General features: G+C 42.6%; 3 protein-coding genes across 5 annotated transcripts; 1 reads left to right on the top strand and 2 right to left on the bottom strand.

Moving 5' to 3' along the window:
- Positions 1 to 8,249: 8,249 nt before the first annotated feature.
- LOC142198613 (uncharacterized) lies at positions 8,250 to 19,491 on the bottom strand. Its single transcript, XM_075269645.1, has 6 exons — positions 19,233 to 19,491; positions 13,418 to 13,906; positions 12,337 to 12,447; positions 11,671 to 11,736; positions 10,443 to 10,533; positions 8,250 to 10,341 (listed from the first exon to the last, which is right to left on the bottom strand). The coding sequence occupies exons 1-6, from the start codon at positions 19,303 to 19,305 to the stop codon at positions 10,137 to 10,139; spliced, it is 1,035 nt and encodes a 344-aa protein (XP_075125746.1). The 5' UTR covers positions 19,306 to 19,491; the 3' UTR covers positions 8,250 to 10,136.
- A 12,481-nt stretch (positions 19,492 to 31,972) lies between these two features.
- Positions 31,973 to 41,936, top strand: CIMIP2B (ciliary microtubule inner protein 2B). The gene is made up of 6 exons (XM_075262399.1): positions 31,973 to 32,040; positions 37,956 to 38,182; positions 38,334 to 38,509; positions 39,116 to 39,254; positions 40,653 to 40,874; positions 41,848 to 41,936. Exons 1-6 carry the CDS (start codon positions 31,973 to 31,975, stop codon positions 41,934 to 41,936), a joined length of 921 nt encoding a protein of 306 aa, XP_075118500.1.
- Positions 41,937 to 42,790: 854 nt separating this feature from the next.
- On the bottom strand, positions 42,791 to 85,077 carry RUSC2 (RUN and SH3 domain containing 2). Of its 3 annotated transcripts, none has more exons than XM_075269719.1 (12): positions 84,831 to 85,076; positions 71,971 to 73,958; positions 58,398 to 59,183; positions 56,254 to 56,451; positions 55,015 to 55,149; positions 54,559 to 54,635; positions 52,507 to 52,681; positions 51,982 to 52,087; positions 51,844 to 51,890; positions 49,915 to 50,773; positions 48,936 to 49,091; positions 42,791 to 46,646 (listed from the first exon to the last, which is right to left on the bottom strand). In XM_075269719.1, exons 2-12 carry the CDS (start codon positions 73,874 to 73,876, stop codon positions 46,490 to 46,492), a joined length of 4,602 nt encoding a protein of 1,533 aa, XP_075125820.1. In that variant the 5' UTR covers positions 73,877 to 73,958; positions 84,831 to 85,076; the 3' UTR covers positions 42,791 to 46,489. The 3 variants fall into 3 exon arrangements, with proteins under 3 accessions (XP_075125820.1, XP_075125822.1, XP_075125823.1); XM_075269721.1 differs by lacking the exon at positions 84,831 to 85,076 and adding an exon at positions 76,143 to 76,224; XM_075269722.1 differs by lacking the exon at positions 56,254 to 56,451 and having other exon boundaries at positions 84,831 to 85,077.
- Between the last annotated feature and the right edge of the window lie 24,027 nt (positions 85,078 to 109,104).

The following is a 109,104-nucleotide window of genomic DNA, read 5'->3' as shown; positions in this document are numbered from 1 at the left end:
CAACGTAGACTTTGGAAAAAAAACATATACAGTCATTGGCTGGCTAAATCAGTACAGCAGCAGTGGCAATAATACTGTGACTTGGGCATGTTAGATACCCCCAGGCATGCTTCCCCTGTTGTCCCAGTTGCATTCCAGAGGTGTTGGCATCATTTCCTGAGGTGTCGTCATAGTGGACTTGGTGACTCCAATTGGTCAAATTTTGGTTTCCCTGAAACGAGCATGTTTTTCCCATTGACTATAATGGGATTCGATATTCGAACGAATAGTCGAATATTGAGATATACTTGAATCGAATTTCGAATATTTCACTACTCGCTCATCTCTAGAACCCAGGACTCCAAGGCTTCAGTGCTAACCACTGAGCCACCGTATTGGCCCCCCTTTTTTTTTTTTTATTTCTCCTGTAATAGGGGCTGATATGTTAGACCCAAATACAGTGTCTTTGTACTTACTGCAGAGCGGATGCAATTTCTTGCACCCAGTGGATCACATGACGGCCAGGCCAAAAGCAAAGCCGCATCATGACAACTTATATAGCCGTGTACATGACCCTTTCTGAGCTTATACAGTGATCGGGAAGGAAGAAATGGTAATAAACTGTCCCTACCTTCTTTCTGGAGGAGATGGGCTGTCACTGACAGCCAGCTCCACTCTCCTGTAGCTGCCACCACCTGGACGTATATGGTCAACGTCCAGTCTGCAAGAGGTTAATAAATAATAATGGAGGGTCATCTATTGAGGATTCTCATGTCTTGACCAGAGTGGAGCATCTTTTGCACTTGTCCTGCATTAGACAGACATCCCACTGATGTAAATTTACCCTGTGTAATTTCCCCTGTGGTGGCGCTGTAGGTTACACATACCGCAAGCTTATATACAGATTAGGGGTTCTAAAACAGAAGAGACTTTGTGATCTGCATATTTTTAACCCTGCTGTTATGTTCGGGTCAATATCACCCGAAATGATTTTTGAGACCCTGCAGATTTTTTTTAATGAGGATTTGAAACTAGTGGTTCCTTGACTTCTCCTCATTTGTGGAGCTCTACATTTTTTTATTTATTTTTTTTTGTTTACTTTTTGCTACACGCTGATTGTTACACTTGTACTGTTTGGGTCAATATGACCCGATAGCATTTTATACTGTTCTACAGGTCTCGGATTATTTCTGACTGCAAAAGTTATGTTTTTTTATGTGTACTTCATCTCCAAACTGGTGGCATTCCGAGGTAGGTGCCCATTCAGACAATATATACCAAGTAAGCCAGCAAAATATGGCATCAAGATCTGGACACTTTGCGACAGCAAAAGTTCATATGCTCTAAATGTTCAAGTGTATACAGGAAAAGCCCCTGATGAAGGACCTGAAAAAAATCAGGGTATGCGTGTTGTTCTAGATTTGACTCATGGACTAAAAGGACAAAATGTCACATGTGACAACTTTTTTGCATCCTATCAACTAGGCCAGATGTTGAAGAAAAAACAACTTACCATGCTGGGTACTATGAGAGAAAAACAAACCTGAACTACCGCAAGGTATCCTTAGCAAGAGAGAGGTGTACAGTTCAACTTTTTATTTTTCTGGAAATACAACTGTTGTTTCTTATGTTCCAAAAACAAACAAACAGGTAATTCTCATGAGCACAATGCACCATGACAATGCCGTAAGTGATAGAGAAGACAGAAAGCCTGACATTATTTTGGATTATAATGCCACAAAGGGAGCAGTTGATACTTTAGACCAGGGGTCCTCAAACTGCGGCCCGCGGGCCACATGCGGCCCGCCAAGCACTTCTGTCTGGCCCCACTGACAACGCCAGCAGGCGTGCATTTATAATGGAGCTCGGGCCAGGGCATGGAGCGCACTTCACTTTATCTATTGGAGGGCACCGCTCCCGATGTCTGTGCGACCTGCTCTGCCTCCGGCCCACTGTTTGAAAAGTTTGAGGACCCCTGCTTTAGACCAAGTAATATCAACATATACATGCAAACGAAAAAACCAATCAGTGGCCAATGATTTTATTTTATAACATACTGGACGTTTCTGCATACAATGCATTTGTCTTATGGAGAGAAATCGACCCCGATTTCCGAAGCTGCATAAAAGAAGATTATTTCTTGAGGAATTGGGAAAATCCCTGGTGAGGCCATATATTGAGAGCAGAAAAGTGACCCCCAGAAGTGAGGGAGCAGCAGCCATTGTAAAAAGTGTCCAGCATCCACGGCCTCCACCAGCACAGCTACCAGCAAAAAAAGGAAGAGATGGAGCTTCTGTCCATCTTCCTGTGACAATAAGACTAATCTGACATGTGCTGGATGTTCAAAATATCTGTGTAAAGGACATGGGTCTTATTATTGTGCTCAGTGTAAAAACGCATGAACATGTTCAGTTTTTTCTTTCTAAAATGGTTGAAGTTTTTATGATTTTTCATTTGTTGATTTATAAAATTTGTTTTCAAAAAGATAAATTTCATGTTTTAGTAATAGTAATGTAAAGCTTCTTTATTATTTGTGTGCAGAATGTCAACAATTGAAGATAATTGCAAAAAGCCTGTGTAACCTTTTTATGAAAAAAAAATTAAAAATAAAGTTTGAATTTAAATTTTTCTTTTGTTTATGATCAAACATGTTCACATACAGTATTTCAATGAAAAAAGTATTCAAATAAAACAATTAGAGTAGCTAAAAATCAAGAATTAATAGGTCAGGTCATATTGACCCGGGAACAGTACAAGTGTATAGCAAATGCGAACAGAAGAGCAGGGTTAAGAAATCCTTCTAATAAATAGGAATTGTCCATAGCGGAGAACCCCTTTATCCTTTGCAGTTTATTCACCACGCTCGCAGCCACTTACTGTGCAGGTAAGTACAACATGGCTTCATTCACATGTACATTGGATATCCAGGAGCGCCCCTGAGCAGTAAATGAGTCTGTCCATAAGTTTATGTAGTATTGCAGCTTAGCCTTATTCACATCCTCATGGAGGAGAGCTACATTACCAGACACAATCCATGCCAATGGTGGAAGATAGCAGCCATGTTTTTCTAATATTTTACACCCCTTTAACCCCTTCCCGACATTCGCCGTAATAGTACGGCGCTGCTGGGAAGGGCTTCCCGCAAACCGCCGTACTATTACTGCGGATGCATGGTGCGCACACAGAAACTGTGTGCGCACCATGCACAGCGGGTGTCAGCCGTAATACACGGCTGACAATGCCCCGTAACACCCGCGGTCGGAACCGGGTCCGATCGCGGGTGTTAACCCCTGAGATGCCGGTGATCAACATGACCACCGGCACCTCCGGGGTTACAGTGTCATATGGTGCCGATCGGCACCCCCCGCGCCGGTTTCGGGGGGTGCCGGTGTTCGTAGGGGGCAGCCCGGGGTCTGATCAGTGACCCCGGGTCTGCCCCTTCACTTACCCCGTCCTCGCGCCTGGCCGATCCTGCCGTAAATGAAACTGTCAGCCTGTGCGTCTACACAGGCTGACAGCTTCATATACTCTGCAATACACGTGTAACACGTGTATTGCAGCGTATCTCTATTGAAGCAGTGATCAGCCGATCACTGCTTCAATCCCCCATGGGGACAGAAAAAAAAAGTTGGACAAAAGTAAAAATAAAAAAGTTTAAATAAGTTTAAAATAAAATAGAAATAAATAAAGTCCCAAAAATCCCATTTTCCCCATATAAAATGTTTTATTATGTAAAATAAAGAAAAATAGAAAAAAACATTACATATTTGGTATCGCCGCGTCCGTAATAACCTGAACAATAAAATTAAAACATTATTTAACCCGAACGGCGAATGTCGTAAAAAAAAAACGTAGAAAACCGCACAAAATAATGATTATTCACCACCTTTCCCTTACAAAATGTTCAATAAAAAGTAATCAAATGGTCAGATGAAAACCAAAATGGTACCAATAAAAAGAAGAGGTCTTCCCGCAAAAAATAAGCCCTCAACCAGCTCTGTCTAGCGAAAAATAAAAACGTTATGCCTTTCAGAAGATGGCGATGCAAAAACAATAGATTTTTTTCCCTGAATTGAATTCTATTCTGCACAAATAGCAACACATTAAAAAATCATATAAATGAGGTATCGCCGTAACCGTACCGACCCGCAGAATAAAGGTAACATGTTACTTATGCTGTACGCTGCGCGGGAAAAAAAATAAATGCTAAAAAGCAATGCCAGAATTGATGTTTCCTTTTACATCCCACCCAGAAAGAGTTAATAAAATGTAGTCAATAAGTTACAGGCCCCAAAATGGTGGCATTGAAAAGTACATCTAATACCGCAAACACCAAGCCCTCATATGGCCAGATTGCCAGAAAATAAAAATAAAAATCTACCTTGTACAATGTGAAGACAAAAACCCCAAAAGTCGCCAAATCATTAGGACATAAGTGGCTGCGACTAGAAGGAAATGTGTAAGCGGTGCGAGCGTTTTCAGGGGGCACCCCATATTTAGAGCTTATGAGAGATAATACACCAGCGCTGATCCCCCAGAATGCCCCTCTTCCCCGTCCGCGTCATAGGAGCTAGTGGGAAAATAGAATGGGATTTGGTGTACCCAATTTACTCCGCACAGCTTACATATTCACTTCTGGGTTACTAATGCTCACTACATCACTTGATAAATTCTTTGAGGGGTGCGGTTTTCAAAATGGGGTCACTTTCTAGAGGTTTCCACTGTTTTGACTCCTCAAGGGCTTTGTAAATGCAACATGGTTCCTGAAACTGATCACAGCCAGATCTGCCCTCTAAAAGCTCTTTGGCGCGCCTTCCCTCCTGCGTCTCGCTGTGCGTCCATATATTAGTTTACACCCACAAGTGGGGTACTATGGTAGTCGGGAGAACTTGCCTAACAAATTGTGGGACGCGTTTTCTCCTTTAACCCCTTGTGAATGTGCAAATTCTAGGGCTAAACGAAAATATTAGTAAAATAAATTCAAATTTGAAAATTTCACCTCCATTTTGTATTAATTCCTGCTAAGCACTTATAGGGTTAAATTACTAGGTATATGTTGTTTTGGCTTATTTAAGGGGTGCAGTTTTGAAAATGGGGTGATTTATGGGGGGCTTTAATACAAGGGTCTTTCAAAACGCCTTCATAACTGGATTAGGCCCTTTAAAAAATGGGTTTTGGAAATTTCTTTAAAATTTTGAATATTGTTGTTTCACTTGTAAATCTTATAATGTCCGTAAAAATTAAAAGGGTGACTAAAGTTTGATGCCGACATAAAGCAGAGATCTGGGACATGAGATTTATGATATAATTTTGGCGGTCTGACTATCTGTATGTAATGCACATCATTTCAAACTTTATAAAATGCATATTTTTCAAAATTTCCACCAAATTTCCAATTTTTTCATAATTAAACACAAAACATATCAACCAAAATTTACCACTAACATGAAGTACAATGTGTTACGAAAAAACAATCTTAAAATCACTTTGGTAAGTTAAAGCGTTCCAAAGTTATTGCCACATAAAGTGACACATGTCAGTTTTGAAAAATCGAGCTTGGTCAGGAAGTCAAAAAGTGCCATCGGCGGGAAGGGGTTAAAGGGAGTCTGCCACCAGTGTGAAGCATATTAAACCAGCAACACAGGTGGATAGGTCAGGCTTACCTGAATGTAACACTCCCCCCCCCCCCCATAAAAAATCTGAGATATTAATACATTATTTATTTAAAGTATAAAAATATCACTTTATTACTCAATATGCAAATGAGCACCAAGGGCGGCTCCATGGCTATTCCCACATTGCTCTAATACATTCTCCTTCCCCCCTTTTGTATTAAGTGACAGGGCCAGGCACGATTTCAGCTTGGCTCCTTGTCACTCAAAGAAAGAAGGGGGAAATAGAGCGTTCCTGAGCCGTGTAGGCCATAATAGTTTGGAGCAATGGCGCTAACCTTGGTGCTCCAGATTGCTTATTTCCATGTAGTAAAATAATTGATGGAGGTGTGAAGTTTTATAAGGAAAATGTGTTAGGTCGGTTGCAGATGACCGTGTGTACTTTGCAATTCGCCAACTAGTAATCAGTATTCCTTTTTTGCGGACAGTGTGATTCCAGTATCAGTGCCGTATGTCTGCAAAAACGGTCAGTGTATGATCCCTTCTTTGCGGATCTACCAAAAACAAAAAATAGGAGACATCTAATGCTGTCCCTAGCTTGTCCTAAAAAATGGACGATATTCTGATGGTACACTGAGTACATCCATGTGCTGTCAGTGGTTTTTAGTCTCCCATAGGCTTCTATGGGCAAGTCAGTCCCACAACACTGAACAGAATAGGAGCTGTTTTATATTGTGCGGCACATACTCACAGCTCGCATACTGATCAGTGGAAACCATGGTCGTGTGCCCATAGAAAATCATGGTCGTGTGCATGTGCCCATAGAAAATCATGGTCGTGTGCATGTGCCCATAGAAATGAATGAGTCAGTGTGCTATGCAGGAAAACACGGACAGCACATGGATGTCGTCTACAAGAGGCCTTACAAAGAGGTGAGCCTGACCTACCTAACTATGTTGTTGGTTTAATGCTTGACCCCAGTGACAGACTCCCTATAAGACATTTCTAATATACTGTATTAATAAAAAGGAATCCCTTATGCTCATCATTTCAGTCTTATGACATAACATAGATGGTGGCCATGTACCATGAATTGATATAACTGTATTGGTTTCTTGTGTCCGCAGGACAATGCATGGACCTGAGTCTATTGAGGGATCTGTGAAATAGGGAAGAGAAATAACATTCTGTTTTTTCTCGGCTCATTCTTCACGGACCATTAAAAAAATAAAAGGTTGTGTGAAAAAATCCATTAAAGGGATTCTACCATTAAACGACCTTTTTTTCTAATGAACATGTCGGAATAGTCTTAAGAAAGGCTATTCGTCTCCTACCTTTAGACGTGGTCTCCGCCGCGCCGTTCCGTAGAAATACCGGTTTTAACCGGTATGCAAATGAGCTCTCTGCAGCAATGAGGGCGGGCCCCAGCGCTGAAAGGCCGATGAGCGCATCCCCATTGCTGCCTGAGAGCTCTTTCCTGCGCCGCCTCCTTCTTCCGCAGCAACTCCGCCTCTTCTGGCTTCTCTTGCTCTTGTAGTTCTATACAGGAGCATAGAGAGGCTACCCCAAAATGGCCACCGGCCGGCTCCTGTATTGAACTGCTAGAGCGGCTACCCAAAAATGGCCACCGGCCTGCGGCCATTTTTGGGTAGCCGCTCTTGCAGTTCAATACAGAACTACAAGAGCAAGAGAAGCCAGAAGAGTTGCTGCAGAAGAAGGAGGCGGCGCAGGAAAGAGCTCTCGGGCAGCAATGGGGATGCGCTCATTGGCCTTTCAGCGCTGGGGCCTGCCCTCATTGCTGCGGAGAGCTCATTTGCATACCGGTTAAAACCGGTATTTCTACGGAACGGCACGGCGGAGACCACGTCTAAAGGTAGGAGACAAATAGCCTTTCTTAAGGCTATTCCGACGTGTTCATTAGAAAAAAAGGTAGTTTAATGGTAGAATCCCTTTAAAGTCTATGGGCCGTGTGCTGGCCGTTATTACAACACACCGGCATATAATCCTGTTGTGTGGATGAACTTTTATATGGAAAATTGTAACTAACTTATTATTTCACTTTAAGCGTCTTCCATCCTGGAAGACGCCATTACCAGCTTCATGTTAGCGGGCAGATATTCCTCTCTTTCATGTCTTATCCTGTCTGGACGTATCACTATACACTCTTCTCAAATATCACGTTAAAAATGGCAAAGCACCATCTGTTATCAGAGGATTATCCCAGGACTCCCAGTCCATGTAACCGCACAGTGCACCAGGGGGGTTAGGTGTCCTACAAGATACCACCAATGACACTTGATCTGCCCATACCCGACATCTGGGATTATTACATAGTACAATAATCTGATTATTCATTATATGGGCATTAGATGCCTTGCATCAGCATCCCGCCACAGGTAGCCCACAGTGGAGTACAGCAGCGAAAAATGAAGAGGAATTTCTCTTCATTTTTCACCATCTAAACATACCCTTAGGGTGGATTTTGGCTTCACAAACCTTGCCATTTATTATATGTGTGCACCTCATATGGTCCCTGCGAGGGCATAGATTATTATTCTGTGTACTAAAGACAGGAGACTGGTCTTATATTAGAAGGTTAGACATTCAACATTAATACAACCAAAGGAACGAAAAAGAGAGCCACAAGTTCTTGTTACTCCAACAACTGAATTTTATTATCTGAGAAGACAGAAATCTAATGGTCGTATAACCCTTGAGTAGTCTCATAAAGACAACGTTGTTATTCCAACAACTGAACCTGTGATGACAGTCAACTATTGGTTGGTATATTAGTAATGGTCATGTCACTTTTAGAAGCTCTAGAAAAAAAAGTGTTGTCCTACCAAGTAATAATAACCGGATGGAGAGAAATCAAGGTCATGGAACCCATGGAAGATATAGAGGTCAGATTCTCATATAGTATGGACAAATTGATTGGGAAGTTAGAAATCATACGGTTCTATAACCATTGGTCTAGAAACCACATGGTTTGGGCTGACTCCAGTTACTGAGGATGTGGTGGTAAAGAAATCACTAATGTAATTGGTGTACAACTTTTGGAAAATATAGAAGAGACTTAGAAGTTGTTACTCCAAGAACTCCAGACAGGTAAGGTGTCGTATATTAGGAGGTTTGAAACCTAATAGTCACACAACCCATATAGGGTCTACTGTAGAGAAGAAATTGGTGGGATGTTTATTGACCTGGAAAAATAATCTAATGGTCATAGAGACATTAATTGTGGTGATGCCAACCAATAAAAATGGTAAGATTTGCAAAATTAGTTGGAAAATTAGGAATCTTATATTTCTATAACTGCTATAACGTCTAGAAATGATATTGATTATTATGGTTTCAACTACTGATGATGAGAGAATAGTTATGTATCCACTGGGAAGACTATAATATAGTGGTCAGACAAAGTATGGAAGGTCTAGAGGCTCTGTGGGCCTATGCTATTTTTTTTTTTTTTTTTCTAAATAGGCTGTTACCTGCTGGAGTAACTCCAGCCTTTGCTTTCCCTTCAGCCCACCCTTTATCCCATAACACGTTGATGACTCTGAACAGCTTCAGGATATGGCGGAAGTTTCGTTTGGACCAAACACGTCCAAAACAAAACTGCTATTATTATACGCTGAGGTCTCTTCAGACTCCTGAGTATAATGATCAGGGGCCAGGGGAAGGTGATGAAACATATAAGAATTGTGTGAATTACCTTCCCTGGGCTCCGGCACTGGTTTCAGGCCTCTTCAATGACATAAGTGACCAATTACAGTCCTCAGCGGTTACTTGGGTCATGCCAGGGTCACTATGTTCTGTGCCAAGTATGTTCTGTGCCGTCATTGAAGAGGCACGAAGACCAAAGTCCAGGTAAGTAACATAGATTTTTATGTTTCATCACCTCCCCTGGGCATCCAATAATTATACTCTGTGGTCTGAGGAGACCCCATAGTATAATAATAGTTTGAGGTTGGTGAATCCAAAAGTTTCAGGTACTACCGTACCCAAAATTATGGCAGTATTTGTAATGAACACTGAAGGAGACATTATAATGTATGTAGGGGCCACTATGGAACATTATATTGCATGGAGGAACATTATACTGGGGGTAAATGGAACGTGTGGGACCAGCAATGAGAACGTTTTACCATGTGGGGGCCAGGAAAGGGGATGCTATACCGTGTGGAGGTGGGAGGGGGGCAAGTTAAAAGTTTACTATGGGGCCCAGACTTTGCTATTTACACCCTTGTCTAGAGGAGACAGATTGTGGTTACTCCAACCAATAAAGACAAGTGGATGGTCAAAAATTTGTTCACAATTTTCGAATCTAATATCTCTATAACTATTGGAAATGGAAAGATGGTCATTTATAGGTAGACAGATATCTACTGGCCATGCAACCCTAGAAGAGACATAGATTAATGTTGCTCCACAACTACACAAGAATTCTGGGTGGTCATGTATTGGCAAAGGAGTCTAGGATAGGCATGGTTTGGTCATGATATATACAGTTCTTTCATGTAAAACTAGGTTTTCATTGCTCTTCTACTGGTGATCATACAGAGGAGTGATGGTGCCGTCCTTCCACTCTATCAGGATCTCTCCATGTCTCAGGGTAGGTGTGTTGGAGTCCGGACCCAGATACTCTGATGGATCAACCTTCCCGGTTAAAGGGGATTGCTCATAGGAAGTGCCAAGTCTATGGTGAGGTTTGACATGGTTTGGCAATGCTGATAAAAGTTTCCTCTTCCTGTAAGGCAGAATAATATTTAGAGCAGTGTAACCTGACAACCTGAAATTTATATACAGTACGTATAAGATGTGTAGACTAGCCTTATACACTGGACTTACTTATTGACACGGACATTCAGTGCTAGTATGATCACCCCCAGTATAAACGTGAAGGGGCTTAGGATCAGCATGGCTATTCTCCATCCACTACCTATGGGAAGACGAAGAATATTGAACACATAAATGTAGAGTTGTGGTCCAAAGCTGTAAAATTCATAATATATTCTTCTATAGATTCAAGCTCCAATGTATTCCAAACCATTATATACACAACGAAACGGGCACAGCTACAAAGCCCCATAGTGGGAAAGTTTAATCATGTTTGAGTTAATAGCCCCTTATCTCGCCTCCCCCTCCAAAAAAATTAAAATTTTCTCAATTTTTTTTTTAAAATTTAATAAAATTTTTCATTTTTAACCCTTTAAGGGCACAGGCTAGATTGGAAGTTAAGAGGGTTTTTTTTAACTTTTTTTTATCCTGTTGGAAATTTGCATGAGTTTTATTTTTAGATGGCATCACTCCAGGACAGATCTAAAAATAAAATTTTGCTTATTTTTGCTTTCGGGGACAGCGTGAAAAAAGAAAAACCCTGTAATTTTTTTTTTTTTTTATTTATTTTTATTCTGTTCACTCTGAATCAAAAATAACATGGTAACTTTTCTCAGTGGGTCATTGCGAAGATACCATATTTCTATAGGTTTGTTATGCATTAAAGTTTTTTTTACCAAATAAAACCCATTTTTGTAAATGCAGATTCTGTATTTTTTGGACAATTTTTCCCTTACGCTTGACTCACATTTTTTTGAGGGGGTGACAAGGTGACCAATGGCTGAACTTTTACACTTTTTTTATTAAAATTTTTTGAAATTGGGATTTTTTTTTACATTTATTTACACTTTTATTTAAGACATTTTTCACATCCCCACAAGAGAACTTGAACATACAATTGTTTCTGTATTGTAACATATTGTATATTTCAGCAGATGCCGATTAGGCCCTGTTTCTGGCAGGATCTAATAGGCATCCATACATGATTGCCTGGTGGCCATTTCTAGGTGACCCTGATAGTGAGAGCCAGGTCCAGGGTGTGTATAATACAGATGGAACCCAGCAATGATGTACCAAGCGCTACTTGTGTGCCTGTAAACTATATATCATCCTGAAAGAAACCAAGCCATCATATGGTAATAAGAAATAAGTGTTATAGTTCCTGCAATGCAGTGAGACATATTGACCAATTTTGTTCATAGATATGGGAGATTTGGTAGTAATCTAGAAAAGTACTCACCATCTACCTCCTGGACGTAGATGCTTTCAGGCAACATCTCCCAGGAGCTGACAAACTGCTGATCACCTATAACAGTATAAATGGTAGAACAAAAGGTGACTCCAACTTGAAGTAATGTGCGGACATTAACCATGAGCGTCCTACTAACCTCCAAATCCTTTGGTCTACTGTCAGTAGATCATAGTCTGCTAGTATACAGATTCTGGACTCTACTGTGATGGGTAAACTGGGGATCAAATTCATTCTTTTGAGGTGTAATATATGTTCCAAGACTACCAAGTGTTGGACTAAGGTTCCTTAGACCCACCCTCCAACAATCTTAAGAAATGGACCATAGTACCCTCCGGATTTGTTTGCGTTCTAGTAAACTAGTGTTGTACTAGAGCCTGGGCCTGCCAGAGGTTCATCTGGTACTTTCTTGGGCTAATCCAACACCGGGATCACCTCTTACATGAGACAAGCTCACTTGATCACCGAGTCAGGTTTTTGAGAGTGTGCCCAATTCCCACCCTTTGTCCCTTGCTGTCTTAGTGTATTCCTATGTGAGCATTTTTTAACCCCTAAATTTTGCATAGTCTGCCTACCTGTCATCCTGACCTTTATGTTTAAGGTATTCTTTAGTGTCTGTGTATATAACATCCCAACATACTGGTTCATTGGACTCACCAATGTCTGTGGGGTAAGCTTGTTCAGGAATAGGTGTTGCAGTGGTTCTTTCACTCACATATAGAAGACCGGGAGATGTCGGTGATTCATCTGTCATTTTGCTGGATTTTGCTTTTAAAGTAGAAAAAACATTAAAAAAAATACCTATGTATATAGTCCTACAGTGAATACACACTGATATAGGGAGAACTGTCATTGGCTGTGTATGGGGCATTCAGGATTTACTATGTTTATTACTCTTCTGCTCTGAAATTCTGCACCGAGTCATATATCTCTCAGCGCTCAGCTTCTCCCATGTATCATATAACCCTATATATCACAGTGCTCAGCCTCTCTCCTCTATCATATAACCCTATATATCACAGAGTTCAGCTTCTCTCCTCTATCATATAACCCTATATATCACAGAGCTCAGCTTCTCTCCTCTATCATATAACCCTATATATCACAGAGCTCAGCTTCTCTCCTCTATCATATAACCCTATATATCACAGAGCTCAGCTTCTCTCCTCTATCATATAACCTATAAATATCACAGAGCTCAGCTTCTCTCCTCTATCTTATAACCCTATATATCACAGAGCTCAGCTTCTCTCCTCTATCATATAACCCTATATATCACAGAGCTCAGCTTCTCTCCTCTATCATATAACCCTATATATCACAGAGCTCAGCTTCTCTCCTCTATCATATAACCCTATATATCACAAAGAATAGCTTCTCTCCTTTATCATATAAAATTGACATTTATGTTTAAGGTCAAAAACACTTTAGTTGTCAAAAGATTAAATGAATTAAAATTAAAAGATTTATGGCCCATTTTTATCGTAAACCATAAACATTAGTGATTCCAGGTTAATTCTGACACTTATACTATACAGTGCACAGAGCCAGAAGCAGGTAGCTCCAGGCCCCGTATAGTGGTCGGGCTTTGTTTCTGCAGCTCAGCTCTGGTGGATATCAATTCCTGGCCAATACCGTTAACATTAAAACATTCTATGTATTTGTATGCATGCTATTAACAATAATAATGGCGTTTCGATAAGAAGATAAAAGCCCAATAATGTGCTTGTCCTCTTACTTTCATAAGATACAGTTGTCACTTGTTCTGGATCTTTCTTGGTGCTCTGCTCAATGAGATGAGATGTTGGTGTGAAGCTCTTTGGAGAATGGCTTTCTGCACAAATTGGTGAATTCTGCTGCGTTTCCCATTTACTCATCTTATCCACCCCACTTGACATGAAGACTTTTTTGGTCCCTTGTTTGGCAGCCAAATGTAAGTTATGACCGTAGAGCATAAGGTAACCTCTCTGGTCACACATCCAGGCCTGGTTCCGTCTCCGCTCACACGATTCTATCTTCAGGGTATGATGGTTGTGCGATGTCATCACTGTTAGGCACTTCTTACTATGGACATTGACGATGGAGTTGGTGCCCAGGTCCCAGGTCCAGTACTGATGATGGGAATTAGCTTTACACTTGGCCAGCGAGACTCTTCCAGTGTCGTCAGCAGCATGGACACATTTCTCCACATGGACGTTTCGTATCATGAAGTTCTGACCCTGGATGACTGGGAGAAAAAAATACAATAAAGACTTTTTGTGTCACATCTCACTCAATAATGACCCTTATCTCACCCACTGTATTTCCTTCATAAAAAGCCACTAGATGGCGGAAAACATCTTAACCCTCTGCCCATGTGTTGTTGATACAGCTAGCTCAGCACTGGTTTATAGAAATGTTCTGCATGGTGTCAAGATAAAATTATTGTGAATTTTTTGTGTAGGTAAGTAGATATTACTAATTTAATTGAGAACTTGTTATGGAGGCAAGAAGATATTACTAATTTCACTGTGAACCAGAAACCAAAAGAAAGAGAATACAAACAAAATCCTCAACTCTTTAGTAAGGAGGCTGCACCTAGATCAAGAGAAGACGTCCAGTGGTTATATCTGAGCTACTGAGCACAGACAGAGCGGCGTTTATCCAGACACTCTGAAGACATTTACATATAGACATCGCCTCTATATTATCTATCGCTCTAGTGTCGGCCTTCCATTTTTCTGGTCCGTCAGAGGCTCCAATGCAGATGTGAATGCAGCCAAAGGTTCCTGCTACTATCCCTGATTTATATATCATGGTCATGGGACAATCTGGTACAAAGGAATCTATGGGGCAAAATAATAGTGTTTTCTTTATCACAAAGAATACAAATATATTCCTGTCTGTAGAGGCTAGCATTATAGTGGTGGTAGTTTTGTACAGATGTGGCAGTATTATAATAGTTATATTTTTGTACATAGGGCAATATTATAGTATAGTATTATACTGTATTAATTATATTCTTGTACATAGGAGCAGTATTATAGTAGTTATATACTTGTACATAGGAGCAGTATTATAGTAGTTATATTCTTGTACATAGGAGCAGTATTATAGTAGTTATATTCTTGTACATAGGAGCAGTATTATAGTAGTTATATTCTTGTACATAGGGGGCAGTATTATAGTAGTTATACTCTTGTACATAGGGGCAGTATTATAGTAGTTATATTCTTGTATATAGGTGCAGTATTATAGTAGTTATATTATTGTACATAGGAGGCAGTATTATAGTAGTTATATTCTTGTACATAGGAGCAGTATTATAGTAGTTATATTCCTGTACATGGGAGCAGTATTATAGTAGTTATATTCTTGTACATGGGAGCAGTATTATAGTAGTTATATTCTTGTACATAGGAACAGTATTATAGTAGTTATATTCTTGTACATGGGAGCAGTATTATAGTCGTTATATTCTTGTACATAGGAACAGTATTATAGTAGTTATATTCTTGTACATAGGGGCAGTATTATAGTAGTTATATTCTTCAAACAACAACACTTTAAGAAAAAATAGAGAAGTAGCTCACCTATCTTCCGTTCACTTGTCCTCCTATGGTGCACGACCCTGTTCTCCTTGACCTCTTGGAGCAAAACGATGAGAAAAAATTCCATAAAGGGATTCAAACAAAGTTTGAAGGATCTGCAGCTCACAGGAGGTTAAAAATCAAAAAAACTTTATTTCATACTTTATTTTATTCAAATGGGTGAATACATTCAGTGGTTTAACAGCAAGACATGGTGAGAAAAAGATAGGAAAAATGTGAAAATAAAACCTGTATTCCGCTATGCTTAAGGGACACTAAAAATCAGTCCCGAAGCGCGTCAGCGGTTCTTGGTTTTATTTTCACATTTTTCCTATCTTTTTCTCACCATGTCTTGCTGTTAAACCACTGAATGTATTCACCCACTTGGGGCAAGTCCTCTTAAAAGTATGAAATAACGTTTTTTTGATTTTTAACCTCCTGTGAGCTGCAGATCCTTCAAACTTTGTTTGAATCCCTTTATGGATTTTTTTCTCATAGTTATATTCTTGTACATAGGATCAGTATTATAGTAATTATATTCTTGTACATAGGGGCAGTATTATAGTAGTTATATTCTTGTACATAGGGGGCAGTATTATAGTAGTTATATTCTTGTACATACAGTATTATAGTAGTTATATTCTTGTACATAGGAGCAGTATTATAGTAGTTATATTCTTGTACATAGGAGGCAGTATTATAGTAGTTATATTCTTGTACATAGGGGCAGTATTATAGTAGTTATATCCTTGTACATAGGAACAGTATTATAGTAGTTATATTCTTGTACATAGGAGCAGTATTATAGTAGTTATATTCTTGTACATAGGAGTAGTATTATAGTAGTTATACTCTTGTACATAGGGGGAAGTATTATAGTAGTGATATTCTTGTACATAGGGGCAGTATTATAGTAGTTATATTCTTGTATATAGGAGCAGTATTATAGTAGTTATATTCTTGTACATAGGAGTAGTATTATAGTAGTTATATTCTTGTACATAGGAGTAGTATTATAGTAGTTATATTCTTGTACATACCGTGTTTCCCCGAAAATAAGACAGTGTCTTATATTAAATTGTCACTCTAAATATAGGACCTGTCTTATTTTCGGGGGGTGCCTTATTACAACCGGCAGTCATGCCGGCACTTCCTTAGTGGAGCGTCAGCATGACTGCCGGTTGTAGGTAGTGTAGGGGAGGGGGGAAGTTATCCTACTTACCTTTCCCTTCTTCCTAGCAGCGCTGGTGCTGCTGTTCATCCTGGAAGTGGTGAGCAAGGCTTAGCGATGCTTCGGGGGGCGGGGCTTAGCGGAGCTTTGCAAGCTCCACTTCACTGACACAGCAGCCCGGCTCTATGCTCCGTGTGCACAGGAAAGCCGGCTGCTGCCTCTTCTGTATGGCAGCTGCTGCCTCTGGGATGAGCTGGGAGAGCTCATCCTACAACAGCAGAGGCAGCAGCTGGCTTTGCCGTGCACATGGAGCACAGAGCACGGCAGCTGTGTCAGTGAAGTGGATCTCGCTAAGCCCCGCCCCCCGAAACCTCCGCTAAGCCCTGCCCCCAAAACCTCCGCTAAGCCCCGCCCCCCGAAAACCCCGCACACCACTGCCGGGCATGCCTTTTTTTCGGGGGATGCCTTATATTAGGCAATTCAACAGAAACCCCCGCATGCCTTACTTTCAGGGGGTGTCATACTTTCGGGGAAACACGGTAGGAGCAGTATTATAGTAGTTATATTCTTGAACATAGGAGCAGTATTATAGTAGTTATATTCTTGTACATAGGAGTCAGTATTATAGTAGTTATATTCTTGCACATAGGAGTAGTATTATAGTAGTTATATTCTTGAACATAGGAGCAGTATTATAGTAGTTATATTCTTGTACATAGGAGCAGTATTATAGTAGTTATATTCTTGAACATAGGAGCAGTATTATAGTAGTTATATTCTTGAACATAGGAGCAGTATTATAGTAGTTATATTCTTGCACATAGGAGTAGTATTATAGTAGTTATATTCTTGAACATAGGAGCAGTATTATAGTAGTTATATTCTTGTACATAGGAGGTAGTATTATAGTAGTTATATTCTTGTACATAGGAGCAGTATTATAGCAGTTATATTCTTGTACATAGGAGGTAGTATTATTGTAGTTATATTCTTGTACATAGGAGCAGTATTATAGTAGTTATATTCTTGTACATAGGAGCAGTATTATAGTAGTTATATTCTTGTACATAGGAGCAGTATTATAGCAGTTATATTCTTGTACATAGGAGGTAGTATTATAGTAGTTATATTCTTGTACATAGGAGCAGTATTATAGTAGTTATATTCTTGTACATAGGAGTAGTATTATAGTAGTTATATTCTTGTACATAGGAATAGTATTATATTAGTTATATTCTTGTACATAGGAGACATTATTATAGTAGTTATATTCTTGTACATAGGAGCAGTATTATAGTAGTTATATTCTTGTACATAGGAGCAGTATTATAGTAGTTATATTCTTGTACATAGGGGGCAGTATTATTGTAGTTATATTCTTGTACATATGAGCAGTATTATAGTAGTTATATTCTTGTACATAGGAGCAGTATTATAGTAGTTATATTCTTGTACATAGGAGCAGTATTATAGTAGTTATATTCTTGCACATAGGAGTAGTATTATAGTAGTTATATTCTTGAACATAGGAGCAGTATTATAGTAGTTATATTCCTGTACATAGAGGCAGCATTATAGTAGTTATACTGTTGTACATAGAGGGCAGTATTATAGTAGTTGTAATTTCATCCATAGGAGCAGTATTATAGTAGTTATATTCTTGTATATAGGGGCATTATAGTAGTAGTATCATTTTATTGTGCTTTGGGAATAACTTTGCTCTTTATATTCCTGTTCTCTGATATGAGAAGTGTCAGACATAGAACTCTCATGTAATATAGTCCGACCATCATCTGCATTTATCATGACAGTATTGAGGCTTTCTTCATTATATCCTCTCTTGCTATTTATTCCCAGGTGTCTCTTCCATGTAGGAATACTTTTAGTGGTTTGGTAATTCGCCTTGTATAATGTCGGAAATCACTTACCACAAGCTCTTGTATAACTCATACCCAGTATGGTCAACTAGGTCAACTATTTCAGTAGAATTTCATCATTGAAATCCCACAGTATCAGGAGTGTCTCACGTCTGCAAAATTCTTAGGAAGTTCAATTTTTATTGTAAGTAGAATAAAAGAGAGTTTCCTCCCAAACATTTCCCAAATTTACATTTGGCGCGACTGACAGCATACCAAACACATCTCTCCCTGTGCTTCCTTATGACAATAGGTTCTTAGCCATAGGTTCTTTATAATGCTGGAAATTACTGTAACATGGCAAGATATGTTGTGTGTTGTGTCGCCATTTATAGCTGCAGAAATGTTGGCGTACTCCATATAGGTATAATAAGGGCAGAAAGACCGCAGAGGAAAACTCTACTGAAATGCAATGAAAAACGCAACGTCCATGTATTTCTGCCACTTTTTATCCGCAGCATTTTTTGGGGTGTTTTTCGCTACGTGTTTGTCTTACGGTTTTAGGGCATGTTCCAATGTGACACATTCGTTGTAGTAAATTCTGCAAGTTATAATCTGTTCCATATATCCGTATAGAGTTGTTTATGGATTTCTGCAAGTTCCTTTTCGATCAATGGGATAGTGTAACAATAGAAATAATAATTTACTTACAATAGGACTAATAATACAGTAATATGATTATTAACATAATAATAACATTGTATAATATTATAATATATAACATATAATATTTACTAATAATAATACCGTAATATCATTGTATAGTATAATATACAACCACCTCAACTACCACTAATAATATCATCATTATATAATATCAACCTGCTATTTATAATATGATATATAAATATTATGTTCTGATTTTCTGATTTTTATAGCATACGACGTCTTACTTACCCTGTGGGAGGATACAGAGGGTCACCAGCAGCCGCAGACTGGGGGTCCCCATGATCTCCCTTAATAACAGCATAAATTCTATCCCTTGTCTTTGATGTGAGTTCTGTGAGATGTGAAATCCTCCGGCTTGCGGGGTGTTGAGGATTTTCAGTGTCAGGGTGGAGTGTCCATTCCTGTAAGGGAAGGGGGTCTGCACAATGACGGGAAATCAGGCCTCACGCATGGAAAAGAAAAACTTAGAAGGAGTTTTCTTTTGTCAGACGGCAGCAGCCAGGGCTCGAGGGGAGAATGTTAATCAGGGAGACCGGACTCAGAATCCAGCATCTCCTCCCATCCTCTCCTGGTCCGACCCCCCCACCCTCAGACCACATCTAATATAACTAATGCTAATATATGTCCAATAGATGCTTTATTGCCACATCAGTACTTTAGAATTATACATTTCATCATATTAGTCAGTGACTATGTACTGCAATGGAAGGAACTCACAATCATTCAAGGCTTCTGGCCTAGGACCAGCACCGCACACTGCATTTGCCATTGGAGATGTCTAAAGGAAAGTAAAATAAAGAAAATGTATTTACATCATTTATAAAAATATATATTTATAAGATATAAATCTGCAATTCTGTCAGATAATACTCGTTTTCTTCCAGAAAATGATTGCAAGCACAAACCCCACATTGCAGAAACACAGTGTTTTTGTCTACTGCAGAAAAAAACCCCAGCAACCTGAATGAAATTTAATCAATTTACTGCATACTAATAATAATACATTTTATTTATATAGCGCCAACATATTCCGCAGCGCTGTACAATTTGTAGGGTTCAAATACAGACAAAAAGATACATTACAAAGAAAGTCATTTCACACAATGGGACTGAGGGCCCTGCTCACAAGAGCTTACAATCTATGAGGTAGAGGGGGTGACACAAGAGGTAGCAGGGGCGGTATTACTTATACAGAGGTCAGACACTTTTGTAATAGAGGTGACTGTCATTACATAAACATAAGACTTTATGAGCCGTCAACAGTCGTGTCCTGTAACATGTGGAAGGAGCTTGGACCTATAAAGTTAGCCTGAAATGGCATCATATCATGTGGGGAAATGTGGGAGCGGGGACAGAGGAGGGTTAAGGGTTTACGTTAGACATTGTGATAGGCTTGTCTGAAAAGATGCGTCTTTAGTTTGCGTTTGAAGCTGTAGAAATTGGGAGTTAATCTGATTGTCTGGGGTAGAGCATTCCAGAGAAGTGGTGCAGCTCGGGAGAAGTCTTGTATACGAGCATGGGAGGTTCTGATAATAGAGGATGTAAGTGTTAGATCATTGAGTGAACGGAGAACACGGGTTGGGCGGTAGACAGAGATGAGGGAGGAAATGTATGGAGGTGCGGCATTATGGAGAGCCTTGTGGATGAGGGCGATAACTTTATATTTTATTCTATAATGAATAGGCAGCCAATGTAGCGACTGGCACAGACCAGAGGCATCGCTGTAGCATCTAGCCTGATAGATGAGCCTGGCCGCTGCATTCAGAATAGATTGTAGAGGGGAGAGTTTAGTGAGGGGAAGACCGATTAGTAAGGAGTTACAGTAGTCAAGGCGAGAATGAATCAGAGAAACAATAAGTGTCTTTAGTGTATCTCTGGTAAGGAAAGGGCGTATTCTGGAGATGTTTTTGAGGTGGAGGTGACATGAACGTGCAAGTGATTCAACATGAGGGGTGAAGGAAAGGTCCGCGTCAAACATGACCAGGAGGCAGCGGGCCTGCTGCCTAGGAGTCATAGTAAAGCCTGAGACTGCAATGGATATATCAGGGACAGATCTATTAGATGGTGGAAACAGTAGTAGTTCAGTCTTAGAGAGATTTAGTTTCAGATAGAATGAGAACATGATATTTGAGACAGCAGAGAGACAGTCACTGGTGTTCTGTATGAGTGCAGGGGTGATGTCCCGGGAAGATGTGTATAATTGGGTGTCATCAGTATCCTCGCATTGCAGGAAAAAAAAATATGTGGAAGATGCTGCAAATTGTAAGATGCATGCGCTTAAACTATGGCAGGGGAATTCTAGCTGCGCAATCACCAGCGTTTCCACATATAATTAATAGGGGGAGAAAGTGCAGGAAAATGCATCAAAGCTCAAAAAAAATACTGTGGGAGAAAAAAAAAATCTGTGATTCACCACTATTTCTTCCACAGTGTTTTTTTTAGCTGTGTCTCGCTGTTGGGCCTAATCCTTATCATCTGTGCATCACACTATAAGGATAAACCCTCATGTAGCGGCCACAGCAAAATAAGTGTTGTGGGAAAAACCACAGCGACATCGCATTACAGTTTTTCCCACAGCGCTTTTTCACAGAAAGTCAGTAGAGGTTTCCTCTGAGGACTTTCTGCTTCCATTATACCTATAGGGAAACCAATGACGTTTCTGTAGGTATAAGTGAGGTGAAGCAATTTCCAAAACTAGTATACTGTATATACTCACACATATATACCAACACAGTCATACATATACCATATATACCTACACAGTCATACATATAACATATATACCTACACAGTCATACATATAACATATATACTCACACATATACATTATCCTAGCACATATACATTATTATAGCATATACAGTATACTCACACAAAACTGTATACAAACATACAGTACTCACACAATATACAAGACACAAACTATAAGCAGATGTACACATATATACACATAACTCCCAACTTTTGAAGACCCCAAAGAGGGACAAAATGTGCGGTGCGCTGCGGCAAATTTAGCCCCACCCACTTTTGTGTTGACTCCGCCCATTCTCATTAATTTTTCATGTGCCCACACACATAGTATAATCCTCCTACAGTCACCCGTAAATTATATGTCCCCCCTCTATCTCTCCCTCAGTTTCATATACACCCTTCATCTGCCCCCAGTTTCATGTCCCCCCTCCATCTTTGGCCCCAGTTTCATGTCCCCTCCATCTCGGCCCCCAGATTCATGTCCCCCCATCTCTGTCCCCAGATCCATCTCTGTCCCCAGATTCATGTCCCCCATCTCTGCCCACAGATTCATGTCCCCCCTCCATCTCGGCCCCCAGATTCATGTCCCTCCATCTCTGCCCCCAGATTCATGTCCTCATATCTCTGCCCCCAGATTCATGTCCCCACATCTCTGCCTTCATGTCCCCTCCATCTCTTCCCCCAGATTCATGTCCCCTCCATCTCTGCCCCCAGATTCATGTCCCCATATCTCTGCCCCCAGATTCATGTCCCCTCCATCTCTGCCCCCAGATTCATGTCCCCATATCTCTGCCCCCAGATTTATGTCCCCTCCATCTCTGCCCCCAGATTCATGTCCCCTCCATCTCTGCCCCAGATTCATGTCCCCTCCATCTCTGCCCCCAGATTCATGTCCCTCCATCTCTGCCCCCTGATTCATGTCCCCACATCTCTGCCCCCAGTGTCATGCCATCCTCTCCTTCATCTGCCCCCAGTTTCACATTCCACCTCAGTGTACACATTACACTTACCTTCTCCTCGCTCCCCCGCCGCTCTCTCCGCGCCTCTCTCTCTCGAACACAGTTGTAGGCGCGATGTGACATCATCACATCGCTTCTACACTGCCAGTAGGCGGTGTGCAGCGGCGAAGCAAGGAGCTGAGCTGTGACAGCTCCTTGCTTTAGCCGTGTATGTGTTCAACTCAGATCTGCGTCCTCTGGACGCAGATCTGTGTTGAAATCGGGACATACCTCCCTCCAACCGGGTCCGCGGGACACGGCACCGGAATCGTGAATGTCCCGCGGAAATCGGGACGGTTGGGAGGTATGTATACATATTAAAGGGATTCTACCACTAAAACACATTTTTTTCTAGTTAACACGGCGGAATAGCCTTTAGAAAGGCTATTTGTCTCTTACCTTTGGATGGGCTCTCCACCGCGCCGTTCGTTCAAAATACTGGTTTGTACCGGTATGCTAATGAGTTCTCTCGCAGCGATGGGGGCGTCCCCATTGCAGCTCGAAAACCGACCACAGCGCCGCCTCTATGGTCTTCTGTATCCTCCCATTGCTACTTCAGCGTCCTGTCGGAGGCCTGCGCACTATGGCTGGGACCGCAATTTCGCGCATGCGCAGTACGTTCGGCAATCTTCGCTGAACAGAGCGTACTACGCAGGTGTCCGACAGAGACGCTGAAGAAGCAAGGGGAGGATACAGAAGACCATAGAGGCGGCGCTGCAGTCGGTTTTCGAGCTGCAATGGGGACGCCCCCATCGCTGCGAGAGAACTCATTAGCATACCGGTACAAACCGGTATTTTGAACGAACGGTGCGGCGGAGAGCCCATCCAAAGGTAAGAGACGAATAGCCTTTCTAAAGGCTATTCCGACGTGTTAACTAGAAAAAAATGTGTTTTAGTGGTAGAATCCCTTTAAATACTATATTTTACCAAAAAGATACACACTTACATTTGTCTGGAGTGAAGCTATTCCATCGCTGCAGACTTATTCCCTTCTTCCTGTCCCCACACGCTACGATCAGACACTGCTGGGGAGGGGGGGGGGAAATCCAGGCTGCACGGACAGGATCTAATAAACTGGTAGGTGTAACTGCTGCTGTACAGTGTCCAGAAGGCTTAACAGCTGCACTCCCCCTCCCTAACGCCGGCCCTGGCTGTCTCCAAGCCATCTCTCTCCTCCCCCGCTGAAAACACTAAGCCAGCCCAGGACAAGTCACATGCATCTTGTTTTTTTTTAAAGCGGCAGTTCTGGACTGGCTTAGGCTACTCAAAATGCCGCCCCCTGGCATAACGTCGCCTAAGGCTGAATGCACACAGAGTTACGCCGGGCTTGTAAAAATCCTCATTCACAGCCGTACACGCGAGCGCTGCAGACAGCTCCCAAACACTTCCCATTCACTTCAATGGGAGTGCTCGTAATGCCGGCATTACGAGCGCTCCCATTGAAGTGAATGGGAAGTGTTCGGGAGACGTCCGCAGTGCTCGCGTGTACGGCTGTGAATGAGGAATTTTAAAAGCCCGGCGTAACTCTGTGTGCATGCAGCCTTAGGCTATTGCCTCATTAGAGGTGCGGCGCTGGGTCAATGTGGAGCAAAGGTAGTTATTTGAATTGTGCATGGGGGATGAAAGGAGGCATTATTAAAGGGGTTGGAAATGTTGCACTTCCTTCTTAATTCAGTGAATATGATGGTGTTGATCTTATATCAGCATTTGGGGCCCATTTTTTATTTTGCCCTGGGGCACACTTTGTCTAAAACCAGGCACTGTATAAAAGTAGACCAGGCAGTCTACAGAGAAGCCAGAATTATCATCCAACATCAGTCACTGTGATAAACCTGGAGTATTTTCCAGCTGCTTGTCTGAGTTTACACTGTCTATTAGTAAATGTGGGTCATTGTGTTCATCAGAGGAGCAATGGGGAGGGAGCAAATAACTTCTCAATAAACCTCAATAAATCAGCTATTTGATACAGCAAAAACTTAGTTTAGATGAGTCAGCTGAGGAAAGCAACAGGCCCAAATTTCTTTAATGAATTTTCATTATAGGGTCTCATTTCTTTGTGCACACCCTTAAATCGTACATATAACATGGGTCATACATATAACATGTATACATTATGCAACTGTGCATTATATACAATATTTACTGGCAGGAACTCAAAGCAGCAGGAATGTTCTCCCTTTGCGATTTCTTAAAGTTTGGTTTCTGAAAACAATCGCTAATTATAATTGTCTGAAAAACTGGGAACAATCCAAAAGGGAAGTTTCATTATTTATTCAGGAAAGCATAGAATTAAAGTAAAAAGTTCAAATTATTCTTGTGAAGTTATATATTTACCATATAGGAAACCGTGCCAAAATTCTACATCTGGAATAGCAAAAGTAAAAGCATCTGTACTATGCTAGTTGTATTTGTATCCACAGGGGGCAGTATTATAGTAGTTATATTATTTTACATAGGGGCATTATTATAATAATTATATTATTGAATATAGTCCATAGTGTTATAGTAGTTTAATTCTTATACAATGTATAAAGGGCAGAATTATAGTAATTAGATTCAGGTACATAGGGGGCAGTATTATAGTAGTTATATTCTTGTACATAGGAGCAGTATTATAGCAGTTATATTCTTGTACATAGGAGTAGTATTATAGTAGTTATATTCTTGCACACAGTATTGTAGTAGTTATATTCTTGTACATAGGAGCAGTATTATAGTAGTTATATTCTTGTACATAGGAGCAGTATTATAGTAGTTATATTCTTGTACATAGGAGTAGTATTATAGTAGTTATATTCTTAAACTTGCAAAAGGAAAAATGCGGTCTGTGCTCCGGAGTCCTTTCGTATTTTTAAGACATAACTTTTATTCCGCCAGTTTGTTTAAAACGATACACATAGACAAATACAAAGTGTAGAAAAAAGTCAGAAAAACAGCACAACGTGATTAAAAAAGTCGCTCATAGCTGACGTGTTTCGGGATGTTAGCTCGATCCCTTTTTCAAAGCATATTGGATGTACAATTGTAGTTATATTCTTGTACATAGGAGCAGTATTATAGTAGTTATATTCTTGTACATAGGAGGTAGTATTATCTTAGTTATATTCTTGTACATAGGAGCAGTATTATAGTAGTTATATTCTTGTACATAGGAGTAGTATTATAGTAGTTATATTCTTGTACATAGGAGCAGTATTATAGTAGTTATATTCTTTTACATAGGAGCAGTATTATAGTAGTTATATTCTTGTACATAGGAGCAGTATTATAGTAGTTATATTCTTGTACATAGGAGCAGTATTATAGTAGTTATATTCTTGTACATAGGAGCAGTATTATAGTAGTTATATTCTTGTACATGGGGGACAGTATTATAGTAGTTATATTCTTGCACATGGGGGACAGTATTATAGTAGTTATATTCTTGTACAAAGGAGCAGTATTATAGTAGTTATATTCTTGTACATAGGAGGCAGTATTATAGTAGTTATATTCTTATACATAGAGACAGTATTATAATGGTTATATTCTTGTACATAGGGGCAGTATTTTATTATTATTTATTATGCTTACTTATATAGCGCCATCATATTCTGCAGCACTTTACATATATTGTCAGTCACTGTCCCATATAGGGCACACAATCTACATTCCCTATCAATATGTCTTTGGTGTGTATTATTGTAGTTATATTTTTGTACATAGGAGCAGTATTGTAGTATTTATATTATTGTAGGGGGGCAATATTATAATAGTCATATTCTTATACATAGGGGGCAGTATTATAGTTTTACATAGTAGGGCTGAAAAACGCTTTTTCTGTTCACATGACAATATGTCAGAAAAATCAAAATTTTTGCAATATAGTCCGCAGCAGAATTCTGAAGTTGAGCCAGGGGCACACTACTAATGAGGCAAGGTGAGGCAACTGCCTCGGGAGGCATACTCGTTGGTGCGGCAATTTTACCTTTTTTTTTTTTTTTTACTTTTTTTTCTAAATTAGCCCAAGATAGGCCACTCTGAAAACAAAACTGAGCGTTCCTGTCCTGAGCTGCCTTAGACCTCTGAATCTCAGTGCAGGCATCAATGATAAGTAGAGATGAGCGAGTACTATTCCCCCTCTCTCTAACTCCCGTTTCGAATAGCACGCACCCATAGAAATGAATGGACACAGCCTGCACATAGGGGGTTAAGCGGCCGCCGGCAAAGTCTGCATGCTGGCATTCATGCTTATGGGTGCGTGCTATTCGAAATGGCCATTTCAAATAGTAGAGAATAGAGAGATACCGAGCACACTTATAGTGTAGATGGTCTATTATAAATATATAGATGAATTATCTGGTGTTTATGAAAAGAACTCAGGACCTGGTGGCCTCTCACCTGATCGGGTTGTGACTCCGTTCACAACTCCGTTTTCAGCAATATTAGACTTCGTCAGAGTGAGAGTGGCAGCACGTCTCTATAACACTGGTCAAAAACCAGGAGGATGCACCAATGGAAGAACAAAAGGACGGCGCTCTCAGGTCCAAAGGAATTTATTCAAAAAGAAGATTGCACAACGCAAAAACAGTTGCCGCGTTTCGGGCTCATAACATCTAGCTAATGAGCATGCGTTCCAGCTTGGACCGCATCTTTTTCCTCCGGAAGTGGAACATGGAGCGGTACGGTTAAATAGGCCGAGGCGCTCCGGATAGAGTTTATTTCTTCCTAGCTTGAGTGAAGCTCGATTAGTGAAGGTAAGACAATATTATTGCTGGAATCTTGTTCTAATGAAATATAATAATAGTCACTGAACATATGGGATGTTAAGGATCTATAGTTATCTCGAGTATGAATAATATGATCAATATATAATAGTTTGTCTATGACTAATGATGTGTAATACATCACCTGAGCTTAATTCAGAATTCATATAATATACCTTGGATTTGTTTATAGGTTCTGGGTTTATAGGTAAATGATTTTCTTGCCTAATAACGTCGTGGTCTGTTGTTTCTTTCTTTGACAAGCTAATCTGTTTTTTAAATTATGTCTTTGTATATTCATGTTTTTTATACATATACTATATTTATTGTTTTTAACTAGTTACGCACTTGATAAAGGGTTCCGACCCGAAACGCGGCAACTGTTTTTGCGTTGTGCAATCTTCTTTTTGAATAAATTCCTTTGGACCTGAGAGCGCCGTCCTTTTGTTCTTCCATTGGTGCATTTCAAATAGTACTCGCTTATCTCTAACGATAAGACATCATCATGCCTCCTGCGCTGAGACGCAGATGTCTTATTGCTGGGTGAAGAGAAGGATGCAAGAGCAAGCTCCATCAGCTCCATCTTGGGATCTCAAGTAGGTGAGTTAGGATACTTTTTTTTTTTTAAACAGCAGGTAGCGGCCTATTTACCTACGTCCCCGGGCAGCAGAAGCCGCTGTGAGCAGGCCTGGGCTTCTAACTCACTAACTACTAACTCACTTCTCCTGTATCCGGTGTTACTCCTAGCAGGCTTTGGACATTTCTGGTAATGTCCCAGACATCACGTGACAGTCCACGTGACGTATGGGAAATTATCATAAAGGCCCGAAGCCTGTGCTAGGAGTAACACCGGATACAGGAGAAGTGAGTTCGTAACAGTGCTTTTTATGTTTCTTCACTTGCCCTGAGTTTCCAATTATTATACTCCGGGGTCTGAAAAGACCCCAGAGTATAATAATAGTTCATGGGTGGGCTAATATGGGGCATAATAGAGGTTGTGACTTGTCTCTGTAAATTTTGCAATTCAGACATCTTTGACTCTGCACTTCTCTAGTCACCCGACCCACACACATATATAATGCCCCTTCTATTAATAATATTCCCTAATGAATGCTGTTATAAAATGTCCCTTGCACGTGGAATTATGCCACACAGAGGCCCCTGCAACCTCTGTTATTACATACAGTGACCCCTGCAACCTCTATTTTGCCCCACAGCGGCCCCCTGCAACCTCTATTATGCACACAGTCTATTATGCCACTGTGGTGTGGGGCATAATAGAGGTTGCAGGGGCAGCTGTGGGGCACAATTCTATGTGCAAGGGCCATTTTATAAATGTGTTCATTTGGGATATTATGAATAGAAGGGGCATTATATATAATATATATATATATATATATATATATATATATATATATATATACACATATATATTTTTGTGTGTGTGTGGGTCGGGTGCGTGGAGAAGTGCAAAGTCAAAGATGCCTGTGTTGCAAGTCACAGCTGGAAGAAGTATTCAAGGCGGTCCAATGGGAAGAGATAGGAAATGTGAACAGACATCTGCTGTAGGTCACAAAATCTTACTACACTGTATTCAATGTAATGTTACCACTAGCACTTCCACCCCACCACCACCACCATCTCTCTGCTGCTTGAGGAGGACGATCAGGGGGGGCGGGCGTCTTTCGATCATCTGCCTCAGGCAGCAGAGAGGTTCACTACTGGGTTGAGCCTTGGGTTCCTGCCATGGTTAAATGATGTTTTTCTCAGCATAATCTCTGTGTGTTTCTCCCATAGTTTAACACAGTGTTCAGCTCTAAGACCACAGTGAGATATAGCAGGATGTTTCTCTTTTCAGTTTCCTAAAAAAAAGTCCTTTTATTGTGATCAGATTTGAAGAGTTTTCGTGAAAATACATTGGAAACAGTGTGAAAAAGCTCTGTGTGAATATATCCATATCAGCTCATACAATGTACAAAACTCAGCATGGGAAGCACTGAGCACAAGGGAACCTCTCAGGGCTACCTTGTCTGGGGCACATAGCAGCCCAGCTCTGTATGGACCTCTGTATGGTGTCCTGGTGACTACTTCTCTAAGTATTGCCATTGATCTCATTACGCCTCCACCTTTATTTACCTTGTATCAATATATAGACTGTCTGCCAATGTTCATAAGAAGACATTGTGGTTTGTATGTGTATTATGGGGAAACATTTGGTCAGTATAGTAGGTAACCTTGGGAATGGCTGAAACTGGAGCTTTAGGGCCAATGCAGACAGCAGTATTCAGGCCAGGAACAGAGTCCATATGTAACAACATTGCCAAAACCAACCACGACTCTACTGAAGTGATCTCACCGCATCATTATCATATATGATACAGTTGCGTGCAACCAGCCTAAGAGATTCCTATATATTTCCCATTCCTTTTCAAAGCAATCTTGACTTTGTTTCAAAAAAGGCAGCAAACTGCAACAAAAATAGCAACTATTCCACGATGTTGGGCCTTAGGATGGATGCACCAATGGGGCATTTTTAGCATTTTCACGCTTTTTGCTGCAAGGTGATGGAAGCAGGTGGACGACTTTGCTAGGTTCTTACCCAGGATTGGTCTGTGTGGTATATACGGATGACTTATTGCACTGTATGGTGTGTCACTGTCACAGTGTTTTTGCTGTGTCTACCTTATTCTGGTACTATCTGGAAAGTGGATGATAGAACGATTCCCCCACCTAGTTGTGCACATTGCAGCAGGCAGTTTTCTTGCCGCTTGATGTAGAGTCTTCCCACACTATTGTCTGACACCTTGCAATTATTCCAGGAGGTGAACGCTCATATAAAAGGGAGGCTTTACCAAATCTTCCATCTGTGGCACGGTTGTGATCTTTCTGGTATTCATCCATGTAGTGCAATATTACAGCTGAGCCTACGACAGATCAGAACAGTGAACTTGAATGATGGCAATGTGACCCTAACCTTAGAGCAATGTGTCTAATGATAAATCACATTCATCACACATTCTGAAGTGTCATGATATACAGTATTTGCCTCTTCTTTAGACCACCTATGTACACAATGTATTAGTCAATCTTCCCCACTATCTGATATGTACACAGTGTAAATGCAGACAAGGTTACGCCAAATGTACCTTGTATAAATGTCTTGCCCTGTTTGATTTGTATCATTTGAGGCATCTTTAGACATTTGCCCCTTTCCAGAGAAGCCTCACAACCCTGGACACAATGATATTATTAGCTATAACAGTTTGTATGTCAGAATTTCTGTACAAGTTTAGGGAGTGTTCTCATCTACGTAGTTTATTCCATTCTTCTGTTCCATTCTAAGAACATAACAACTGATTAAGAGACCCATTGACTTTAATGGGGTCCATTATGTACCTGACATTGCCGAAAAAATGACAAAAAAATAGTGCTTGTAGGAACTTTTCCATCCCAATTTCAGATGGACTCCGATGCAGATGTAGGTTCACACCAGCGCTTGGATTCTGTTGGGAGATTCTGTCAATATGCCGCCCGGGCACCGGCTATGCTTTTGCAGCACCAATCATTCAATGAATAGAAGTTGTAGAAGCACGGACACAAAACCGGACAGGGATAGGACCAGTTCTGAGTTTTGCAACCAGGACTGTCGGCCCACACACGGGACCATGTAATTCATGTGTGCGTGGGCTACAAACAGGACTTTTTTCTCTGCATTTTTCGGACAAAAACCTGGTGAACCCCATTTATAGTCTATGGGTCCGTGGGTTTCTGCGGGTAATCACTTTCAAGTGGATGGGGGTTTATGTTTTTTGGGTGTCCAAACGGACCCAAAGAATGGAAACCCAAGCACAGTAAGGCTGGATTCACACCTGAGTTGAAATCTCTCCCGCTTAAAATCGATAGCGAGAAAAGTCCTGTAAGGAAGACTTTCCTCTCAGCCAGTTTTATATTGAATTATTGTCTATGGGGTCCAGGGGTTTCCGCAGGTAACTGTTTTTAAAGTGGACAGGGTCTTCATCTTTCTGGTTCTCATGCGATCCTGAATGTTGGAGACATTTGAGCCTATCATAAGCTTGAATCTTTAGTAAATCTACCCCATAGTTTGAACCCACAAAATGTTTAACTCCCCATAACTTTGTTTCTTTACTAAGAATGCAGGTTTTCCATTTAGAACTCCAGAAAACCCAGGTGGGATCTGTAATGTCAGTGATCACCCGACTAATTGCTCAGATTTGGGTATTTTGGCTCTATATAGACCCTGGTCCTGTTTCTTGCCTCTGCCTGTGTGACAGTGACCAGGGGATCCGTCTTCTGTTCCTCCTCTCATTGCCTCTCTCCTGCTCCTCCTCCTGTTACTAGTCTCTAATGATCCCTAACAACACACAATACACAGCGACACAGACTCACACTCAGTGACACAAACACCCGGGCACAGACACAGGGGAGCAGATCCCCAGAGAGGACCCCGGGCAGCATGGCAGTCACCTACCCCCCTAAAATCAGCCCCATGCTGATGACGCCTGAACCCCATTATATCCCAGGGTAAGTCCATCTCCAGAGCACCAACTCTTTACTCTCAATCCTCCTCCTGCCAAATGCTGCACTTACTGAATCATATAGAGAGCCTGTGCTGGGCAATGGCTGCTCCCATCATTATTGGTATCCATTCACTGACAGCAAGCAGAAGTCTTGACACAACGAAACAGAGGATGTTAGAAAGTTGCAGAAGTTTTCTTTGTCTACTGAAAACCCCTCTGTGTTGAAGTCTATCTAAACTTCTAAAATTCTCTTTTCTTCCATAAATCACTAAGAATAAACTAGAGACTTATCCCAGTTTCAATGGTTTTTTCCTTTCTGTCACTCATTTACTGGTTTCTGACTTGTAGAATATTTATATGTATTAGATATATATTTATTATATATGTGTTTTCTGTAGTTTTTGTTTTGTTTTCCTCCAATGTATCAAAGTCTTCACAATACAAAGTATTTAAGGCTGTGTTCATGATGTGTATAAATGCAGAACTTTGTCATCCAGTGCAGTTGCAGATAACACATTATATACCCAACCATTCCATTCATTATAATCAGTGGGGACCCTCGGTATCCAGTGGTGTCTGTCATTACACAGATTTATCCTTACTGTGTTCTATGTCAGAACAAAAAGGACAGACTTACAGCAGCTTTAGTTATCTAAGTGGTGTTATATGACACTATGTCACAATGTATCTGTCCCTATAGAATACATAGGGCATGCTGTACCACAATATATATGTCCCTATAGAATACATAGGGCATGCTGTACCACAATATATATGTCCCTATAGAATACATAGGGCATACTGTACCACAATGTGCATGTCCCTATGGAATATGTAGGGCATGTTGTACCACAATGTGCATGTCCCTATGGAATATGTAGGGCATGTTGTACCACTATGTATCTGTCTATATTGAATACACAGGGCATATTGTACCACTATGTATCTGTCCTATAGAATACATAGGACAATGATGTACCACAATGTATCTTTTCCTATGGAATACATTTGACATATTGCACCATGCTGTATTCGTCTCTATGGAATACAGAGGGTATACCATACCACTATGCATATGTCTCTATGCAGTATACAGGATATACTGTACCACTATGTATCTGTCCCAATGGAATATACAGAGCATACTATGCCACTAGGTATCTGTCCCTATGGAATATACATCACATACAATACCACGGTGTATCTGTGACTGTGGAATACACGGGGCATACTGTACCACTATGTATCTGTTCCTATGGAATATACAGGACATACTGTACCACAATGTATCTGAGCAATGTATCTGAGCCTTTGTCCTAGACTAGTCATTCTGCTACAATGTTTTTAGATCTATATAATACCTATAGTATTTTTTCAGTGTCTGCTCTTGTCCCAGGGACATTTTGTTGTGATGTATCTAAGCTTATATGATACCGGACAAGTTCTGCCCACACACCCCAACCCCACCCATCTATCAGCAAAGCAAATACTCAGAGAGTGTTGTCCATAGTGACCAATTAGATTGATCCAATGGAAACAGGACGGCAAACATGACAGACGGGATGGAGCTGGTTGCTATAGGAAGTGATATATATAGTGATATATATATGGGAAGTGATATATATATATATATATATATATATATATATATATATATATATAGTATGATATATAGGCTTTCCAGTAATAATAAAGCACTGCCGTAGAGATGAGCGAGTACTATCCGAAACGGCCATTTCAAATAGCACGCACCCATAGGAATTAATGGAAGCGGCTGGCACGCAGACTTTGCCGGCGGCCGACCGCTTAACCCCCTGCATGCCGGCTGTGTCCATTCATTCCTATGGGTGCGTGCTATTCGAAACGGCCATTTCGAATAGTACTCGCTCATCTCTATAAAGCAGTAAAGGAGCAACAGTGAACAGTCCTTAATCCTGAAGTATCAGACATATGATCTTTCCTTCCTTACTTTTCCTCTTGGCTGGACACACCCAGATATATGTGTCATGGGACAACCAGCTTTTCAAGACAACATGATGTTATCATATTCAATCCTGAGATCTTTATCCTATTATATATGGCCTTTGGTTGGGTTGTGAATTGCCACCTTCAAGGATTTTTCTAGCATTCTACAATATTCTACTGAATTTGTTTTATGGGTGATGAATATCCCTATCGATAAGAGGGTGACACACTTGGACTGCCAGTTACACTGGAGTTCCCCTTTAACTATTGCTCAACATAAAGGTATGTTCAGACACATTTCTGTTGCAGGTTTTATGTGATTTCTATTTCAAAATTAGGGCATTGGAGTCAGTAGGTCAAACCGCCAACTCTGACTCCTCTATTTTTCAACAGCCCAACTCCAACTCTTTCCTCCCATTCCAAAGACCTATTGATAGGGAATGTAGATTGTGAGCCCTATAGGGGGCAGTGACTGACAATGTCTGTAAAGCGCTGCGGACTATGTTGGCGCTATATATGTAAAAGAGATAAATACAAGCAGCTGTGGTCTTACTGGGATATGGGGCCTGGGAGTATATATGCTGTATCTAAGTATATACTGTCTGCTGGGAAAGTTTATCAAATCAGGTGTGATACTGTGTGCTGAGTGCTTGTTCTTAAGCCTATCAGATGTGATATTATTTGCTGAGATTATGTACGTAAACCCATCAGATGTGATACTGCATGCTGAGTTTTTGTATCTAAGCCCATCAGATGTAATATTGCTTGCTGAGTTTTTGTATCTAAGCCCATCAGATGTAATATTGCTTGCTTAGTTATGTATCTAAGCCCATCAGATGTGACACTACTTACTGACTGACATACAGACTGTGATATTGGTCTTTTCCTGCCCCGGTCACCAGTGTCAGATAATGATAGTAATTGATCTGTGTGTTACACTGTCTGCACTGGATACAGTGACGGCCGCACAATGGTTTCCTGTCACCATTGTGCGTTGCTGCCTCTCGTTGCTTCAAGCCTTGTGTGTATACATCTCCATGGTGGCCGCCAGGGTTAGATACGTTAAGGCCTGGGACACCAGAGACCTGTAACAATACAGTCACACCATTAACCCCCTAGTGGCCCTAGTCTTTCACTGCATGCAAAACTATGACATTCATTTAACCCATTCACAGGCCAGGGTGCACGCTATAGGAATATGTGATGTCACGCATCTGTTATGTAAAGGAGCTGGATACTGATATTGATGTAAGGGGCACTGGTAGCGGTGTTTAAACGGAGTAAACGCATGTGTATTTTTGCAAAATACACATGTAAAAATTAGACTCCCATTGACTTCAATGACATTTTACAGGCGTATTTTTACACGTGTATTTTGCAAAAATACATGCGCGTTTACTCCATGTGAAGACTCCCTAATAAAGGAAATGGACTAGAAAAGTGACATACAGACGTAGCAGAGTAACCCGAACTTCTGCAATTGGTCAAACTGCTGCAGTATAATATCTTATCACAGAAGACAACAAAGTCCAATGAGAAGGCACGCCGCAGCAGCTTAAGCAATTACAGAAGTTCTGGTCAACGCTGCAATATATCTATGTATCAAAATAGATGGGCACAATTCGGATACATTTTGGCACAAATTAAGTATCTTATTTCTAGCTTATAGAATGTTTGTTTTATAGCGGCATCGGCAAATGTGAGACTAATAGTAGAAGTTATACAGTATTATTCTCATTAATTAGCCTTGTATAGTCATCTCCCAGTAGAGGGCACTGTCAAATAACAAAAACTGAAGCATGTCAAGCTAGCTTAGCTCTTGCTTTTTTTTTTTTTTTACCTTGTGGACCAAGTTTATCTTTATTAAACCAGACACTAAATAGGAAAATACAGTAAAATGACGGACTGAGGGCTGATTCTGAGTTACATCGTGTATTATACTCCAGAGCTGCACTCGCTATTCTGCTGGTACAGTCACTGTGTACATACATTACATTACTTATCCTGTACTGATCCTGAGTTACATCATATATTATACTCTAGAGCTGCGCTCACTATTCTGCTGGTGCAGTCACTGTGTATATACATTACATTACTTATCCTGTACTGATCCTGAGTTACATCCTGTATTATACTCCAGAGCTGCACTCACTATTCTGCTGGTGCAGTCACTGTGTACATACATTACATTACTTATCCTGTACTGATCCTGAGTTACATCCTGTCTTATACTCCAGAGCTGCACTCACTATTCTGCTGGTACAGTCACTGTATACATACATTACATTACTTATCCTGTACTGATCCTGAGTTACATCCTGTATTATACTCCAGAGCTGCGCTCACTATTCTGCTGGTACAGTCACTGTGTACATACATTACATTACTTATCCTGTACTGATCCTGAGTTACATCCTCTATTATACTCCAGAGCTGCGCTCTCTATTCTGCTGGTACAGTCACTGTGTACATACATTACATTACTTATCCTGTACTGATCCTGAGTTACCTCCTGTATTATACTCCAGAGCTGCGCTCACTATTCTGCTGGTGCAGACACTGTGTACATACAGTATATTACATTACTTATCCTGTACTGATCCTGAGTTACATCCTGTATTATACTCCAGAGCTGCGTTCACTATTCTGCTGGTACAGTCACTATGTACATACATTACATTACTTATCCTGTACTGATCCTGAGTTACATCCTGCATTATACTCCAGAGCTGCACTCACTATTCTGCTGGTGCAGTCACTGTGTACATACATTACATTACTTATCCTGTACTGATCCTGAGTTACATCTTGTATTATACTCCAGAGCTGCACTCACTATTCTGCTGGTGCAGTCACTGTGTACATACATTACATTACTTATCCTGTACTGATCCTGAGTTACATCCTGTATTATACTCCAGAGCTGCACTCACTATTCTGCTGGTGCAGTCACTGTGTACATACATTACATTACTCATCCTGTACTGATCCTGAGTTACATTCTGTATTATACTCCAGGTCTGCACTCACTATTCTGCTGGTGCAGTCACTGTGTACATACATTACATTACTTATCCTGTACTGATCCTGAGTTACATCTTGTATTATACTCCAGAGCTGCACTCACTATTCTGCTGGTGCAGTCACTGTGTACATACATTACATTACTTATCCTGTACTGATCCTGAGTTACATCTTGTATTATACTCCAGAGCTGCGCTCACTATTCTGCTGGTACAGTCACTGTGTACATACATTACTTATCCTGTACTGATCCTGAGTTACATCCTGTATTATACTCCAGAGCTGCGCTCACTATTCTGCTGGTACAGTCACTGTGTACATACATTACATTACTTATCCTGTACTGATCCTGAGTTACATCCTGTATTATACTCCAGAGCTGCGCTCACTATTCTGCTGGTACAGTCACTGTGTACATACATTACATTACTTATCCTGTACTGATCCTGAGTTACATCCTGTATTATACTCCAGAGCTGCGCTCACTATTCTGCTGGTGCAGTCACTGTGTACATACATTACATTACTTATCCTGTACTGATCCTGAGTTACATCCTGTATTATACTCCAGAGCTGCGCTCACTATTCTGCTGGTGCAGTCACTGTGTACATACATTACATTACTCATTATGTACTGGCCCTGAGCCATATACTGTATTATACTTCAGAGCTGCATTCTTAGTTCTACACTCTTCAGAGCTAAACTTTACCAGTATTATCGTCTAGTAACATGCTCTACATTTAGAAGCGATGACTACTCTCATTCTCCGGGATTTGATGTCATAATGTAGCATATTGCTGGTATATAGGCATAGTATGTGTTTTGCAGGTGGTTCATAGTCAATAGTCCAAAAGTGGGTAGAGGCAACAGTAGGCAAAAGATAAACATATCCTTACAAGGTGTAATGTCTCCCTGTGTGTCTATTGCAGGTATGGCGGCTTCTGTCCCCAGTACAAGTATAATATGGGTAAAACCTATGGGAAGCTGACCAGCCAACTGCTGACCAGCCCTGATGTCCACCATTCAGGGCAGCTAGTACTTCAGTCCTGTCCATTTCCACCACCTCGAAACAGCGGCAGCCTGGACTTGTCAATCAGGAGGAAACCACGTCTAGGAGACCATAAACTTTCCTGGAGTATGATTCCAGGATATACCGGTAAGGTGGCCATAAAGGTGACCATAACAGCACTATACAATAAAAATAGCTACACTGCCATATTTTTTTTCACTTTTTGCCCCATGGCTTCCTATAGTCGATAACCATATATAGAGGGATAACATACTCCCCTTTCTTGTTGTCCTTTCAGGCTTCATCCCTAGATCTCAGAAATTCTTTGCTAAGACATACGCTGAGACCACTCGGGATGCTCTGACTGACTTCCAGAAGGACCAAAACCAACAACAGAATCAGCTGAAGGAGCAGCTACTGGCCAGTAAACTTCAGAGTGGTCAGCAAGCCCCCCGGACAGAGCATGAGAAGCAGGTGAGCTGAGAACTTGTCTGGTTTCTAATAAATTACTGGTCTTCTGGTTGAACAACCCATAATGCCCATAATGTTGTTTTGTATAACCACTGATAAAGTCGGAGAGCACATAGGGTTAATCATAATTCCACTTCTTTGGTAAATTTTGACCCCAGATGTTTCTGTAGACAGTTCCTGTCAGCATTATTCATGTAATATATGCATGTGTCATATGTTATAGCAATTTTGATTGGAAACGATGCCCAAAAGGCATCATTTCCATTGGATGAAACCTAGATGAAGGCTGTTACAGTAAAGACGGATTGGTGGGAGGTCATGTAGACGATTAAACTCATACTAGTACAGAGTTCATGGCTTCATTTTGCCCTCAAAAAGTTTGATTTCCTCCCCCTGGCCCCATATACGATGTGACTCTACAAAGCATGGTGTATAGACTACACTTCCCGAAATATAGACTTTGCACAGACACTGAACCAGCAGGGGATGCAAGGAAGTTTTCCCTCCTACAGAGAAAGCTGATTGGCTGCCTGAGCCCATCTATACTGCCCCTACAGTCTGTAATCTGTAATTACGATTTTTTTTTTCTTTTTCAACCTTTATTTCCAGCTTATCACAGCCAAGTATCGGACTCCACTCCCAGAGCTGTCTAAGCAAGCGGCCCCCTATGTCTCTCCCAATGCTTATGAAATACAGGTCTCCCCATACTACATGGAGGATCAGGACCCCAACAAGTATTTCATCTCAGGTAGTGTTTATATTTTTTACTTTCATAAAATTTTGTTAAACGTTTTTTCTAATTAAAAATGGAATACATAACAAATAAAAAATTTCATTTTGCATGCGCACAGATTGTTAAAATCAGACACCTATGTATGTGTGGGATGAGTAGCGCTTTCTTAGCTGGCCATACACACTGGATAAAAATTGATCAAATCCTCTAATTTTATCAGGACCAGACAACCATCTTATAGGGATGGAGGCCTGACGATTCAGCAGATGCCAGAGGATAAGGCATATCGGATTTTATCTGCCTCATCCTTTTATTTTTTTAAGGCTAAGGGCTCGTTCTCATCTGCGCCCGGTCTCCGTTCTGCAGGTTTCCGTTTCCTGCACAAAACAGAGGCAGGAGACGGAAACCTGCAGGACTCTTTCATACCCATTCCTTTGAATGGGTTTGAAAGATGTCCGGCCGTGAGCAGTGGTGAGCGTTTTATGCTCTCCGCCGCGAACCCGGTTTTTTAAAATCGGACACAGAGTCGGACATGTAGCACTCTGTGTCTGGTTTTAAAAAAACGGTTTCGCGGCGGAGAACATAAAATGCTCACCGCCGCTCACGGCCGGACCCGCTCTGACAGCTTTCCGTCTTCTGCCAGCAGAAGACTCAAAGCTGAGAACGGAGAACCGAACGCTAGTATGAACCTAGTGTAAGCAAAATGTGTATGTGAATGGCATCTGATCCACAGTTATCTAATGTGCTTGACCAGTCCTATAATGGGTCTCCACTAGGGGGACCTTTATGCTTTCTAAGTATTGGGGGGCACAACTGATTTCCTAATTTTACTGCATCTTTAAATTTGACCAGGCTTTTTTTTTGAGAGGTCATCCATGTTCCATTGATACACAGTTCCAAAACTCCTGCATGTCTATTCCATTCAGCCCCTAAGGCTAAGATTCCTCCACCTCAGAGACTCACACGTACCTTGAGGGTAAGTTCAGACGGAGTTTTTTGGTCCGGAACCTGAGGCGGAGGCCCTACCAAAATACAGGTAGCCATGACTGAAAGCCGGTGCACTGCACCGGCATCCAGACGCGCACTCCACTCCATATTAGGCCCAATGAATGGGCCTAGTCCGGAAGAGGGAGTGTCTTCAGGCCAAATCGTGAGGGGAAACAGCCTGAAGAATGAGCATGAGTGACCAGCTCTCATTGATTTCAATGGTAGTCGTCTTTTTGGTCAGGATTGTGAGGCAAATACGGCCTCAAAATCCTGACTAAAAAAAACTCAGTGTGAACTTACCCTCTCTGTTTCTAGCTTTTTGAGGTCACGTTACTGGAGTAATTAAAGTATTGAATCATTTTGTGTATTTCCTAAATCATTGTTACATTACATTATAGAGTATATGACCTCTCCATGTTCCCATAGGTTACACCGGCTATGTCCCCCGCTCTCGTTTTCTCATTGGCACCGGCTATCCAGTTACCACCAACAGAGCCATTACGGAGTTTGGTCATATGACTCTGAACAAAGGATACAAAATAGGAGACTACCAGGAACCACGAGAAGGGAACATCCACCTGTCTGACCAGAGTCACATCTACCTGGAGAGTCTGGGCTTATTGCCCCGCTATACGGGATATGTGCCAGGTTAGGTTGTTCTAGGTGTGGCTTATATGGTTAAGGCTTCCTGTCCAGCTATAGGCTATGAAACTTTTAGAATACATTGCTTAAAGGGATTCTGCCACATGATAAATGCTGCCTACATTTATCATGGGATGGTTCCCTTTAAGGCCGGGGCCCCACGGTCCGGAAACGCCGCGATTTGCTGCTGCGGGAAAAAATCGCTGCATTTTACAGTACTTGCAAAGTGGATTGGATTCATACTGAATCCCACCCCCACTTTGCGGAAAAAATCGCAGTACGGACACACTGCGATTTCCAAAACTGTTGAGGTATTGAAAATCGCAGAATGTCAATTATATCTATGGAAACGCCGGTGGCTTCCCCATAGATATAATTGTAACAGAAAGCCCCCGGAGGAAAACTCTGTGAACTTCCTGTTCAAAGCGCTGTGGGAAGATGAGTTCACGACGCGGTTGTTCCCGCAGCGCTTTAGCCTAAGGGCTAGTTCACACGGGGCTAGTGACCACATACTTTGGTCCTGATTTTAGGCGGGAAGCCGCGTCAGAATAGGACCAAAATGTGCCTGCTGCGACTGTCGTGGCTTTCGACAGTCGCAGCTTCCAGCTCCGGAGTAGGCCCAAATGAATGGGCCTAGTCCGGAGGGTGCTGTCGCAAGGCGGACGCCGGGGCTGTGGAATCCGCCTGAAGAAAGGGCAGCTCGCTTCTTTTTACCGTGAGCGGGAACACACCGCTCACGGAAGAAAGAACGCTAGTGGTCTACACAGACCTCTATTGTGAGGGGGTGGATTTTGAGGTAGATTTGGTGTCAAAATCCGCCCCTTCTTGTCCATTGTGAACGAGCCCTAAAGCATATTTAGTACACATGTAGATTCTAGTGGTCATCCTCATGGGTTACTGCAGTTAGTCAGTGATAGTGTCGTGTATTGAATGCCATACATACTTTAACTTTCCATTCTTGTTCTCACCATTCTGACAGGTTACAAGTTTCAGTACGGACACACCTACGGTAACCTTACCCAAAATGCGCTTGGCCAGTCAACGCTGCAAAAGCAAATGGTGAATTAGGAAATCACAGGAATCAATATAAGAGTGGCCTGCTCCATAGACCCGATGTATAATTCAGTTACCTGCAGACACCAGTTATCTGGTGAGGATTCTCTTACTTATCCTACATACAGGTCGCACTGGCCTTCCATTTCTCACCTGCGGGGGACACTGCAATATGGATATGGGCCAATGAAAACATTTACTGTGTGCCAAAGCCATAGAGACAATCCAAAGCACAAAACATGGAGACAATCAGTAAATTTACTTGGAATAAATGTGAGTGTGTGCACAAGTGTATGTATTTCATTCTTTTTTTGGGTTCTTCCCCGCAACAGTCCCCGACGTCACACTCAGCTTACTGGTCTTGCGCCTTCCCAACCCTCCAGCTTAGCTGTGGTGAGTACGCCGTGTCATTCGGCAGCCGGACAGTGCATGTGCCGGCAGGGGAGTTAGGGGATATTTTGGGGAGGGGGGGGTCTGCAGCAAAAGGGGGGTGGGGAGGTTGACCTGGGGTGTCGCGGGAGGGGGTCAGGGGCGTGGAGAGGATGGGGGCACAGGGGGTGCCGCGGGGTGTGGCCAGGGCCATGGGAGAGAGAGGGGGGGGGGGGCGCCGGGGCGGGAAGAGGCATGAGCGCAGGGGACGAGGGTGGCTGCGGGGAGCCAGGAGCAGCCGGTAGGTAAAAAGCCAGTGGGGACAGGAGAGAAGCAAATGTGACAGGGGCGCACAGGACTGGACGTGGCGGCACACGGCGGATCATAACCAACGGCGAATGCCGAAATATCAGATGAAGTCGCGGGCAGATGCTAGTGTATAATAACCATCACACTACCATATATAATAACCACCACACTGACCTGCATATTCAGCACCTTTTTTTATTAATATGCGTAATAAATAAACAAACCAATAAATATACATATATATGGCAGAAGACACCAAGATGACAGGCGCAGATGTAACAGACGAGGGTTAGTTTCGGCACAAGCGGATGTACATACGCCGGTAGGTTTGCAAATTAACCCCATCCCTGACCCCTTGCAGAACATGGGCTCTCCAGAGGGAAAGGTGCTGTATAATAGTGGGAAAAATATATAGGACTATGGCGAAATGTTATCAAGAGGCCTGCAGAGAACATATAGCTTTATCTCCCTGCTACGGTCACCAGTCTCGCGATGAGTCCTTTGAGTTAGAATTGCATTATTACTATAAATGCATGCAGATGTAGGCTGAGGGGGTTCCATCCAAAAATGGCTGCAAAGTTAATCAGGTGATTTCTTTAAGAAATGTATTGATATGGACTGCACAGAAAAAAGAGATAAGAGAGCTGATACCCCATATAAATATGGCAATAGGATTTCCTGCTAATGTAGTGTGCACATTACCACTACTTTCTACATGCCGCTCGCTAAAGCACACAGCGATGATTGGTGATGGTATAGCCCCGGATTTATTAGGTATTAGAGGACTAATAATACTATTATTATTTTATAACAGTTATGGCTTTCAGAGGCGGATAATACAATACAAAGTTCATTGTAAGCCATTATGGACATTTATCTCGGGCCCTTGAACCAATACACATGGTCAGACTGAAATTTTGGGGGCTCGTCCGGGAAGAAAGTAGTGGTTCTATGCGGTCATGATTATTATAGTTGTAAGACTGCTGAAACTTTTTGACTTTTGCACATCTATCCGAGATGAGCACAATATATATTTTTCTGTAAAATGGTAGTCACCATGAAGGAACCCAGTGGTCTCCATTATGCGCCAATGGGGTCAATCGGGTACCATCGGTGTACATCATGTAAACCAATCCATCACACCACTATTTTTGGTTTTCTGCTCCTATGATGGAACAGAATTAAGAATGTATGTACTGAATATGACTACTTCGACCTCCAGATTTATAAGTATTTCTCCTGCCCAGGTCTGGTGTATATTGTATAGTATAGTATATGATAGTATAGGATAGTATAATATATAAAAAAACAATTGAAGTATTTTTGGTTTTCTGCTTCTATGATGTAACAGAAAACCAGAAATATGAATGCGAATGTGAACTGAGCCTTACCAAACAGACACAATCCTATAAGGAGGATCTATAGTCAGATGTACTGAATATGACTATTCTGCCTTCTGACTATAGTCGAAGTCTCCACAACCTCCAGATTTATAAGTAAATCACCTGCCCAGGTTTGGTATATCATATAGTATAGTACGTAGAATAACAGTTGCAGCATGACCTGGCTTATAAGTATTATCGGATGGTAATATTATCTTTGCCTGATTCCCATTTACCTATATCATATTAATATATTACTTTATTTCACAAGTACCGTTCTATGGTATAAACCACCATTAACTCATCAATTCCCAGGTACACAGTCAACCATAGACCACAGTCAGACTTGCTGGATTTTCTCGTCCTGTAATTTTGGATGCCCAATGTGACGAAGCAGATCTGAACGTAGCCCAAACTACACATGGACGCTCTTCAGGCCCCATACTAGTGTATGGTCAATTTGCCGCTCTCTTTATGCCTTCTCCATCCTCCACCATCATGTACTGTTTCCATGCTCCGTACATTGTAATACAGGATCTACAATATTGAGTTTTTTCCAGGCAGCTAAGGGAAATATCAAAATTCAGCAATAATAATATCAAGAAATGTCTACGGATGACTTGACACCTCGGGAGAGTCCAAAACCCACATCTGCTAATCCCGGCCTATCCAAACCAAACTGCTGATCCTTTCATTTATACACATGATGGATACATCAAGGATATCAGCAGCCCGGTCTTGCTTCATTATATACAACGGTGCCCCCCTCCCCCCTCCCATATACAGCAACGCAAATCATCCAGAATATAATATTAACAGTGCAAGCAACCAGCACACACACTGCCTGCCATATCTCTATATACAGCTTCGTACATACAAGCAATACCCAGATACCCTACAACAACGGGGTCAATGGTCGCTCTCACGCTCAATATCCAGTAGTACAAATACTAATCCGATGCAGTATAACAGCAGAAAGCACAACTACATCAATGAGGACGCCTGGCTGAACTACCCCTATAACACTAGTGGTTGACCGGACGCCATGACTGAATTGTAAGCTCTTGGGATCCAAGAAAACTGAAATGAACAAAGTGCAGTAATAAGTCAAGTGCCCGCTAGAATAGGGATATAATAGCTTGTCATAGCGATATATATAGTGGCCCCAGTATTACGACTATAAACAACCACCCTATGCGAAATGTTCTCATCAATGGCAAAGGATCATCTGCGACATTCACTACTGTACAAGGGGGTGAGCCATTGAGGAACTTTCGCCGCTAGCAATATGTTATCTATCTGTCAGAACTGCATCCAAATCTGCAAAACTGACACAAGCTCCGTCACCAGAGGTGATGCCATAGGCCCCAGGTGACAGTATAATACCTGGGCATACCTAACCACCATATGCCACCATATATTATCATGCGTATACTCTATGGAGTAATAATAGGATAATAGCATATACATTTGTATAGGGTGAGAGAACCATCTTGCACGATTATTTCAGGGCGCCATCGGTATGGGACTATATGGCCATCTGCTTAGTGCCACTGAGGCCCTATGTAGTAGGATCTCCCCTCCTGCCACCATAGTAGTGCCTGCAATCGTCACCATTTTCCCCGCCTTACAAGCCATATTGCTACAGGACAGCTACACGGGCCCTCACAAGCAGGGGGGCCCAGATCCAGTTACACCACTTCAACCCCTATTGCTGTTCAGTTATATTGATGGGCACGGGGGCCCATGTGCAATTGCATCATCTAAAACCATTCTTATAACCTTTCTCTCTCAATCCTTGAAGTCCAATTCCATACCGCCCATCCTTCTTGCTTTATTTCCAATGATCCTTCGGCCAATTTTCTGGAATCTCTCAGATCATTTCAAGCCATCTTAAGGTTCCAGGATTCTCCTCTTGAGGACTTCTTTATCCCATATACCATCTTCCTTCTCCTCTCAGCCGTCTATATTAATACAAGGACGCAAGCTGATGCAATATAAGCAGCAAATGGCCTGTGCTTCCAAGTAGAGCATCAGCTCTTGGGGTCGGATACTGCAGGGTTTGTTTTATGGTATTAATCTTACTTAAGCTATCCTAAGGAAAAAAAAATCTAGAGCTTTTGTTACCTAAGTGCTTGTTACGGAGAAATGGCGGCAAAACGCAGAATCAGAGAAGTTTAGTTGCCGGTAATGAGTCTGGCAATATCTAAGCATTGGGGAAAGTCACAGTATATTCTAAGATGTCTGCATGCACAGCTCACGTCAATATCACGGCTAGCACACGTGCACGTTGGTTTGGGCGCAGGAAGTAAGAATACTGTAATAATGTGACCTATCCCACCACACTTGTCCAGGCTTAATGCTTCAATATCCTCCCAGAGGTCAATAGAGACACCATTAAATAACTCCATTCTGTAGAAGAACCACAGAGATCTTGGCGTGTTCCTCATGCCGCTGTCAGAATGTGCCCGTCTTCGAGTATCTTGAACACAATGTTTCTCACGAATGTTATGAGTCTAATCGATCGGGCTGAGGAACAAACTTCAGGGGCATAAGGGGGTTCCGGTTTCGTAGGCCGCATCGTAGCTGGTCCGAATGCGTTTCGTATACAAAGCTGATGTCATTCTGTTTGGGTTCTGAGTGGTGACACGACGAACTGGCTTGTCTAGGGGAAAAAAAAAAAAGAATTAGTGAGAGTCATGGTCAGCAATTTTGGGGCCTGTGAGTAACAGTAGTAATCTGTCCCATTTAACTGGTTAGGGGTGTGATCAACTGTTTGTGGGCTTCAAAGCAGGAATTGTAATTGCCTGGCCCCTGGGTCACAGGTAGCAACAACAACAACAAAGAAGCTTTATTGACACGTCCGAATAGGTATTTGGCATTGCCAAAGCAAATAGGGTGGGGGTGGGAGGGGTTAGGGGACATAGAGTGGATGGACAGGTGGTTTGGGGTACTATAGTCCTTGGGGTCTCGTCGTTCACCTCGTTTGGTGGCAGGTGGACAATGGACACGTGGTGGGTATGGGTGGGTGGATAGGTGGGTGATTTGGGTTATAATAGTCTTTGGGGTCTCATCTTCTCCTCAGTTGGTGACAGGTGGACACATATTGGGCAGTGATCTCCACAGTGGACTCTTCTTCTCCAGCAGACGACACCCATTGTTCAGCTGAAAAAGTCCCATCCCTATAATAAATCAGTCCTTGTTATGACCTTTACCCTTTGTAGGAGACCCTGAAGTGATGATATGGCCCCCACAGTGCCCTCATCATCATCCAATCTGTCTGGCATGACATAAAGAGACAGACGGATTGGAGCAAGTCTACATCCACAGCAGATCTAGGCTTAATTCTCCAAGATGGCGGGAACAACCTCCCTGCCGAGTTCTGCCAAAAACTGTCTACACTAGTGACATATTCACCTCTGCTACATCTGTATGTAGCAGATACCTGTGTTACAAAGTCAAAATTCTACATATCATAGCTGAATATGATTCCCATGAAGTAACATCACATACGTTCATCCATAGACTTTGTGATGAGTTACATGTGGGGCTTTGGGTTTATAAAGATAAGTCAAATCTGTGTAATGGAAAATAAGAAATGACTAACAGCGGCAGGTAGCGGCCTCCTCCGTGATAGACGGATCTAAGGATGGATTATGACAGACTTGTAAACAAATGTGCATCTGTCCACTGTGATTTCTGGACGGCTGACGTGCTCCGCACACAAATGCTGTCTATGAGATTTCACCCCTGCTGTAAAATGACTGCAGACTGAGGCTTAGTGTGAGTCACGGCCAGAAGATGACGGCGATGCCTGCGGTACACGGAATGGCGAGTACAGATATCTTCCTGTTATTCAGTCCTTATACTGTAACCTCACTAAATATACGACATAATGCGTCATGTGAAGATGTGGAAATTTCTAATATATTTTGTGTTTCTATTCTTCAATCTTTATGATCTCCGCTTGCTGTTAGTGAATGGAAACATTCTTATATACATTTGTACATTATAGCATCAGGTGTACGCTGTCGTGGTCTGGACCAGGACAACAGATAGGTAGACTGCTAAAATAGCGGATATATGTGGAGCCCAACAGACCTCACTGGCGTCCATTGAGTGTCCCTTGTTTTTCAATTGAAAGTGGCAGACAAAAAAGTCGTGCATGCAGGATATTTTTGTCCACCATTTCAGGCGGACACTGCAATGGAGTCCGACGCAAAAGAGAACGTAGCCCGGACTATAAGACGCACTTTTTTCCCCCAAAATTTCGGAGGAAAATGAGGGTGCGTCTTATAGTCTGAAGACGCCGGAATTGCATCGCCGTGCTCCTGCCACCGCTGGTTTTCTGCAGCGGCAGGAGCGTGGTAATACTGCGGGCCCCAGCACCTGTGCCGGCGGCTAAAACCCTCCCCGGCATCCGCCTTTCTATTATAGCGGACGCTGGGTCTGTAAGTAATGGCAGCCACTCTGCTGCAGAGCGGTCGCCATAACAAGGAGACGCCGGAGCTAGTGATCAGAGATCACAGGCATCAAAGTTCCCCCAAAGTTTAAAATTAGCCCCGGGGCCGGTCCCCACTGGCCCCATACCTTTAGAATTGCAGGCCGGCTCCTGGGCGGCGAGGTCGACCTGTTCCAGTGACAGCTGGGAGCCAAATGAAGGCTCCCAGACCTGTCATGGCAATATTACTATCGCAGCTAGTCTATGACCAGCTGCAATAGTAATGTACAGAATCTCCCATAGACGGCAATACACTTGTATTGCCGTCTATGGGACTTGCAATCAAATGATTGCAGGGTTCAATCCTCCTAGGTGGGGCTAATAAAATAGTAAAAAAAAACATACAGAGCAGGCACAGGAAGGAAAGCTAGCTACGATTTTGTATGCCCCCTGTTTTTATGGCTTATGGTTAATGAAACACGAATGTAGCAAGGAATCTGCCAAGGAACTTACTGAGGGCTCGGTGAAGATGGAGACACAGATGCGGCTCCTCTTTCTGCTGCCATGCTTTCCTTCTCAGTCGATGTCTCTCCCCAGATTCCTGCGCTGACCGTCTGAGCCACCATCTGGAACACGGACTTATCGAGGCTGAGCCAGCCTGAGGGCAGCCTGTGGCAGAGACAGAACCAGCGACATCAAGGGTCATGAAACATTTATAGCAAGACAAGGGCAAAGGATAACAAATCCCGATACACCAGTATTCTATCTATGGCATCTATATTTCAACTGAGAGCAGTGCTTCGCTGTTTGGCCCACTGACGTGACGTCATTGCCGTAACCTGTATATAAACAAGACGGTGGAGATGACGGGCGGACACTGCAGGAACGGAGGGAAAGATGCATATTTATGTGCTAAACCAACCCTTCCAGATGCATGGATTTTTTCAATTCTGGACAACCCCGCCCCCTGACCATTGCATGCCTAAGGGTCAGTTCACACGTGAAAACCGCCTAGCTTATTTGTGCGAGGTAAAAAACCTCGGGGAGTTTTTTTGACGCTGTTTTTTGCATTCCACGCGGTTTTTGACGAGGTTTTTGACGCGGTTTTCGCTAGCGGTTTTCGCTAGGGTTTTTTTTTCCTATATGTGCTATAGAAACTGCAGGCGAAAACCGCGCGTTTTTTTGCAAAAAACCGCGCGGTTTTGTGTGCAAAAAACCGCGCGGTTTTTTACCGCGCGGTTTTCGCCTCCCATTCACTTCTATGCAATTCTTCAGGCGTTTTCCGCCTGAAGAAAGGTCATGTCGCTTTTTCAGGCAGAAAACGCTAGGAGGAAAAAAAAAGCTAGTGGTCTACATAGACCACCATGTTAAAGGAGAGGTTTTTGAAGCGAATTCCGCTGTCAAAAACCTCCCCTTTGCCCACGTGTGAACTAGCCCTTATACATTTATCATTCTATAGTCTAGTTATAACTCCTAGCTACAAAAGTCTTACCTGTTGGTCTGCTTTCCTTCACTCATAGTCCTCCTTGACCCAAATAAGTGTCCCCATTTCCTGGCTGGGCTGCTATGTACATTCTCTTTAGCCGCTCCTTGCTCCTGACCACTAGGCTGACTTGTCTTTTGCGAGTCGCCGCTCTCTTTTTCTTGCCCATGTTTCAGTTCATTGAGCACAGACTCAGGGGGACTTCCCATCCAAGACTTGCGATTATCCTTCTGTGTGTCATCTGCCATCTCTTTCTTACCAGGTTTCTCTTCCACTACCCCTTCTACACATGAACAAGCCTCTGCACCATCTATAACACCCTCTCTGGGTGGTGGCACTTTTTTGGGTGTCCCACCACTTCCAGGCCTTCTCCTATCTTGTCGTGTAAACCTGGCTGTATCAGTGGAGTTCTCAATATAGACCTGAGAGCTCTGCATAAGTTGGTACCACCACCCGGCCTGCTTGTCCTTCTTCACTTCCATCGTTGTGTCCTTCTTGTGCTCTTCATCAAGTTCCACAGCGCTGGCTCCTTCACCTGTTGGCCTCTCATTGCTGCAGGACTCCTCTGAAGATGTCTTCTCAAGACTCTTCTTCTCCTGGCTAGCTTGCAATTCCTCATCACGGCTTCTCATGAGTTGTATGGTGGAGTGAACGGACTGCATAAGGTCCTGCTTCACGCGGAGCATCTCCTTTTTCTGCTGCTGTTCTCGGCTCATCTGGACTAAGTGGTGCTCAAACAGAAGGTCCAAGTCAAAAGGTAAAAGCGGTAGAGGTTGGAGAAGGAGGAGAAGTTCTTCGAACAGAGGTTGACAAACTCCATGGGACACAGATAAGAAGCCAACAGGTTCATAGTGAGCCCAGACAATATCTAGGAGACAGAGGAAACATACGTTATGCCAGAACCATTATAATCTATGAGGTCCATGGGTAACCGCTTTTTAAGCGGGTTAACTTTCCATTTTTCAGGTCCCCAACTAGGACCGAAAAACGGAAAGCCGAATGCCAGTGTGAACCTAGAGTAAGGTGGTCACTGGGATACTGTCAATGAATGGAAACATCCCTGTCTACATTCACAGGCTCAAAGTGAGACTAGATCTAGTGCAGCAGTTTGTTACAGTGCATCAGTGTACAATGACAAGGTGGAGAATTATCCAGTATAGAGACTGATACATTGTAACAAAACATCCCACAATTAATTTTTTCATCAAGTAAAACGTTACAATCTTTCATTTGGAATCTTTAAAAGATACTTGTTTGTCTAGATGATTTTTACAACATTGTTATGGTGCCCCCTAGTGTTCTTTTAGATCTATCTGAGAATGTCCATATAATGAGGCGTTTAGTTTGTCAGTCTTAATAAGTGGCCTGAATTTATCAGGAGGCGCAGGGCTCTTGCTATATTAGGTGCATGGTATGATAAATTAATAAATATGTCTCAGCCTGTCCTGTGCTCTGCCCACATTTGTGGAAAGTGGCGAGTAAAGCACAGAAGCAGGAACGCGATACAAATTCGGGGCAAGAAAGGGCCTTGTTGCAATTGTGCATCACATTATCTGTGCCATGGATGGGATAATAAAGTTCCAGCAACGTGTCAATTGTAGTGCACCTATTCTTATTGGCTAGCCTGTACAATTGCAGGAATCACTGTTAGCAGGATGAGATGATCGATGGGACTGAGCTACTGAGCATGTGCGACCACCAGCACTGGGGACATGAGAAATATCTGCACAAAGCAGATATTTTGTAATGATTCCAAGTGAAAAATTGTTATGTAGGAAAGTGTTTTATGTGGATTTCAGTGTGTGCAATGCAGAGCATGGCCATTCTGTATGAAATGGCAATTTATTGTGGAGCTTCACTATGGACATCATGCATAGGGTAGAATCTGTGGCACATGAAACTGTAGCAGGTAAAGCAGATCTGCAGTACTGTACTTACCTTCATGGTTATATAGATGGTTGAACCAGAATTCAAGTGAGCGGATACTGAAAAGAAATGGAAATGCAAATATGTTATGAACTGGAGGAGAACGGCAGGTCCAGCAATGTGAATATCAGAGGGGCACTATGGACTCACTTCAGAAGACCAAAGATGAAGGCATTGAAGCGCAGGTTGTGATTGGACAACTCGGGGAACTGGTTCACTTTCTGGCACAAAGTATGCAGCAGTTTGGTGGAGGGACCTGAATGAAAGGATATCATATAAGGATAAGCGTCCGATATCATATATTTGTATTGTCTGATACTTATGTAAATTTACTCTTCAAAGTGGTCAGTCCTAGAGTCTTCTGCTTCTACTTTGTCTCCTATATGTAAAATCCCAGAAAGTGCACTGCATAGGGGGTGACATGAGACCTGGTGCACAGCAAGGAGACCCCTTGTAGCAAGGTTCAATGCTATCCACTCCCCCCCCCCCAGCAATCCTACAGACTATATTGACTTTCTTCTACAACAAGCAGCAGCACAACCTCTGTGTGTCTAGGAACATAACTATTTAGCATCTGTGGGGGTTGCAAAGCTTGTGTAGGCACCATAAACGGTCTCTTTAGTCACAGGAGCTCAGTCACCCTCCAGCTATGTTCTAGGGCAGTGGTGTCCATACCTAGTTGCGTTGAGGCCTCCACCACTGTCCACGGCATGTTTCTTCTCTGTCCAATAATAACATCCAAGACACAAGGCTTCAATCCATCACTTAGGATGTCCCTGATGGCCGGACACAGGTATTTCAAGATCAGGTGTCCGATATTGGGGCTCACGGAGCTATTCCCCAATTTAGCCTAGAGATAATACAATGAAAAGTGTCATTTTGTGAAATTGCATCTTTAAATATTACATGGGTTATCAGATTTTTAGAACTGATGTCCTAGCCATACAGTAGGACATCAATATTAGAGTGGGGTTCACTTGCCGTACTTTTGAAGGCATATCAACCCAGCCTGCCATGAATCAGTGTCTTCCCCTTTGTGAATCGGTTGTTACATTCCTAAGATATCACTGTATTTATGCAAGTGAGACATTTGGAGCATTGAAGGCATTGTCATTGCTCCAAAGAAGTAAGCACAAATGCCCTCATTGGCAAAAAAGAGGATCTCTCAGCAACGGGGGAGGCGATCACAAGGGGAAGACACTGTATGTTTCAGGTGACCCCAGCCTATCTATCTGTGGGGCAAGGTTGATATACTGGATTCTGCTGACTCCCTTTAAGTAGGTCATTTACAACTTGGACTTGGGAACCACATTCTTGTGGCTGATACATAAGCGTATGCGACAGCAGAGATTATTCATGGTTATATATACTGTGTATATACATACCATACCATGCCATAGACTGGATAACAAAGGAGGAAGGCTTCCGGCAATCTGCATTGATTCTGACCCATTATACATCAGTATAATTCATAGAACAATCATAACTGGCAACTGTCAGCAATATTGGATTTCCAGGGGCCGTAACCTCTAGATTACCTGTGGTCTGTGTACGTGTGTAGTGATGAAGGATCAATAGATGACACTTAATCTATAATATCCTATAACTGACTATTGACTGAACTAAATATAATAACATGGATTCTCTTCCTCAGCAATGTTAATACTCAGGAAATGTCATCTGTAATTCAATGAGTTACGTTTTCTGGATCTTCCGAGCGACTTATTGTTGTCTTCTTAAGAAGATTAATCACTGATAAATATTCTATGGTTTTACATATCAGGATGTAAGAAAAATCAACTGGTCCTTAGAAGGTTTTAAATACGACCTCAGATGAACGACATCACGTGACAAATTACACCATGCTAATATTTATTTAACAAAAACTAGGTCAAAATGCAAAAGCGGCGTGTGAAAAATTAAACGTGCCCTTACTGCTTCCATATGGATTAAGACGGCAAGTGAAAGCCTATAGCTTCTAATCCTTGATTATAAAAGGTTAACGTTTTGGAAGTTTGCTGGTCAACACCATTCAGTTGTGTGTTAATACATTGACAAGGAGGAAAGACATCAGCAATGATCTTAGAGAAGCAATTGCTGCTGCCCATCAATCTGGGAAGAGTCATTTGGCCATTTCCAAACAATCCGATGTCCAAAAAATTATTTAGTAGTGTAAAACACTTAAGGCAACTGGCAAACTGCCCAGGAGTGGAAATTCATCAAACTGTGCAATTCAGAGAAATTTTTCCCCAGTACAGGCCAACATATAGTATACTGTCCACATTACAGGCCCCTGTGGGGGATCAGCCAGGCATCTAAAGTCATGGGCCCTATAGCTGCCGTTACACCTACTGTAGCAATAGTTATGCCCCTGGTTTGGCCATAATACAAAACACCATGTTTGGTGAAAACCAAACACAGCATATCAACAGAAAAAACATATACTGTGGTAGAGGGAGATGATTTGAGCCTGTTTTGCAATGCCAAGACCTGGGCATGTTGCAGTCATTGAGTTGACCATGAACTCTCATTTATATGAATTGATGTAATGTTATGCTTTCTCCACTAAGGGGCAGTACAAACAGCATAGTAGTTGATGCACAAAATGAATAATATGGAATGATAAAAGTTTCTTTGTTATTGTCCCCATGCCAAGTCGATCATATCCACTTCTTGGTCACCATTCATGTCTCCTAAAATGTGATCGGAACAGATTTTAGTCCTGACCTTCACTCCTGGGTCCCGACTTGTCCCAAAGTGAGCCACGACCAAGTCCACTGCTGTATTCACCGCCTTTACCAGCCCTGGGAAGAGAATGCATAATAGTCAGAATTATTGCATTGCAATGTGGAAGTAGCAATTTTTTTTTTTTACAAATACACATGATATGATATTGTGGCTTCTAGTTTCATTGAGGTTGCTAAATCAAAGTGATGCGATGTAAGATTTATGATTGGCTGCTATGGGAGCTTTATGGGGCCTATTTTGTGTTGGTCTCATCCACATTTTTAGTGAGTGGGGAGATCCTGCACAGGGATGTGGTCTCCAGGGATCCTGCCATGTTAGCAGACAAGGAAGGAGAACATTTACAGTCATAAAAATGGGTTGAAGACACTAAGGCCCCCTGTCATAAGTAGCAAATTCTTAGAGCGCCCAAAACGTCATGTCCACCACTGATCTTACCCCTCTTCTGCAAAAGATCAATAGACACAGATTCAACGCTGCTGTCTGGAGATAGACAGAACTCCGCCGGGGGGCGCTCCGTCACTGAGAAGTAGTCTGGGAAAAAGTCGCTGGAGATCAGAGCTGAAGGTTTTCCTACGGTTGGAAAAAAAACATAGTAAATAGTGAAGGAGCAACGCAAAGATAAGATCAGATAAGATGTCTGCGAGGAGAACAACGTGAAATCAGTGTGAATGTTGAGGAATTTACAGAAAATAATATAGTGAGAGGAAAACGTGGGAAAAAAATGAAAGCAGCCTGCCCTTTCTTCAGGTGGATTCAGTGGCTCAACGAGCCACGGAGTCCATCTCGCGGCAGCAACCATTTATTTGAGCCTGCTCCGGAGGGGGAAGCCGTGACTATCAGAAGCCGTTACGTGGCAGGCGGGTTTTGACCTGAGAGTGACGTGGCTCCCCGCATCACTCTTGCTGCCAAAATCCACCTGAACGCTCCCCGTGTGAACTAATTGTTATTCATTCCTTCCATCTATAATTCGCCCATTACACCAATAGTTCTCTTTTGTAATATGTTCATTCACTCATTGTTACATTAATGCTCTCAGTGTCTATTATACATATAGGCTAGAATTACATGACTACTTTCGCCACGACTCCTGACGTGCGACCAAAGACCATCATGTCACCCTGTCTACATGAATGGAGTCACATTTCGACCCTTAGGGTGCTGCAATTTCGACTTCTAGCTGTCATTCATTCCTTATGACACTATATCACATACTCATTCCTAAACCACTATCATTCATTCATTTCGCATTCCCTGTATTTTCTTAAGTCATTCCTCAGTTCCACTCATATCATTCATCCGATCCTAAATACATTGTGAGAAATTTATTAAGACTGTCCGCCAACCTTAATTCATTCCCCTTTGATGGCCTGAATTATTAAGAGGCTCCAACCTTAATACTTCTGGCACATATTGCGAGGTCCCATGCGCCATAACTGACATCTATGTCAGATTTCAGATATAACTCACGCTAATTTCCTGGTGAGAGTTATAGTAAATTTGTTGCCACCTTAGACGACCTTCATCTCTCCCCACATCCATCCATTTTTCTAAAAATTGGCAAGCAGAATGGACAATGAAGAAAGTGGTGCATAAAAAAACTGCAGTCCCTATTTCACCAAATTCTCCCCAATTTTTGATAAAATTGATCCATTCGTTCATTCATTCACTTCGCACCGTAGAAGCGTGAGTGTATATGGTTGCCGTTGATACTGCTTGGAAAGTCGAAGAAATGGTTCCTCTTCGCTATCTTCGTTTCCGGCCTTCTGTCCAGACTCCCGGACAGGGCTGGCAGCCCATGAACTCGGTCTAGGCCCAGTGGGTTCCGACGCCTATACTCCCTCCACTTCAGCGCTTGAGGGGACAGGTGATTGGCTATACCGTGGTCGCAGGCAGACAGAGCAAAGAATGAGGGGAGAAAGAAGGAAGACATGACCCAGGTTAGTGAAAAGACAGAGGTCAAGTGAAAAAAGAAGCAACCAAACCCCAGCACCCATCTCCAAGTGATGTTAGTAATAGCAATAGAGGGGAAATAATATCTTGGTGGACAGATGGACCATGCAAGAAAACTCCTGTATCTGCTGTGGAGTCCAAGTGGATGGGAGCTTGAGGTTGGCTCCTTAACCATCAACCATGAGTGGTGGGAGCACACAATGGACCTAGACGTGAGGATGACTCTTTCGACTCTTGCATCCCGGGGTGCGAGAGGTAAGATTAGAAGACTCCATTTAGACATTTCCAATGAAGGCCCCCATGACTGTATCAAAAGTGAGTCTGAATGTAATCACAACCCTAAAGAACCAGACAGGCTTCCTGAAGTGCTACTTCTGTGCCATGCAGCCCTAGTGGATTTCTGAAGATGTAAGTAATATGCATCCTAGATATACCTAATAATTTTCCTCCACTACTACTAGACTCTGTTGCCCTCGCTACTCCAACCTAGACACCTGTTCATAGTGACATCACCGTGGTGGGCCGCCTTGGCAAGCAGATAGTAGACCAAGCAGTCCACGGCAAGGTAACGGTGCAAAAGCAGTAAAGATCAATTTTTGACTTTTTGTTCAACAATGACACAAACCGTGTTCATCAGTTTTATTCAGTTGACTTCACTTTCACTGCATTACTTAAAGGGATTGTCCAGTTTCAGAAAATAAATGCTATTGGTTCTATACTGATAAGTTGTACAATTATTCAATATACTTTGTATATAAATTCATCACAGTTTTCTAGATCTCTGCTTGATGTCAATGTTTACTTCCAGTACTTAAAATTCATTTCAAGGTCACGTGATATACAGTCCATGGTCACGTGATATCCAGTCCATGGTCACGTGATATCCAGTCCATGGTCACGTGATATACAGTCCATGGTCACGTGATATACAGTCCATGGTCACGTGATATACAGTGCATGGTCACGTGATATACAGTCCATGGTCACATGATATACAGTCCATGGTCACGTGATATACAGTCCATGGTCACGTGATATACAGTCCATGGTCACGTGATAGACACACAGGCGCTCTGTCTTGTAGCGAGCTGTGCACCTCTCTGTCCATGACCATGGACTGTATTTTAATGGAGTCTATCAGGACTTTGTGAAAGGTTTCCACTCTTTATTGGCAAAAAATGCTATTACATGCCTTGCCAGAAACCCTAACAGAGGCACACAATAACAGAATCTTAAAGACGCATTCTGGCATCTATCTTCAGAAAGGAAACTCCTGACCAACATTCCATTCTGGAAGATGTCCACCGGCTACCGCATCCAGGTGGAGAACAAATAGAAAGATGGCCGTGCATGTCTATCTCCTTTCATCCTTTATGGGCCTTATGGAAACAGCCAAGCAAGACTGATGTGCTGTTTTCATTACTCCCATACAAGTTTTTGGGGAGAGCTGCACAGGTGCTGCCAACTCTCCATCCATACTCCACCTGTGCAACCTCCATTCTGGAGATAGGTGCATGTTCCACAGCCATATTGCACCAAAATTTGCCAGTTTTGACCCATTAGTGTCAAGCCCACTACATTTATAGAAAATGTGCATGTTGCGGTGGGTCTTAGCGGAGGGATGGGCTTATCAGAATTACTATAATTTATGCCAGAAACTGCCTCAAATTATAGATCACATCTAAATATGAGATTCTGGTGCATGGAGGGCACACCTATTTATTAAAAAACATGTACCTTTTAATAAAATAGGCCCATCTTACTCCAATGTATGGTAGATCACGACTAGTGTAAGAAGACACCAATGAAATTCTCGTTTAAAAACTAGAAAATTACATTAAAAAATGTAACGCATGAAGTTTTCCTACCATTAACAGGTCTTGACATCATGATGTTTTCAGGAACTCGTTTGGCTTTGTCCTCTTCATTTCGGCTAGGCTGGGTGACCTCGTGGAGAACCGTGTTCAGCAGGGGTAGTGAATTAATGGGTGGAAGTCCATGCTTTGACACTTGTGTGCTTGGTTCCTTGAGTGGTTCTCTCTTGACTAGAGGCCTTGGGACTTCCACTTTGGGAGACCCCTCATATTTCCGAGTGGGTTTGGCAGCTCCAGGTAATGTGGTTCCTCGGACCTGTGTGGCTCTTAAAGGCAAAAGATTGGCTGATATTGGACAGGAGCGACTTCTAGGTGGTTGGTTCTCCTTGGATTTTTCTGGAGATGGAGAGCTAGAGGAACCAGAGTCCATACTTTGAAAGAACGTAGCATTACTCCGGATTGGAGAATAACTTCCCAGAGGAGATGGTCGGGTCGTTTCTGGTACTTGCCTTCCATTCTGATCATCTCTGATAGTTGTCAATCCATCCAGAGAAAGTTTTCCAGGTACATTTATCATTCTACTGTGGCCACCATTGCTCTCCATCTGCCCGGCCAAAGTGCCTGGTGCCGACGACTGAGATTCTGACACATTTTGTTGACTAGACGATCGATTGCTAGAGAGCCCATAGAGCTGGGAGAGGCTGGAGGTGAAGTGGCTGTGCAAGGGGCGAGTTTTGGGTTTGCTAAAATGATGCTGGAAAACAAATGGTTGTATTGGTAACGTGGTTGGACGCTGGTCTTTGCTATAGCGGAAAACCGGTTTGGCTTCTGTTCCCATACCTGTGTGATGACAAGAGATAACACAGTCTGTTAGATCATGTGATCGTATATTAATACCTGGAATTTCAACTATCAAAATCAGTGGGGTGGCGATTGTTAGGTCACATTCACATAACTGAGTTTCAGCCGTGAAATTCAGTTCATTTGTTGGCCAGATTTATAGCTGAAACAAGGTGAGTCCATCAAAGCAGTGAAAGGTCCTCTATAACATGGCAGGCTAATTCATACTCATACTGCAAGACCTGCTAGAGAGGAAGCTTTCATTTTCCTGGAAGAGAGCTAATCTGTAGGTTCAACATATTGTATATCGTGTGTTCACATTAGTATTCAAGATATATATTTACCATGATCTGAATAGAAGTTACAGCTTTGTTCAACCTGAATTTCTGGGTTCATGATCTGAATGCTAGATTACAGTAAAGACTGACACATACAGAGCATACTGGCATGCAGAATAGTGACCGGTATGTATTAATAGGCTATTTATAATCTAGGAGAAAATGGTAAAAACCTGTATACCTTTATATGTAGTACGTATACCTTTATTCTGCAATGATATATATCATTCTATAACATTCTACCTGCAGATTGGATTCAATGTTCATTGTAACATGACAGGTTCCCTTTAAAGGGATCATCCCACAAACCACATTTATCTCCTATCTATAGGCAAGGGAAAACGTGTAATCGTTGGGGGGCCCCCACCACTCAGACCCGGAGAAGACTAGAATACGAGCCCTTAGCAAACCCCTTCTATGCTTTAAATTTTGGGATGGTCAAGTATCTGCTCCATTCAACATCTATGGGGCTGTCAGAAATAGCCGAGTAGCAGCAGGGTGATAGGTGATAACCTATTGTGGGGCAACCCCTTTAAGCCCTTGTATCTAAGCATATTGTGTGTGGTACTGCCTGTAAGGCTAAGGCTCCACATAGCAAAATGCAGCAAAAAAAAAAACAAAAAACGCTGCAGAAAAAAACAAGTTTTTTTTCTGCAATGTGTGGATGGGAATAGCCAGAATCCAATTCACATTTTCGCAGCATGGGGCTTTAGCCTAAAGGGGGTTGTCCCATTGTAGACATGTATCCCCTAGCCACAGAACAGGAGATAAGTGTCTGATCGCTGTGGGCCGGGGTACTGGGGGTCCATTCTCTTCTATGGAGGTGCCTGGACTGTAATCTCCGGCAGCCCCATATAGGTGAATGGCGCGCCGGTCACACAAGTGCACTGGTGCTCTTTAGGTCCCCCCTTTCTCCTGATCAATGGCTGACAATCTGGCCCCCCAGCAACTGGACACTTAACAGGACAACCCCATTAAGGTTTTGTATCTAGGTGTTGTCTGACACGACTCGGGCCTGTAAATTCATCCAATACATCGACCAAGTTCCATAGCCCGAAGTGAGTCATGTGACACAGGCCCAAGTCTACCCTGAATGATACGGATTCTATGTAACCCTAAATTCGCCATCGTGTAATATTACTGACTTTCATTATAATCTAATCTCGGCGGACAAACCACAGGGCTGTTGTACTAAATATATTATCATAGATGTGTAATATCCGCTCACTGGAGCCATTTGCATATCCAGGTTAAGGGGATTATACTTTGGTAATTTAATATTCCTTATTTTCCCATGTGGTGAGGGTGAGGCCTAGTACTGAGGCTGTGTAATCCGGCGCCTTCACCCTGACTGTACACGCCGCTCATAATGAGGCCGCATCAGTAAGCAAGGCAGGTTCTGCCGCTGTGTAAAGCTGGCACCGCTCCAGATTCCTCAGCAATCCCAAAAACAAAAAAATCTGTATTCTCGGATGAAGTCTTAGAGACAAAACCACAAAGATTCCCAGAGAACTTTTATCTACGCCTCAGTAACAAGCAATGTCTGCAGGGATTCGCCGCCGCTCACCACATCATAGCTCTATATGGGTTCAATTCTGTTTATCAATCAACACACAATATAACGTATGGAGGCCAAATAAGGGGACAATATTCTTTGTGGGGGCCAAAAAAGGGACAATATACTAGGTGGGGGGCAGTAATGGGGGAACTATATTGTATGGGGGCCGGTAAAACGGTTAATATACAGCAGGGTGACTTTGGACCATAACAGGTGAATGAACTGCAATAACGAGCATAGCCACTTTCCAATGTATGGCACTGTTCTGGGTATTAAGTGAAGAGGCTGCAGCTCTGACTTGTGTGCAGTGATATCTTAAAAAGGCAGATTGATGGGGATCCCAGATATCGGACCCCCAATAATTTGATACTTATGGTCCTTAGACCTTGGACCATGACACCTAGTATCCCCCCATATTTTTCAGTTAACGGGGTTTTACAAGAGGTAAATAATTGATGACCTATCCCTAGGAAAGGTCATTAATATCTAAGAAGCAGTCCAATACCTGTCCAATACCTGAGATGTCCCATTAGCCACGTGGCCTGTGTTTAATTCAGTCCCATTCAAGAGAATGAGCTGCAATACCAAGCATAGCCACTACGCATTGTATGGCACTGTGCTTGGTATTCTTCGAAGAGGCAGCAGCGCTCACCTGAATGTTGGGGTCTCTTAAAAAGCAGATTGGTGGGGTTTCCAGGAATCAGACCCCCAATTATTCGATATTGATGACCTCTTCTAAGGATTGGTCATCACTATAACAATCCTGGAAGATCCCTTTAAGGAGCTCACACAATAACATAACAATCCTGGAAGATCCCTTTAAGGAGCAACAGTACGTTTTAATGATATGACCAGAATATACAATATTAAAGATGATCATTACGTCAGAGAATCATTGTCTCATCTATGAGATGAGACATCACATGTCAGATTGGGAGTAAATTGACCTGTGTATGGCCTGGTTTTGATTTTCAGAGTAATCAATGGACCGACAATAAATTCACAAAAAAATTTACTTACATGGTATAAAGCTGAGCCAAAGGAACTGGGACAGAAAGTTTGGGCGAAAGCCATTTGGATCGTGCCTTACATGTTAATGTCCAACTAGTAAGATCCAGATCTCTCCTGAGTGCAATAAATATACAGCACCACCTAGTAACTGGAGTCACCGCCAACACCTTCCTCTTATCCATCAAGAATACATCCATTATAGATTATGGTAGCGGTCTGCCAACTTGTCAATTTCCAAATCTTTTGCCATCACTAAAGATGGCTGAATCGATAACTGATATTAAGATTCCACTACGACTGCGGGATCATGACCCAAATCTAAATCACCTTTAATCGAACATTTTACCTCGATTATGAATAAGTGATGATTATTTTAGGACACTCCCCTTTTTACATGCCACACACCAATATATATATTCCACGCCCATGACACTGAGTTTTAGCTTAGGTTATTGACACATCAGTAATCCTGACTGGATAACATACTGTGGGTGACATATACCCAATGGCAACATCAAAAAGGGTGCAAAATAATTCATTCAAGTTCACCACCATAATTGAACTGACTCACGATTTCAGCTATGTTTCATTCTGAAGTTTAATTTTAATTGCCGACCATGATACAGTGCTAAATATACTGCAATACTATGCCAAAATAATACTGCGATACCGTGCTGAAATTATACTGCAATACAGTACTGAAATACCTCCATACAATGCTAAAATAATCCTGCAATACAGTGCTGAAATAATACCACAACACAGTTCTAAAATAATACCTCAATACAGGGCTAAAATAATACTGCAATACAGTGCTGAAATTATACTGCAATACAGTCATGGAATAATACCGAGATATAGTGTTAGATAATACCATAATAGAGAGCTGACATAATAGAACAATACAACCCAAAAAAAATACCACAATACTGTGCTGAAATAATACTGATACAATACTGAATTAATACTGCGATAAAGTGCTAAAATAGTACTGTCATACAGAGCTAAAGTTAAATGGTGAAATAGTCATGAAATGATACCACAATACAGTGCTGAAATAGTACTGCAAGAAAGTTCTGAAATAATGCTGCAATACAGTGATGAAATAATACCGCAGTAGAGTGTTGAAATAGCATTGCAATACAGTGCTGAAATAATACTGTCATGCAATACATAAATAATGCTTCCATTAACTAACCAAATAACACTAACATACACTGCCCAAATAATATCGCCATACAATAAGCAAATAATACTACCAAATATTGCTAATGTTAATATCATATATTAGTCAAATAATTCATACAGTAACTAAAAATACCAAAAAAAACTGCATTTCCGCAACGTGGGGCCTCAGCTCAAAGGGGACCTTTCCCGATTTCCACCAACCCCCACTACATTGATCTCGGTGCAGTTAGAATTTGTTCTGTTGCCCCCAACATGTTAGTTTCAACGAAATTCTGCTCCCTATTGTCTGGTGAGCGGTCCTTGGCTGGAGCAGAGAGGCAGAGACCGCCCATCTGATTGTAGAGAGCATAACTGTGCTTAAACTAATATAGCAATGATTGCTCAGGAATGACGGGGGGCCAGAGAAAAAATTCCAACTTCCCCAGAATTAGTGGAGCAGCGCCTATTGAAGGACACAAAGAGTTGGAGTTGGTGGAGGTGGTGAAAGGTCATCTTTAATTAATGGTACCATATCGTACATTCCCAGATACCCACCCACAATAGTCCATAGTTTCCAGCACAGGAGGGGTTAATCTAATATATTATTTTAATACAAAATACCAGAGGACTGAATGGAAGTGAAAATACTGAGTGTAAACTCCGGACTAGATCTCCCTAGACACTGATGTTACTCAGTAACCAGCCATTGTCATTAAACAAACCGCACAACCCCATACACAGTGTGCAGTGACTATACCGTCCACTAGGGAATGGATCGCAGTAATGCTGCAGGGATCATAAAAGTCTTTTTATTCCTCATATATGGAGCACATACATTATATATTTATATAAGGGAACAAGGGGGCAAAAATGACTATATAACGTGCGTCAAAACTTAGCCCCCATAGGCTATTGCAAGAAAGCTGCTTTTTGTAGTAGATTTTGCTGCAGTTTTTTGAGTCATAGCCAGGTATAGACTGAGAAGTGTAAGAACTTCCTATATACTTCCCATTCCTTCTGTAGTCACTTCTTGGATTGGCTTTAAAAATACTGCAAAATCTGGAACGAAAAAGCAGCTTTTCTACAACATGGAACCTCAGCCATCAGTGGATATTGGAGGATGTATTCTAGACTATCAGGGCCAGAGAGATCCTATACACCAGAGAGATTGTATACAGTGGGGCAAAAAAGTATTTAGTCAGTCACCAATAGTGCAAGTTCCACCACTTAAAAAGATGAGAGGCGTCTGTAATTTACATCATAGGTAGACCTCAACTATGAGAGACAAAATGAGAAAACAAATCCAGAAAATCACATTGTCTGATTTTGTAAGAATTTATTTGCAAATTATGGTGGAAAATAAGTATTTGGTCAGTAACAAAATTTCATCTCAATACTTTGTTATATATCCTTTGTTGGCAATGACAGAGGTCAAACGTTTTCTGTAAGTCTTCACAAGGTTGGCACACACTGTTGTTGGTATGTTGGCCCATTCCTCCATGCAGATCTCCTCTAGAGCAGTGATGTTTTGGGGCTGTCGCTTGGCAATACGGACTTTCAACTCCCTCCAAAGGTTTTCTATAGGGTTGAGATCTGGAGACTGGCTAGGCCACTCCAGGACCTTGAAATGCTTCTTACAAAGCCACTCCTTCGTTGCCCTGGCGGTGTGCTTTGGATCATTGTCATGTTGAAAGACCCAGCCACGTTTCATCTTCAATGCCCTTGCTGATGGAAGGAGGTTTGCACTCAAAATCTCACGATACATGGCCCCATTCATTCTTTCATGTACCAGGATCAGTCGTCCTGGCCCCTTTGCAGAGAAACAGCCCCAAAGCATGATGTTTCCACCCCCATGCTTTACAGTAGGTATGGTGTTTGATGGATGCAACTCAGTATTCTTTTTCCTCCAAACACGTAAAGTTGTGTTTCTACCAAACAGTTCCAGTTTGGTTTAATCAGACCATAGGACATTCTCCCAATACTCTTCTGGATCATCCAAATGCTCTCTAGCAAACTTCAGATGGGCCCGGACATGTACTGGCTTAAGCAGTGGGACACGTCTGGCACTGCAGGATCTGAGTCCCTGGCGGCGTAGTGTGTTACTGATGGTAGGCTTTGTTACATTGGTCCCAGCTCTCAGCAGTTCATTCACTAGGTCCCCCCACGTTGTTCTGGGATTTTTGCTCACCGTTTTTGTGATCATTTTGACCCCACGGGGTGAGATTTTGCATGGAGCCCCAGAGCGAGGGAGATTATCAGTGGTCTTGTATGTCTTCCATTTTCTAATTATTGCTCCCACAGTTGATTTCTTCAATCCAAGCTGGTTGCCTATTGTAGATTCAGTCTTCCCAGCCTGTTGCAGGGCTACAATTTTGTTTCTGGTGTCCTTTGACAGCTCTTTGGTCTTCACCATAGTGGAGTTTGGAGTCTGACTGTTTGAGGGTGTGCACAGGTGTCTTTTTATAGTGATAACAAGTTTAAACAGGTGCCATTACTACAGGTAATGAGTGGAGGAAAGAGGAGACTCTTAAAGAAGAAGTTACAGATCTGTGAGAGCCAGAAATCTTTATTGTTTGTAGGTGACCAAATACTTATTTTCCACCATAATTTGCAAATAAATTCTTACAAAATCAGACAATGTGATTTTCTGGATTTGTTTTCTCATTTTATCTCTCATAGTTGAGGTCTACCTATGATGTAAATTACAGACGCCTCTCATCTTTTTAAGTGGTGGAACTTGCACTATTGGTGACTGACTAAATACTTTTTTGCCCCACTGTACACCAGGGCGATACTAAACTCCAGAGAAATCCTATATACCAGAAAAATTCTACACCCTAGAGAGATCCTATAAACCAGAGAGATCCTATACACCAGGGAGATCCTAAATACCAAGGAAATCCTAACACCAGGGCAATACTAAACACCAGAGAGATCCTATAAACCAGAGTGATCCTACACCCTAGAGAGATCGTATAAACCAGAGAGATCTTATACACCAGGGAGATACTAAACACCAGGGCAATACTAAACACCAGAGAGATCCTATAAACCAGAGAGATCCTATACACCAGAGAGATCCTATACACCAGGGCGATACTAAACTCCAGGGAGATCCTAAATACCAAGGAAATCCTAACACCAGGGCAATACTAAACACCAGAGAGATCCTAAACACAAAAGAGAACCTACACACCAGAGAGATCCTAAACACAAAAGAGAACCTACACACCAGAGAGATCCTAAAATCAGGAAGATCCTATACACCAGAGAGATGCTATACACTATGGAGATCCTATACAATCTTCATATCTCCCAACCGTCTCGATTTCCGTCATGTCCCGATTTCAACTCATCGGCGTCCTACGCCGCATATTTTATCCCTCTTTCTGCTCTTCAAAAGTTTGGAGGTATGAATCCTACCAATGAGTAACCAATGGAAAGACAGATATATATATTGTGGCACGCAAGACATACTTCCCTAGCACAGCAGCACAGCAATTTCGTTCGGATATAACTCTGTATGACGGTATGTTTTTGCAAAAAAAAAAACGCAGGCAGTTTTCCAATAAAAAAAAGCATGCATTTTTGTGCAAAAACTTTGCATCTGAATACAGCTTTACTTTAAAGTGAAAGTACCAGTGGCCTAGGACTGGAGGCAGCTATAGCTACAGTATATGCAGATACATAGTGTGTCCCCACCCTGAGGCCGAGGCACCATGTGGCGTAAACGGTGTGTCCTGGGAAATAGCAGTAAACGCATGTGTCCAGAAGTATCTGGTGGCAGCACTTCTGTGTTATAGTTTGTGGTATATGACTTTATTATACATGGCGTCCGCCTTACAATATAAAAGTAAAAGAAGTTGCCTACCCCTGCACTATACATGTGTGTATGTGTGTGTATACAGTCCTATGAAAAAGTTTGGGCACCCCTATTAATCTTAATCATTTTTAGTTCTAAATATTTTGGTGTTTGCAACAGCCATTTCAGTTTGATATATCTAATAACTGATGGACACAGTAATATTTCAGGATTGAAATGAGGTTTATTGTACTAACAGAAAATGCGCAATATGCATTAAACCAAAATTTGACCGGTGCAAAAATATGGGCACCTCAACAGAAAAGTGACATTAATATTTAGTACATCCTCCTTTTGCAAAGATAACAGCCTCTAGTCGCTTCCTGTAGCTTTTAATCAGTTCCTGGATCCTGGATAAAGGTATTTTGGACCATTTCTTTCTACAAAACAATTCAAGTTCAGTTAAGTTTGATGGTCGCCGAACATGGACAGCCCGCTCTCAAATGATCTGAAAACAAAGATTGTTCAACATAGTTGTTCAGGGGAAGGATACAAAACGTTGTCTCAGAGATTTAACCTGTCAGTTTCCACTGTGAGGAACATAGTAAGGAAATGGAAGACCACAGGGACAGTTCTTGTTAAGCCCAGAAGTGGCAGGCCAAGAAAAATATCAGAAAGGCAGAGAAGAAGAATGGTGAGAGCAGTCAAGGACAATCCACAGACCACCTCCAAAGAGCTGCAGCATCATCTTGCTGCAGATGGTGTCACTGTGCATCGGTCAACTATACAGTGCACTTTGCACAAATAGAAGCTGTATGGGAGAGTGATGAGAAAGAAGCCGTTTCTGCACGTACGCCACAAATAGAGTTGCCTGAGGTATGAAAAAGCACATTTGGACAAGGCAGCTTCATTTTGGAAACAAAAATTGAGTTGTTTGGTTATAAAAAAAGGCGTTATGCATGGCGTCCAAAAAGAAACAGCATTCCAAGAAAAACACATGCTACCCACTGTAAAATTTGGTGGAGGTTCCATCATGCTTTGGGGCTGTGTGGCCAATGCCGGCATCGGGAATCTTGTTAAAGTTGAGGGTCGCATGGATTCCACTCAGTATCAGCAGATTCTTGAGAATAATGTTCAAGAATCAGTGACGAAGTTGAAGTTACGCCGGGGATGGATATTTCAGCAAGACAATGATCCAAAACACCGCTCCAAATCCTCAGGCATTCATGCAGAGGAACAATTACAATGTTCTGGAATGGCCATCCCAGTCCCCAGACCTGAATATCATTGAACATCTGTGGGATGATTTGAAGCGGGCTGTCCATGCTCGGCGACCATCTAACTTAACTGAACTTGAATTGTTTGTCCAAAATACCTTTATCCAGGATCCAGGAACTGATTAAAAGCTACAGGAAGCGACTAGAGGCTGTTATCTTTGCAAAAGGAGGATCTACTAAATATTAATGTCACTTTTCTGTTGAGGTGCCCATACTTTTGCACCGGTCAAATTTTGGTTTAATGCATATTGCACATTTTCTGTTAGTACAATAAACCTCATTTCAATCCTGAAATATTACTGTGTCCATCAGTTATTAGATATATCAAACTGAAATGGCTGTTGCAAATACCAAAATATTTAGAACTAAAAATTATTAAGATTAATAGGGGTGCCCAAACTTTTTCATAGGACTGTATACATGTACATAGAAATAGACTCATGACTCCAGCACATATTTATGTGTATATAAGGCAGCGGTGCACGTGTTTCAGTGTGCAAGGCATGTGTCCCCAGTGCAGATGAGCCTGGGGGTAGGTATTTAATAAAACCTGTCTCCCCGGGGTGTGTCCCCTGCTCTATAATGACACGGGCAGCTGTCCGCAGCGTCTATTTTTACATGGGGCTTCTGGAATGTCCCAGGCGCTACATTACTCATGTTGTCTATGACTTTCCAGTAACATGCAGCAGCCGCTGAGAACAGACAAGGCCTCGGCTATCTGTCAGAAACAGAATTATTTATCTCTAGGATGGACATGGAACAGCTCAGATAAGGTTCCACATCATGAACGGGTTTTTACATTTCATATTTCCAGACGCCATCTCCTGCCAGGGAAAAGCAAAAGCCCCAGCCACCGGGATAATAATCTGTCTTGTTTCCATGACACAGCAGATCTCCTCGCTGCTGCTGCTGCGGCGGCTTGTTGGGTTTCTTTACAACATAAGAAGAAGAATCCATATTAAACATTGAGAATTTACTTAAAGTGATAAAAAGACAGGGCTCCTGCGACCACCGGCTTTGATAGAGCAGTGTTATCATAGGCACCATAGGTTTTATGACAACCTATCAGGATCCAATGTGAATTTTTGGGTTGAAAAGACAGCTATTCGGGTGCCCTAAAGCTATGATATCGCTCAGCTCCAAATCATATTAGCAAATGAAGTTGTCATGACCATAATCGGGAATTGCTTTTTCATTTTCTTGGTGCAGGCTGTTAGGCTAGGTTCACACAACTGAATTTGCAGCAGATTTTGAGGTGGATTTCGCCTTAAAATCAATTCCGAATTCCAGCTAGAATCTGCCCCCAGATTTCTATGGGAGGCAGAAATGAGCACTGAAAACATAAACGTCCTGCAAGATCTTCCTGCAGATTCCACAACCAATCCAGCTGCAGAATCCGCGGTGTGAGGGTCAGTGGACTGTGTTCTGGGATTAATCAGTGAGCAAAGCCATGGTGACTTTCTACCGCAGGGTGCACAGGAGCAGCACTTGGAAGGGAATCCAAAGATCACCACAAATTCCTCTCCATATACCGAAATATGAACCTAGCCTTAGGTTTCCTCTAGCATTTTTATAGCCCCAAAACGGTTATTTTTTATCAGAACAACACCTATCAGACTGTACTTGCTACTTTTAATCAGCTGTTCGCCCCCAGGTTTTGCTTATGGCAAGCCAGGCAATTCACCAATAATGGATCTAATACAAGGTCAGTTTGGTTCTACCAAATTATGAGCCATTGGTACAGAATCTGATGTAATTCTGAGTGAAGCACCCCATTCTATGATTTCTATATGGGCATAGGTGGTCTTACCTTCCTAAACTCCAGCTATTGCTATATTTAGTGGCCCTGCACCACTAGTAATTACTCCATATTACTAAATAAAGACATAATATATAAAAAAAAAACATCACGAAAAAAAACACAGTTACCCAATACCAAATAAAACATGGGAGGATGCAAACAGGGCCTTGCAATACATGATTGGGATAACGCAATTCTCACATAGCACCCATACACCTAAAATCCATGAGAGACTGTGGAACCTGTATTTCAAATACACACAGCTAAAACTTATATAAGGCGCTGTCACATGATAATATGAGGTCCATAATGCTAAAGAGCCATATTATTAGATTAGACGGGCTGCCCAGTTCCTTCATACATTCGCCCAGTGGCGCAACTACTGGGGTAGCAGTAGGTAACCCTAGTAGATAATGGGCCCCTATTTACTTACCGATCCTCACTCCTGCTCATGTCTACCTGCGCTTGCTCTTCTGCGGATGCGGCCGGGAGTAGCAGCGGGGATCAGTAAGTGTGGCTGTGAGCCCGGGAACCCCACAGACACTGCTATCATTATACTCTGGGGTCTTTTGAGACCCCGGAGTATAACAATCGGAGAGTCAGGGGAGGTGAGGGAACATAAAAAACAGTGTTACTTACCTCTCCTGCGCTCCAGCAGGCTTCGGGCCTGTTTGGTGACGTCCCAGACGTCACGTGGGCTAGGCCTACGTCATTATGTGTTGAGACACAGGCCTGTTTCATGTGACGTCTGGTCCAACATTGAAGATAGCCAAAATCAGCGGGGAGTGCACCGGACACAGGGAGAGGTAAGTAACAGTGCTCTTTATGTTTGTATCCTCACCTAGGTCTCTGATCATTATACTCTGGAGTCTGAATAGACCCCAGAGAATAATAATTGTTTATGGGTGGTCCGCAATGGGGTATAATACTGTGTGTAGAGGCCACTATGAGGCATAATACTGTGTGCAGGGGCCACTATGGGGCATAATACTGTGTGTAGAGGCCACTATGCGGCATAATACTATGTGCAGGGGCCACTATGGGGCATAATACTGTGTGCAGGGGCCACTATGCGGCATAATACTGTATGTAGAGGCCACTATGGGGCATAATACTGTGTGAAGGGGCCACTATGGGACACAATACTGTGTGAAGGGGCCACTATGGGGCATAACACTGTGTGCAGGGGCCACTATGGGGCATAATACTGTGTGCAGGGGCCACTATGCGGCATAATACTGTGTGCAGGGGCCACTATGGGGCATAACACTGTGTGCAGGGGCCACTATGGGGCATAATACTGTGTGCAGGGGCCACTATGCGGCATAATACTGTGTGCAGGGGCCACTATGGGGCATAACACTGTGTGCAGGGGCCACTATGGGGCATAATACTGTGTGCAGGGGCCACTATGCGGCATAATACTGTGTGCAGGAATGCAATTTGTATTGCATTGCAATAGTCTTGTACATATAGAAGAGTATTATTTTACTATAGCTGTCTATAGCTGTCTCCATTCTCAGTATCCCCTTGGCAGCACATATAAGATGTTGACAATGTAGACAGGAGATAGCTCTTCTGCAATATGAAATCCTGAGACATGATAGGGCGGTGACATATAGATTTTTATGAATGCTTTGTCTTATAATGAGTAAATGAATTCTTCACCATGACTCATTATAGTAATGACTTTAATGGCTCTTTAGCGTCAGTACATGAATAATGTCCACACACCTAGAAATTACAGCTCATTATTAGAAAGACTAGAACCCAGGTATATTAAAAACTTCTGATATACAAATAATCAAAGTAAAACTTTATATTACTACTTACCATCTCCTTTTACTCTTGGGTCTCTTTGGAGGAAGGTAAGCCCAGAAGCTCCAGCATCCAGGGCACTGCACTTCATGGTCTGATCCAGACTCGCTTCGGCAGCGGCACATGCTTGGTTAGTACTAGGTGTGGGCTTTGAAGTTGTGGCTTTATTATCCACATTGTCACTTGAGCAACCCTCACACGTGCGGCTCATGCAATGTAAAAAGGACATGGGTGGCAGGCTGTGACTACGAAATTCTCCATGGTCATAAGTTCTACCACCATCCCGATGATACTCTGGAATTGGAGAGAACTCCAGAGAAGAATCTCCACTGGATCTTAATGGTGGGCTGGTGCCATTCTTCTTTCTGCTCTTGGCTAGTTCTAAAAACGACGTGACCCTCTTAGGAGATGAGCCCTGGGGATGTGCTAGTTGACCTTCACTTAGTTTGACGGGACAACTCATCATTCGCTCCAGAGACCCTAGTCGATTGGTAGGACTCTTGTCCAAGCTGCGGTCATAACTTCGAGATCTTTGTCTACCTGTATTAAAGTTCGGGGGTGACACATTGACATAGACTTGTCCCTCAATTGTGTCTGACTTGGATCTTTCTATGAGAGGTTTGGGATCAGATGTATCTGAACTGGTCTGTGGTTGTTGGAAAAGGAAATACTCTGTAGGCTGCACTGGACTACCTTTGGTATGATCATCCGAGCAACTGGTAATTGAAGAACCTGCTGGGCTGGGAGAAGATTGAGATGATAAGTCACACGTCACCAATTTATAATAATTTTGGGTTGCCACTACAAGCCTTGCCTGGCTTTGGAAACAAGAAGTTAGTTCTGAACTCTCTCCATTACATGGCACTGAGTCACAGTTAAGATGGTATGAATTACAGTTGGCATCCAGCTCTGGAGAAGATGAGTGATGGTGGCAACCACATGGCTTGCCTGAAGCTTCGTGAACATGTGAGTCACAGGACATCTTGGATTCTGTAGGTGAACTTTGCAGGTCAAGGTAGAAAGCCCCTGTGTCTGGATGACTGCAAAAGGAAGAGTCACATGAGAGACTCCCAGAGTTTAGGTTAGACCTGGGTTGTCCATTCATCTTGTTATACAAGGTACTGAAATTAACAAGGATTCCGTCTGAGCTATTGCAGGAGGAGTCACTGACATAGCTCACCTGTTGGTCCATTTCCGATTGGCTTGAGGCACTGTAGCACCTGCAGTGCCTTAGTGAACCTGAACCATTACAGGTGCATTCTCTGCTTTGGAGAAAATCTTGACTTCCTAAATCTGAACTCTGATTCCAATCCAAGGTGAAGCTAGGACCACCATGATGATTCCAAGACTGGTCCTCAATGATTGATGATCCTGGGTTACCATTTGTACCCTTTTGCAAATCATCAGGTGATGTCTTCTCTTCTTGGCCATCCATATGTCCAGACCTTCCAGACAATATCCATGGCTTCACAACAGGTGGATTATCATGGAGGTGAAATGGGGGCAAGGACAGATCTTGAAACTGAAATCCTGTTTTTGGTCCACCTAAAGTACTATGTAGATGGAAGGACTTTTCCCCCTCACTTCCACTTGATGTATTATTTTCATCTTCATCATTTGGAAGGAATGGGTTGTGTCGCTTTCTAGTAATTGGTCCCTGCCAATCGTCTTCCTTTTTGCTTCCCCTGTCTTTTGTCGATGGTTCAGAAGTTTGGATTAAACTGCTGTAGACCAATGAATCAGCCTGTGATAGGTCCCGTTCTGGTAGAGAAGTCGTTCTTGTAATTCCAAGGTCATTCTTGCTGTAGGAATGGGATCTGTAGGAGGTTGGACAGCATTGCCTGTCTGGTACTTGGCAGTGCACCAATGGGATATGATGCACTATTAAGGTTTCTCCAGCTAGCTTGGGTGGGCTATCCATGATGTGGTCTCCTTTTAGGTCATTGGGTACTCTCACCGACTGAAGACTGGAGAAAAGTTGTGCATATTAAATGTGAAGACACCTGGTAGAAGAAAAAGAATAAAGGAAGTTATTAATATTCCACCATAGGTTTTCATGATATGGCTCTACGTTACAATATCACTATTCCAATATAATTTCATGTGCAGTAAGAGTTGTCTGGACTCTACAACCTATAGCTATAGCTAAACATTTCCACCCAAACACTCATTTTATAACTCTAAATACTGTATTGGGGCTGGTCAATTTTGCCAAAAAATAGAACTCTCAATTTTCTTGCTTTTGCTTAAAAAAAAAAAAAAATCCCCAAAAAACTAAAGTTCGGTAAGCTGGAATAGACAGAATTTGGATCTATTTCATGCAGGATTCCTTGTCGTACCACCCAACAATTAACTACCATGAAGAGACTGTTGATCATAGTCAGGTGGCAGGAGGAGAAAGTCTGTATAGAATATATCACTGTCTAAAGAGGTTGTGGTCTACCGTTCTGATTTGGGGGACCTAAATCATGCCATGCTGGATTTTAAGTAGTTGAGATTTTTTTAAAAAAAATTTTCAATAGAGTGAACAGCAATTCAGGCTTGTTCACTCTATGGCGGTCAGCGTATGGGATAAATCATTTTCTACTTTCTATTTAATTCTGTTTATTTACTTTTATATGTATTATAGTAATGGGGAGGAAGATTTGAGTATTCATGTTTTAAATATTTTAATATATTAGAAAAAAATAAAATGTAATTGTTAGGTCGCTTCTACCAATAGACCGCAATATTACAGACGTCAAAAGTTTATTGCTATGGAAGGCATAGGAATCTGCAGAAGACTCATACATTGTAAGCCCTCACGGGCAGGGCCCTCTACCCCACTCTGCCAGTCGGTCCATTGTTAGTACTATATCTGCCTGTATATTTTGTGTACTGTATATAACCCCCAAATGTAAAGCACTATGGAATTAATGGTGCTATATACAGTAACTAAACAATAATAATAATAATAATAATAATAATAAAAAGACTGCCAGCTGCCATAGCTAGCCAACGGGTTCCTTGATCATGCATGGGCTGCTTGGATAGGGAGAAAGTGAAAGCAGTGAATCTGATGTCTATGGCTAGGTTCACATCTGCATTCATACACACATCTGCGTTCAGTTTTTGTTCTGCTTGGGGACCCCACGAACGGAAACCTAATCTACATAAAAAAATGGCTGCCTAAGGAATCCCGCAGTGCCCATAGACTATCATGGGGTCCGTGTGGTTTCTGCTCGGTGAAAAAGGCGGAGAGAAAAGTGCCTCTTGCATCGCTTTTCTCACTGCATTTTTCATGCGGAGAGGGGAACAGATCCCCAAATGCAGATGTAAACTGAACCTATGAATTTAGGCACTGCTGGCCGATCTCTACTGTGTGAAATAGAAGAGAGCCTTCGGCTATAGTGCAGAGCAGAGTATTGAACACAATTTAGATAAATGAATGACATAATATTCTCCAGGAATACTAGATATCAGTCTGCTGTTTCAGTTCTATAACATGCTGCCTACAGATTGCACTGCATTTTCAATGTGATAGATTTCCTTTAACGGAAGCTTCACACAGTGGAAAATGAAGAAAATTCCTCTACATTTTCCGCTGCGGTATTCAAGAATGCCGATGGAGTCCCAAGCTGCAGAATCTGCGGCAAGATCGAGCAGGACACCGATTTTTTATGCATTCTGCTGCGATCTTGCTTTTAATGGGAGGCAGATTTGGGGCGAAATCTGTCATGGATCCAGGGGTGGAATTCCTGCAGATTCCTACATGTGAACGTACCCTAAGGGCTTCACTAAATGTCAATGAATGCATTTGGTGCTTCTTCATTTGGACACTTATAAATGTGTACAAACTATATGATTGATGGAAGACTGCAGATCCAACAATGTAATTGGAAACAACAATGACACACTAGTATATAATATATACCATCACATACACCACCACCATATCACATACAACAATCCCCCAGTGTTCTCCAAAGATTAGTCACTGAAGTTTCATCCACTAAGAAGAGTCACTCTGCAGCTTGTCACTAATTCCTATCCATAAGCGTCTACTAAATGTCAAAAGTTACAAAAGTTCATTCCTCGAGAAAATGTCCAGCACAATAATACAGCATAAAATGTCTAAGATCAGTTTTACCAATTCATTGCCAATATATAACAAGTGCCCCATATTATCATCTCGCTCAGTAACTCACCCATGTTGGTGCGAGAGCCCGACCGCTCGGGTGACACACATGACAAGTGGAAACAAACTGAACCCTCGGCCAGGAATAGATCATGACAACGACAAACAGGCTTGTTCTGTCCAGCTGTACAACTGACTAGAAGGAGATAGGAAGAGATCCCCAAGCGGAAGACTGAGGCTAGTAGATACACCCAGCGTAGTCTGAGATAAAAACAGGAGGTAGGAGGGGACCTAAAGTTATACATAGCTTAGGCTACGTTCACACGAGCGTTCAGCTCTCCGTCATTCAGGTCCGCAAGAGATCCGAAAGATGGATAGCATGTCCATTTAAAAAGTGGTTATCCGAGGACACACGTAGACCCCATGTATAGATTATAATGGTGTCCGCCAGGTGATGGGTTTCTCCCAGAGGAGAGTAAAGTCCTCCTTGCAATATTTTTCTCTCTGCGGATTTTAGGCGGAATCTACTACAGAGACCCCCAATGCAGATGTGAACCAAGCCTTATTTTCCATGATGGACCTAATCATCAGGGACTACCGAACCATGGAATCCATGGCGAGATCAAGCAAGACACTGATTTTTCCTGTGGCCTGCGGTTTTCAAAGGGGGGCAGATTCGAGACGGAATCTGCTACGAATTGGGGGGCGGAATCTACTCCCAAATCCTTTGTGTAAACCTAACCTTACTGACCAAAATGAGACAAACACTAAAAAAAATCTGCTGGTGCACCTTGGCGCCCTTTGTGCAACTTCTCATCAAGATCATTATCCATGTTCTTTCTATACATGTTAGCAGTATTTACATTTCCCTTTCATTCTCTACCTGGCCCAGACCGCCATGATGACTACCCCCTTTCTACCACAACCTCCCCCACAGAATTCTTCCTAGACCATATACTGACCAACTGTTCCTATTGACATCAAAAGGTTATTTTTTCCTTTTTTTCACCTATATCATATAGCAGTAATAAATCTACGATGCACAGATTGAGAAGATCAGAGGAAATCAGAAAAGAGAACAAAGAAGTTTACTCATCCATGGTGTGGTGAGAACTGGGGCGCCCCCCTTGCCTTATAGTCCCAGTCGCAGATCTAAGCACTGCAGTCCCAATAGTTACACCAGTAGAGCCAAAGTTGGAACATACCCTCAACTGGGCCAGTGACCCGTACACAGCTGCATGCATGTGTAACTACGAAGGTAGTATACAGATTTGTCCAGCTTTACCTTCCTGTTTCATTAAAGAGGACCTTTCACCACTTTTGGGCACATGCAGTGTTATATACTGCTGCAAAGCTGACAGTGCGCTGAGTTCAGCGCACTGTCGGCTTTCCCGATCTGTGCCCGGTGTAAAGAGCTTACGGTGCCGGTACCGTAGTGCTCTATGGTCAGAAGGGCGTTTCTGACCATTAGCCAAAGACGTCCTTCTGCCTCGCGGCGCCAATCACGCTGTGCTTTGGAGCGGGGAGGAACGCCCCCCTCCCGCTCCTGATAATGCTCTTCTATGGACAAGCTGTGTGAGCAGAGGGAGGGGGTGTTCCTCCCGGCTCCACAGCACAGCGCGATAGGCGCCGCAAGGCAGAAGGACGTTCCTGGCTAATGGTCAGAAACGCCCTTCTGACCATAGAGCACTACGGTACCGGCTCCGTAAGCTCTTTACACCGGGCACAGATCGGGAAAGCCGACAGTGCGCTGAATTCAGCGCACTGTCAGCTTTCCAGCAGTATATAACACTGCATGTGCCCAAAAGTGGTGAAAGGTCCTCTTTAAAGATAGCAGCTTCCCATAATACTGTAAAAGTTCAGGCTTTAATTCACATCACAACCACTGGGGGCCACATGAAGATACATATGGAATAAACAACCCAAGACAGAGTATCTCAAAATCACGATTAGGGTAGGCAAGGATACACCTGTAACTATGGGACACACTTTCAGGACTCCTTCTCCAAAGGGCAAAGGTCACAACAGATTTTGATGAGATTTAGATTTCTATTTTATTGATTCACCTTATTAATTGAGAAAAATAAACTATTAACACTTCTAATTCTGAAAAAATTCATTTCTAAACGCCTACCTAAAACTTTTGCATAGTACTGTACATCCGACTTTCTGGTCAGAAGAGAAAGCGGAGCAAAGTCAGGAGACCAAACCAGTCTACACGGACCAGGGTAGACATATACCTTCAATGCTAGGTGACTAGACAAAGCATTGTATGAGAAGAGGACTCTTATAAAGACGACTCTTCGACGTCAACCAAAACCAAACATTGATAAATAGACATAACTGAGTTAGAGAGTAGACTAGAAGATACAGCCATTGGAGTTTCTAAGATACAGGTGAAAGGGAACCCAAAGCATAGACTTAGGCTGAATGCACGCCATGCACCAATATAATAGCAGATGATAGATGATATCTTAATGTCCTCCGAGTTTTCTCCATAGTCATATTTTGGTCTGTTCCGATGCCACAAGACGGAAAGGACCTGCTCTATAATCCTGGGCACGGAGATTCGGACTCCCATTGGAGAGACTTGACCTGCACTCTGTAGTCTGCAGGAGACCTAAGATACATATATACTGCTAAAAGTAAGCACCCTAAGAACAGTGGCCAAGGCTAATGTTTATATTTGCCGACAATCCACTGACCAGGACCATGCTGTCAGTGACTAAAATGTCAAGAACGAACAGACCAAGATGGAGCCAGACTGAAGATCACAACGGTGGATGACCAGGACAACTAGATTCACCCACCTGAAGAAGTGACCTGGACATCTCTTCCCAAGAACATGAGGTATCAAGAGCAGCACATGTAATAATAATGTATGGTAGGAAATTAGTGCGGCAATGGGAGAAAAATCTGACACCACAGACACCTGTCCATTATATAATACCTGTAAACATATGAGTCACGAGGCGTCTCATCGTAGCCGGTTTAATCACCCGCACAGCTATGTCAGGTATTGCAATACATGGAGATAGTTATGCAATTCGTAGCTGGACTAAAGAAACTGGAGATATAACAGGACCGAGGGCTTAACGGTAAAGATGACACTTTGCAGAACTTATAGTACAGCGCAAAAGTTTTAAGCATGCGTGGAAAAAGAAAACGCTGCAAAGTAAAAACGCCTTCAGAAATAGAAGGGTTAATAATTTATTTTTTAAGTTACTAGAAAATCTTTGCACTGCATTATGAGACCCAGAAGGCGGATGTCCCATTTTCTCCCCCATTCAGGCCATAAACTTTGGGGGGCAGCTATTACCTGCCCAAATATTGTGTTAGGAGATCGAAGTATTGTGGGCGATATTTAATTTTACTTGGAGAAAACGTAATAGCGACCGCGCTCCAGACACATTTCTCACTTTTACATCTGATATATCTGTATTTTATTGAGAATTCAATAACAGACTGAACAATTGAGATGTTTAGCGAATTACAGCAATTAATTGTATTTCTACAGATTTTTCCATTCATTGAACTGTGGGATTATTGTGTCTCCACCAATGAATACACCTCTCCAGAGTCCTGTATCTATCAGGCTGTCAGACTGATATCCCATACAGGACGTCTTATAATCCTATATCCAAGCCAAGTAACATGAACTGTCCACCAGTCCTTGTACCTAGCCAAGAGATAGCAGGGAAGTGACAATAAAAGGTTTAGTAATGCACAGATACATATTCTTTTTACAAAACAGAGAATGTTTCCACCTGTGCCCACTGTCACCCCAAAATAGTAAAGTACTTTATAATGGTTGCCAAAGACAAGAGGGGTAAGGGAAGTGACTAATGGTCTAGTTTAATTCTGGCTTAGGAAAATGATTGTCACCAAGCTAAATGTTTACTGCAATACATCATAATATTGTATGAACATGTACAGTAACTACTATAATACTGCCCCCTATGTATAAGAATATAACTTCTATAATACTGCCTCCTATGTACAAGATCGTTACTACTATAATACTGCCCATATCTACAAGAGTATAACTACTATAATACTGCTCCTATGTATAAGAATGTGACTACTATAATACTGCTCCTATGTACAGGAATATAACTACTATAATACTGCTCCTATGTACAAGAATATAACTACTATAATACTGCTCCTATGTATAAGAATATAACTTCTATAATACTACCTCCTATGTACAAGAATTTAACTACTATAATACTACCTCCTATATACAAGAATATAACTACTATAATACTGCTCCTATGTATAAGAATATAACTTCTATAATACTGCCTCCTATGTACAAGATTGTGACTACTATAATACTGCCCATATCTACAAGAGTATAACTATTATAATACTGCTCCTATGTACAAGAATATAACTACTATAATACTGCTCCTATGTACAAGAATATAACTACTATAATACTGCTCCTATGTACAAGAATATAACTACTATAATACTGCCCCTATGTACAAGAATATAACTACTATAATACTGCTCCTATGTACAAGAATATAACTACTATAATACTGCTCCTATGTACAAGAATATAACTACTATAATACTGCCCCCTATGTACAAGAATATCACTACTATAATACTGCCCCTATGTACAAGAATATAACTACTATAATACTGCTCCTATGTACAAGAATATAACTACTATAATACTGCTCCTATGTACAAGAATATAACTACTATAGTACTACTCCTATGTACAAGAATATAACTACTATAATACTGCTCCTATGTACAAGAATATAACTACTATAATACTGCCCCCTATGTACAAGAATATAACTACTATAATACTACTCCTATGTACAAGAATATGACTACTATAATACTGCTCCTATGTACAAGAATATAACTGCTATAATACTGCTCCTATGTATAACTACTATAATACTGCTCCTATGTACAAGAATATAACTACTATAATACTGCTCCTATGTACAAGAATATAACTACTATAATACTGCTCCTATGTACAAGAATATAACTACTATAATACTGCTCCTATGTACAAGAATATAACTACTATAATACTGTCTCCTATGAACAAGAATATAACTACTATACTACTGCTCCTATGTACAAGAATATAACTACTATAATACTGCTCCTATGTACAAGAATATAACTACTATAGTACTACTCCTATGTACAAGAATATAACTACTATAATACTGCTCCTATGTACAAGAATATAACTACTATAATACTGCCCCCTATGTACAAGAATATAACTACTATAATACTACTCCTATGTACAAGAATATGACTACTATAATACTGCTCCTATGTACAAGAATATAACTGCTATAATACTGCTCCTATGTATAACTACTATAATACTGCTCCTATGTACAAGAATATAACTACTATAATACTGCTCCTATGTACAAGAATATAACTACTATAATACTGCTCCTATGTACAAGAATATAACTACTATAATACTGTCTCCTATGTACAAGAATATAACTACTATAATACTGCTTCCTATGTACAAGAATATAACTACTATAATACTGCGCCTATGTACAAGAATATAACTACTATAATACTGCTTCCTATGTACAAGAATATAACTACTATAATACTGCTCCTATGTACATTAATATAACTACTATAATACTAGCTCCTATGTACAAGAATATAACTGCTATAATACTGCTCCTATGTACAAGAATATAACTATTATAATACTGTATTTATATACAAGAATATAACTACTATAATACTGCTCCTATGTGCAAGTATATAACTACTATAATACTGCTCCTATGTGCAAGTATATAACTACTATAATACTGCTTCTATGTACAAGAATATAACTACTATAATACTGCCCCTATGTACAAGAATATAACTACTATAATACTGCTCCTATGTACAAGAATATAACTACAATAAATTTCTAAGGGAGCGTTCACACTACCGTCGGTGTCCGACATGTAGTGTCCGCTCCTAGTGTCCGCTCAAAATCTGTCACGAGGAACCCTGCATGCAGGGTTTTTCTGTCCGCTTGAGAAGTCGGACATCTTCTCTTGCGGACAGGGAAGGACGGGCACGGAGTGCAAAAGAACGCACCTGATGCCCATTCAAGTGAATGACAGGTGTCACGGACACATCTAGTGTCCGCTCCTAGTGTCCGTGACAGATTTTGAGCGGACACTAGGAGCGGACACTACATGTCGGACACCGACGGTAGTGTGAACGCTCCCTAACACTTCTCTATTTACAGATCAGAAACACATTGTACATATGGCTATATATGTATATATAATACAGGAATCTAAACTGGAAATGCTGAGACTCATGCAGGTTGCTCAGAAATGATGTCATCCCCTTGGCCTATAATAACTTCCAGTATATACGGTATGGTATGTCTACAATATTCCACTGTTATGTCTGCTGATGCTCTATATTTACCATACAGGGAGACAGCTGAAGGTCATTCTAAAATTCCAGTTGTCCACAACCATTCTTAATTCAGAACACCCAGTAGTCTGATCTGTGTCTTACGTGTAGTGACTGGGCTCTGTGTAGTTAATGGGGCAGATTCACTAAGAACCAGTACCTAAAAATTCATATATAGACACTAGTTTTGAGGTGGACGACAACAGAAATCCACATGTCCTGCCTAGGTGCACAGCTGGGCGGAGGTTGCGCCTGATTCGTGACAAGGCCTGTGCTTCATTATGAGTCCAGCGAATCCTTCTCCGTTGCATAGGCTATCTAGAATGGCATATAATATGCTGGCCCTGATTAATGTGTCCTACTAGGTATAAAGTAAAGCTTCACTTTTAGCTAAATTCTGCTCTTTATACAATAAAAGTTCTATAGCTGTTTTTTCTCATTTTTCGTCAAAGGAAAACAAGTTCTGAGATCACATGGAAACCATCAACAAGCAGGTGAGTTAGTGCAGGATCATAGCATGACTCTATTTTAAATCTATTTATGGATTGTGTGAATCCTCAGCTTATCATCACATACATATATGATATGGGAATTTATCACCCCATCCATGACAGTTTCCTGACAGGTGTTACTATGGCGCGGCCCTTTGTTGTGCGCCAAAGATGCACCATATCCCCTACTCTGCATTTGGGGCAATTCTGAAGACTAGTGTAGGAAACGCCAGTACTAATAAATACCCCCTCATTATATGTACTAAACAGAGAAAGTAAAATATCAGGGTAACCAACAGCAGCTTACTGACTGTTTCCAGTAAACACAAACTTAGAAATAAGCAAATGCAATGAAAAGGTATTTAAGATATACTATAAAGTTGTGGAATTGTATATATTCTTACTATGTAGCAGGGTACGGTTCTACTCAGATCACGTGTTTGTTTTTTTTACATCCGTTTAACAGATGCAAAAAAACGGATGGTCATCCATTTACATACACATCAACCAGGTTCTTTGGTTCCCAGGGGTGATAAGCTGATGCCAGAGACATCGTGCAGCAGCATATCCCCCCTCCTCCTTCTACAAACCATCTACCTGCAAGTGAACTGGGGGGTGATAGCTACCTGTGCGGCCGATAGTTATTGTGGGTTATAGTTATTGTATCCCTATTACATAGACATCCAGCAGTAACACCACATTAAAGGTCCTGCAATAAGTTCCTCATCTCTCATATATCACCCAGGGTGGAGCAGAGAAATAATTCTCATCTCATGCACAAGAAATGCAATATTAATAAGATACGTGATCTGCGGTGATCATGTGAGCGAGGCCTAGCAATAACACCGAGCCTATCCCTGCCTGATAAACTGGATAGATAGATAGATAGATAGATAGATAGATAGATAGATAGATAGATAGATAGATAGATGATCATGTGACTGAGGCTGTGCAATAACACCAGGCCTATCACCGCCTCATACACAAAGGCAATAGGGGAGCATATAGGGTTAATTTAAAGTGCACCAGTCGGTGAAAATGACTTTACACTTGGGAAAACAGATCATGAAATCGGGAACAGACACAATGTACATACGTATAAGTATGGATACATAGATAGATAGATAGATAAATAGATAGATAGATAGATAGATAGATAGATACCGTATACACAAAAGCTATATAAACCTACATAAATACACACACAGGCCTATACATATATACCACACTGAGTGCACTGTATACAGCTGAGGGCAGCATCCTCACCACATAGACAATGACAACACATCAGCTCAGATAAGATGGTCAGACACAGGCGTCACACACAAGCCAGGATCCACATATATATATCTAGAATATACCCCTTATTTACCCGCAGCATTCACATATATAAAGACATTCACTCACTATATAAAAGACACACACAGACGTATATACATAGGCAGCCACTATATAAGATGCACACGAATAGACATACGTACATAGGCACTCACTGTATACCATGCACACTGACAGACGTACATACATAGGCACTGTATACCATGCACATACATAGACGTACATATATAGGCACTCCCCATATAAGATGCACACACACAGGCGTACACTCACACTGACACACTCATTGCTGGCGTAGATGTATTTCGCCGCTGTACAAGGTGACACACAGGCAGCGGCGTTGCACATAATTGCACACACAATGGAGACAGACACACACCCAGCGCAGCCCTGAAAGAGCCTATTATGAGGATGACAGCTGAGCCATAGGCAGCCGTCTGCAATGAAGGACACAGGGGGACAGCAGCCCAGCCGCCACTTACCCAGCACACAGCTCTGCTCTTCCTAACATGGCTCCTTGTATGTGAGCATCACATTCCTGGCTGCGCTGACACCATCCCACCATCACAGCCCTGCCAGTGCAGCTGGGCTGACGTCAGCACTGCCTCTGCCCAGAGAGAGCCAACACTCACTGTGGGTCCAGGCAGAGAGGAGGGAGAAGCTGCAAGGTAGCAGGGATGGAGGAGGAGGAGGAGGAGGAGGATGGATGGAAGGAGGAAGGGTGGGAAGAAGAGGCTGCATTAACCCCTTCCCTGACAGCTCTGCTTGCCCATCTCATGCCCCGCAACACCGCCTCTTGCCAAAGGGCCAGCTAATGCCAGCTGCTATTTATAAATGACATCCTATACAATTAGGGCCGGGGAGGAGGCACACAGTGTGAACTGTCACCAGGGGGCAGAGGCACTGACGGCTCGCTGGGGAGGGGGATCAATAACAGGAGGATGACTGAATCTCACACTCTTATGTAATAGGATTGCATGGCCTAGGAGCTGACACATACTGCAGGCTTAGATACAGATGGCTCAGCAGACAGTGTTAGATACACCGCTTCATGAGACAGTATCACATATTATCTGCCTAGATACATCAGCTTAGACAGTCCTACATGAACGATGATCATCAGACAATATCCCACATGATAGGCTTAGATACATCCAGATCATCGCACAGTATATCATTGGATTAGATATATCAAGGCAGCAGGCAGTATCATATATGATAGTATCAGATTCATCAATTCATCAGACAGTATCACACATGATAGGCTTAGATACAGCCAGATCATCGCACAGTATATCATTGGATTAGATATAGCAAGTCAGCAGGCAGTATGATATATGATAGTGTCAGATTCAACAATTCATCAGACAGTATCACACATGATAGGCTTAGATATTTTAGCCCAGTAGACAGTATTAAACATAGTAAGCTTAGATACACCCAGCTCAGTAGAACTTATAACATAACACTAGTTTGGATACAGGCACATAACCATAGTGGATGCAGAGGTAGTAGTTGGTACTGGGCCCTGGACCCTGAGGGGGGCCCACATATAATATATACAACTATTATGCAGCAGAAGGTAGGTCGGGGCCCCATTACAGATTTAGCAGATGTATCACATCCAAGGTTTAGATACACACACGATACACATGATAGAACTTGCTTAGTATTATATCATCTTTTAAGTGCCAAATGTTTACGCCACCATCTCCACTGCCTGTGGGTACGGCTTGTTGGCCTCCATTTTGTTGTATTTGTTATTGAACATCAACATTGGTTGATACTTACTGTCGTTGAGGGCCGAATGCCAAGAATATAGCCCACAATGCCCTGGGGCAAGTCTACAAACAAGGCAACCTATGATTTAGCTTAATCCTAACTGTGTGTCATGGAAATCCTGCCGTAAGAGCAGAAGTTGTACTGAGCATCTGGGTAGAGAGACTAGAACATCAGAATATTATATGGGATAAAGTGATATGGGTCAAGCAGGAGGAGTACTGTGCAGTTATGTATAGGAAGTAGTACTGTGCAGTTACCAATACATAGTAGAGTGCAGCTATCCATAGGAAGTAGTACTGTGCAGTTATCTATTGGAAGTAGTACTGTGCAGCTATCCATAGGAAGTAGTACTGTGCAGTTATCTATAGGAAGTAGTACTGTGCAGTTATCTATAGGAAGTAGTACTGTGCAATTACCAATAAATAGTACAGTGCAGCTATCCATAGGAAGCAGTACTGTGCAGTTATCTGTCAGATGTAGTACTGTGCAGTTATTTATATGAAGTAGTACTATGTAGTTATCAATAGGAAGTAGTACTGTATAGTTATCTATATGAAGTAGTACTGTGCAGTTATTTATATGAAGTAGTACTGTGCAGTTATCAATAGGAAGTAGTACTATGTAGTTATCAATAAGTAGTACTGTACAATTACCAATAAGCAGTAGTACTGTGCAGTTCTTAATAGGACGTAGTACTGTGCAGATAGAAGTTCTGCAGCAGCTGAGCTGAGAAGGTGACACAGAGGTAAATGATAACATTCTTTGCTCTGCCTACGCCCACCACTAGAGGGAGCTCCTTACATACAAATCTGTCCAGTTGGTAATGATATTAATGGGACTTGTATACATCCATATGCAGTGAGCTCCACCTAGTGGTCTCTGTAAACTAGCAAACTTTAACATATAAATCTTTGGTTATGTTCACACAACTAATCTGAGACTCAGCAGTGTGAGTGCAGGATCTATGTCTCACCTGAGTTCATCAGGGTCAGTAAAACGTTTCTGATAAACTCGCCGTCTGAATAGGCTCCTAGACTTCATCTGTGCAGGCCCTTGGAAGATGAAACAAATGGCATCCACGTGTCATTCATGTATTTTGCGGACTCTATCATTAGAATGGACAGACTGAGCTGTAAAACTGGACAGAAATAGGACAGAGTATATATTTAGGTGCAGGGCTCAGTACAGTTGGTTTGTACACGCTGCAGTGCAGCTGTGTGAACAGGATTAGGTAAGAACAGGCCTATTATTCCATGTGAAGGTGCAGGCTGTTGTCTGCACAGGGCCCTATTAGGCTGTGCGTCGGCCATGCTTATTACTGACCACTGATCCCTGGCGGAGGTCTCAGGCACAGACTGTTCTCGCCTCACAGGATGGGAGGGTTTTCCTGGCAGCTTCCAAAACATTCCATGACACATTCCTCTGCAGACGTCAGAGAAGAACGGAATTCCAGAGATTTCTCACAGAAACACCAGACATAGAGCTTTGTCTGTACAGGGCAGGGAAAAGTGACGTCGTATGGGTCCAGATCAAACGCTTCAGTAACATGGCATCCACGCGTAAACTGCAGCAACACAATACAATGTGTCACACCATACAATAGAATAAAGAATTTTTCATAGAAGTTTTTTAATAGTGCTTCAGAGAGGCAAAGTTTATGCAAACATCACAAATGTGGCGGGCGGTCTCATGAGTGGGGAGCACTACTACTCTAGTATACACCTACCTGGAGTTGGAGCTTAACCAAATAAGGGAACTTCAAAGCAGCAATAGAGAGCCTGAAAGGAAAAGCCTGCAGAACCTTCTATGCCATCATAAGGAAACTGTACCACCTCAAACCACCGGTGAGGGTCTGACTGAAGATATTTGACACAATCATTGCTCCGATCCTTCTCTATGGCAATGAGGTTTGGGGCCACCTACCCAGACCAGTCAAAGTGGGATTCCAGCCCAACAGAGACCTTCCATCTAGAGTTCTTCAAATACCTCCTCCATGTCCATCACAGCACCTCCAATATGGCCTGCAGGGCAGAGCTAGGCAGGCTCCCCCTATGGCTCACCATACAGAAGAGCGCACGATTATTCTCGGCAGACATACAGGGCAGCAGCCCGGGCTCTTACCACTACCAAGCCTGGCTAAGCCACAGAGCCCTGAGAATACCCGACAACCCACAACCAAGCATCAAACGCTTGCCAAGCCACAACCCCCAACATGCCCTGAACAAGGCTCAAATAAAAGGGGCCATTGAGAGCAACAAAGTGCAGTACATCGAGGAATGGAGAAGTGCAATAAATAACTCCAAGAAACTCACCGCATACCAGTCACTGTAAAGGAACTACACCATGGCCACCTACCTAGAGAAAATACCCCACCCCAAGCACAGACACACCCTAAGCCTGTACAGACTGAGTGCCCACAGCCTGGAGATGGAGACAGGACGACACAGGCAGATGTACAAGTCACGGGAGAACAGACTGTGCCAGCACTGTGCCCAGGGGGCCCTAGAAGACAAGGCCCATTTCCTGTTACATTGCACCAAATACTCAGCTGTGAGGGCCATCTACTTCCAAAGACTCTCTGCCCACATCCCAGATTTCACCTCTGTAGATGAGAATAGAAAACTCTACATCCTACTGGGAGGAGTCCACTGTGGAGATCGCCGCCCAATACGTGTCCACCTGTCACCAACTGAGGGAAAGATGAAACCCCATGGACTGTTATAGCCCATTATTGCCCCCTCCATCCACCCCTGGATGTCTCATTACTGCCCCTCTAATCAGCCACCCACTCCCCACACGTCCCAACCCAACCTCCTCCCGCACGTCCCAACCCAACCTCCCCCCGCCATACCCACCACTCCCTTTGGCACCAATAAAGATCTTCTGAGTTGATCTAATTTGATTTGATGAAAAGAGGAAAGTCTACATCCTACTGGGAGAAGAGGAGTCCACTGTGGAGATCGCTGCCCAATATGTGTCCAATCACCCACCCATCCACTCTACGAAAATGCTAAGGTTTCAAGGGAATGAACAATTTTGCCTAGGAACACTGCTGTGAATAAAGAATGGGATCTAAACATCCTCCAAGAACAACTTCTCCCAACCAACCAGGAGACATTTGGTCATGGGCAGTGCTGTATCCAACATGATAGGGCACCATGTCACATGAGAAAAGTGATAACTAAGTGGCTTGGTGAATTAAACATTGAACTTTTGGGTATAATCAAATCAAATCAAAAAAGCTTTATTGGCACGTCCGAATAGATATTTGGCATTGCCAAAGCTAGTAAAGTGGGGGTGGGGGGGTGGAGTTGGGTTCGGGTGGGTGAGTGGTGGGTATGGGGGGGGGGGGGTTTGGGGTATAACAGTCCGTGGAGTCTCATCTTCCTCTTCGTTGGTGACCGCTATATGGGGGGGCAGGTGTATTGGAATAAATATAACAGTCCATGGAGTCTCATCTTCCCTCTTGTTTGGTGACAGCTGGACACGTATTGGGCAGCGATCTCCACAGTGGCCTCTTCTTCTCCCAGTAGGATGTAGAGTTTCCTCTTCTCATCTGCAGATATGAAGTCTGGGATGTGGGCAGAGAGTCTTTGATAGTAGACGGCCCTCACAGCTGAGTATTTGGTGCAGTGTAGCAGGAAGTGGGTCTCGTCTTCTAGGGCCCCCTGGTCACAGTGCTGGCACAGTCTGTTCTCCCGTGGCTTGTACGTCTGCCTGTATCGCCCAGTCTCTATCTCCAGGTTGTGGGCGCTCAGTCTGTACCGGCTCAGGGTCTGTCTGTGTTTGGGGTGGTGTATTCTCTCCAGGTAGGTGGCCATGGTGTAGTCTCTTTGTAGGGATTGGTACACGGTGAGTTTCTTGGAGTTATTTATTTCGTTTCTCCATTCTTCAATGTACCGCTCTCTGTTTGCCTCTGTGGTCGACTTTATTTCGGCCTTGGTTATCATCTGTTGGTGTTTTTGGTTTGGTGGTTGGCTGTTGTTTGGTTGGTGAGTGTCTGGTTTGCTCAGGTGGCTTAGCCAAGCTTGGTGGTGGTAGGAGTCAGGCTTGCTCCCCTGGATGTGTGCCTGGAAAGCTAGCGCCCTCTTCTGTATGGTGAGCCATAGGGGGAGTCTGCCTAGCTCTGCCCTGCAGGCCATGTTGGAGGTGTTGCGATGGACATGGCCAGGATACTCTCCACATTTTAATCCCATTGAGAACCTGTGATCAATCTTAAAAAAGTGGATGGACAAACACAAACACAGAAAGCCCCATATATTCTTCAAATCTTTTGGCCACAACTGTGCAAAGAGGTTGGAATCTAAAACCTTCACAGTTGTCATAGGTCTGTTAATGGCCTTCCTTAAAGATGATATTTCACCACCTGCCCCAACTCCAACTCTTTGCAGTGTTCAATAGGTGCCCCTCCGATGATACCGGCACAGTTTGTATTTTTTATCTAGTCCTCACCATTCTTGAGCAATCAATGCTTTTTTTTTTACAGTACAATTATACTTTCTACTATGAGGTGGGCGGTCCCTGTCTTTTAGCTCCACCCCAGGACCGCCAACCTGAAAGTATTATTGTGCAGAACTAACAGCAATGATTCCTTGGGAATGGTGAGGGCTAGAGAAAAAATTCCAACTGCGACAGAATCAGTGGAGCATGGACTATGGAAGGATGCAAAGAGTTGATAGTGGTGGAGGTGGTGAAACACTTTTATCTGTAATAATAATAATACATGTGCACTGATATGGAATAATCCAGAAGCCACCGATTTACTGTCATATGTTTAGAATTCATAGATTTTTGTAGATGTTATTCCATATAATACTCATAGTATCTAGTAACAGTGTAACAGTGAGAATGCTCTGTAGATTATAGTATTATATTGCATAACATAAGAAGAAGTCATGGGGGAGGGGACGGCCTCTTATCACAGCCACTCACTCAGATCCATATCCATTAGGCTGCAGTATGGAGAAGCTATTAGCAGCTCCCTCCATCGTACATTATAGCGGGGAGCGCAGCTTCTTGTCCCCGGGGCTGGATCTGTCTTATCAATTTATACGACATTAATCACCAGACAGCAGATACATGGCTGGGTACAAATGGCCGACCCTCTGCTACAAGACATACAGAAAACTCTGCATGCCAGAAAATATTCAGTGACGCTCACTAGGCAATGGATCAATATAAAGTGTAAGTTGAGTACAATGGTGTTGCTGGGGTCTATGAATATTCAGGACCCAAATCCCAATGTATACAATATGTACCAAATTCTCAAAGCTCCTTACCCCCATAACCATGAAAATAATAGCATACATCCACACCTATGACATCAATGACTCACATGTGATGTCTCTCCTGAATGTAGTCATTCTCTTCCCCCATCTTCTCCATTTGGCCCAGACCACCATGACCACTACTTCCTGCAGAATAGCTAGCATCCCTACATCCTGCTGCTACCCCTAATACTATACTACCCAGGACCCCCAAATAATGTACTGCAGAAATAATACAGACATACAGATAGCCCCCATGGGAATAATAGTACCATATAGACGGTGCCCCCTATTGGAATTATTGTTACAAAGATCATTGAATGGAAAAAAAGTCATGCTAAAGAGAATGGTGCCCCAACAGTAATAGCGCCCCATGGTAGTAATGCTCCTATAGTGTACCTCATTAGTAATACTACTTCCTATCTCACCTCCAATAGTTATAATTCTATCCCAAAATGGTGTGTTAGTAATACAGTGATCCCCATAGTAGTAATACTCCACCAGTTTGCCCAGTTAGTAATAGTGCCCCTTTTAGTAACCATGCTCCCACAGTGTACCCCATTAGACATAGCGCTCCAATAGAATAGCAATAATGCTCCCAGATTATCATGTGGAATAATGCTTGCTCGGTGTGCCTCAGTAATACTGTCACCCATAGTGTTCCCAATAGTGATATCACTCCCCCAAAATACACGGTTAACAACACAGTACTCGAGAGTGTCCCCAATAGTAATGCCATTAGTAATAGTGGCCACTTTAGTAATAATGCTCCCCCAGTGTACCCCATTAGAAATAGTGCTCCAATAATACCAATGCCCCAAAGAATACCATGAGTAAGAGTATCCTCCATAGTTCTCCCATTAGTAATATTGCTCAAGCGTTAATAATGCACCCCCAATGTGATCCATGTTCCCTGCTTTTATATTATTGTGCCAGAACAAACAAATCCAGTAATAAAACCAGGCTGGACTTACACCTACCAACCGGTGTGGTAAATTCTGCTGGTGCCCCCTTTAGTAGGGGCACATCTACCTGTGCAGCCTCTGTAGCTGATATGGCTGCACAATCCTCAGGCCAGTCATCAGGGCACACCATAAGGGAGACTACTGTTTGCTGCTGACACCTAGTGGTAGTGGTGTGTACTTCAGGTCATAGAAAGAGGGACAGAATTTGGGAAAGATATGTGTGTATGTGTGTGTGTGTGTATATCTGTACTCCTGGAGGACTGTGTAAATCTACATGGCCTGGCAGAATGTAGGCGCTGTGTGGCTTTACATGTGACAGGAAGATTTTGTGTTCCAGTCAGTCATATCCGAAAAAAGGGATTTGCACATTGCTTGCCTTTGTCACAAAAAGGGCTGTGATATGCTCAGAATTGGGTCTGACACTGTTCATAGGGACATGTAGGGTTGAAACTGTTATGGAGGATGTGTGGATGACACACTGTTATGGGGGACCAGTAGATGACACACTGTTATGGGGATCTGTTATGGAGGACCTGTAGATGACACACACTGTTATGGGGGATCTGTTATGGAGGATCTGTAGATGACACACACTGTTATAGGGGATCTGTAGATGACACACACTGTTATGGAGGATCTGTAGATGACACACACTGTTATGGGGGATCTGTTATGGAGGATCTGTAGATGACACACACTGTTATAGGGGATCTGTAGATGACACACACTGTTATGGGGGATCTGTACATGACACACTGTTATGGGGAATCTGTAGATGACACACACTGTTATGGAGGATCTGTAGATGACACACACTGTTATGGAGGATCTGTAGATGACACACACTGTTATGGGGGATCTGTAGATGACACACTGTTATGGGGGATCTGTAGATGACACACACTGTTATGGGGGATCTGTAGATGACACACTGTTATGGAGGATCTGTGGATGACACACACTGTTATGGGGGACCAGTAGATGACACACACTGTTATGGGGGATCTGTTATGGAGGATCTGTAGATGACACACACTGTTATGGGGGATCTGTAGATGACACACACTGTTATGGAGGATCTGTAGATGACACACACTGTTATGGAGGATCTGTAGATGACACACACTGTTATGGAGGATCTGTAGATGACAAACACTGTTATGGAGGATCTGTAGATGACACACACTGTTATGGGGGATCTGTAAATGATACACACTGTTATGGAGGATCTATAGATGACACACTGTTATGGAGGATCTGTACATGACACACTGTTATGAGGGATCTGTAGATGACACACACTGTTATGGGAGATCTGTAGATGACACACTGTTATGGGGGATCTGCAGATGACACACTGTTATGGAGGATCTGTAGATGACACACTGTTATGGAGGATCTTTACATGACACACTGTTATGGGGGATCTGTAGCTGACACACACTGTTATGGGGGATCTGTAGATGACACACTGTTATGGGGGATCTGTAGATGACACACACTGTTATGGAGGATCTGTGGATGACACACACTGTTATGGGGGACCAGTAGATGACACATACTGTTATGGAGGATCTGTAGATGACACACACTGTTATGGGGGATCTGTTATGGAGGATCTGTAGATGACACACATTGTTATGGGGGATCTGTAGATGACACACACTGTTATGGAGGATCTGTAGATGACACACACTGTTATGGGGGATCTGTAGATGACACACACTGTTATGGAGGATCTGTAGATGACACACACTGTTATAGGGGATCTGTAGATGACACACACTGTTATGGAGGATCTGTAGATGACACACACTGTTATGGGGATCTGTTATGGAGGATCTGTAGATGACACACACTGTTATAGGGGATCTGTAGATGACACACACTGTTATGGGGGATCTGTACATGACACACTGTTATGGGGAATCTGTAGATGACACACACTGTTATGGAGGATCTGTAGATGACACACACTGTTATGGAGGATCTGTAGATGACACACACTGTTATGGGGGATCTGTAGATGACACACTGTTATGGGGGATCTGTAGATGACACACACTGTTATGGGGGATCTGTAGATGACACACTGTTATGGAGGATCTGTGGATGACACACACTGTTATGGGGGACCAGTAGATGACACACACTGTTATGGAGGATCTGTAGATGACACACACTGTTATGGGGGATCTGTTATGGAGGATCTGTAGATGACACACACTGTTATGGGGGATCTGTAGATGACACACACTGTTATGGAGGTTCTGTAGATGACACACACTGTTATGGAGGATCTGTAGATGACACACACTGTTATGGAGGATCTGTAGGTGACACACACTGTTATGGAGGATCTGTAGATGACACACACTGTTATGGGGGATCTGTAAATGATACACACTGTTATGGAGGATCTATAGATGACACACTGTTATGGAGGATCTGTACATGACACACTGTTATGAGGGATCTGTAGATGACACACACTGTTATGGGAGATCTGTAGATGACACACTGTTATGGGGGATCTGCAGATGACACACTGTTATGGAGGATCTGTAGATGACACACTGTTATGGAGGATCTTTACATGACACACTGTTATGGGGGATCTGTAGATGACACACACTGTTATGGGGGATCTGTAGATGACACACTGTTATGGGGGATCTGTAGATGACACACACTGTTATGGAGGATCTGTGGATGACACACACTGTTATGGGGGACCAGTAGATGACACACACTGTTATGGAGGATCTGTAGATGACACACACTGTTATGGGGGATCTGTTATGGAGGATCTGTAGATGACACACATTGTTATGGGGGATCTGTAGATGACACACACTGTTATGGAGGATCTGTAGATGACACACACTGTTATGGGGGATCTGTAGATGACACACTGTTATGGGGGATCTGTAGATGACACACACTGTTATGGGGGATCTGTAGATGACACACTGTTATGGGGGATCTGTAGATGACACACACTGTTATGGAGGATTTGTAGATGACACACTGTTATGGGGGATCTGTAGATGACACACTGTTATGGGGGATCTGTAGATGACACACTGTTATGGGGGATCTGTAGATGACACACTGTTATGGGGGATCTGTAGATGACACACACTGTTATGGGGGATCTGTAGATGACACACACTGTTATGGAGGATCTGTAGATGACACACTGCTATGGAGGATCTGTACATGACACACTGTTATGGGGGATCTGAAGATGACACACACTGTTATGGGGGATCTGTAGATGACACACACTGTTATGGAGGATCTGTAGATGACACACACTGTTATGGGGGATCTGTAGATGACACACACTGTTATGGGGGATCTGTAGATGACACACACTGTTATGGAGGATCTGTAGATGACACACACTGTTATGGGGGATCTGTAGATGACACACACTGTTATGGGGGATCTGTAGATGACACACACTTTTATGGAGGATCTGTAGATGACACACTGTTATGGAGGATCTGTACATGACACACTGTTATGGGGGATCTGAAGATGACACACACTGTTATGGGGGATCTGTAGATGACACACACTGTTATGGAGGATCTGTAGATGACACACACTGTTATGGGGGATCTGTAGATGACACACACTGTTATGGGGGATCTGTAGATGACACACACTGTTATGGAGGATCTGTAGATGACACACACTGTTATGGGGGATCTGTAGATGACACACACTGTTATGGGGGATCTGTAGATGACACACACTGTTATGGAGGATTTGTAGATGACACACTGTTATGGGGGATCTGTAGATGACACACTGTTATGGGGGATCTGTAGATGACACACTGTTATGGAGGATCTGTAGATGACACACTGTTATGGAGGATCTGTAGATGACACACTGTTATGGGGGATCTGTAGATGACACACACTGTTATGGGGGATCTGTAGATGACACACACTGTTATGGAGGATCTGTAGATGACACACTGTTATGGGGGATCTGAAGATGACACACACTGTTATGGGGGATCTGCAGATGACACACTGTTATGGAGGATCTGTAGATGACACATACTGTTATGGGGGATCTGTAGATGACACACACTGTTATGGAGGATCTGTAGATGACACACACTGTTATGGGGGATCTGTAGATGACACACACTGTTATGGGGGAACTGTAGATGACACACACTGTTATGGAGGATCTGTAGATGACACACACTGTTATGGGGGATCTGTAGATGACACACACTGTTATGGGGGATCTGTAGATGACACACACTGTTATGGGGGATCTGTTATGGAGGATCTGTAGATGACACACATTGTTATGGGGGATCTGTAGATGACACACACTGTTATGGAGGATCTGTAGATGACACACACTGTTATGGGGGATCTGTAGATGACACACACTGTTATGGAGGATCTGTAGATGACACACTGTTATGGAGGATCTGTAGATGACACACTGTTATGGGGGATCTGTAGATGACACACACTGTTATGGGGGATCTGTAGATGACACACTGTTATGGGGGATCTGTAGATGACACACTGTTATGGAGGCTCTGTGGATGACACACACTGTTATGGGGGATCTGTAGATGACACACACTGTTATGGGGGATCTGTAGATGACACACACTGTTATGGGGGATCTGTTATGGAGGATCTGTAGATGACACACACTGTTATGGAGGATCTGTAGATGACACACTGTTATGGGGGATCTGAAGATGACACACACTGTTATGGGGGATCTGCAGATGACACACTGTTATGGAGGATCTGTAGATGACACACACTGTTATGGGGGATCTGTAGATGACACACACTGTTATGGAGGATCTGTAGATGACACACACTGTTATGGGGGATCTGTAGATGACACACACTGTTATGGGGGAACTGTAGATGACACACACTGTTATGGAGGATCTGTAGATGACACACACTGTTATGGGGGATCTGTAGATGACACACACTGTTATGGGGGATCTGTAGATGACACACACTGTTATGGGGGATCTGTTATGGAGGATCTGTAGATGACACACATTGTTATGGGGGATCTGTAGATGACACACACTGTTATGGAGGATCTGTAGATGACACACACTGTTATGGGGGATCTGTAGATGACACACACTGTTATGGAGGATCTGTAGATGACACACTGTTATGGAGGATCTGTAGATGACACACTGTTATGGGGGATCTGTAGATGACACACACTGTTATGGGGGATCTGTAGATGACACACTGTTATGGGGGATCTGTAGATGACACACTGTTATGGAGGCTCTGTGGATGACACACACTGTTATGGAGGATCTGTAGATGACACACACTGTTATGGGGGATCTGTAGATGACACACACTGTTATGAAGGATCTGTAGATGACACACTGTTATGGAGGATCTGTACATGACACACTGTTATGGGGGATCTGTAGATGACACACACTGTTATGGGGGATCTGTAGATGACACACTGTTATGGGGGATCTGTAGATGACACACACTGTTATGGAGGATCTGTAGATGACACACACTGTTATGGGGGATCTGTAGATGACACACACTGTTATGGGGGATCTGTAGATGACACACACTGTTATGGAGGATCTGTAGATGACACACACTGTTATGGGGGATCTGTAGATGACACACACTGTTATGGGGGATCTGTAGATGACACACACTGTTATGGAGGATTTGTAGATGACACACTGTTATGGGGGATCTGTAGATGACACACTGTTATGGGGGATCTGTAGATGACACACTGTTATGGAGGATCTGTAGATGACACACACTGTTATGGGGGATCTGTTATGGAGGATCTGTAGATGACACACACTGTTATGGTATATCTGTAGATGACACACTGTTATGGAGGATCTGTGGATGACACACACTGTTATGGGGGACCAGTAGATTACACACACTATTATGGAGGATCTGTAGATGACACACACTGTTATGGGGGATCTGTAGATGACACACACTGTTATGGGGGAACTGTAGATGACACACACTGTTATGGAGGATCTGTAGATGACACACACTGTTATGGGGGATATGTTATGGAGGATCTGTAGATGACACACACTGTTATGGGGGATCTGTAGATGACACACACTGTTATGGGGGATCTGTAGATGACACACACTGTTATGGAGGATCTGTAGATGATACACACTGTTATGGGGGATCTGTTATGGAGGATCTGTAGATGACACACACTGTTATGGGGGATCTGTAGATGACACACACTGTTATGGAGGATCTGTAGATGACACACACTGTTATGGAGGATCTGTAGATGACACACACTGTTATGGAGGATCTGTAGATGACACACTGTTATGGGAGATCTGTAGATGACACACACTGTTATGGGGAATCTGTAGATGACACACAATGTTATGGGGGATCTGTAGATTACACACTGTTATGGGGGATCTGTAGATGACACACACTGTTATGGGGATCTGTAGATGACACATAATGTTATGGGGGATCTGTAGATGACACACAATGTTATGGGGGATCTGTAGATGACACACTGTTATGGGGGATCTGTAGATGACACACACTGTTATGGGGGATCTGTAGATGACACATAATGTTATGGGGGATCTGCAGATGACACACACTGTTATGGGGGTTCTGTAGATGACACACACTGTTATGGGGGATCTGTAGATGACACACAATGTTATGGGGGATCTGTAGATGACACACTGTTATGGAGGATCTGTAGATGACACACACTGTTATAGGGGATCTGTAGATGACACACACTGTTATGGGGGTTCTGTACATGACACACTGTTATGGGGAATCTGTAGATGACACACACTGTTATGGAGGATCTGTAGATGACACACACTGTTAAGGAGAATCTGTAGATGACACACACTGTTATGGGGGATCTGTAGATGACACACTGTTATGGGGGATCTGTTATGGAGGATCTGTAGATGACACACACTGTTATGGTATATCTGTAGATGACACACTGTTATGGAGGATCTGTGGATGACACACACTGTTATGGGGGACCAGTAGATTACACACACTATTATGGAGGATCTGTAGATGACACACACTGTTATGGGGGATCTGTAGATGACACACACTGTTATGGGGGAACTGTAGATGACACACACTGTTATGGAGGATCTGTAGATGACACACACTGTTATGGGGGATATGTTATGGAGGATCTGTAGATGACACACACTGTTATGGGGGATCTGTAGATGACACACACTGTTATGGGGGATCTGTAGATGACACACACTGTTATGGAGGATCTGTAGATGATACACACTGTTATGGGGGATCTGTTATGGAGGATCTGTAGATGACACACACTGTTATGGGGGATCTGTAGATGACACACACTGTTATGGAGGATCTGTAGATGACACACACTGTTATGGAGGATCTGTAGATGACACACACTGTTATGGAGGATCTGTAGATGACACACTGTTATGGGAGATCTGTAGATGACACACACTGTTATGGGGAATCTGTAGATGACACACAATGTTATGGGGGATCTGTAGATTACACACTGTTATGGGGGATCTGTAGATGACACACACTGTTATGGGGATCTGTAGATGACACATAATGTTATGGGGGATCTGTAGATGACACACAATGTTATGGGGGATCTGTAGATGACACACTGTTATGGGGGATCTGTAGATGACACACACTGTTATGGGGGATCTGTAGATGACACATAATGTTATGGGGGATCTGCAGATGACACACACTGTTATGGGGGTTCTGTAGATGACACACACTGTTATGGGGGATCTGTAGATGACACACAATGTTATGGGGGATCTGTAGATGACACACTGTTATGGAGGATCTGTAGATGACACACACTGTTATAGGGGATCTGTAGATGACACACACTGTTATGGGGGTTCTGTACATGACACACTGTTATGGGGAATCTGTAGATGACACACACTGTTATGGAGGATCTGTAGATGACACACACTGTTAAGGAGAATCTGTAGATGACACACACTGTTATGGGGGATCTGTAGATGACACACTGTTATGGGGGATCTGTAGATGACACACACTGTTATGGGGGATCTGTAGATGACACACTGTTATGGAGGATCTGTGGATGACACACACTGTTATGGGGGACCAGTAGATGACACACACTGTTATGGAGGATCTGTAGATGACACACACTGTTATGGGGGATCTGTTATGGAGGATCTGTAGATGACACACACTGTTATGGGGGATCTGTAGATGACACACACTGTTATGGAGGATCTGTAGATGACACACACTGTTATGGAGGATCTGTAGATGACACACACTGTTATGGAGGATCTGTAGATGACACACACTGTTATGGAGGATCTGTAGATGACACACACTGTTATGGGGGATCTGTAAATGATACACACTGTTATGGAGGATCTATAGATGACACACTGTTATGGAGGATCTGTACATGACACACTGTTATGAGGGATCTGTAGATGACACACACTGTTATGGGAGATCTGTAGATGACACACTGTTATGGGGGATCTGCAGATGACACACTGTTATGGAGGATCTGTAGATGACACACTGTTATGGAGGATCTTTACATGACACACTGTTATGGGGGATCTGTAGATGACACACACTGTTATGGGGGATCTGTAGATGACACACTGTTATGGAGGATCTGTAGATGACACACACTGTTATGGGGGATCTGTTATGGAGGATCTGTAGATGACACACATTGTTATGGGGGATCTGTAGATGACACACACTGTTATGGAGGATCTGTAGATGACACACACTGTTATGGGGGATCTGTAGATGACACACACTGTTATGGAGGATCTGTAGATGACACACTGTTATGGAGGATCTGTAGATGACACACTGTTATGGAGGATCTGTAGATGACACACCGTTATGGGGGATCTGTAGATGACACACACTGTTATGGGGGATCTGTAGATGACACACTGTTATGGGGGATCTGTAGATGACACACACTGTTATGGGGGATCTGTAGATGACACACTGTTATGGGGGATCTGTAGATGACACACACTGTTATGGAGGATCTGTAGATGACACACTGTTATGGGGGATCTGTAGATGACACACTGTTATGGGGGATCTGTAGATGACACACTGTTATGGGGGATCTGTAGATGACACACTGTTATGGGGGATCTGTAGATGACACACACTGTTATGGGGGATCTGTAGATGACACACACTGTTATGGAGGATCTGTAGATGACACACTGTTATGGAGGATCTGTACATGACACACTGTTATGGGGGATCTGAAGATGACACACACTGTTATGGGGGATCTGTAGATGACACACACTGTTATGGAGGATCTGTAGATGACACACACTGTTATGGGGGATCTGTAGATGACACACACTGTTATGGGGGATCTGTAGATGACACACACTGTTATGGAGGATCTGTAGATGACACACACTGTTATGGGGGATCTGTAGATGACACACACTGTTATGGGGGATCTGTAGATGACACACACTGTTATGGAGGATTTGTAGATGACACACTGTTATGGGGGATCTGTAGATGACACACTGTTATGGGGGATCTGTAGATGACACACTGTTATGGAGGATCTGTAGATGACACACTGTTATGGAGGATCTGTAGATGACACACTGTTATGGGGGATCTGTAGATGACACACACTGTTATGGGGGATCTGTAGATGACACACACTGTTATGGAGGATCTGTAGATGACACACTGTTATGGGGGATCTGAAGATGACACACACTGTTATGGGGGATCTGCAGATGACACACTGTTATGGAGGATCTGTAGATGACACATACTGTTATGGGGGATCTGTAGATGACACACACTGTTATGGAGGATCTGTAGATGACACACACTGTTATGGGGGATCTGTAGATGACACACACTGTTATGGGGGAACTGTAGATGACACACACTGTTATGGAGGATCTGTAGATGACACACACTGTTATGGGGGATCTGTAGATGACACACACTGTTATGGGGGATCTGTAGATGACACACACTGTTATGGGGGATCTGTTATGGAGGATCTGTAGATGACACACATTGTTATGGGGGATCTGTAGATGACACACACTGTTATGGAGGATCTGTAGATGACACACACTGTTATGGGGGATCTGTAGATGACACACACTGTTATGGAGGATCTGTAGATGACACACTGTTATGGAGGATCTGTAGATGACACACTGTTATGGGGGATCTGTAGATGACACACACTGTTATGGGGGATCTGTAGATGACACACTGTTATGGGGGATCTGTAGATGACACACTGTTATGGAGGCTCTGTGGATGACACACACTGTTATGGAGGATCTGTAGATGACACACACTGTTATGGGGGATCTGTAGATGACACACACTGTTATGAAGGATCTGTAGATGACACACTGTTATGGAGGATCTGTACATGACACACTGTTATGGGGGATCTGTAGATGACACACACTGTTATGGGGGATCTGTAGATGACACACTGTTATGGGGGATCTGTAGATGACACACACTGTTGTGGAGGATCTGTAGATGACACACACTGTTATGGGGGATCTGTAGATGACACACACTGTTATGGGGGATCTGTAGATGACACACACTGTTATGGAGGATCTATAGATGACACACACTGTTATGGGGGATCTGTAGATGACACACACTGTTATGGGGGATCTGTAGATGACACACACTGTTATGGAGGATTTGTAGATGACACACTGTTATGGGGGATCTGTAGATGACACACTGTTATGGGGGATCTGTAGATGACACACTGTTATGGAGGATCTGTAGATGACACACACTGTTATCTGGAATCTGTAGATGACACACAATGTTATGGGGGATCTGTAGATTACACACTGTTATGGGGGATCTGTAGATGACACATAATGTTATGGGGGATCTGTAGATGACACACAATGTTATGGGGGATCTGTAGATGACACACTGTTATGGGGGATCTGTAGATGACACACACTGTTATGGGGGATCTGTAGATGACACATAATGTTATGGGGGATCTGCAGATGACACACACTGTTATGGGGGTTCTGTAGATGACACACACTGTTATGGGGGATCTGTAGATGACACACAATGTTATGGGGGATCTGTAGATGACACACTGTTATGGAGGATCTGTAGATGACACACACTGTTATAGGGGATCTGTAGATGACACACACTGTTATGGGGGATCTGTACATGACACACTGTTATGGGGAATCTGTAGATGACACACACTGTTATGGAGGATCTGTAGATGACACACACTGTTATGGAGAATCTGTAGATGACACACACTGTTATGGGGGATCTGTAGATGACACACTGTTATGGGGGATCTGTAGATGACACACACTGTTATGGGGGATCTGTAGATGACACACTGTTATGGAGGATCTGTGGATGACACACACTGTTATGGGGGACCAGTAGATGACACACACTGTTATGGAGGATCTGTAGATGACACACACTGTTATGGGGGATCTGTTATGGAGGATCTGTAGATGACACACACTGTTATGGGGGATCTGTAGATGACACACACTGTTATGGAGGATCTGTAGATGACACACACTGTTATGGAGGATCTGTAGATGACACACACTGTTATGGAGGATCTGTAGATGACACACACTGTTATGGAGGATCTGTAGATGACACACACTGTTATGGAGGATCTGTAGATGACACACACTGTTATGGAGGATCTGTAGATGACACACACTGTTATGGAGGATCTGTAGATGACACACACTGTTATGGGGGATCTGTAAATGATACACACTGTTATGGAGGATCTATAGATGACACACTGTTATGGAGGATCTGTACATGACACACTGTTATGAGGGATCTGTAGATGACACACACTGTTATGGGAGATCTGTAGATGACACACTGTTATGGGGGATCTGCAGATGACACACTGTTATGGAGGATCTGTAGATGACACACTGTTATGGAGGATCTTTACATGACACACTGTTATGGGGGATCTGTAGATGACACACTGTTATGGGGGATCTGTAGATGACACACACTGTTAAGGAGGATCTGTGGATGACACACACTGTTATGGGGGACCAGTAGATGACACACACTGTTATGGAGGATCTGTAGATGACACACACTGTTATGGGGGATCTGTTATGGAGGATCTGTAGATGACACACATTGTTATGGGGGATCTGTAGATGACACACACTGTTATGGAGGATCTGTAGATGACACACACTGTTATGGGGGATCTGTAGATGACACACACTGTTATGGAGGATCTGTAGATGACACACTGTTATGGAGGATCTGTAGATGACACACTGTTATGGAGGATCTGTACATGACACACCGTTATGGGGGATCTGTAGATGACACACACTGTTATGGGGGATCTGTAGATGACACACTGTTATGGGGGATCTGTAGATGACACACACTGTTATGGGGGATCTGTAGATGACACACTGTTATGGGGGATCTGTAGATGACACACACTGTTATGGAGGATTTGTAGATGACACACTGTTATGGGGGATCTGTAGATGACACACTGTTATGGGGGATCTGTAGATGACACACTGTTATGGGGGATCTGTAGATGACACACTGTTATGGGGGATCTGTAGATGACACACACTGTTATGGGGGATCTGTAGATGACACACACTGTTATGGAGGATCTGTAGATGACACACTGTTATGGAGGATCTGTACATGACACACTGTTATGGGGGATCTGAAGATGACACACACTGTTATGGGGGATCTGTAGATGACACACACTGTTATGGAGGCTCTGTAGATGACACACACTGTTATGGGGGATCTGTACATGACACACACTGTTATGGGGGATCTGTAGATGACACACACTGTTATGGAGGATCTGTAGATGACACACACTGTTATGGGGGATCTGTAGATGACACACACTGTTATGGGGGATCTGTAGATGACACACACTGTTATGGAGGATTTGTAGATGACACACTGTTATGGGGGATCTGTAGATGACACACTGTTATGGGGGATCTGTAGATGACACACTGTTATGGAGGATCTGTAGATGACACACTGTTATGGAGGATCTGTAGATGACACACTGTTATGGGGGATCTGTAGATGACACACACTGTTATGGGGGATCTGTAGATGACACACACTGTTATGGAGGATCTGTAGATGACACACTGTTATGGGGGATCTGAAGATGACACACACTGTTATGGGGGATCTGCAGATGACACACTGTTATGGAGGATCTGTAGATGACACACACTGTTATGGGGGATCTGTAGATGACACACACTGTTATGGAGGATCTGTAGATGACACACACTGTTATGGGGGATCTGTAGATGACACACACTGTTATGGGGGAACTGTAGATGACACACACTGTTATGGAGGATCTGTAGATGACACACACTGTTATGGGGGATCTGTAGATGACACACACTGTTATGGGGGATCTGTAGATGACACACACTGTTATGGGGGATCTGTTATGGGGGATCTGTAGATGACACACACTGTTATGGGGGATCTGTAGATGACATACACTGTTATGGAGGATCTGTAGATGACACACACTGTTATGGGGGATCTGTAGATGACACACACTGTTATGGAGGATCTGTAGATGACACACTGTTATGGAGGATCTGTAGATGACACACTGTTATGGGGGATCTGTAGATGACACACACTGTTATGGGGGATCTGTAGATGACACACTGTTATGGGGGATCTGTAGATGACACACTGTTATGGAGGCTCTGTGGATGACACACACTGTTATGGAGGATCTGTAGATGACACACACTGTTATGGGGGATCTGTAGATGACACACACTGTTATGAAGGATCTGTAGATGACACACTGTTATGGAGGATCTGTACATGACACACTGTTATGGGGGATCTGTAGATGACACACACTGTTATGGGGGATCTGTAGATGACACACTGTTATGGGGGATCTGTAGATGACACACACTGTTATGGAGGATCTGTAGATGACACACACTGTTATGGGGGATCTGTAGATGACACACACTGTTATGGGGGATCTGTAGATGACACACACTGTTATGGAGGATCTGTAGATGACACACACTGTTATGGGGGATCTGTAGATGACACACACTGTTATGGGGGATCTGTAGATGACACACACTGTTATGGAGGATTTGTAGATGACACACTGTTATGGGGGATCTGTAGATGACACACTGTTATGGGGGATCTGTAGATGACACACTGTTATGGAGGATCTGTAGATGACACACACTGTTATGGGGGATCTGTTATGGAGGATCTGTAGATGACACACACTGTTATGGTATATCTGTAGATGACACACTGTTATGGAGGATCTGTGGATGACACACACTATTATGGGGGACCAGTAGATTACACACACTGTTATGGAGGATCTGTAGATGACACACACTGTTATGGGGGATCTGTAGATGACACACACTGTTATGGGGGAACTGTAGATGACACACACTGTTATGGAGGATCTGTAGATGACACACACTGTTATGGGGGATCTGTTATGGAGGATCTGTAGATGACACACACTGTTATGGGGGATCTGTAGATGACACACACTGTTATGGGGGATCTGTAGATGACACACACTGTTATGGAGGATCTGTAGATGATACACACTGTTATGGGGGATCTGTAGATGACACACACTGTTATGGGGGATCTGTAGATGACACACACTGTTATGGAGGATCTGTAGATGACACACTGTTATGGGGGATCTGTAAATGACACACTGTTATGGAGGATCTGTAGATGACACACTGTTATGGAGGATCTGTAGATGACACACTGTTATGGAGGATCTGTGGATGACACACTGTTATGGGGGATCTGTAGATGACACACTGTTATGGGGGATCTGTAGATGACACACACTGTTATGGGGGATCTGTAGATGACACACACTGTTATGGGGGATCTGTAGATGACACACACTGTTATGGGGGATCTGTAGATGACACACAATGTTATGGGGGATCTGTAGATGACACACAATGTTATGGAGGATCTGTAGATGACACACACTGTTATGGGGGATCTGTAGATGACACACTGTTATGGAGGATCTGTAGATGACACACTGTTATGGGGGATCTGTAGATGACACACACTGTTATGGAGGATCTGTAGATGACACACTGTTATGGGAGATCTGTAGATGACACACACTGTTATGGGGAATCTGTAGATGACACACAATGTTATGGGGGATCTGTAGATTACACACTGTTATGGGGGATCTGTAGATGACACACACTGTTATGGGGATCTGTAGATGACACATAATGTTATGGGGGATCTGTAGATGACACACAATGTTATGGGGGATCTGTAGATGACACACTGTTATGGGGGATCTGTAGATGACACACACTGTTATGGGGGATCTGTAGATGACACACACTGTTATGGGGGATCTGTAGATGACACACAATGTTATGGGGGATCTGTAGATGACACACTGTTATGGGGGATCTGTAGATGACACATAATGTTATGGGGGATCTGCAGATGACACACACTGTTATGGGGGTTCTGTAGATGACACACACTGTTATGGGGGATCTGTAGATGACACACAATGTTATGGGGGATCTGTAGATGACACACTGTTATGGAGGATCTGTAGATGACACACACTGTTATAGGGGATCTGTAGATGACACACACTGTTATGGGGGATCTGTACATGACACACTGTTATGGGGAATCTGTAGATGACACACACTGTTATGGAGGATCTGTAGATGACACACACTGTTATGGAGAATCTGTAGATGACACACACTGTTATGGGGGATCTGTAGATGACACACTGTTATGGGGGATCTGTAGATGACACACACTGTTATGGGGGATCTGTAGATGACACACTGTTATGGAGGATCTGTGGATGACACACACTGTTATGGGGGACCAGTAGATGACACACACTGTTATGGAGGATCTGTAGATGACACACACTGTTATGGGGGATCTGTTATGGAGGATCTGTAGATGACACACACTGTTATGGGGGATCTGTAGATGACACACACTGTTATGGAGGATCTGTAGATGACACACACTGTTATGGAGGATCTGTAGATGACACACACTGTTATGGAGGATCTGTAGATGACACACACTGTTATGGAGGATCTGTAGATGACACACACTGTTATGGGGGATCTGTAAATGATACACACTGTTATGGAGGATCTATAGATGACACACTGTTATGGAGGATCTGTACATGACACACTGTTATGAGGGATCTGTAGATGACACACACTGTTATGGGAGATCTGTAGATGACACACTGTTATGGGGGATCTGCAGATGACACACTGTTATGGAGGATCTGTAGATGACACACTGTTATGGAGGATCTTTACATGACACACTGTTATGGGGGATCTGTAGATCACACACTGTTATGGGGGATCTGTAGATGACACACTGTTATGGGGGATCTGTAGATGACACACACTGTTATGGAGGATCTGTGGATGACACACACTGTTATGGGGGACCAGTAGATGACACACACTGTTATGGAGGATC

The sequence above is a fragment of the Leptodactylus fuscus genome, chromosome 1 (assembly GCF_031893055.1).
Source record: "Leptodactylus fuscus isolate aLepFus1 chromosome 1, aLepFus1.hap2, whole genome shotgun sequence".
Lineage (NCBI taxonomy): Eukaryota > Metazoa > Chordata > Amphibia > Anura > Leptodactylidae > Leptodactylus > Leptodactylus fuscus.
Note: the sequence above shows the minus strand (reverse complement) of the source record. Positions and strands in the feature narration are given on the sequence as shown.

Excerpts from the sequence above, each read along its gene's own strand:
- CIMIP2B (XM_075262399.1), top strand. The coding sequence starts at position 31,973 with ATGGCAGTCACCTACCCCCCTAAAATCAGCCCCATGCTGATGACGCCT. Across the intron at positions 38,183-38,333 it reads TATGATTCCAGGATATACCG|GCTTCATCCCTAGATCTCAG; the intron begins GTAAGGTGGCCA and ends TTGTCCTTTCAG. Across the intron at positions 39,255-40,652 it reads CAACAAGTATTTCATCTCAG|GTTACACCGGCTATGTCCCC; the intron begins GTAGTGTTTATA and ends ATGTTCCCATAG.
- LOC142198613 (XM_075269645.1), bottom strand. The coding sequence starts at position 19,305 with ATGCTGTTATTAAGGGAGATCATGGGGACCCCCAGTCTGCGGCTGCTG. Across the intron at positions 12,448-13,417 it reads GACAACTGTATCTTATGAAA|CAAAATCCAGCAAAATGACA; the intron begins GTAAGAGGACAA and ends CTACTTTAAAAG. Across the intron at positions 10,342-10,442 it reads CTGAATGTCCGTGTCAATAA|GAAGAGGAAACTTTTATCAG; the intron begins GTAAGTCCAGTG and ends TCTGCCTTACAG.
- RUSC2 (XM_075269719.1), bottom strand. The coding sequence starts at position 73,876 with ATGGATAGCCCACCCAAGCTAGCTGGAGAAACCTTAATAGTGCATCAT. Across the intron at positions 52,682-54,558 it reads GTCGGGACCCAGGAGTGAAG|GCTAAATTGGGGAATAGCTC; the intron begins GTCAGGACTAAA and ends TATTATCTCTAG. Across the intron at positions 49,092-49,914 it reads GAAGGAAAGCAGACCAACAG|GCTGCCCTCAGGCTGGCTCA; the intron begins GTAAGACTTTTG and ends TCTCTGCCACAG.